Source organism: Lithobates pipiens, unplaced genomic scaffold, assembly GCF_037356315.1.
Source record: "Lithobates pipiens isolate NorthernLeopardFrog02 unplaced genomic scaffold, aLitPip1_a1.2 Scaffold_3, whole genome shotgun sequence".
NCBI lineage: Eukaryota > Metazoa > Chordata > Amphibia > Anura > Ranidae > Lithobates > Lithobates pipiens.
The window spans coordinates 31,047,338-31,191,516 of NW_027507790.1; the positions used below are offsets into that span (position 1 = coordinate 31,047,338).

General features: G+C 43.9%; 1 protein-coding gene across 1 annotated transcript; it reads right to left on the reverse strand.

Moving 5' to 3' along the window:
* Window positions 1-20,807: 20,807 nt before the first annotated feature.
* Window positions 20,808-120,085, reverse strand: PITPNB (phosphatidylinositol transfer protein beta). Its single transcript, XM_077461411.1, has 11 exons — window positions 119,947-120,085; window positions 84,658-84,688; window positions 74,878-75,023; window positions 72,662-72,753; window positions 64,673-64,680; window positions 63,968-64,042; window positions 61,292-61,375; window positions 48,570-48,647; window positions 43,235-43,345; window positions 31,848-31,970; window positions 20,808-25,703 (listed from the first exon to the last, which is right to left on the reverse strand). The coding sequence occupies exons 1-11, from the start codon at window positions 119,964-119,966 to the stop codon at window positions 25,653-25,655; spliced, it is 819 nt and encodes a 272-aa protein (XP_077317537.1). The 5' UTR covers window positions 119,967-120,085; the 3' UTR covers window positions 20,808-25,652.
* Between the last annotated feature and the right edge of the window lie 24,094 nt (window positions 120,086-144,179).

Genomic DNA, 144,179 nt, shown 5'->3' on the forward strand with positions numbered 1-144,179 from the left:
TTATTCTTGATTCCAGACGAGTGCGCAATTCCTTACAATATCTTGTTCATTGGAAAGGGTTCGGTCCAGAGGATCGATCTTGGGTACCAGCTCGTGATCTTCATGCTGACCGACTTAAGAAGAAGTTCCATCTCCGTTATCCAAGTAAGCCTGGGGGTGCAGGAGCAACCCCTCGAGAAAGGGGGGGTACTGTCAGTACTAGAATCCCTTTAGGACCCAGCACAACTCACCTGACACAGCCTGTGTCTGGGAAACAACAGTGATTGGCCTGCTCACGTTTAAATCACCTGTATCAGCATTCAGTCAGCGCTCGTGTTAGAGTTCACTCGTGTTTGATCCAGCTGATATTTGCTCTGTGACTTTCGTGTTTGACCCGGCTTGTTTGACCCTCCGTACTTGCTTCTGATTCTGTACCGTTTGGATTCTGATCTACCTGTGTATGACCCAGCTTGCCTAGACTACGCTTTGCCTGATTCTACTAGTACCCTCATCTGCAGCAGTGAACCACAAGGTCCAGCAATCATCTATCCTCATCTACAGCAGTGAACTACAAGGTCCAGCAATCATCTATCCTCACCTACAGCAGTGAACTACAAGGTCCAGCAATCATCTACCTTCGTCTGCAGCGGTGTACTACAAGTCTCAGCTGACCTGCTCTGCTTAGACCTGCTCATGGTATGTGCTTTGAACTCTTTGTATAATCAGCACACCTGAACTGTTACTTGTTATCTGCACCTAGCCTGAGCCAATACATAAAGGGAAACCCATCATGAATCCTGAACAGGCTCAGTTGTTTGCACAAGAACTTTGCTGTTTATCACATCAAGTTCAGGAAATGGCCACAGAGCTCACCAAGGTGCAATCTCCTTCTACTACCACCATTACTAAAACTCCATCTGAACCTAAAATTCCTTTGCCCGACCGGTTTTCTGGTGACCGTAAAGCGTTTTGCAACTTTAAAAACAGCTGCAAATTATATTTCAAGTTGAGGCCATCCTCGTCTGGCCATGAAACTCAGAGGGTTCAAATCATTATCTCTCTGCTACAGGGTGACCCCCAGGCTTGGGCCTTTAACCTGGAACCTAACCATCCAGCCTTACTAACAGTAGATGCCTTCTTTGAAGCCCTTGGGTTGCTATATGATGATCCAGATCGTGCTGCTACTGCAGAATCGACCCTGCGTAACTTAAAACAAGGAACTACCACAGCTGAAATGTATTGCTCAGAGTTTCGCAGGTGGGCCCCGGAATCTGGCTGGAATGATGCAGCTCTCCGCAGCCAGTTTAGAATTGGCCTTTCAGATGCGATTAAAGACGCTCTGGTCAACTTCTCCTACCCAGCCTCACTGGAGGAGGCTATGTGTCTAGCTATTAGAATTGACCGCCGCCAGCGAGAGAGGAGGCGAGAACAAACGATGGCTGTGGCAAACTGTATACCTTCCTTACCACCTGATTATTCCATCTCCAGTGCCAAATCTGAGGAAGAACCTATGCAGTTAGGCTCCACCCGGTTATCTGCCCAGGAACACAAACGCAGGCGTAATATGGGACTCTGCTTATACTGTGGCCTCAAGGGTCATATGCTCCGTTCGTGCCCTACACGTCCGGGAAACGCCAGGACCTAGGTGATTGCGGGGAGGTCACCTTAGGTCTACTCTCATCTCCCCAGGGGGATAATCGCATACTTTTACCCGCTGTCATTCACTTTGGGAAGGGGGCTCATGAACTGCTGGCCTTGGTGGATTCTGGAGCAGCTGAGAATTTTATTGATAGAACTCTGATCACCTCTTTGTCCCTGGAAACTCATGCTCTAGATTGTCCAGTCCGCCTGATCTCTGTGGATAATCGGCCTCTCTCACAAGACCTGGTGCTCAAATCCACCAACCCTTTCCAGTTACAAGTAGGGGCTTTGCATTGGGAGAAGATTTCTTGTCTTGTCATTGACTCTCCATCCACTCCTTTGATCCTAGGCCTTCCTTGGCTTCAGAAGCACAATCCTGTAATTGACTGGCCAACAAGAGATATTCTGGCTTGGTCCAATCAGTGTAAAAAGAGCTGCATGTTCCATCTAAAAAGCTTGGCCCAAAATTCATCGGGCCTTATGAAATCTCGGAGATTGTTAATCCTGTGTCCTACAGATTAAAACTTCCCCCATCCATGCGCATTCCAAATGTCTTTCATGTTTCATTGTTGAAACCTGTTCATTCCAGCCTCCTAGTAAATGAACCAGAACCTGTGGATATGTTGGACAGTCAAGAATATGAAGTGGCATTTATTCTTGATTCCAGACGAGTGCGCAATTCCTTACAATATCTTGTTCATTGGAAAGGGTTCGGTCCAGAGGATCGATCTTGGGTACCAGCTCGTGATCTTCATGCTGACCGACTTAAGAAGAAGTTCCATCTCCGTTATCCAAGTAAGCCTGGGGGTGCAGGAGCAACCCCTCGAGAAAGGGGGGGTACTGTCAGTACTAGAATCCCTTTAGGACCCAGCACAACTCACCTGACACAGCCTGTGTCTGGGAAACAACAGTGATTGGCCTGCTCACGTTTAAATCACCTGTATCAGCATTCAGTCAGCGCTCGTGTTAGAGTTCACTCGTGTTTGATCCAGCTGATATTTGCTCTGTGACTTTCGTGTTTGACCCGGCTTGTTTGACCCTCCGTACTTGCTTCTGATTCTGTACCGTTTGGATTCTGATCTACCTGTGTATGACCCAGCTTGCCTAGACTACGCTTTGCCTGATTCTACTAGTACCCTCATCTGCAGCAGTGAACCACAAGGTCCAGCAATCATCTATCCTCATCTACAGCAGTGAACTACAAGGTCCAGCAATCATCTATCCTCACCTACAGCAGTGAACTACAAGGTCCAGCAATCATCTACCTTCGTCTGCAGCGGTGTACTACAAGTCTCAGCTGACCTGCTCTGCTTAGACCTGCTCATGGTATGTGCTTTGAACTCTTTGTATAATCAGCACACCTGAACTGTTACTTGTTATCTGCACCTAGCCTGACATCTGGGGCTGAAGTGGATATTTTCTGAAAACAAACCCCCCAGGGGGCGGAGAGCTGCAGTTAGTGTGTGAGAGCTGATTGGAGGAAAGGGATACCACCCCCCCTCCCTTCCACACACTGCACAGGTGTTCGGGAAAACATGTCATAAGTGACTCATGCTGACAACAGAGGAAGGAAGCACCAGAGAGAAACGACATTTAGAGCTTTGAAGATAGACAAGTAAATTCTACAGATATTCGCCTTGTTCAGATTTCATGACAGGTTTACAAACCACTTCAATTTTAGTGCACAAAAACCACAAAATTACCCAAGTTGTTGGCAAAATACAAATGATGAGTAGTAAATAGATACCCAATACATCAAGCCACATTTATGAAATGGCAATTATGGTACCCTAAATTGCCCATAAGCGCATGTGTGTGTGTACATTGGGGACTTTTTTTTTTTTTTTTTTTTACTTTATTGCTATCACATTGGGGGGCATAACCACTATGTGATAGCATCCACTGAAGCTAATGGAGCAAAGATTGAGCTCTTAACTTCTTCCCTGGTCGCAGCAGCCAGTAACAGTGACAACCACACCCACAAGTGAAATAATAGAAATGACTTCCGAGTTCATTCACCACAGGGGAGATCACCAAAAAAAGACCTTCGCTGGTCTCCTATTCCACCTACCATGACAGTTCGTGGTCTGCAGATGGGTCAGACTGGGGGGAGGCAGTACATTCAAATAGCTGTGAAAATGTTAAGTGGTTTTATAGCCGTCCAAGTCACTTCCACTTAAAGTGGAAGTAAACCCATGGATTTAAAGTTAAAAAAAAAAAAGAGGCATGCCGGGAATGCTAACTGCACATTGGCTGTGCTCTCAGCCAAACTATCAAACCATCCAATGGCTGGTGTCATAACGAATCACATGTGCAGCACCATAGCAGTTGAAGATTAACCACTTCAGCCTCGGACCAATAAATACCTTAAGGACCAGAGGTCTTTTTCCAATTTTGCACTGCGCTGCTTTAACTGGTAATTGCGCGGTCATGCAATATTGCACCCAAACGAAATTTGCGTCCTTTTCTTCCCACAAATAGAGCTTTCTTTTGATGGTATTTGATTGCCTCTGCGATTTTTATTTTTTGCGATATAAATGGAAAAAGAGCGAAAATTTTGAAAAAAAATGATATTTTCTTCTTTTTGTTATAAGAAAAATCGAATAAACTAAATTTTAGTCATACATTGAGGGCAAAATTTATTCAGCCACATGTCTTTAGTAAAAAAAATGTCAATAAGCGTATATTTTTTGGTTTGCGCAAAAGTTATAGCGTCTACAAACTAGAGTACATTTTCTGGAATTTACACAGCTTTTAATTTATGACTGCCTATCTCATTTCTTGAGGTGCTAAAATGGCAGGGCAGTACAAACCCCCCCAAATGACCCCATTTTGGAAAGTAGACACCCCAAGGAAACTGCTGATGGGTATGTTGAGCCCATTGAATATTTATTTTTTTTGTCCTAAGGGATTGAATAATGACTAAAAAAAATAAAAAATAAAAAATGTACAAAAAGTTGTCACTAAATGATATATTGCTCACACATGCCATGGTTATATGTGGAATTGCACCCCAAAATATATTCCGCTACTTCTCCCGAGTACGGGGATACCACATGTGTGGGACTTTTTGGGAGTCTAGTCGCGCACGGCATCCCGAAAACCAATCACCACCTTCAGGATTTCTAAGGGTGCAAATTTTTGATTTCACCCCTCACTACCTATCACAGTTTCGAAGGCCATAAAAAGCCAAAATAGCACAAAACCCCCCAAAATGACCCCATTTTGGAAAGTAGACACCCCAAGCTATTTACTGAGAGGCATGTTGAGTCCATGGAATATTTTATATTTTGCCACAAGTTGCGGGAATATTACAAACTTTTTTTTTTTTTGCACAAAGTTGTCACTAAATGATATATTGCTCACACATGCTATGGGCATATGTGAAATGACACCCCAAAATACATTCTGCTGCTTCTCCTGAGTACAGGGATACCACATGTGTGGGACTTTTTGGGAGCCTAGCCGCGTACGGGACCCCGAAATCCAAGCACCGCCTTCAGGATTTCTAAGGGCATAATTTTTTTATTTTACTCCTCACTACCTATCACAGTTTTGACGGCCATAAAATGCCAAGATGGCACAAAACCCCCCCAAATGACCCCATTTTGGAAAGTAGACACCCCAAGGAAACTGCTGATGGGTATGTTGAGCCCATTGAATATTTTTTTTTTTTTATCCTAAGGGATTGAATAATGACTAAAAAAAATAAAAAATAAAAAATGTACAAAAAGTTGTCACTAAATGATATATTGCTCACACATGCCATGGTTATATGTGGAATTGCACCCCAAAATATATTCCGCTACTTCTCCCGAGTACGGGGATACCACATGTGTGGGACTTTTTGGGAGTATAGTCGCGCACGGCATCCCGAAAACCAATCACCACCTTCAGGATTTCTAAGGGTGCAAATTTTTGATTTTACCCCTCACTACCTATCACAGTTTCGAAGGCCATAAAAAGCCAAAATAGCACAAAACCCCCCAAAATGACCCCATTTTGGAAAGTAGACACCCCAAGCTATTTACTGAGAGGCATGTTGAGTCCATGGAATATTTTATATTTTGCCACAAGTTGCGGGAATATTACAAACTTTTTTTTTTTTGCACAAAGTTGTCACTAAATGATATATTGCTCACACATGCTATGGGCATATGTGAAATGACACCCCAAAATACATTCTGCTGCTTCTCCTGAGTACAGGGATACCACATGTGTGGGACTTTTTGGGAGCCTAGCCGCGTACGGGACCCCGAAATCCAAGCACCGCCTTCAGGATTTCTAAGGGCATAATTTTTTTATTTTACTCCTCACTACCTATCACTACCTATCACAGTTTTGACGGCCATAAAATGCCAAGATGGCACAAAACCCCCCCAAATGACCCCATTTTGGAAAGTAGACACCCCAAGGAAACTGCTGATGGGTATGTTGAGCCCATTGAATATTTATTTTTTTTGTCCTAAGGGATTGAATAATGACTAAAAAAAAAAAAAAAAAAAAAAATTTACAAAAAGTTGTCACTAAATGATATATTGCTCACACATGCCATGGTTATATGTGGAATTGCACCCCAAAATATATTCAGCTACTTCTCCCGAGTATGGGGATACCACATGTGTGGGACTTTTTGGGAGTCTAGTCGCGTACGGCACCCCGAAAACCAATCACCACCTTCAGGATTTCTAAGGGTGCAAAGGCCATAAAATGCCAAAATAGCACAAAACCCCCCCAAATTACCCCATTTTGGAAAGTAGACACCCCAAGCTATTTACTGAGAGTCATGTTGTCTGAACGAAAAAAAAGAGATTGATCGGTGGGTATGCCCACCATTAGATACCTCCCTTCATCCACCCACTTCTAATGATGGACATACATGCACCATTTATATATGCCGAAGCATGGGGGCATCCTCCCGCAAAAAAGTTATGCCGCGTACATACGTTCAAACTTTTCCATGGGCAAGCCCCCTGTCGGAATTTTGACCGTATGTACGCGGCATTAGGAGCAAAATCACTCCTCCACCCCTTATGCCCCCATGCTTCGGCATATATGCTCTTTTTTAACTGTGGTGGTGAAATCACCGCCTACAGCACTGGAGTCACGGCTTTATGTATCGTGGGAGCAAACGCTGTTGCTGTCAAGATAAATAAATCCGCGCTGCAGCTGAATGGCGTACCTGCTAAGCAAATTATGGTTAACGTTAAAACAAAGTAACATCCCAGTAAAACCTTACCATACCATACCTGCAAAGCAATTGCCAAAAAAAACAGTAAAAAATAAAACATTTTTTAACACAACCTGTGCCTAAAATATATATATGCCGAAGCATGGGGGCATCCTCCCGCAAAAAAGTTATGCTGCGTACATACGTTCAAACTTTTCCACGGGCAAGCCCTCCGTCGGAATTTTGACCGTATGTACGCGGCATTAGGAGCAAAATCGCTCCTCCACCCCTTATGCCCCCATGCTTCGGCATATATGCTCTTTTTTAACTGTGGTGGTGAAATCACCTCCTACAGCACTGGAGTCGCGGCTTTATGTATCGTGGGAGCAAACGCTGTTGCTGTCAAGATAAATAAATCCACGCTGCAGCTGAATGGCGTACCTGAAAACATGAAAAATGGTTAACAATAACACAGTAAACAGTAAAGTATAAAAAATTTGAGAGAAGAGAGAGAGAGAGAGAGAGAGAGAGAGAGAACAATAAAACGACAACTATTTTTGGTTTTTATATTTTTTTTGGTTTTTTTATTTTACTTTTTTTTTTTTTTTTTATACACTTTTTTTTGAACTGTAAACTGTAACTGTAACGGTTCGGGTCTCTCAAAATGCGATGGCATCTTGGGAGACCCTGTGTAAGTGTGCCTAGCCTGTGAAATGCTGTACCCTACGCTAATACTTCACTAGTGAATGGTAGCGTTCAAAACACTCACCCTGACAAAGACCAGGATTGCCAGGACAGCGTGGACAATAAGAACGGGTGTCACGCCTATATCCGCGCTTGCTACAGACACGACATCTTTTTTGGGGGGCTCGTTGGGTAGGGGTACTCGGGAGGACATAAGAATAATGCCTCTCATACAGCCGGCTTACTGCATTTGGTTGGGAATGGTGAGGTACAGAACCGTCTGGAAACAGAAGCTCTGTGACAACCTCTCTTTGGAAGAAAAGAAAGGTTAATGTTCCGCCTGAAGCTTTGTATAGCACAAAAGCATTCAGCAAAGCCAATTGAAATAAGTAAGCAGACACTTTTTTGTACCAGCGTCTGGTCTTACGGGAAGTTAGATACGGCGCTAACATCTGGTCATTGAGGTCCACCCCTCCCATATTTTTGTTATATTCGTGGACACAGAGGGGTTTCTCCACAATACCAGTCGCCGTAGAAATTTGGACCGTCGTGTCTGCATGAAGGGAGGTAAGAACGAAAACATTCTTATTATGCCTCCACTTCATAGCGAGCAAATTATTACACTGATAGCAGGCTCTCTCCCCCAGCCTAAGACGGGAATCTACAAGCCGCTGGGGAAAGCCCCGGCGATTAGGTCGCACGGTGCCACATGCTCCAATCTGATTATCAAATAAATGACTAAACAGTGGCACGCTGGTGTAATAGTTGTCCACGTACAAGTGGTACCCCTTTCCGAATAAGGGTGACACCAATTTCCACACTATCTTGCCAGCGCTTCCTATGTAATCAGGGCAGTTCTCCGGCTCTACGTAACTATCTTTACCCTCATAAACCATAAAGCTCCATGCATAGCCTGTGGCCCTGTCACAGCACTTATAGAGCTTGACCCCGTATCTGGTACGCTTGTTGGGAATGTACTGTTTGAATGACAAGCGACCAGTAAACTTAACCAGGGACTCATCAACGCAGACAACTTTTTGGGGAGTAAACAAGTCTGCAAAACGTTGGTTGAAGTGGTTTATGAGGGGCCGAATTTTGTAGAGCCGATCGTATTCAGGGTCTCCACGTGGACGACAAAGTTCATTGTCACTGAAGTGCAAGAACCGCAAGATCTGCTCGTATCGTGCCCTGGGCATGGAGTTAGAGAACAGGGGCATGTGGTCAGCCGGATGCGTGGACCAATAAGCCCGCATCCGCATAAATTTATGTGTGCCCATGTTGAGGGAAAGGCCCAGAAACGACTTAAATTCGGAAACCGTAACTGGTTTCCAATCTCTGGCAAGAGACGGCAACTGGGGATTAGCGGCGATGCGTTGACCAGCATATAAATTGGTTTGGTCCACAATAGATCTATAGAGATCTTCCGTGAGATACAGAGAATAAAAATCGAGTGGCGTAAAATCATCTGTATCCACCTGAATACCGGGTTGGGCAGTGAATGGGGGAAGTACGGGTTCTGCAGAAGTGGTGGGCACCCAATTGGGATAGGCGAATTCTGCAGGAAGGGCACTATGGGTACGACGGGCCTGTCTTTGTCTTCTTCTTCTTGGTGGCAGCGGGACACTACTTGTGCTTGCCACCTCGCCAGCTTGAACTGCACTTATGGGACTCGCCACGTCACCACGTGATACTGCAGTGCTGGATGTACGTCCAGGGTGTACTAGGCCGCTGGTGCTTGCCAGTTCACCAAAAGGATGAGCGGCGCTAGTACTGGCTCTATACTCCATACGGGGGACTTGCGGTTCCTGCACCTCAACAACATCAGAAAATCGGGGTCGGGTACGCCTGACAATAGCAGGGACCTCTTCTTCGTCGTCAGAGCTATCTGACATGGAGGCGCTGTCCTCTACAGGTTCGTATTCTGAGCCTGATTCTGACAGATCAGTGTCTTCCTCTTCACTATCTGTCATGCTCAGAAACGTGTAGGCCTCTTCACTAGTGTACCTTCGCTTTGCCATTTTGGGCTCTAAATTTAGGGGTACAGTAGTGAGACTCACAGGTAAAAAAGCACCTAGCCTGTCAGCGACTGAATAAAACGCTACCAAAAAAAACTGTTAGCGATCGCAGGGATCAGGCCTGACTCTGCGAACGCTGCAGTTATGTGTGTTGTGTTTTGTAAGTGACAGTGATCGATCGATACTGCACTTGGGTGGGCTGGGCTGGGCTGGGCAGAGGGGCAAAATGCAGGTGCTAGCAGGTATCTGGGCTGATCCCGCTAACAATGCGTTTTTTTAGAACCCTAAATTGCTGGGCACGCTAGTATAGATCTGATCAGATCAGATATTGATCTGTTCGGATACTATACCACTAAGGGAGGTGTATGCTTTGCGCGTGGGTGTTAGCGGTGCTGGCACTAACCTAGCACTGCCTGGGGCGACGCAGACCCTTTCTGACCCTAAAACCAAATTTATATCACCCGCCGGGTGATCAGGGGGTTAAACCTTTATTAGGTAATAAATGGCGGGTGCCCTGATGCTATAAAAAGCGAACTACCAAACCAGCGTCACCCGTAACACTTATACGGTGATCACTGGTGAAAGGGTTAACTAAGGGCAATCAGGGGTTAAAACCTTTATTGGGTATTTATATGGGGGTACCTGAAGCTTTATAAAAAGCTGACGGGGAACCTAAATAACTAAATAACTAACTGGCTAACCAGCGTCACCAGTGACACTTATGCAGCGATCGCTGGTGAAAGGGTTAACTCTAGGGGCAATCAAAGGGTTAAAACCTTTATTAGGTTATATATCGGGGTACCTAACGGTATAAAAACCTGGCGTTGAACCTAAAAAAAAACTAGCTTCCTAGCGGGACCAGTGACACTATTGCAGCGATCAGAAAAACGATCGCTTAGTGACACTGGTAAAAGAGGGTGAAAGGGTTAACTGGGAGGGCAATCAAGGGGTTAAACCTTTATTAGGGGGGGTAGGGGGCTACCCTGGACCTAAAGGGGCCTAACACTAGCTGCCCTGACACTTTTTACAGTCACAACTGACACTAAATGTAGTGATCAATAAATAAATGAACACTGCATTAGTGACACTGTGACTGGGGGGGGGCGGGGGGCCGATCGGGGGGGTGATCGGGGGGTGACTGGGGTGAAATGTGTGCCTGTGTGTACCTATGTGTCAGTGGACTGTTGGTGCACTTACTTGCGTCTTCACTCCTCGCTGTCCGGTTCAAAAAGACCGCCACGAGGAGTGTGACATCACTTCCTCCTCCTGTGTTTACATTTTCACAGGGGAGGAAGTTCGTCACTGGCCAGGAGCGATCGAGAGGGGATGGGCGGAAACCAACGGCCATCCCCTCATCGCCGATCGCTCCGGCACCGAAAGGGACCGCCGTATCTAGCGGGAGGGGGTCCGATCGGACCCCCCACCCGCTAGAAGGCATTCACGTACATTTACGTGATTATGCCTGCCTGTGCCATTGTGTTGACGTACATTGGCAATACGGCGGTCCTGAAGTGGTTAAACAGAAGCAAAGATGGCAGCTTCCTTGGCTGAAAATGATAGGGGCGAAATTTGAAACGCAGACATCTTTTTTTCCCACAAATAGAGCTTTCTTGGTGGTATTTGATCACCTCTGTGGTTTTAATTTTTTGCGCTATAAACAAAAAATAGCAACAATTTTTTATTATTTTATTGAATTTTTTACTTTTTGCTATAATATCCCCAAAAAATATTTAAAAAATAATAATTTTCCCCCCTCAGTTTAGGCCGATACGTATTCTTCTACATATTTTTGGTAAAAAACAAAAAAATGCAATAATTGATTGGTTTGCGCAAAAGTCATAGCGTCTACAAAATAGGGGATAGTATGGCATTTTTATTGATAATTTTTTTTCACTAGCAATGGCAGTGATCAGCAATTTATCGTGACTGCGGCATTATGGCAGACACATCAGACAATTTTGACACATTTTTGGGACCATTGGCATTAATACAGCGATCAATGCTAAAAAAACTGCATTGATTACTGTAAAAATGTCACTGGCAGTGAAGGGGTTAACCACTAGGTGGCACTGTAAGGGTTAAGTGTGTCCTAGGGATCGATTCTAAACATGTGTGTGGGGGGGGGGGGGGTGTGTGACATGTCTCTGATCAGCGCTCCTGATTACAGGGAGCGCTGTTCAGTGTGACATGGTCACTAGGCAGAATGGGGAGATGCTTGTTTACATTAGCATCTCCCCGTTCTTCCTCACCATGAGACGATCATGGCGTGCGCGCACCGACTCTTAAAGGGCAACATACAGGTACGTTAACCTGCCTGTACATGCCCTTCTGCTGCAGTATATCTGCGTGAGGTGGTTAATATATGTAGCTCAAAAACAAATAATAAGCCCTCTGGTCTTCCAGAATCAGGTCCTTGATTTTTGAATTTTGCCACTGTAAAAGGCAGACATTTCAAAGTGAAAGGTCTTTACTTAAAGCGGAGTTCCACCCAAAAATTTAACTTCCGCTTTAAGTACTCATGACCACCTGACATGCCACATTTGGCATGTCTTATTTGGGGGAGATGGGGAGGGAGCTGGTACCTAGTTTTCACAGGTACCTAGCTCCCACTTCCTCCCCTGGTGCCATAAGGAAGTTCACCTCTCCCCCCCTCCCTCCCTGCAATCTTCTGGGACATGTCACAGGTCCCAGAAACACTGCCCAGGCATTCAAAACACGCAGTGCGCACCCGGCTAAAAGTCAGCCACTACACTTTTTTTGTAGCTGTTGACTCTTAAAAATGGGTGGAACTCCGCTCTAAGGACCGGGCCTATTTTTCAGACTTGGTGTTACTTTTTTTTTTGATAGAAAATTACTTATAACCCTCAAACATTCTATATATTTTTTTTCAGACACCCTACAGAATAAAATGGCGGTTGTTGATATACTTTATGTCACACCGTATTTGCACAGCGGTCTTACAAGCACAATTAAAAAAAAAATACACTTTTTTTTTAAATAAAAAATAAGACAACAGCCAACTTAGCAAAATTTTTTTTACATTGTGAAAGATAACGTTACACCAAGTAAATTGATACCAAACATGTCCCACTTCAAAATTGCGCCCACTCGTGGAATGGCGACAAACTTTGACCCTTAAACTCTAGGCGACGTCTAAAAAATGTCTACAGGTTACTAGTTTTGAGTTAGAGGAGGTCTAGTGTTATTGCGAATTATTGCTCTTGCTCTAATGATTGCAGAGATACCTCACGTGTGATTTGAACACCATTTTCTTATGCTGGCGTGACTTGCGTGTGCGCTCGCTTCTGGGTACACACTCCTCAGCGGGGAAAAACGATTTCCGCCACCGGGCTCCATGTCCCAACGCTCCCGGCAGTCTTCCCGACCGCCGCAAGGCACTAAAAAGCGGCAGGGACAGCTGGATCAGTTCTTCCCGGGCCCCCACGGACAAGGCCGCGACGGATCCAATATGGCACCGACCGGGAAATCTCCGAGAGCTGGGAAATCCTCACAGCCTGCTACAGCGGCACCTCTTCAGCCGACCGGAACGTCTTCCCTGGCCTCTCCGGTGCCCTCCCCAGGATCGGTGAGCGATTCAGCCCCCCCTGCCTCCCCTGGGTCCCTGGATGGCCGCTCAGAGGTCTCAGACCTCATGGGAGATGATGCAATACGCCGCCATATTATGTCTCTCCCCACCAGAGAAGACCTGGAAAGAGTAGAGAAGGCTTTTACCGCTGATATAGCCCAACTTAAAGCAGATACCATGCACCTGGGTCACCGGGTGGAGGCCTTGGAAGAGAAGCTGGAGGAGACTCTCCCCACCATTGCTCTGCTGCAATCTAGGTGCCAAACACAGGACCATCAGCTTGATGTACTGCTGGGGCAATTAGATGATGTGGAGAACCGCAGCAGGAGGGCCAATATTAGGATAAGAGGACTCCCAGAGGCTACTGCATCCAGGGATATTGTCCCCACTCTGACTGACATCTTTCGAGACATATTTGGCCTCCCAGCCACTGTTCCTATTGAAATAGACCGAGCCCACAGAGCACTGTGCCCCCCGTCTCAAGACGCTGACAATCCCAGGGACATAATCTGTAAACTTCACAAATATACTATCAAAGACCGGATTATGCAAAAAGTGCGTGGTAAGCCCTTTTATGATTTTGATGGTGCTCGACTGACTTTCTATCAAGATCTCTCAAGGCGCACCCTCAGGCAACGGAGAGCCCTCCGTCCGCTCCTTTCTGTGATCCAGGCCGCAAGATTGGCCTACCGCTGGGGCTTCCCCTTCTCTCTGCATGTGCACAAAGATGGCAGGCAAGTGACCCTGCGCACTAAGGACGATCTTCCACACTTTCTTTCCTCTCTAGGGCTGGAGCCCGTGGACTTTCCGGATTGGGGAGGATCCCCGAGCGACTTGACTATCTCCCCCTCCCTCCGAGATGGTCTACAGTCATACGCAAGCACCGGGGAAGGGACAGGCACAGTTCGACCCGAGAGCCTTCCATGCCCCCTTCAATCATCAGAGACTGATTCTAGGCCTGGGCTGTGTGATGGAAAGCTGATTGCTGACTTTCTCTGATGTGCTTAATGGTGTCTGGGCCCTCCCATGAGAATTGCAAGTATGATGTTTTGACCCCGAGCCCCCCCCGGGTGTTCCGGGGAACAAGATGTGCCCTGTGTGGCTGTAGGCTCCAGCTGCTGTGGCGGCAAGAATCTCTGGTGACTTCTTCTCCAGCCTTAGAGACTGTTTGACTCTCAGACTAGGCCTACCTGGCGGAGACTGTTTTCACTCCCAATATAGGAGGAAGATTTGCCATAGCACCCCCTTTCTTCCCTTTTTTATGGGGCACTCGGGGAGGGGGGGGGGGTTTGATTTGGTTTCCGTCTTCATTTTTTCTTTTTCACCTATGTAGCTACCTTTGGGCTCCCCCCTCCCCAGACTGAAGTTTGCTACGACCCCAACACGGTCCTGTGGCCCCTACCCGGGGCAGGGCACACACTCTTTGATGGGGCTAGCCCAGATCCCACGTCCCCGAACGCAATCAGCCAACACTGTGTTTCACCTTTTTTCCTCCCCTTTTATTTTTTTGTTTTTATGGATCTGATTTTTCCCCGAACTGAGGTTCTACTGTTTTCAGATGTGATGGGCGGGGGGCCTTCTCTTTCCCCCCTTGTTTTGGTTCATGTTCCCCACGTAGGCCACCCATCCATGGGTTTAGTCCCCTATTGGGACTTTAGGAGGGGGCTTGGGGATCCCCCGGATAGTGGGGTGGGCCTCATCCTCCACCAAGCCGCTGCATTGTTCAATATTGCTGTAGCTGTGTTATGTTTTTGGTGTTTCTGTAATAACTCCTTGTGTCTTTTCTCTCCCTATCTCTCTCCTCTTCTTCTCCCTCCCTTCTTACTTCCCTCCCTTCCTAGGAGCCTGCCATTGCTGCGGTCCCTGCGCCAAGCGAGTTGGGACACTCGCTCATTCCTCCACCCTCCAAATCTCCCATGTCTACACTCCAGGTAATTTCTTACAATGGGCGGGGTCTCTGTTCTCCGGGGAAAAGGAACAAATTATGGTGGGAACTTAAAAAGTTGAAGGCTCAAGTGGTCTTCCTACAGGAAACACATTTTACCAGACACTCCCTACCCAGGTTGCCCACCCACATGTTTAATCAATGGTTTCACAGTACATCTCCTAAGGCCAAATCCAAAGGCACTGCCATAGCGTTCCATAAGACGTGCCCTTTTTAACCAGTAGATAGCAAAATTGACCCTCAGGGCCGATTTATTTTCCTAAAGGGCACCATAGCGGGGAGCATGTACACATTCACCTCCCTTTACGCCCCCAATTCTGATCAGCTTACCTTCCTAGACAATACCCTTGACCTACTGACAGAATTTAAAGCAGGTTATCTGATTTTAGGCGGGGACTTTAATGTCAGCCCGAACCTTCTGCTCGATACTTCTAGCACCCGACCCTCGCACTCCCATGCTTTTTTCAAACACTTTCGCAAATCACTTCAGGCACACCTCTTACTTGATACCTGGAGGATTTTACATCCTTCCGGACAAGACTTTAGTTATTACCGTCCATGATGTGTACACGCGTATAGACCATATCTACGTTGACCGTCCCACGCTTGAGCTCCTGCAGACAGCATACATTGGCAGCATCACCCTATCGGACCATGCACCGGTTGGAGTGACCATTCAGCTACCCTCTAGTCCCCATAGGGCCTGGACGTGGAGACTAAATGAAAATTTACTGGATGACTCTGCGGTGGTTAACAAGGTGTCGGAGACCATCTCCCACTATTTTAGGGAGAACTCCTCGGATGAACTAAGTGCGGGTGTGCTTTGGGAAGGCCACAAGGCCGTGATTAGAGGTGAACTAATATCTATAGGGTCCAAAATCAAGAAAATGTGCCAAGCAGATTTTAACAGGGTTCTGGCCGCCTTCCAAACGGCAGAACTCTCCCATAAGCAGGGGGGGGGGGGGGGGGGGCAGCGGCTAAGCAGAAGCTTCTTGAGTTGCGTGACCTGTTTTCACGCTTACTAGATCGTCACACGAGTAGGCAGGCCAGGCATCTTTCACACAAATACTATGAGCATGGTAACAAATGCGGCCGTATGCTGGCTAGGGCCCTCCGCAAGAAACATGCTCAATCCTATGTACAGAAGCTCCGTTCCCCCTCAGGTGACATTTCGGTCCAATCCAACAAAATCGCTTCAGGGTTTCAGGAATTTTACACCCAACTTTATAACCTTTCCCTGGCCTCGCCCTCAAACGCTCAGCCTCCCAAGTCTGCCATTCAAGAATCTCGCGTCGGCGGGAGTCCCTACACTAAGCGCGGAACAATGCGTCGACTTGGAGGGGCCAACCTCTCCGGAGGAGATTGCGCTAACGGTGAAATCCCTGCCCAAGGGCAAGAGCCCAGGACCAGATGGTTTCTCTGGTACCTACTACAAAACTTTCCTGCCCCTCTTAACACCACATATGTGCACCTACTTTAACTCCGTCGCAGAGGGGAATCATATCCCCACTGAAGCACTGATGGCACACATTACGGTGTTGCCAAAAGAGGGCAAAGATCCTACCGTCCCCCAAAGTTATCGCCCGATATCCCTCCTTAACGTCGATATTAAAATCCTAGCAAAAGTCCTGCCAAACAGACTTGGGAGTCTTCTGCCCCAGATTATCCACCCAGACCAAACAGGGTTTATTAGTGGCAGGGAAGCAAGAGACAATTCCATCAGGGCAATTCAACTCATTCACTGGGCTCGTAACAGTCCCAATCCTAAACCTTGTATCGTCCTTTCGACGGACGCCGAAAAGTCGTTTGACCGCGTCGACTGGACGTATTTACGGGCGGTATTGGAAGCTCAGGGGCTGGGGACGCGCATGTCGTCCTCGATCATGGCCCTGTACTCTACTCCGTGTGCACAGGTGAAGGTGAACGGGGTGCTTTCCTCCCGATTCGAAACGGCACGAGACAGGGGTGTCCTCTATCTCCCCTCCTTTTTGCCTTGGTCCTAGAGCCACTGCTCTGCACAGTGAGGGCGAACGCAGACATTAGGGACCTGAAGGTAGGGATGACGGAGCACAAACTGTCGGCATATGCGGACGATGTGTTCTTCTATCTTTCTGAACCCCTGCTCTCGTTGCCGGTTCTGTTTAAGGAGCTGAGGACTTTCGGAGAGTTATCCAATTTCAAGATAAACCTTTCCAAGTCGGAGATTTTACCTATTCACCTGACCCCGTCTCACACGGAAAATTTGCAATTAGCATTCCCCTTTACCTGGGCCACGTCTTCTATTAAATACCTGGGCATTCAGTTGACAAACCGCTTTGATGCCCTATATGCCACCAATTTCCCCCCCCTTACTAAACACGGTCAAAGCGGATTTGTTGCAGTGGACCAAAACCGCTTTTACGTGGTTAGGTCGCATTAATATTATTAAAATGAATATCCTGCCCCGGGTACTCTTTCCTACAAATGATACCCATCTCCCTCCCTAAACTGTTTTTTACCCAACTGAATAGCATACTGTCGGCATTTGTGTGGAACACAAAGAAGCCAAGAAGAGCCATGACCTTGCTGAGGCGTTCGAAGCCAACGGGGGGTTTAGGGGTTCCAGATATCCAGAAGTACCACAGAGCTATTATCCTACAGAGGATACTTAACTGGAAATTTCATGCCAAGTCAAAAATATGGGTCTCTTTGGAAAAATGGCTGGCTGGGAGAGACTTGGCTTATGCACCTGGTTGTCCCCGGAACATAGGGGGCTGTCGGAAGATGCCTCCCCACTAACTGTACAGGCTCTTTTAATATGGGACAAAATTAACAAGACACTGGGTCTATCCCCCCCGTTTCGTCGCTTGCCCCGCTGAGGGGGGGGGGGTTCCTGTGGTTCCCGCCGGGGGAACGGAGGGCTTTTTTTGGCCCCTGGGCAGACGATGGGAATGCCAGCTGTGGACAGTTTCTCAGCGGCGGCCAAATGGTCAGCTACGAATCCCTGCAGACCGGGCACGCGCAGACCGCTATGAATTTTTGGCGATACAGGCAATTGCATCACGTTTTTGAAGTCCACGGCCACTCAGAGGAAGCGCTCCATACACCCTTTGAACGTCTTTTTGTAGAAGACGAACCCACTCCCCACATGATCTCGGAATTATACTACTTGCTTGACTCTGTTACCGAGGTCGCTAGACCAACGTACATACGGGTGTGGGAGAGAGAGCTACAACTTGACTTTTTCACGACCCAATTGTCCCACCTATACAAAACTCACTCACACAAGCTCCATGGAATCCAAAACCCAAGAAACTAATTATAAAGTCCTGTCCCGCTGGTACAGAGTGCCGGCAAACTTAGCACGTATCTACCCTTCGGTATCGGACCGGTGCTGGAGGGAATGTGGCTAACTGGGCACCCTCCTTCATATTTGGTGGGATTGCCCACGAATCAAGCCATACTGGGCGGACATCCGATCCCACATAAAAGCAGTCTTGCATTTAGACGTACCACTGTCTCTGACCAACTATCTTTTACACATCCCTCCGATCCCGATTGGTAGATACAAAAGGAGCCCTCTGCCGCATCTGTTGAACGCGGCCAGACGTCTTATACCGATCTACTGGAAACAGATCAGAACCCCCCACATGGGAAGACTGGGTCAAAAAAGTAAATGACATTAGAGAAGCTGAACATTGGGGGGCAACCTGTAGAGGTACAAGGGCTAAGTTTGACAGCATATGGCAGTCATGGACAGCCTACATATCCGAAACTATATACGCAACCTCCAGTCTGAACTTGGCTCTACTGGAGCTAGCGGAACCATCTTTGAGATCCCGCACAAGCACTGATATTATTGCCTAGTAATTGTTTTTCACCTCCTTGCCCCATGGACGGAGAGACAAATTTGCTGCTAAGACTCGCCTGGTGCTGGACTGCTGCACTTCTCAGGGATGTCAGGTAGGCTCCGCCCCCCTTCCTCACCCCACTTCCCAATCCCCTTCTTTTTTCCCTCTCACCCTTTCTACCGTTTTTTTACCTTCCTTCTCTATATTCTACACTTCAAGACGTTGCTCTCTAATGACCTACGTGGTATTGAGATGTGGTGGAGCGTTAGGTTTCCTGCGGGCTAGTTGGTCCTGCGGCCGCCCTGTTTAGCTGGCGGGGAGAATCCTTCTGTCCGGAGGGGCCCATACTGGTGCTCCTCTTCTGGGCGGAGGGGTTGCTGTGGGCCTGCTTCACCCCCGGGGGACGCTCGGGAGAGGTAGCTGGAGGCGATTGGGCCCCCCTCTCCTGGGCAGCCATCAAGGGACGGTCCCATGCCTCCCCGACCTCATGCATGAAGAAGGGAGGGGGGATTAGGCTCCGGCCTGTCCCCTCCTTTGAAATCAGAGGCACCCTGGGGCAGGGCCCTAGCTCGTGGAAACAGGAATAGGCATAAGTAGGCAAGAAGACACTCCAGATGTTCACTATCAGTCGATTGCTTGACTCATGTGTCTGATCTAAGCCGCCAACTCTCAGCCACCAGGAAAGTTCCTATGGGTGTCATTGTTTCCTACAGTTTATTTGTTTTGTGTTTGGTCCTGACACGCCTGTCTACTGTATACTTAAGTGTATTTTTCCGTTAAACTGTTTCAAAATAAAGATTTTACAAAAAAAAAAAAAAAAAAAAAAAAAAAAAAAAAAGGTGTGGAGCCAAGTGGGGGCCATCTTTCCCTCACTTGGCATCCAGTCTGTGAGGGGAGAGGACCTGATCATCTCCATCGCTACCGACGTCTCCAGTAAGCGGCGGAGACGACCAGAGTGGGACGAGGTGGGAAGCCTTCTCCCAGCCCCAATAAAAGTGATCTTGCCGGGAAACCGCCATAGAGACCACCTTTATCTGAAAGCGGACCACCCACTGTTGGAGGATACCGAGGCTATAGCAAATATGTGCTGCCATAACAACTGTATTCCACTTCAAACATCCGATGTACAACTGCGCAGGTAGTCCATAAGTAGTTAAAAGGAGAAGTATGGCTAAAACTTTTTTGGCCACACTTCTCCTTTGAATCACAGAAGTGCAGTTCGTTCTGCCCTCCTGTGACCTGTTTCACTTAGCTGGTACAGTTGGGAACTGCTCAGATGCCCCAACCAGCAGCTGGCTCAGGCACTCAGCGAGCTGCTGGGAGACCGAGTCAGCTGCTCCCTTCCCGCCACAGCCCAGCGCTCCAGTGAACACGGTAGGGGCAGGGCAGAGAGCTGGTGATTTTAGCGGCTCTGTGCTTACTAGGGACTGAAAACAAAGCGATCAGCATCTTTGATCACTCAATTCTCTTAGAAGCAATAGAGTACCGATGCTGCATCTATCTAAGCAAGTATAATTTGTTTTCTAACTACAAAACCAGAAACATTCACCCCCTTCCTGTCCAGGCCAAATTTTCAGCTTTCAACGCTGTCACACTTTGAATGACAATTGCGCAGTCATACAACACTATACTTCCTGGAAAGTAGACAGTCCAAGGTATTTAGTAAGATGTATGACGAGTTTTTTTGAAGTGGTCATTTGTCGAATTTTTGGGCAAAAGATGAATTTAAAAAAAGTTTGTTTTTTCACAATTGTTTTATATGCAGTCACTAATGCAGTGCAGTGTCATACTTGGTGTGGTTGTGATCAGGGACACCGATTGGTGACAGTATCCAAAAAGAAAAACAGGAACCACTACTAAGCTTTTAGGCAAGTGCAATAACTCTCTAAATCTCTAAAACAGATACGGTTTTCAAACTCACAAAAAAAAAAAAAAATCAAACTCAAACAAAATCATATTTGGTGATCAAATTTATTGGTTACTTACATTTATTGATGTACATACATCAGTTTGCAAATCTAGCTATTTTACATTCAGTAGCAGTTCCCCTGAATTATATAATCTTGACAGATTAAATCTTTGCAACATTTTAGGTCTGAATCTTTTAGTCTCATCCTAAACTAAAAAAAAAAAGTCTGGATTATATGACATACCTCAAGAATGATGTAGATTCCTTTAACAGCCTTACAAGATAAGACAGACTAAGTGAACATGGGCATTACTACAAGTGTGCCTTGTTGCTTTGAGCACCTGGCGTCAAATGCAGCTACACCCAGGGATCTAAAGACTCATTCAAAACTTTTAAGGAGTGTAGCAGCAGGCTCGAGACAGTAGAACGCATTCACCTGACTTCCCCTGTTTGTTACCAAGGCCAGGAAACTATCCATCTATAAGAAGAGATAAATATAGTGGCATAGGCCAACTGAAGGCTGCATGTATACACTTTGGGGTAGATTTACTAAAATTGGAGAATGCAAACTCTGGTGCAGCTGTGCCTGACAGCCAATCGGCTTGTAACTTCACCTTGTTCAATTAAGCTTGGACAAAAAAAAAAAAAAAAAAAGCTGGAAGCCAATTTCTATGCAGAGCTGCACCACATTTTGCACTCTCCAAGTTGTAATAAATCAAACCCTCTGCCTAATTTGGGGAAACCTTGCATATTTATAGCATTATCTTTACAGCACAGCTACAATCTCTCTTCTACTTGTTTTACTTTACAATATTGTGTTTTGAAATGCAGAAGGTAGTGCAAACTGTGTGAGATTTGCATTTCCAGACACAGATGTATAATGAGACAAGTATAGAGATGTCCTGAGTGACATTCACCATGGCAACTGCAGGCATGCCATAATGAGATTGTAGCACACGTTCTTGTAGTAAATAAAGTGTTTAAAGGGTGTCCCCGGCCAAAATTAAAAGACCAGCGCTTCTGATCCTTCTACATAGTAATACAGGAGAGGATTATTTCTACCTTATTTAGCCCAGGTGCAATAAAAACTAACAGGAGAGGCCGCTAATGTATTTTATTTTTTTAAATACAATTTAAGCCTTTCTGAGCATTTACAAGGTGAATGCCAGCACATTACTGGCCTCATTTTTTTATTTCTTGCTGTCCACAGACTGAACTTTCCCTTTTGCTTTATATGAAACATTGGAAACCTATCCAATAATTTAGTTGACGGATAAGTTCACCTTTAAAAAAAAATAAAAATAAATGCACTTTTTTTGTAGGTTAAAAAAAAACAAAAAAAAACAAACAAACGTGCATTTACTATTACTTATGTGGGAGCCTAAAAAGCATTGCACCAGCGGACTGAGTAAGCGGTCTGCCTGGACATCATACGGGCAGGCAGTTTCACACTGACAGGGAGACTTTATCAACTTCGAGTGCTCAACAGCACTGTGCTAGTTCACTGAGAACTACAAGCCGACAACTGCAAAGGATGTCAGTACTTTTAGTTCAGAACTGTGTGAATGATGAGGCCGTGTGGGCAGAGCTCCACTTCTCCCCATACTGCTGTCACAGGGAGAGAGGGGATCGGCGAGCGGCTGCAGCAGTGGGAACATATAAGGCCTCTTTCACACTACCAATCTGGATCGGCGAGCAGCTGCAGCAGTGGGAACATGTTACATGTTACCTACCATCAAAGGGTGGAACATGTAACATTCCCAGAGTTGAACTTATCCTTCAACTTTAACTTCCAACCATATTATTGTTTATAGAACATTCCTGTATGTAAATTCAGCCATTTTGGGTCCAAGTTTTACTAAAATTGGAGAGGGATACCCTGTAATAAATCCAGCATGCTTTACATTTTTAATTAGCACAGGAGAAGACTTGAGGAATACAACAGCTCTTCCAGGATGTAGGGGAACTATGAGATGTAGCCAGACCAAATGTCAGTTTCAGTATGAATGGATAGAGAGGATAAAAGGCAGGTGTGTTTTCAGATCAGATGAATTTTTTTTTTTTATAAGGTTTCCATCTTTACTACTTCTATCTTTAGGACTTGTACAAAAGTTTTACCATCATTCCTAAAATATTTTCCCTTAGATTTAAATTTTATAAGCATAACAAATATTAGGCATTTAACATGCTCCTAAAAAAAAAAAAAAAAAAAAAAAAAAAAAAAAAAAACCCCATTCTGATGACATGTATGCAGTATCTATAACTGAACATTACATTATGCTATCATCCATTCTCTCCTGGATTGTTTGCACACTATATATAATGCTCTCTTTTTTATATATGATTTTCAATTTATGTGCATCTTTGTTTTTATTTTTTATTTATTTTTTTAACATAAAAAGATCAGAAATCTCTAAAGCATAAATAATGCAGAAAATTAACAGTTTGCATAGTTTCCAAACTGCAACAACTGAAATGAGCAAAGTCATTTCATTATTCACAAAGCTTTCATACCAGAAACAGAAGGGGGGGGGGGGTCCGGGGTTCCAAGCATTTTCACCTCCATGTTTAGGCAAATCAAAGAGATGTAAAGCAGAGTAACACAATCAGACAAAACATCAGTTATCCACAATTGCAGCTCTTGTGTACAGGGACACCCAATAGAGACTAAAAGCACAGAGTAGTTTATGTCCTAGTACTTAAATCCCTTTTCTGCCCAGGAATTCCACATATTACACAGAGCAATTTTTTTCTATGTGATATTCTGTTTTAGGTTTCTGCTTAAAGGCTAAGTTCACCTTAAAAAACAAACGCACATTTTTTTGCAGATCTCATGAGCCTGTAAAGCATTAGAGCCCTTTCACACTGTGGCATGTTAGCGGCACTTTACAGGCATTGTGTGGGCGGGAGTGGGGTTAACAAGGGGTTTAAAGCACCGCTGCCGAATTGCTTTGCAGGCGCTCCGACACCGCTGGCCATTGATTTCAATGGCAGAGGCAATTTTAGGCATGGTGTATAGACCGCTCCCGCACTGCCCAAAGGATGCTGCTTTCAGGACATTTTTTCTGATCCTGCAAGCGCACTGCCGCAGTGTGAAAGCACTCGGGCTTTCATACTGAAGAGATGCTTTACAGCCGCTAATATTAGCGCTAAAACGCCTGTAAAGTGCCTTCAGTGTTAAAAGGGGTCTTACACCCCCAATCACCAGATTGCAGGTGCAAAGTTCAGGCTCCCTCAGACTGTCAATAGAACTTTCTGCTTGTACCTCCGGTATGGGAAGGCAGTTACTGAACTGCAGAAAGATCAATGAACTACTAGAGCGCTCACCAGTGCCTTCGAAGTTCATTGAGAAGTACAAACCTTCAGCCACAATGGCAGAGGGTAGTTGTAATGCATTCATTTGCGCCCACATAGCAGCACGGTTTTAAAATTGTGAAAGCAAGGAGAAGATCCCCTGCTTGCTGTCACAATAGGGGATCAGGCCAAAGTGGCAGCGGGTGATTTAGTAACATGTTACGTAGCATGTTACTAAAGGTGAACCTATCCTTTAATTTCCAAAACTGAATTAGAAAAGAGACGGGGCCAAAATACTAGCATGCACACAGCTGCATCCATACACAAAGAAGCATACATCCTTTGGGCTGGTCTACAGTTTTTTTTGTCTTTCGCCCTCTTCATTCAAGCAAACTCTGTTCGGCATACAGCATACTTTTCATGGAAATCAAGAGATTTACCTACCTACAGGACAGCCTGAAGTACATATGGGCTAGCCATAAAACAGTTTGACAGCGAGGAGAGGACCTTAGTTACAATCTAAGGATAGCTTTGGATTCAAACATTCATCAGATATATGGACATAATCTGCTAGGACGCAATTTTAATGCTATCAAAAGAGACTAAACAATAAAAAGAAACCTTACATGTCTGTGCAAAGACAAAATGGACATTTAAAACAATTACTGATGAAATAACTCCCCTGCCTAGTAACAAGAGACACAGTCATTTTGTATGCTGAAACCAATTTATCCACAGTTTAGCAATTCCCAGAAGCAACCAAGTGTTTGGTCATGAGGTACATCAGAGAAGTCCATGTATGTGAACAGGCTGCATTTTGATAGATAATGGGTCAGCACTCAAAATGGCATCCCAGTTGTTGCTAGAAAACACGGTCACCATCAGTGTAGGCTGAAACATTATATATACACTCAGTACAGGACAAAATAAGCCCTACATGACATTCATAGCAGCAGCATTTATGTCCTCTGAATGAACATGTGTACAAGGGGTGAGATGAGGATACAGTGTCAGTGCCAATCACCAGTGCGCCCTTGTCTACCAATCCACTGGTCTTCACACGATTCCAAAGTCCTGAAAATCCCTTTGCCTAGGTGTTGGAGACTTTCTATTGAATGCCAAGGGCCCGAGACTCATCAATGGGAGCTGCAAGACGAGACCTGGAAGTGCTTTGTATGAGGCATCAAATCAGTGGATAAAAGGCAACCAGAAGGCGAAAGCAGTGATCGATAGTCAGGCAATACACTCATCTTACCCCTTTCCACTAAATGGAAAAATGTTTAAATAGTAAAACAACCATTGAACATTGGGTTAACTTTTTATGACGCTAAAACAAAATATTAAAAGCAAAACATATAGTACAAAAATATTATCTGGGTGTCAGGAGCCCACAATTTTATAATTTTAGTGACATTCAGAAAGGTTTGTAAACTTTATGTACAGTACACATTCACCTTTACATTTTGTTTTTGCTCATGTCAGGTACAGTATACATAAGCTAATGTTCAGAATATGTTTATATAGCTACAAACTTATAGATATATAAACACAGGTATAAAGGAAAAAAGAAATCTGCATGCGGTTTGGTCGGGTCCATCTTCATTCATCGTGGGCAGCACTTGTTCCTCTTACTTGACCTTGGTTGCGTAGCTGTGTACAGGGACAAAATAGGGAAGGTTAATGAAAACATGCTCCATAAAACAAGTCAGTTAAGCCCCATACACACTATCAGTTTTTCTGCTGATTATTTTTCCTTCAGATTTACCAAAACCATGTAGTACAAGGGCCTGCCTGATTGCAAACAAATTGAAACTCCTAGGGTTTGACCTCATATTATATGGTTTTGGTAAATCTGAAGGAAAAACTCGGCAGAAAAACATGGTGTGCACGAGGCTTTGTGATGAAGTTGAGATATTTGATTTAAGAGAAAAAAAAAAAAAAGAAAGGATTAGTAAGGAAATGAATCGTGATAACTAGTATGGCATAAAAGTAAAGTTGCATTTAAGGCCCGATTCATAATGATACAATTTCAGATGCAACTTGGGTTGCACTGAAGCGCATTACAATGGAAATAACATGGCTTTCAATGTTGTCCGTTCCCATCAATGCAATGCCACTGTGTAACTTTGGGGGAGGGTCCTGTGCTACTTTGGTGTGATGCATTGAGATTTTGTGGATCATAGGCTTCAATATAAAAGCTTCAAAAAGGCATCTACATGCGTTTCCTGATGCTTTTTTATTGTTAGGAGTCAGACCCCATTGACGTCTTAACAACAGGGACTAATCTCTGCTGTGAGCCCCCCACGTTGAGGGCATGTGGCCTGGTATGGTTCCAGAGAGATGGGGGGGGGGGGGGGTTGTGATTGCCCGCCCTCTCCCTTTTATGCTTTGAAGGGAAAAGGGATTGGGGGGGCACGCTCCCCCCCCCTTTGTGAGAGGTACCAGACCAAAGGATTTAGGGAGGGGGATCCCAATATTTGGGGTTTTTTCAAAGAGACTTGTAGGAATTAGGAGTGAACACACGCAAAAAAAGTAGTGTCCCTAAAGTGTGAATTGGGCCTTAGTGCAAAATCGTGTAAGCACTGTGACCCAGCCACAAACAGCAGAAAATCTCCCCTTGGTTGAACACTGTTGAAGTTCCATTAGCAGTCATTTTGTCTGATGTTGTTAAATAGCAAGTTTACACTATATACAGACGATTGCAGTCATGCTTTTGAAATGTTTGCAACGTATGAACTAGTGATCATACCTGGAAGTCTGAAACACGTGATTGAGGGCCAGACAAACACTGGCCTGTGACATTACCATTTCGATTTAGGTAGACAAAGGGCAATTAGCAAAGTTGCCATACATGTCGATAGATATGAGAAACCTATGGCAATAGCTGTGCATGAAGAAGCAACTGATATTATTTGATTCATTCATTGATATCAAAGCGGTCATGTACATGTAAGGAAAAGGTACTAGATTTGAGTAGGGTGCACCTTTCACCATAATTACTATATCTGCTTATTAAATGTTGGTCTGCTCCCCTATGCCAAAATGCAAAGAAATTATATAGATACATACACACACAGTTGTGGTCATACATTTACATACCCTGGCAGAATTTATGAATTCTTGGCCATTTTTCAGAGACTATGAATGATAACACAAACTTTTTCCACTCATGGTTAGTGTTTGACTGAAGCCATTTATTATCTAGCAACTGTGTTTACACTCTTTAAAATCATAATGACAACAGAAACTACCCAAATGACCCTGATCAAAAGTTTACATACCCCAGTTCTTAATTCATTGTATTGCCCCCTTTAACATCAAAGACAGCTTGAAGACTTGTGGCATGTGGATGAGGCGCTTTATCTTCTCAGAAGGTAAAGCTGCCCATTCCTCTTGGCAAAAAGCCTCCAGTTCCTGTAAATTTTTGGTTGTCTTGCATGAACTGCACGTTTGAGATCTCCCCAGAGTGGCTCAATGATATTGAGGTCAGGAGATGGAGATGGCTACTCCAGAACCTTCACTTTATTCTGCTGTAGCCAATGACAGGTTGGCCTTGTGTTTTGGATCATTGTCACTTTTTATAATGTACAAATACGTCCCAATGCGCAACTTCCTGGCTGATGAATGCCAATGTTCCTCTGGTATTTTTTGATAACTTACTTCATTCATCTTGCCATCAATTCTGACCAAAGTTCCTGTGCCATTGCAGCTCACACATCCCCAAAACATCAGTGATCCACCTGTTCCACAGTAGGAAGGGTGTACCTTTCATCATAGGCCTTGTTGACTCCTCTCCAAATATATTGTTTATGGTTGGGGCCAAAAAAAAAAAAATGTTGGTCTCATCGCGTCAAATGACTTTGTGCCAGAAGGTTTGAGATTTGTCTCTGTGCTGTTTGGAGTATTGTAAGTGAGATACTTTGAGGCATTTGTGTTGTAATGGCTTTCTTCTGGCGACTCTGTCATTTCCCCCCCAGTCTTTCTTCAAGTGCCTCCTTTGTTGTGCATCTTGAAATAGCCACACCACATGTTTTCAGAGAGTCCTGTTTTTCAGCTGAAGTTATTTGTGGGTTTTTCTTTGTATCCCAAACAAAATTTTCCTGGCAGTTGTGGCTGAAATTTCAGTTGGTCTACCTGACCGTGGTTTGGTTTCAACAGAACCCCTCATTTTCCAGTTCTTGATTAGAGTTTGAACACTGCTGATTGTCATTCTCAAGTCCTTGGATATCTTTTTATATTCCTTTCCTGTTTAATACAGTTCAACTACCTTTTCCCGCAGATCCTTTGACAATTCATTTGTTACCCCCATTAGTCAGAATCCAGAAACATCAGTGCAGCCTGGATGAAAGATGCAAGGGTCTGTCAGGTGTCCAGAAAGGTGTATACACACACTAATTACAAGAAAACAGATCACAGGCGAGGATGGTTACCTTTAATAGCCATTCAAACCACTTTGCGTCAACTTGTGTGCATGTTATCAGGCCAAAATCACAAGGGTATGTAAACTTTTGATCAGGGTCATTTGGGTAGTTTCTGTTGTCATTATGTCATTATCAGCCAAACACTAACCATAAGTGAAAAAATAAAAAAATAAATTTGTGCCAAAGTCTCTGTAAGGGAATTGTGATGAAAATAGGCCACTGCTTAAAGCATGCCTTTACAGATTGCATAATCCTGGCTGTCCCATTTACACGTTTGAGTAGCAAGTGCCTTTTCCAGCAGGTATTTGTTTTCAATTCTTCATCCCTTGTCTAGGCAAGGATGATGTTGGGCTCCTGGGATCAAGTCACACATCATAGGCAGCTTCGGGACAGTCTCCTCCAGTTAGCGCATCTTGTGAAATGTGCAGTAAGGGGCCGGCTGTGACTGATAAGGAAGACATCGTTTGACTTCCTGCACTGTTAAGTGCATTTTTCTTGCACTTGTAGTTGCTTTTACTTTTTTCAAACCTGGGTGAAGTTACCCTTTAATAGGTCGACCTTGCATTTGGGTTTAAGGTCCAGTTTAAAGCAGTATGAAACCCAAAAGCAAACATTACAGCTTACCAATTCTTAGATATTATGGCTGTATTAGTTTTCTTTTTTAGGCTTGCTTTATTCTATTTTCATCTGGTGATCCAGCCAGTAAGTCTTTTTCTCTTTTCAAAACAGCAAGCTGTCCAGCAGAATGCATCAGTTACAGACATGACACAAACCATTTACCGCAGAGTTGTGTCTACAAAGTTAAGCTTTTATGTAAAACTTTTATCCCAAAAGGAAATAAGCTATTTGCTGTAACTGATTACAAAGTGTTATCTGGGGTTTGGCTTTAATTTGTTAATCTAAATCTGCTGGTACGTCTAAAACTTCCCTCCCCCGAGACGTGCAATGCTGTTGTCCAAAAAGTGACTGTCCTTCATCCAGAGTGTAGATACTCTAATACAGGAGGTGTGTTAGGGGCTAGATCACCAGGTGAAAACAGAGGAAAAAGCCTAAAAAAAATGAATGCAGCCACCACATCTAATGATTTGTAAGCTGCAATATATTTCATTTTTGATTTTAATACCACTTTAATGACTGTCACAGATTGAAATGTAATCTGTACATTTTATATATTGAACACCAAAATTTCAAACACCCTCAAGATCTTCAACGTTATAGAAAGCAGATAAGTAATGTAGTAAGGCAGGCAGAAGAAAAGGTATAAGGTTCCACAGATTGGTGCAGTTTGTGAAAAATAGAACAGGATTTAACCTGCACCATAGGCCGGAGTGGTATGGCAGAAAAAGGTCCATCACCTGATTTTTTTAGCCCGCTACTTACACATCTTAATACTGCCTCTGAGACTAAAGAGCAGGCTTTCTTAGGCATCTGCAGCAGATGTGCCTCGAACGGCACCCTTCTTACGTATCTAAATATGAAATGAAATGAAAAACTACTAAAAAAAATAAATAAATAAAAATACTAAGTCATTTAAGCTTCATCACAAAAAAAAAGCCTTCCAAATGGTTAATCAATGTTTATAATTGCTTAAAGGATAATGAAACGTGTTTGTTTGATGCAGGGAATAGATACAACTGTCCGGTCAAGTAGGATTTTTTTTTCTTCTATACAAGTGTTGACCAGAGGGTTTGCTTTTCTTTCCACTCATTTAGACTGCAAGAGTGATGAGGATTAACTCAATGAACAAAACTTTTGCTCAAATCTTATTATGTATCAAGCAGAAAAGGAACAAAGGAAACGCACATTTATACATGACACTCTTATGCCTCTGCCTACCTGCAAAATCTTTTTCTACGGCCACTCTCTGGCATGAAATGGGACATCAATACCTACCTTCTTCCATCAAGGTTCTGGATGGCACCTCTTCACATTATTCATACGTGCTGTGGCCCCATTCATCCCTATAGGTGAGCCATACTTTGTTTAAGGCTGTCATGGAAACGGCTGCCCATGGGGCAACAGTATGCTAGCATAAAATAAAGACTACTGGGTATGACATCTGAATTGATCAGTTATTAAGGCAAGGTGGGCTGAACTTCAAGGACTGAGGGAAGGGGGATTAGGGGACTTGTTCATACCATGTACATGGAGCTGCGTTTTTCTACATTACCACATACCACTGTTTTTAACATGCCCCAATCAGCAATAGAAACCTCCATGTTGTCTCAGAGACTCAACAAACTTTTTATTATAGAAAGTAAAAAGATTTTCTATAGCTATACCTATTAGTAGGAAACTTAACTAAAGGTTGTCTATGGGCTGTGGTTTATTTCAATTATGCCAAAGGCGCTATGCCACTTGTTAATTCTCCACGCCAGTCCATAATGTAGCCTGTAAACTACTTCTAGCAGAAGCTGTGGACCAAATAGATTATGCTTGACAAAATAATGAGACATAGCAAGCCCTCACTCAAGTTCTAAAAAATAATGTTCTACTACTGTGAACAGTCCAAATATTCCACATGCATGCAAAAGGTTCCTACTCAGCATGAGATTACTCCAAAGCTCATGAATGAAATATAAAAAAAAAAAAATCAGCTTGTAAAAATTCCTTTTGGATTTATAGTGTGAACAGCAGCAGCCATACGTAACAAGGAATAGAATACAGCTGGCTGTGGTTGGTCCTCGCTATCAAACTAAGTGTGGGCAACAAATGGGAAATAAAACTCATGACCAGTCTTGGATAACAATCTCAGCAACATCCTGTTGCAAATCAAAGTTCCCGGGAGAGAAAAAATAAACACGTCAACCATGACAAACATGAAGGCTGCCATTCCTAACCACCTTCCAAGAACGCTAGTTATCTGGCTAACTCTGCTTTCAATGCTTGAGTTACGGACCCAGAGCAAGCTAATAACAGCCAATCAGACTTAAGAGCTCAGCAATGACTAAACAGGAGCAATGAGAACCACGTCTGTTTATAGAGCAAAAAATAAAAACCGTAGGGGTGATCAAATACCACCAAAAGAAAGCTCTATTTGTGGGGAAAAAGGGACATCAATTTTGTTTGGGAGCCACATTGCACAACCGCGCAATTGTCAGTTAAAGTGCGCAGTGCCGAATCACAAAAAGTGGTCTGGTCTTTGGCCTGCAAAATGGTCCAGGGCTCAAGTAATTAAGAGCATGCAAAAATAATAATAAAAAAAAAATCTACAGCTTGAAAAAGCAAATAAAATGATACCAGCGGAGTGCAACCCATGAAATGAAGCTTCTACCTATAATACTATTGTTATAGAGTACATTTTTTTTACTATATGGATAACTTTTTTTTGTACAAATACGAAAACACAAACGACACATGCAAATATTCTTACTGCTTCTAATTCCTTTTGTGTTTCATCCTCCATCCTTCGTATGTCTTCCATTGTTAGGTCAATCCACTTGTCAATCCAACAGAACAACTGACGGTGAAAGTTTGTGAATATTCGTTTTTCTTGCTTAAGGGAAAAAAAAAAAAAAAAAGTGATAAAGCTGTATTCATCAAATTTGACACTAGTGATATATTACAATGGGATGTACAAGGTGTTTAATAGCTGTGAGAATAGCTCTACATTGTGATTTCATTGAGGACAGAAAATAAGACACCCTTAATACCATTGATCTGCAGTAGAAGAAAACAGCCACACTTCACCTTTTAAAGAAGATCATACAGTAACGTAAAAAGTTAACCCTCTACTTCTGTAGTTCTCTTCCAACCTGGTCTGCAGCGCCAAAGCTTCTATGCAAATAACTTTTATGAACATGGGTTTTAAGGTATTGCTAGGCATGCCCTCAAGGCTCCACATGTCAGTGCCTGGGCTTCTGGGTCTCGCTGTAGCAGATCAGAGCACCATATAGGAGATCTAACTTAGCTTAACAGAGCTTAACTCAGCTCTGCAAAACCCTTCTCACTCCCAGCATTGCCTTGAAAAGAGACCCGTGTCCTGCGATGTACTCTAAGAAAGGGATTTTAGAGGTAATGTCCATAACTATACATCACAAGAGAGGAGTTAATTCTTAGACTATTAGGAAGGCCAAAAAGCAATCCCATGAGGGGACTGGTAACAGCAAACAATGGCCCATCAAGAAAACCACTTAAAGTCTACACTATTAATATTAAATTAATTTGCAGGTAAAAAATTTGAAAATGTTTTCATTCTAAGGCACCTGCAGAGCATTGCACCCGCGATCAGCAGATCACGGGTGTAATTTCCAGCTCCTGCAGACTCTCCAGATAGCTGTATGCCCATATCTCCGCAGGATGTAATCAGTAGGAAGGATCACTGAACTAGAATGTTACTCTTCCAGGTAGTGAGGATACTAGCATGATTAAATCACGGAGAATCATTATCGTGATTCTCCGTCCGCCCCGATTTTGGCAATTCTGACCCATCAAGCAATTTGCTGTAATTTCGGAGCCGGCGTGAAATGTCTGACGTCACTCAGCTTTTCTAAGGCCACCAAAGCTCAGGGAGAACTCCCTGCATCATTGCCAGTTTGCCCTTGAAGTGGGTTGGCTAATCTGTCACACAATGTGAACCGACCCCAGATTGGCCCCCCAGTCAGTCACAATGTGGGCGGAATTGCTTTCCTGGCGGGCCGCCCCTGGTGATCCTTGGAGCAGGTGTGAGGCTGTCCTGGTGGACAAGGAAAGGCCTCGGGTGGCAGCGGCGGGGGGAAGAGGAGGAGGACAACGACGACGTTAGGAGAATGAAGCGGCGGACTGCAGTAATCTTTGGCGCCCGTTAAAACTGAACTGAATTATGGATGGCATCTACAGGAGGTGAGTAAGAGAGCTGAGTGCCCACGGAGCACAAGGGGGAGGAGCAGGCCTAGGGGTAAGCCTCGTCCTTTCCTGTGTGCTGGCTTGCCTTTGAGTCAATGCAGGGAGCTGGACCTCCTCTGTGCACGTTATACACAACCTCTGTCTGCTTTTTTTGTGTGTACAGGACCTCTGTCACTGACAGCTCTATACCCCCACATGGCCGCTGATAGCTCTATGGAGCTCACTCCATTACTCCTTCCATCAGGTACTGATAGCAGCGCCAAAATACCCTCTCTCCTTAAAAAAAAAAAAAATTACGTTGCAAGAATCGTGAGGGAATCATGATCTTTTTATTCTAAGCAATAAAATCGCGATTCTCATTTTGACCTGAATTGTGCAGCTCTACTTCCAGGCAGTGGAGAGCAATCTGCTTAGAAACCAGACAAAAGGAAGGCAACACCTTAGGGTAAAAGCCATTCCAAGGCCCTAAAAACCACTTCATCCTTAGAGAATAGGAAACTGCTCCTTACAGGATAACGTTGCAAGTTTCAAATACCATCCTAATTGAAGCGACAGCCACAAGAAAGTCAAATCAGTGCAAAAAAGAGAAAAAAAAGTCCTAAATAATGGTTGCCTTGGAGGTCCCACAAGGGACCATATAGTCAGCAGAAAGTATACTGTTGGTACAATTTTAGCCACCCCCTGGACAAAGGCTGTCACTGACAGCTTTAGATTTTTACAGACCACCCCACTGTGGACCTTTACGCTGGGAAAACGGTGCAGGCCATTTGGCTCCCAGCATCCCAGAGATCCTGCTGTTGCAATGAGGCCGGTGCTGCCATTTGTGGAGCTGCATAGGGAATATCAAACCGGGCTGGTGTCCCACAAAAGGACAAATCTAGCAAGGCATCCACACCCGTGGCCTTCTCACACTCAAGCTGTATGCAATGTGCATACCATGGCTTCAAACACTGCACAAACTGGCCCAAGAAAGAGAGCCTAGGACTATGGAGAAAGCCGACGCCCTTTAGTTCAAGGCAGGAATCAGCACTGGAAGGGGACAACCTTCACCCAAAACGGAACTGCCTTCCAAGGTGAGCACCACAAGCAGGATCCATTACAAGAAGTAGCTTGCTTCCTCATTCTTTCAATGGGGTTTGGGCATCGAGGCTCAACAGCCAGGTGCAGTTTTTAGAAGATATAATGCATGTCAGTGAGAAAGACTCTCTCAGCTTTGTGTGACAAGTCCATCACAATTAGACACTACTTTATACAAAAAAAAAAAAAAAAACCTGAGGCAATCCTGAGTGTAGGAAAGGTTAATGCAGGGCTGAATCAAACCTTGCCATTTGACAGTGTTCACTAACCTGGAGGTGGAGCATAAATTAACTGTAGAGTGATGTATAATTAAGCATTTTTTGCAGTGTCACTTCATTTTCTACGACCCAAGATACAGTATCTTACAAAAGTGAGTACAACCCTCACATTTTTGTAAATATTTTATTATAAATTTTCATATGACAACACTTAAGAAATTACACTTTGCTACAATGTAAAAGTAGTGAGTGTATAGCTTGTATAAATGTAGATTTGCTGTCCCCTCAAAATAACTCAGTCATTAATGTCTAAACCGCTGGCAACAAAAGTGAGTACACTTTTGTCCAAAATGTCCAAATTGGGCCGAAAGTGTCTATTTTTTTGTGGTCACCATTATTTTCCAGCACTGCCTTAACCCTTTTAGACATGGAGTTCACCAGAGCATCACAGGTTGCCACTGGAGTCCTCTTCCACTCTGCCATGAAAAAAATCACAGAGCTGGTGGATGTTAGAGATCTTGTGCTCCTCCACCTTCCATTGGAGGATGACCCACGGATGCTCAATAGGGTTTAGGTCTGGAGACATGTTTGGCCAGTTCATCACCTTCACCCTCAGCTTCTTTAGCAAGGCAGTGGCCGTCTTAGAGGCGAGTTTGGGGTCGTTATGCTGGAATACTTCCCTGCAGCCCAGTCTCCAATGGGAGGGGGTCATGCTCAGCTTCAGTATGTCACAGTACATGTTGGCATTCATGGTTTCCTCAATGAACTGTAGCTCTGCAGTGCCGGCAGCACTCATCCAGCCCCAGACCATGACATTCCCACCACCATGCTTGACTATAGGCTAGGGATGCACCGAATGGGTTTTTTGGTGCCGAAACCGATACCGAAAATGAAAAATACACTAGGCCGAAAACCGAAACCGATACCGAAACAGCACCGATACCGAAACAGCACCGATACCGAAACAGCACCGATACCGAAACAGCACCGATACCGAAAATGACTGTTTTCAAAAAATATTTTTATACAGGAGGTGGTCAGAGGCTGGCGACACGGTACAGGAGGTGGTCAGAGGCTGGCGACACGGTACAGGAGGTGGTCAGAGGCTGGCGACACGGTACAGGAGGTGGTCAGAGGCTGGCGACACGGTACAGGAGGTGGTCAGAGGCTGGCGACCTGATAAGAGATAGATGCAGCCAGTGTGTGTGGCCCCCCGTGATGCAGCCAGTGTGTGTGGCCCCCCGTGATGCAGCCAGTGTGTGTGGCCCCCCGTGATGCAGCCAGTGTGTGTGGCCCCCCGTGATGCAGCCAGTGTGTGTGGCCCCCCGTGATGCAGCCAGTGTGTGTGGCCCCCCGTGATGCAGCCAGTGTGTGTGGCCCCCAGTGATGCAGCCAGTGTGTGTGGCCCCCAGTGATGCAGCCAGTGTGTGTGGCCCCCAGTGATGCAGCCAGTGTGTGTGGCCCCCTGTGATGCAGCCAGTGTGTGTGGCCCCCTGTGATGCAGCCAGTGTGTGTGGCCCCCTGTGATGCAGCCAGTGTGTGTGGCCCCCTGTGATGCAGCCAGTGTGTGTGGCCCCCTGTGATGCAGCCAGTGTGTGTGGCCCCCTGTGATGCAGCCAGTGTGTGTGGCCCCCTGTGATGCAGCCAGTGTGTGTGGCCCCCTGTGATGCAGCCAGTGTGTGTGGCCCCCTGTGATGCAGCCAGTGTGTGTGGCCCCCTGTGATGCAGCCAGTGTGTGTGGCCCCCTGTGATGCAGCCAGTGTGTGTGGCCCCCTGTGATGCAGCCAGTGTGTGTGGCCCCCTGTGATGCAGCCAGTGTGTGTGGCCCCCTGTGATGCAGCCAGTGTGTGTGGCCCCCTGTGATGCAGCCAGTGTGTGTGGCCCCCTGTGATGCAGCCAGTGTGTGTGGCCCCCTGTGATGCAGCCAGTGTGTGTGGCCCCCTGTGATGCAGCCAGTGTGTGTGGCCCCCTGTGATGCAGCCAGTGTGTGTGGCCCCCTGTGATGCAGCCAGTGTGTGTGGCCCCCTGTGATGCAGCCAGTGTGTGTGGCCCCCTGTGATGCAGCCAGTGTGTGTGGCCCCCTGTGATGCAGCCAGTGTGTGTGGCCCCCTGTGATGCAGCCAGTGTGTGTTGCCCCCTGTGATGCAGCCAGTGTGTGTTGCCCCCTGTGATGCAGCCAGTATGTGTTGCCCCCTGTGATGCAGCCAGTGTGTGTTGCCCCCTGTGATGCAGACAGCGATGCCCCTCTGCAGTGAAGAGAGCCGTCTGGTTGAATAGAGCGCCGGGAACATCACAGCTTTAATTTCAATAGCTGTGTGTTCCCCGTCGTGCGCCGTCACACACAGCCCCTCCCCCTTGTCCAGGCACTTTGATAGACAGATCACCCGTCCAATCTGGACGGGTGATCTGTCTATCAAAGTTCCCCGGACAAGGGGGAGGGGCTGTGTGTGACGGCGCGCGACGGGGAACACACAGCTATTGAAATTAAAGCTGTGATGTTCCCGGCGCTCTATTCAACCAGACGGCTCTCTTCACTGCAGAGGGGCATCGCTGGCTGCATCAGTCCTGCGCTATTCACCCCCATCATGGGAGGCACCAGGGGCGGGGCGGGGGGGGGGGGGGGGGGCGGAGTTCCGCCCAGGCCCCGCCCCATTTTCGGCTCAATTATCGGCCGTTTTTTCCTTTCGGCAAATTGACGAAAAGGGCATTTTCGGCCGATATGTTTCGGCGGCCGAAATTTCGGTGCATCCCTACTATAGGCAAGACATACTTGTCTTTGTACTCCTGACCTTGTTGCCACCACACATGCTTGACACCATCTGAACCTAATAAGTTTATCTTGGTCTCAGGACATGGTTCCAGTAACCCATGCCCTTAGCCTGCTTGTCTTCAGCAAACTGTTTGCAGGCTTTCTTGTGCATCATCTTTAAAAGAGGCTTCCTTCTGGGACAACAGCCATGCAGACCAATTTAAGGCAGCGTGCGCCATATGGTCTGAGTACAGACAGGCTGACCTCCCACCCCCTTCAAACTCTGCAGCAATGCTGGCAGCACTAATACATCTATATCCCAAAGACAAGCTCTGGATAGGACACCGAGCATGTGTACTCAACTTCTTTGGTCCACCATGGCAAGGCCTATTCTGAGTGGAACCTATTCTGTTAAACCACTGTATTGGTCTTGGCAACCATGCTGCAGCTTAGTTTAATGGTCCTGACAATCCTTTATCCTAGGTTCTCTTTATGTAGAGCAACAATTCTTTTTTTCAGATCCTCAGAGTTCTTTTCCATGAGTTGCCATGTTGAACTTCCAATGACCAGTACGAGAGTGAGAGCGATAACACCACATTTAACACCTCTGCTCCCCATTCACACCTAAGACCTTGTAACAGTAACGAGTCACATGACACTGGGGAGGGAAAATGGCTAATGGGGCCCAATGTGGACATTTTCACTTATGGGTGTACTCACTTTTGTTGCCAGTGGTTTAGACATTAATGGTTGTGTGTTGAGTTATTTTGAGGTGACAGCAAATGTACACTTTTATACAAGCTGTAAACTCACTACTTTACAAAATAGCAAAGTGTCATTTCTGCAGTGTTATCACATGAAAAGATAATAAAATATTTACAAAAATGTGTGGGGTGTACTCACTTTTGTGAGATACTGTAGGTTAGCTTTAAACTAAAATTACTGCTTTAAGAACTAGATACACCTACAACTAAAAATCATTTAAAAGTCAGCACAGGCAAATTAAACAGTTCAACAATACAGAGTATTGCTATAGCCCAGTTACATAAAAGAGACTTGTATTTTAGGTTTGTTATCCCTCCAAGATCTAACTGTTCTTAATTGCAGTATTCTTGTAACTTACATAAGATGCATGCCCCCCCCCCCTTCCATATTACATCACTTCAATGGCCTGAAACAACCATTTGCTAATTGTGTAAGATGCTAGTAGTAAGCACAAGATTAAGGAGGACAGGTTATCAATCTGTGCAGCAAGAGCATACAAGATCATTTTATTACTAGTACATCACACTGGTAAGCCTAAAGCCAATGGATTTGCAGTTTTGACATTATTAAGGTCAGGGCACCCTGTGAATAGATTCTGACATGTCTGCCCAAACACTGAGGACAGGTTTCATAACATAGGCCTTCTAGGGGTCACCTAAAAGATCATACAACATGCAAGCTGCCAAAATGTAAAAACATGCTTCACACAGAAGATACAAAAATGCTTGATACCTGGGCTGTTGAGCCTCTTCATGTTCAAGGGCAATTACCAAGAAACCATTCTTTAGACCAGAGGCCTCAAAATGTACTAAACAAAAAGGGCCAGTTTACTGTCCTTCAGACTTTAGAGGGGCCAGACTGTGGCCAGAAGGAGTAGAAAATGTCCTGGTGTCAGTGGGAGTGAACAATGCCCTATTTTTGGTATTAGAGAAATAGTGTTCCATCGTTGGGGTCAGTGGGAGGAATATTGTTCCATCGCTGGTGTCAGTGGAAGGAACAGCGGCGCAATGTTGGGGTCAGTGGGAGGAATAGTGACCCATATTTTGGGTCAGTGGAAGAAATACTGCTCCATCATCTGGGTCAGTAGAAGAAAGTGTGTCCAATCATTGGAGGGAACAGTGTCCCATCATTGATGTCAGTGGTAGGAATTATGTCCCATTGTAAACGTCAGTGAGAGGAAGTGTGACCCAAGGGCCAGATAAAAAGGCAAAGGGCCATATCCTCCCCAGCTACAGTTTGGAGACCACTGCTATAGACCATGTTCAATGAAGTAGTTTTATTACCGATGGAAATCTCCCATTACTCATTAAAACTGACAAACTAGAATCTGAGCTCTATTAGCCATGACAAGGATGGTAAGGGCTCTGCCCCATCCCAAAGCACCATGACCCCATGTTGGAGACAAGGGCCTCTTACCCACAACCCTGGCCGGTGGTTGTGGGGGTCTCTGGATAGGGGGGCTTATCAGAATCTGGAAGCCCCCTTTAAAAAGGATTCAGATGACGCCTTTGGATGGCCATGCCCCATAGTTATATAAGAAATGCACAACATGGTGGGGGGGCCGGATCTTGGACCCCCCCCCTTGTTAAAGTGGGTTTCCAAATTCTGATGTTGTGGGGAAGAGGCCCTTGTCCCTAGCAACATGGGGACAAGGTGCTTTTAGGTTTGGAGGGGGGCAGACCCCGCCCTGCCCCAAAGCACTCCTCCCCCATGTTGAGGTCATGTGGCCTAGTATGGTTCGGGGTGGGGGGCACTCGCTCGTCCCACCCCTTTCCTGACCTGCCAAGCTGTATGCTCAGATAAGGGTCTGGTACGGATTTGGGGGGCACACCCTTTTTTTTTTTTTTTTTACAGTTTGGCGTGGGGGTGTTCCCTCCAAATCCATACCAGACCCGCCAATTTTTTTGCTGACAACAGCTGATGACTCACATCAATAGCTAAGGATGCAGCGGCCGGTTTCTTGGCCCCCTCCTTAGAAACCAGCTATTATGCAGTGAATGTAAAGCAAAAAAAAAACAACACGCAAAACATCGCAAAAACATAAAAGAAAAGCAAAAAGCACTGAAGAAACGCTCAAAAGCAACATGCATACATGTGAACTGAGCCTAAAGCTAAACTGCCAAAGTTTTGGGGAAAAAAACAATAAATGGTTTTTGGTCTGCATTTTATAAATATCCAACAGACTTTTGGAAAGAATCAAGAAACACAAAAAACAGTAATTAAAGCAGTTGGTGGTCAGACCATACTTTTCCATGCTATAACATCAGCATTATAAAAGCAAATACATCATCAGTTATTTTTGACAATTAAATATAAGCTTAATTGAAAAACCCACATTCATGTTTTGAGTGCTTGCTGGTCATCTATTTCCACAGCTTGCTGGAATCGCTGCAAGCTTTGCAGTTTTTGTTGTTTACTGTTGGCTTCCAAGTACTACATCTCATGGTACCTTGCTGCCTACAAGAAGTGATTCCTGTACTGACTGCGCCTCCCGAGACTCCTGAAATGTGTGACACAGCAGTGCCTACTTACAGGGCATAGTGAATACATGTCACACATCAAGGAAGTAAATGTGTGGAAATCTTAAAAGTCGTTTACGAACTTCAAGATTACATTTAAATTCCGACCATAGATGCACTTTAACGACGTGCCGACCAGCCGCCGCAGTTGTACTGCGGCAACATGGCTCGGCTGCACGAATAGCGTCATGTTACGTCAGCAACATATTTGGCCACTAGGGGCGTGTGTGAACCACTGGAGGTGCTAGCCCACCGAGCTTAGGGCACAGGGAGAACCGGGATCTGAGTGTAAACACAAAACACACAGTTTACGGTTCTCTGCAGGGAGAACAGACAGATCGTTTGTTCATACAGAGTATGAACGGCAACCTGTCATCTCCCCTGCACAGTCCCATCAACCCTTCAGTTAGAACACACAATAGGGAACACATTAACCCCCTTCATCGCCCCTAGTGGTTAACCCATTCACTGCCAGTGACATTTTTACAGTAATCAAAGCATCTTTATAGCACTGATCGCTGTAAAAATTCCAATGGTCCCAAAAATGTATCAAACTTGTCCGACGTGTCTGCCATAATGCCGCAGTCCGGATAAAAATTGTAGATCACCGCCATTATTGGTAAAAAGATTTTTTTTTATAAAAATGCCATAAAACGAACCCCTATTTTGTAGACGCTATAACTTTTACGCAAACTGATTATAGCAGAAAGTAAAAAATATTGAATTTTTTTTCATAATTGTCGCTAATTTTTGTTTATAGCGCAAAAAAAAAAAAAAAAACGCAGGAGGTTATCAAATACCTCCAAAAGAAAGCTCTATTTGTGGGGGGGGGGGGGGGGGATGACAATTTTGTTTGGGTGCAACGCCGCACCACCGCACAATTGTCAGTTAAAGCGATGCAGTGCCGAATTGCAAAAAGTGCTCTGGTCAAGAAGGGGGTAAAATCTTCCGGGGCTGAAGCGGTTAAAGTAACTTTTGCTACCCCATCTAACACTACCTGTGCATAGATGACACTAAGCGTTTAATTGCTCTGTGATGTCACAGCTCTAGCAGTAGCAGCCATGAAAACTCTGGAAAAAAAATCAACCATGTCTGGATTCATATAAATCATCACACATTTGTGTCCGACAACGCACTATGCTAAGATGGTGAACGGTCAACCAACAGAAAAAAGTCAGAAAAGGAGGGATGGATGTGCTTGTGTTTGGGGACACACTGTTGCGAACATCGGACATCTGAAGGCAAAGTTGATTTTTACCATTTCACAACAGCCATCTAGGAATTATCAGAGTCGTGACAAGCAAAATAACGCAACAAAGTTTACAGCAACCTCCAAGAACATATACTTTTATGCTAACCGTACATATCAACCAAAAATTTGAGCCACGGTGGGCACCACTTGACTAAACAAAGCTCAATCTGGGGAGGAAATTCTTATCTGAACAGCAACTGCAACCAATCAGATGCAGTCAGTCACTGTTTGGGTATTCTGGGAGTAGCGTCTGTCAAGAACACAAAAACCGATAGGGAACCTCCATATTTCTCTTGTTCAGCCCACAGTGCTGAATGAAAGAAATCTTAACACGTAAGGGTAGCCATAGATGGGATAGGAAAAAAAAGTCAGTTTTAGATGAAGCATGAGAGTATTTCTAAAAATGCATTTAAGACATTCCACTATTAGATAACATAAGACACTACCTCCTACACTCATTGCAAATTTCCAAAGCTCTTCCAACATGTAGAAGATGGTGTTGTATTGGGTTCTTTTGCAGGTCAAAAGGCTAAGTCCTTGTACACACGGTAGGAGATTCCGACGGAATGTGTCCTATCGTACTGTTTTGTCTGATAATCCGACTGTGTGTGGTCTCCATCGGACTGTTTCTGTCGGAGTATGCGACGGAACAAGTTTTCCAACTTGTCCGTAAAATTTTCTGACAAAATTCTCCGATTGGACATACTCCGATCATGTGTAGCCTACCGATGGACAAAGTGCCACGCATGCTCAGATCAAATTCCTAGACCAAAGCTATTGGCTACTAGCCTGAACGTAGTCCCATCGTAACAAAATAACTCCATCACGTTATGTACAATCGGATTTTCCCGACAACCTTGTCCGACCGTGTGTATGCAACAGTTTCAGACAAAATCCGTCAGACAAAATCCAACGGATTTTGTGGTCAGAATGTCCGACCGTGTGTACAAGGGCTAAGAATGCTCTCATGTTAGAATATCATAGAATGAAAACATTTATCGAACAGCGTCATACAATCTGGTACAACTGTGCATAGTAACCAATCAGCTTCCAGGTTTTATTTCCAAAGCTTAATTGATTTAGCTGAAGTTAGAAGCCGATTGGTTACTATGCAGAGCTGCACCAGATTCTATGTGTTCCACTTTTGGGAAATTGTCTCCAATGTATCTGTCAAAGCTTATTCTTATAAACCCCAAATCCTATCATATTACATTTTAAATGCCACAAATGCAGAAATTACATGACCCCAGTTGACTGCACATCTCCTAAAAAGCAAAATGGTATATACAAAGGGTGAAAAAAAAAAAAAAAATCATATCACGAACAATGTATAAAGAGGTAATAAATGCAGCTTACCTTCTGAATAAAATTTTCTATTTTATTTTGAAGGCCCCACCATCTAAACTTTATTGTTACTAGTTTATAAGCACACATTCGTGGACAGTCCTCAGAGTTTGCCAATTCTTTCTGCAAAAAAGTTTAAGAATTGTCATTTTACCAGATTTAAATGATACCTTTAGGCTCCTTTCACACATACGAACCATTCACCCTTCATTTCATCAGTACAGTCACATCTTTTCAAAGAAGGGTTTCATCAGTTTAGGAAGAAAAATAGAAGTTTGATCCGTTTCAAAATATGGATGTTGATGGAGACGGATTATCATCCATTTCCATCTGTTTTTCCATAGGGATGCACTATCGTGTGAAGCCCAAGAAAGATTTTTATTTTACCTGTAAAAATCCTTTAGTTTAAGCACATCACAGGACACAGAGAACTCATACATGTCTATTTGGGATGTCCCAAAGCCCTGAAGTTGAGGGGGCAAATTAGAACAGTGAAGGTAGCAGCCATACGAACTAGAACAGAAGAGCGATGCTGAATAGCCCAGAAGCACTGACACTGATGGTGGAAAGTGCCTTAACCAAGAAAGAAGAAACCTTGGGCCTGGGAAATGAGCTGATGAATCCAACTATACTGAGTGGATCAAGAAGCACCCTGACCCTTGATGACCCTCAGGCAGAGCAAACAGGGAATCCGACCGTCAAAAAGTTGTAGATTTCAGCTCAAACAATATCCAAATTGTGAAGCACCTTCTCCTTAGGACAAAATATGTCAACACAATGTCCCGATTCAAGTGAAACAAAGAAACTGTCTTAGGTAGGTAAAAGGACCAAGATCTTGACACCACTGAATCCTGATGAACAATCAGGAAGGGTTTCTTCCTGGAGAGGTTCGAAACAGATACGACCAAATGAAGTTCCCAACAATTCATGTCACACCCTGCACAAAGGCTTTACCAAGAAATAAGATGTGATATGTCTCTGAAATAGCACTGCCAAAGCCGAGATCTGCCTCATAACATACTGTTGGGGTTGAAACTTACAAACGTCACACCATGTGACATGAGCCTTCCATGTACAATGGTGCTCTTTTTCAGGAGATCAACTTTCTAGCCTTGAGGAAGGAAAGTATCAAACATTTCTACTAGGCTTGAGAACTGTGAACACTTTAGAAAAGAAGCTTTGAGACCTCTCCTCTCCAAGCACAGGTGTGATGGTTCCTTAAGACCGCAGTCTTTCCATTAAAAAAACTGAATGCAAATGCCCATAATATAGGAGCGACACTGCTTGGGGGACTGCCACATGCATCACTGATATACAGCGGCATTCAACATTATAGTTCAGGGCCCGCAGGCTCCGTCTCAACTCCCCTGCAGGGACGTCAAGATGTCCACTCCTGTCCGAGGGACCAATAACCTGTACCCATATAGCACCCTGCTAGCGTGGTTACCAGATACTCTGTAATCCAGAGATCAATGTCAGAGGGAGAGATTTACTAAAACTAGAGCACTCAGAGTCCACAGGACAGGCTAATATAAGTTTGTTTATAAGGGGAAAACATACATGTACAAATTAACTACAGAAAGCATGTCATAAAAGAAACCAGCTGACATCAGTCGCTCCATGGAGATGTACGAAGCGACTGTTCAGGTCCGCAAAAAAAAAAAAAAAGTGGTCAGGTGGATCTGAACAGTTCACATGTGTGAAATGGCCCTTAAGCAGAATTTCTAGGGCGGTCATCTGTAAGGTCCTTCCAATCAGGTTTTGTCAGCTCTGTTCAGTGGGAAATTTGAACAGATCCCCTGCTTAATTCTGTGATCTGTTTCTCTTCAGTGTCAGTCCACATTTAGACTTTGGGAGACAAGTGTTGCATCTATGGGCACCTGGATGTAAATGGACTTGTGTCCATTTATATCAAGTTACCTCCAATCCATCTCTTAAGTCGGGAAATACAGAAAAAGAAGCAGTCCTTTAACTTTTTTTCTCTCAGGTCCTGGATGGAATCAGAGGTAGGTGGGTGTTAACGGAACAGAAAAGACTGACAGGTGGGCCTGATTGGAAAGCCTATGTGAAAGTGTTATTTTCTTTGCTTTTATACCTAGTGGGGAAAATGACCCTGAACAAGGATGCTGCCAGCTAAATCAGAATTTCAATACCTCGTCTGGTTCAGTTGAAAATGACATAGTTACAGAGTTGGTAAGGTTGAATAAAGACACCAGTCCATCCAGTTCAACCTGTGTGGGTGTGGGAAGTGTGTGCGCGTGTGGGTTTAAAAATAGGAATGTGAATGAAAGCTTCACAGCTTCTACCCTCAATTACAAGTCAGCAATGGCATCTTCCATAATGCTGCTCTTTTAACACTCCTGTGTTATGTGTAGAGCCTGTATAGGTAGTCAGACTTTCAGTAGGTGGCAGCAGAGTAAAGGAATCTAAAACAGGTAGAATTAGTGTAAGGCTTGGTTCACACTGCTGCAATACGATTTTGATCCGACTTTCAGTACAATTACGTAGTGCTACTTGGATGCAACTTTGTGATTTTAGCCCCATAGAATATACAAGCCTTATCAAAGTAGCATTGATGTGAACTGATGTTCCATTGTCATGCGACTAAAGTAGCATCTGAAATCCCACTAGTAAATCACGCCCAAGACTGCATTCAAAGGAGGACGTTTCCCTTGAATAGAGTGTTATGTCAAAGCACTCCAAGGTCTACTGGAGTCTGTAATATACTTATTTTCCTAGTGAGGATTTTTAACCTTATTAAACTGATACACTTTATTAATTTGTGATCAACATTCAGTAGACAATGTGTTAAACCTTCTAATAAATATAATCAAACAACAAATCATGTGGTTCATTAGAGAACACATAAGAGGTTTAGTTTGGTCAAACAGCAAGGGAAAATTGTCTAAGGCCAGCCATAAACGGTTCGAATCTCAGGATTCAGCAGGAACCAGCCAAGATTCGAAACATGTATGGGCAGGTTAAAAGTACCCAAAAGTACCCAAGATGATCGACCGATCAACTGGGTTACAAACAGCCTGCCTGTACATGCTGTTATAGGCGCTATTAATAATCTGTAATAATTAATAATCTGTAATAATTAATAATCTGTTTTCCTCATTGGGAATATGCAATGGCTCAGCGGGAGGCATTCCCATGTCAACACTGTGATAAGGGGTGATGAGGTTGCAGGACAGAAATTTGCTCAGTCTACGGCGGGTTTAAGTGGCTTTGACTAGAATGAATGGCACTGTAGTACTTTCAGCAATCCAAAGTGTTGCACTCCTGGAATTGTGAAGCACTGCAACCAATCTAGTTTGCAGAGAGAGTGGATTACCTCTATATAGTGTATCCCTCCCTTCAATCCATCATAAATGCTGCTGTCAGACTCCTCTACCTTACCAATCGGTCCATGTCCGCTACTCCTTTGTCAAGCCCTCCTCTGGCTTCTGCTCACCCAACTAATTCAAAATACTAACAACTACGTACAAAGCCATCCACAACTCGGCCCCCAGCAACATCACTGACCTAGTCTCAAAATACCAACCAAATCGTTCTCTTCGTTCCCGCTCTCTAGCTCCCTCGTCACCGCCAGGACTTTTCCAGAGCCTCTCCAATGCTATGGAATGCCTTACCCCAATCTGTCCAATTATCTCCTGCTCTATTAGCTTTTAGACGATCCTTGAAAACCCTCCTTTTTCAGAGAAGCCTACCCTACCCACACCTAACAACTTTTTTTCCCCCATTTTCTCCACCTGATCATGCCCCACAGCCGTTATCTTTTTTTTACACTTCACCCTTCCTTCTAGACTGTAAGCTCTAAGGAGCAAGACCCTTGATTAGATTGCCCTCATGTTTTAAAACACTGTGCGAACTGTTGGTGCTATATAAACCCTGTATAATAATATTAAAAAACGAATCCAGTGAGGGTGGACCAAACCCCTTATTAACAAGATCAGATGTGTTCAAGCAGACAGGAAGTCTGTAACCACTCAGATAACCACTCTATACAAACAAGGGACATCTCTGAACACACAAGCTCAACCTTGATGGGCTATAGCAGAGGTCAGCAACCCTTTGGTTTGAATAGTTCTAGTACTGAGATGGGCAATAATTCACTGATTTGTTTTCTTTTTACCTTGCTTTAACAGAACTGTTTTGTACGGTTTCTTTATAATTTAAAAATACAGTATCTGCTGCCCGAAATGGACTTGTTATTCTTTACTTTTGTTACTATGTGTACCTTGTCCGACTGTATTTTACACCATGATTATGTGATGCAGTCTAACGTGTATGGCTCCTGATAGCGTGATAGGTTTTCCATGTACCCGGTTATGTGATATGTATATTTCCCTTTGTACATTGCTAACATATGGCAAAAAAAAAAAAAAAAAGAAAAAAAAAAAAAAAAAGTTTAGGCATCTCAGATGTTGGCATCTGCAGGCCACAATAAAAAAAGATTTCCAGTGTGAAAATACTGTATGAAAGAAATATACAGAGTGTGTGTATTATATACATACACACACACACACACACACACACACACACACACTGATGTTGGACTGGCTCGCAGCCTCTGCTCTAATTCATCTGAAAGGTGTTCCATTGGGTTGAGGTCAGGACTCTGTGCAGGCCAGTCAAGTTCCTCCACACCAAACTTGCTCATCCATGCCTTTAGGGACCTTGCTTTGTGCACTGGTGTGCAGTCATGTTGAAACAGGAACCATCCCCAAACTGTTCCCACAAAGTTTGGAGCATGAAATTGTCCAAAATGTCTTGGTATGCTGACACCTTAGGAGTTCCTTTCACTGGAACCAAGGGGTCAAGCCAACCCATGAAAAACAATCCCACACCATAATCCCCCCCCTCCACCAAATGATTTGGACCAGTGCACAAAGGTCCATAAAGACATCGATGAGCGAGCTTAGGGTGGAGGAACTAGACTGGCCTGCACAGAGTCCTGACCTCACCCCGATAGAATACCTTTGGGGTGAATTAGAGCAGAGACTGAGCCACGCCTTCTCATCCATATCAGTGCCTGACCTCACAAATGCAAGTCTGGAAGAATGGTCAGACAGACATTCAGATAGACGCACGCCTACACCTTTTGGACAGCCTTCCCAGAAGAGTTGAAGCGGTTATAGCTGCAAAGGGTGGGCCAACTCAATATTGAACCTTACGGAGCAAGTCCGGGATGACAGACAGACAGACAGACAGAGAATAAGGGTTTTGTTATAGAATGTTCAAATGGGAGATTCTAAATGGTTCCACAGCTACTCCACATACACACCCCTACTTTGATATAGTTTATTAAATTATATAGAAACACAGAAATGTGGCCAATTACCTTCCAATTAGGTCCCAGGGGTCCTCTTTTTGTTTTAATAGACTGAAACAGTGCAGGGTCTTCATCTGCTTTGTAATCCTGCAAAACAAGCAAAGTACAGTACTAAAGTTGATTGCATGCCCCATATAAAAGAATCTGAGGTTTAGGAAGAACACAAAATGGCTTTTTATGTACATGACAAAGGCTCCAGCCATGCCACTCTGCCTTAGTAAAACATGATGTTTCTTTGAAACTTCTGGGATGATTTATGAAAACAAAGCGGGTGCCCAGAGCAGGCAGTGAAAAAAAAAACGCAGCAAGGACATTTACGTATAACATTTATTTTAGTTCTATAGATACAAACACACACACCAAGTATGATAGGATGGGAAAATCAGATGTAACCGGCTGTCGTGCTATAGCCGGAACAAAAAAAAAAATATTCAAGTTTTGCTTGCTGGAATAACCATTTTTAATTATTAGTCATGATTCAGCCAGAGAAAAGTGAATGTTGACAGGCTAAAAATTCAGTGTCTAGGAAGGCCAAATGTGCGATTTGTATGCCCGCAATGCTAGGAAATCTCGTGCGTTTTCCTGAGACGCCCCAGAGTACACGGCTGTGTGCCAATAAGTATGATTGGAAATGAAAATTCTCACTTCTGCTCCGAACACACCTAGGCGTTTTTGGGAGTTTTCATGCTCCAAGACTCAGCTCTAAAACCACCTAACAAATCCCATTTATTTCAATGACCCCTGTTCACGTCTGAGCATCCTGTCACCTAAAACAAAACGCACACTGCTCAAAAAAGTACTTGAGCTTTTTGGCATATTACAGGCGTTTTACTGCTTTTAGATTGGTGACCTTTTGAATGTCAAAAAGCCTGTGCAAAAAAGTCTGAAATAAGTTTGTAAAATAGCAATGCCTAGATTTGAACGGAGCCTTAACCTTAAAGTGGAAGTAAATCCATCGATTTAAACAGTAAAAAAAAAAAAAAAAAAAAAAAGAAGAAGCATGCCGGGAATGCTAACTGCACATTGGCTGTGCTCTCAGCCAAACTATCAAACCATCCAATGGCTGGTGTCATAACGAATCACATGTGCAGCACCATAGCAGTTGTAGATTAAACAGAGGCAAACATGGCAGCTTCCTTGGCTGAAAACGATAGGGGAGTTTACTTCCACTTTAAGGCTCCCGTCACACTGGCTTTCTGCTCAGGTCCGCCTGTCAGTTTTTCAGACTGACCTGATCAGGCACCAGTGTTAATTTTGGCCGAAAATTTTGATTTAGTTTTAGTACCATTTTAGTCTTCTGCAAGCGTTTTAGTCCCATTTTAGTCATCGTATTTTAGTCAACTAAAATCTCGAATGCTTTTAAATTGAAATGCATTACTTAAAGTGGGGTGCCCCTAAAGAAAAAAAAATATATATTTTTTTAAAAGTCAGCAGCTACAAATAGTGCAGCTGCTGACTTTTAATAATCAGACGCTTACCTGTCGGCACAGTCATTCGTACTGTGGGCACCCCCACTGTGCATGTGCGAGCGGCGCAGGGCGCCCCGTGATACGCTGCACAGTCTCCTGGGACACGTGACAGGTCCCAGGAGACTGTGCAGCGCGAGGGGAAGTGATGTCACCAGCCCGGGCAAGGAAGAAGGCAGACTACGAGGGACCCCCTAGCAACAGGTATTTAGAGGTGAATTTTAAACAATTTTTTAGTGGCAATACCACTTTAAGCATTTCTCTAAAATTCCCTAAAATGTATTGTTATTTATGGTATTAAGGTTTGAACAAGCTCACAAATACAGGATATAGACACTCATGACGGTCTGAAGAGGTCTGTAATGCTGCACAGTGCTCTGGACAGTGGTCTGGACAGTGGTCTGGACAGTGGTCTGAGGAGGCCTTTAACGCTGCACAATGCTAGATGGTGGTCTCTGGTCTGAAGGATGGCCTGTAATGCACAGTGCACTGGATGCCACTACCAATGGTCAGTGAAGGACTGTGTAATGCACACACTGTGCTCTGGTCGAAGGGGACAGGGAGGCCTCAGGCCTGCTGTAATTCTAATGTACTACAGTACACACTCACAGTCTGGTCAGCTCTGGATGTGGGCCCCTGGCAGTCTCGTGACTCGGGAGTGGGACAGTCATTAGGACTGCACGATGCTGCTCTGGTCTCTGGCAATCGCGGTGCACAGTCGCTTGCTTGCTGACAACGGAAGCAGACGGAGCTCCGTGAAAACTGGAAGCTAGGTCACAAGGGTAAACGTCCCTCCCTCCATGCCATTTTTGTCCCGTTTTCTTTTGTTAACTGAAACGGATTTAATTTTTGTCATAGTTGCTTCAGTCATTGTATAAATTGCACTGATGAAAACGTTTTTTTTTTGGACGACAAAATTAACACTGTTGGGCACTCCATTAACCTCTATGGACATTAACCATTAACCTCTGTGGGCAAGATATATGGATGACGTCCTCCTATGGAATGGTACTTATGAGTCCTTACATGTCTTAATGGAGGGTCTAAATAATAATGATAGGGGCACTGAATTCAAATATGAGGCTAGCCAACAAACTGTTAATTTTTTGGACCTTAACATTTGGGGTGAGGGGGATTCTATACTGACCTCCACTTATTTTAAGACCACAGACCGTAAATCATTTATACCACGGGACAGTTATAAATACTTGCTTGACTCGGTCCCTAAGAGTCAATACGTTCGAATTAGACATAATTGTTGTAAGTTAGATGATTTTAAGATTCAGTCTAAGGTACTTACAGATAGGTTCATAGAGAAAGGTCACGAGAGTTCTTTTCTGGAACTAAAATTAGACTAGGTAGAAAGATTGGATCATAACTCTATTGGCTGAGAAGGCGGTTCAGGATGAGGATAAGCATAGTAGTAACTTCTTGTGTTCCTTTATTACTGAGTATTCTCACCAACATTTTTCTGTCAAAAAGTTATTACTCAAACATTGGCATATTGTAAAAAATGATTGGATTTTAGGGCCTCTACTTCCTGAGAAACCTCGGGTAGTTTTCAGAAGGGTTCCGTCATTGAGGACTTTGGTGGCGGCCAAGGTTTATGACCCCCCCCCCGACAAGAAGGTAATGTTCTTCCAAAACATGGTGGGTTTTTATAGATGTAAAAAATGTGCGTATGTTCTGTTAATGTGATTAGAGATAGGAAAATTAAACGTTTTAAATCCAATAGTAGCTCTCGTGAGTTCCCAATAAAATCGCTAATCACCTGTTCCACTCATGAAGTCGTATATCTTCTCACTTGCCCGTGCGGGCTTCAATATGTGGGAAGTACCATTCGTCCGTTACAGGTGAGGTTAGACGAGCATATCGGAAATATCAGGAGAGGTTTTAAGGGGCACCCCGTAGCAAGACATTATTTGGAGTGTCACAAACAGGACCCTATGGGGACTAGTTTTGTTGGCATTGACCATTTAACGTTACCTTGGAGAGGTGGTCCCAAAAGAGCTCATTTTGAAGCTTGAAATGGGATGATCTATAAAATCAGATGTCTCAGACCCCTTGGGATAAACATGGATATTGAAATTAATGCGTTTATTGATGATGCATAATTTTATTGATAATGTATAAAGGTTCTGACATTTATGTGGATATGTTGCTTATATAAAAAATGGAAATTAAGGTGTATATATTATATTGATAGGGGTTTGAGAGAGCACCTGTCCTGATATGTAGCCTGTCTTACTTTCCTTTTTGACATTCATGTGTTTATTGTATATATTTTTATCATATATTTTGGAATTTTCATTCCACCTTTTGATGAATTTATATGGGGATCGATTTTCACTGTATTTTTATGAATGGCTGCTTCTGAGTGAAGTATGTCGTTTGTTTACGGTTAGGTCTTATATATAATTTTTTTATTTTGGTAGTGTAATGTAAATTGCGCTATTGCGTACAGTTCTTTTTCTCTCCGCTCTTGAGGTGAGCGGTAGAGACGTGATGGATGTCAGATCGAGGTATGGTGCTCTCGCGATGTTTCATGCGACAATCCCGTGGCCAAAACGAGGCTTGGTTGTAGTTCAGTCATATAAAAAAGGTGATTGTTTCAGTATGTTGCCCGTGCCCCATTGAAGACCTCAACTCTGAGGAAACATGTAGGAGCGGTGCTACGTACTGACGCCATCACGACCCCCCATGCGTTTTTTTGGAACACAGGTGTTCGTTTGTTTGCCGGCAATGTGTTTTTAATAAGCTCGCAACGTTTGTCTCCTCTCTTGTTACTGTGCTTTAAGCAATAAATCCTTTTTATTTTTACAATATCACACTAGTGGAGCTATTTTTATTTTCTATTCCTGGTCTACTTGATGAGCGAGTGGCTGTCCTGAGTGGAATTTTGGCTTCCTGTACTGCTGATCTCCAGATGCGGATGAGCTTGGCGAGCAGATTGGACAACCAATATACCTGTGCAGAGGGTTGCATCTGCCTGCGCTTTAGAGCTCGCTTCATAGGGGGTCCATCGTGTCTGGTAAAGGCATTCAATATTATGACCTATCCCCCATCCCGTCTTCCACCTCCTTTCTTACTACAAGCTTTGGTGAAGGTTCTCCATTCAAAACTTCAGTCTTTTTTCCGTTTGGATACTGGTGGACTTTTATTTCTATAATCTTTAGTCTGTTGATTTGGACTGCTGATGGACTTTATACAATTCACTTTTTATATATTTTGATGTTAGTGTTTCTTTTATATGTACACATATGAATTTATTTTTTATTACTCTTTTTTGTCACTTGGGATTTAGAGTGGTCACAATAATTAGCACAATTTATGTTTTTTGTATTTGTTGACACCATATGGATATTTTTTGTTTTTTATTGCAGCTTTTTATTTAGAAATTTGCTTTGGAGCGCAGTTTTTCTTCTTACTTTTTTATATAGATGCAAGTGGCGACATGTCCACTGACATCCGCCGATATCTGATCACGTTCGTGAAAACCAGATGGATGGTGACCCAATTTTCCATCCGTCTGGAGGATCGGATGAAGACAGACAGGCGGTCAGTTTTCATCTGCTCTCCTTAGAGAGTGGGGCGCTGAAGCTTCTGTCTCTGCACAGGGAGCAGAGATGGACCTGTCATCAACCTGCTTAGCGGGGGATCAGTGGAGCGATCCCCTGCTGAGCAAAGAGGAATCACCCTGTCAAAGGACACTTAAAGACTTTGAAATGCACACATTTGTCTGTAAGACTTTGGAAGTATGAAAATTCAGAATGTTCCATGCATTTACCAATCTATCCCTGATTGTTCTCAGTAAGCTCCGATAGGTACGTTAAATTGTATTCTCAAATTTCCTTTAGGGCCGGTTCACAATGATGTGATCCAAAATTATTAGATTTGCATGTCATCTAAAAATACATGCTTTTCTATGAAGGCTGTTTACATCAATGCAGTGCAAGTTTGATTTGGTTAAAAAAGGGACCTGTGCAAGTTTAGTGCGGTGCGAATTTAATCTCCAACTATTCCGAATCCCCTCAAAAATCTCATTAAATTTGCACCTATGGAAACACAAATCGCAACTGTGAAATCGCACCATTGTAAACCGAGCCTTAAAGCTTTCCTCATGTTGAGGCAATAACTAGGTGCCTCCAATACCTAGCATTTGGCAAGGGTATGCCTAGTATGAATGACCAAGATTGGCAGGAATTTTATCTCCTAGCTTGATAGGGTTAGCTCTGCCAGGTATAGACTCCTTCAACTAACAGCTAGTACACATGGTAAGGAAATCAGAAGAAAAAAAAAAAATGCCTTTGGAGCGATCGTCCAATAAAATGAGTGTTAGTATACAGTTTGAGAGCCGATCGCAACAGTCCATGCAAAATTATTCGAAGGGACAAGCACGCAAATTTTTCTTGCAACAGAACCAAAGTTCTGCTTAATAAGTACAGCATTTGTCCGAAAGAAAATTAAAATAAATAAATACAACGTATGCCCAAGACCGCGCATGTTCGAAAACGAAAGAATACATTGCATCATCATAGGAAGTTGTATTCCGTCCTACGAGAGTTTTCGTAACTCTAGTAACCCATTTGTTTTCAATATGAGAATAGTATGAAAAAAAAAAAAAAAGGAATGATCATTCAACCGATGTTCTTGGTTGTGAGAGGTCCCTCACCCCCCCCCCCCCCCTCCCCCGGATCACACTGCTGCCTTATACACACACAATGCTCTGGCTCTCTGCCAGAGGCATTGGGCATCAATGCATGCTGACAGTTTTGACCGTCAATGGCCACTGAGCAACAACACTGGAAACAACATTGGGCGCTATACATTTGCCACAATGCTGATATGCAGCAGAACCCCTAGGAACCACCATCAATGGTCCATATACCACTGGTTGGTGACCGATGCTCCAGTAGATTGACAGCCTCAGCTTTGTTCCTGTGTGCCATGTAAAGGGGGGGTGCGTCCATTCCCTCCAATCAGCTCTCAGAGCTCTCCTCACTGAGCTCTGCAGGGTGTAATTACAGCTATCCAGCCCCTTTTTTCTGAACTTTCAGACAACTTTCTAAATTCAGCACTTTGAACATCTGTAGAGAAGAGACGACTGCAGATGGATACCATGCAACTGATGTGCCACCTTTGTCCCTGTCCAGATGACATACTAGGGTCAACACCGAGACTTGACATGGATTGGTTGGAGGTGGGACTGCATATATAAGTATATATCATGGTAAAGTGTTGATTTGTGTGCCATTATAATTTTACGTAGATGTATTAGGTTGTAATATGGGTAAGGCCCTCCTTGAGGTTCTGTATATAAAAGCTGGTTAATTTGGGGCTCAGAGTATGTGTTGGTGAATGGTGAGTAAATGGACACCCCTTGCCTGTATTGCATCCCATTGTGAAGATACCGGAAAGAAGACACGGAATGGTGCCATAAAAGCTGTCGAAGAATGGTGGTGGTATGTCACTCAGGCAAACCAGCAAATGTTGGGAAGCATAATACTTTAAGACAGTTATAGACAGCTCCATAGGAGCCGTTTCTGAAGAAGGGTGATGCATGCCCTTCAGACACAAAGCTGAATACGTTGGAAGGCAACATGGTTTAATATCATATTTCTGGAGTTTTATGGTTGATACAGCCATTTGGCCCAAGTTGGAATTTGCAAGGTGACCCAGCAGGGTGTTTCCCAACAAGGAGTCATGAATGGGAATTCATATCCTAGCAGGATGTTCTTGCAGACCTCTTGATGTGAGGTACAGGGGCAGAGAAGCACCCGATAAGACCTCCTGGGCAGGTGCGAATTAAAATGTCCTTAGATACAGAAGATCAAAGATCAGATGTCACTGAAGGATGACCCAGGTCAAATAGCAGTGATACATGAACAATTGCTGTCCCTAGTGGACGTTAAAGCATACTTCCCGGGAAGAGAAGAATATACTTCCTGGTGATTAGGAAGGACGATCTCTTCTTATTGGATACAGATGCCTAGATAGGCTGGCAGTGGGGTGGTGTCTGGTGGTGGGCTTTAAAGGTACTGACTGGCTGGAGTTTCTTCCTCTTTTCCATGGAGCTTAGCCGAGACAGCATCTCGAGGAGGACCTTACGTAAAGTATAATTTATGTTCTTTTGTTTTATATGCTCTGTAATATTTTCCTTTAGTGTTTTCATGTTAGCATTCCTACTTTCTTGGGAAATAAAGGAGACCCTTGCTTGGTTAAAGCAGTGTGTTTATTTTTATAGCCAACCTTGTTAGGGCCCTTTCACACGTCCGTGTATGGGGTCTGCTTTGCTCAGAAGGTATCACTCCACCGATCACCACTGAGCAGGCAGATGACCGGTCTGTCTCGACACACTGTGTAGGGACAGACCTGTCAGAGCGCTGCTCTCCTCTATGGGGGATCGGATTAAGACCTGCCGTAGAGTTAGTTTTCATCTGATCCACCAGACGGATGGAAAAACAGGGTTCCCATCCATCCCACTTTAGCGGATCGGAGCGGGTCGGATATCAGCAGACATGTCACCGTTGACATCCGTCTCTCCATAGACCTGTATGGCGCATCCGTTCAGGTCCACCTAAAAAACTGACAGGCGGACCTCAACGGTCTCTGCCTGTGTGAAAGGGGCCTTATTGTACCATTATCAGAGCTCTAATAGACTAGCTAATTATAGGAATAGACAAGTTAATACATATTTATAATAAATAAGGTGAATCCACCCCCCCCCCCCATACTATAATGTATATGGGGGGGGGGGGGCTCAGGAGTTCTGAGTAATTTGACGATTTTTATATGCATGAGAGGAATGCCAGAATTGGCTTGGTATGGAAGCAGTTAAATAATGATTTCATCAAAATAAATTGTTACTTTAAAGCAGCATGAAGGCCATTAGCTCACCCTTTATAATATTCACAAAATTGCAATACTGGTGTTTAAATACAATGCTTTTAAATTCTTTTTTTTTTTTTATACAACTTCTGCACTTTGATAAAAAAAAAAAAAAATGCTATAATAAAAACACAATCCAGCACAGCAATACAATGCCTGGCTTCCAATTACAGCTGCAAATGAGCAATAGTGTGGAAGGAGACAGCCTTCTGGCTTTGTTAGCATGCAATCTCCTTCAGGATCCCACAGGGAAAGCAAAGCCACTGTAGGGGAGCCTTTGGCTTGTGGTTTATTTTGTTTGCCACCAGCTGTACACTTCTCATCTCATTAGTTTGGTTAAAATACTCTGGGGGATGACAGCTGTAACCCACTCGAATCTTCGGCTCTGAGGATATCTGGAGGCTAATTCTGCAACCCATGAAAAAGAGCGTCCACCACAAAGCACTGTGCTGTACAAACAGTTTGAGCTTCTGAAGTAGGTTAAAAATGCAACAGGGCTAATGTGTCACTTCAGATGAAAGTACTACTTCTCTGTTTAATGCTTAAGCCAAAAAAAAAAAAAACAACTCATTATCAGATAAACAAAAAAACACAAACACACCACAGGTCATACTGGCATTTCAGTAGCTGAGGAAAGATAATAAAATGTAGTATAGAAAAACATTTTGAAATAATTAAGGAAAATACAATAAAACAGGGGACTTCGTAAAAGGACCAGTAAATTCAATTTACAAGCGAGTTAAAGTCAGTAAGGCTCTTTTTTTTTTTTTAAACAACAAACAAGTCATATTTGCCTCCACTGTGCAGTTTGTTTTGCACAGAGTGACCCCGATCTCGATTTCCGGGGGCTACCTTGTGGTCGCACTCCCGAGTCCAGCATTTGCATCCATAGATGCAGAATGCCAGACTCGGCCCCTTGTCATTGGATTTGATTAAAACCAGTGGGAGCCAATGGCTGCGCTACCATCAATCTATCCAATCAAGAGGGGGGGGCTTGGGGGCCGGTCAGTGGCTGAAGTTAGGATGGATTAAGGTGAAAAAACATGAGCGTTTACAACCCCTTTAATATAAAAAGCATTTAAACGTTTACAGAAACCAAGCCTAAAGCCCAACTAAAATTTATTTTAGACTGGATAGAGCAAGAAAGGGCTAGAACTTGCTGTTTCTTGTGTTCCCATGGATTCCCTCGCATCTCAGCCTCAGCCTGTACAGAAGCCTTTGCTGCTCTATGAGGAATCCTTGCATTAGATAAAAGTCACTTTGAATGATTTTTATTATTTTAACCCTTTTCCACATGTGGCGACACATTTAACCACTTCAGCTCTGGAAGATTTTACCCCCTTCGTGACCAGGTAATTTTGTGCTATTTTAACTGGTAATTGCGCATGGGATAAGAAAGATCATTCCCTCTGTACAGAGCCCTGTGTTAAATGTCAACACAGAGATCTGGGCTGTGATCCCGACCATTAATCATTGGCTGGTACTTGCCGACAGGCTCTCGCTGTGTACAATACCCGGATGTAGACAGCATTGTGGGCAGGCAGTGTCTTACGTGGTTAAAAGCTTCTGACTGCCTGGAGCAGAAAGGATCGCAATCATGCGACCAATGTGATTGGCTGTCACAGTGGTCACATGATTGGGATCCAGTCCCGCAGGCTACAAACCATTAACGGGGACTCTTGACAGCTAGCGTGTGCTTGAGTGAACAAAGAGCACGCTCTCAGCACAAACAATATTCTTGAATACAGGAATGGTATTTGTGCCATAGGGTGCATCTGAGTCTATGTTAATGGCCTCAACATTCTCTAGCCATTAAAATGAAAACTCTCCTCTCCTTTACAGCCAAGTAAGCATGATGCTGCACATGTGATCAGTTACAACACCAGTTTCACCAGTACTGAGCACATGTGATCAGTTATGACAGTTTGGTTGAGAGAAAAAATAAAAAAAGATAGTAATTATTCACTGCATGACTCTTGATGGGTTTACTTCCAATCTAAATCATGACACAACAATTAACATAATGACTGCCATATGTTGACTGTAGATACCATTACCTATCCCCTAACATTTTTAAGTCCTCATTTACACTTATGTTTGGGCAGTGGCTAAAAACATGCAGTTGAATCACATTTTTACTGCCCCCCAATCACTCCCCCTCAAGCTGCAAAGGCAACAGATGGGGTTGTACACGTGGCATCATGAGATATCAAAAATTATCCCCACTGAAGTTGACCATGCAGCAACTACATGCAGTGAAGAGACCAGTACATAAATCCTGCAGTGAGCTTAGAGTGTTCCTACTGGACCCCCTTTCAGTGCAATACCTTCCTCCCCAGCCACTGCAACCATCAGACTGGCACATGGCTGAGGAGTACATAGGGTGACACTATATGAAACCCTTCATACCACCCCTAATGTGTGAACTTCCACAGTAACCAGCTTGAAGCAGACCTCCACTCAAGAATTGTATGAATGGCAGCCTCCAACCATGTACTGTAGAGGAGCACGGCTAATGCAAAGCGATGAATGTGGCAAAGGTGTAAAACCAGGAACCGGCAAAAACTTTTTCTTGGCAAAGGCTGTGTGGCACCAGGTAGGCCCACACAGTGACGATCATGGGAGCAGAAAGGAAGCTAAAGCTTTATCAGACAGGCTGCCATCCTGAGCAGGGCGACTTACCGTATATACTCGAGTATAAGCCGAGATTTTCAGCCTCTTTTTTGAGGCTGAAAGTGCCCCCCTCGGCTTATACTCGAGTCATCGCTGTCTGCCCGCTCGATCAGCGTGTCGAGCAGACAGACAGCGGCCATTCTATTCAAAAGCCGCGCCTCCGGCTCCGCCTTCGCCTGTGATAGGCGGAACACTGAATTTCCCAGCAGCCTGTGTTCCGCCTATCACGGACATCGTATCATCCTCGTACTACGGACGAGGATGATACGACGTCTGTGATAGGCGGAACACAGGCTGCTGGGAAATTCAGTGTTCCACCTATCACAGGCGAAGGCGGCGGCGCAGCTTTTGAACTTTACAATGGCCGCCGACGAAGAGGGCACGGGACGGAGGCAAGGCAAGGCACGGCACGGCACGGGACGGGACGGGGGCAAGGCAAGGCACGACACGGGACGGATGCAAGGAGGCAAGGCACGGCACGGGACGGAGGCAAGGCACGGGACGGAGGCTCGGGACAAAGGTAGGCTGGACACACACACACACACACACACACACACACACGGATGGAGACACACACAGGGATGGATGGATGGAGACACACACACACAGGGATGGATGGATGGATGGATGGAGACACACACACACAGGGATGGATGGATGGATGGATGGAGACACACACACACAGGGATGGATGGATGGATGGATGGAGACACACACACACAGGGATGGATGGATGGATGGACGGACACACAGGGATGGATGGACGGACACACAGGGATGGATGGACGGACACACAGGGATGGACGGACACACAGGGATGGACGGACACACAGGGATGGACGGACACACAGGGATGGACGGACACACAGGGATGGACGGACACACAGGGATGGACGGACACACAGGGATGGACGGACACACACACAGGGATGGACGGACACACACACAGGGATGGACAGGCATGTCTCACCCTCGGCTTATACACGAGTCAATAAGTTTGCCAGTTTTTTTGGGGGTAAATTGGGGGCCTCGGCTTATATTCGGGTCGGCCTATACTCGAGTATATACGGTACTTAAAAAAGGGACAACTTGACTTTCCATTTTGTGTGTTGATTGCGGTATTTTTTACACCCAGTGTATTTAAACCGTAACATTACTGCAGCCGTGGCTTTGTTGTGTAAACTATGCAAGAATGAAAGACTTAAACGGGTTGTAAAGGTAAATGTATTTTCACCTTAATGCATTTTATGCATTAAGGTGAAAAAACATCTGACAGCCCCCCCGTTTTACTTACCTCACCCCTCGAAAGTCCCGCGCTCATCCTCCGGCGTCCTTTCCACCGTTCAGCCTGGCCGCTGATTGGCTGGAGTGGATGGATGGAAAGCAGCGCAGCCATTGGCTCGCGCTGCTGTCAATCACATCCACTGACGCGGAGCGCCGGGGCCGTGTGATACAGCGAGCGGCTATATCACGGGAGCACGCCCGCAGATGTTTCTCACCATGCGAGGGAGCTCGCATGAACGTGAGAAGAACCTGCGGGAGGAAGCAGAGACAGCTGCCGAAGGACCCCAGAAGAGCAGGTTTGGGGCCGCTCTGTGCAAAACGAGCTGCACAGTGGAGGCAAGTATAACATGTTTGTTGTTTAAAAAAAATATATATATAATAATAATTCACTTTACAATCCCTTTAAGAGCAAGAACTTACCCCATGTTCTACTTGGTTTCGGTCTGCAATATCAATATGGACCACTTCAACAGTTTTCCACACATTGGGATCTAGACCATGGACCTGAAAAAAGTTTCATGTTACTCATTATAAATCTTACTAAATCATTAAAGGAATCAGTTCAGTGCTAAGAGTAAAATCAATTTTTCATTAAAAATAAAAAAAAAGATGAACTTCCAACATCCTGACCTCCCTTCATGACCCCCTGCACATAGCAGCCATGATGCTCCATGTTGTTGCCAGTGTAGCCGTTTGTACACCACAATACACAGCCCTGGGGTGAGTAACCATCATAATGCTTGGATTGGCAAGCGCTCATTGTTCAGTACATCCACACGGCTGTGCTGATCAGAAGAGGCTTTTTCTTCCGGTAAGGTCCTTTTGATTGGTCAGCACGACCACATAGTCATGCCATAGCAAGCATTACGATGGATACTCGCTTTGGTGCAGTTTTGGGGTGTATGGTGCATGAACCACTAAATGGACAGCATAGGGCAATACGCTCACTATCTTCAGCGGGGTATGGAGGCGTGGCCAGGATAATTTTAGGCAGGGTGGAAAAAAATCAATGATTTTTTTTTTTTGATCGGTTTTCTATCAAATGTTAATACAATGCTTTTGGAGGAAAAAAACACTATCTAAAGATAGTTTTCTATTTAAGACACTTAAAGCGGTGCTTTTTTTGGATGTGATACATTAAAGCGGTGTTCCCGAGACGTGTCCCAGATGATTGACAAGAGAGAGGGGGCAAAGCTGATCTGCCTTCCTGCACTGAGGGAAGTGTCAAGAGCCCAGGCACTGAAGGAAGCAGACTACAAGGGACCTCCTAGCAACAGGCATTTAGAGGCGAGTAAAAAAAAAAAAAAATTCTCCAAATTTATTTTTGCACATAAAATTACTTTAGGGCGGAACTCCACTTTAATAATTTAGTTTATTCAGCATGAAATGGAGCTTAGTTATGTAGCATGAGGCTGTATATTCTGAAATATTTACATTTTTGGTAAACTCATTCAATGAACTCAAGCTCTGCAAGCTGAGATAACATGCACTGCATTCATGCATTTGAACAATTTCACAGTAACCATGAGATAAAACGAAGTTCAGGAATATTCTTTTATCCCATTGTTTTGCAAATCTATGTACACTACAAATTGTATGATTGAATCGGTTCTGACATCACTGTTTTACTAACCTGACAGCTTATTATTCTAAATAGGAAACCTTCATTGGGTTTGCAAATATTAAAGATTCTAACTACCAGCAAGAAGTCCTTACATTTAAAGAGCCCCTGTCATTTCAGATCCATCATGGCAGTGCCTGTTAGCGGGCATCCACTTACGTGCTGCCACCATGTCCCTCACCTTGTTGTGTCACTGCCACATCACCAGCCGTCCCATTAAAGTGAATAGGACTGTCAGTGAGTCAACAGTGGGTCAGAGGAGGAGCCACTGTGGGACAAATGACAGTTGCCCTTTAAAAACTATGATTTAAAAGTGGAGTCGATTTCAATGAAAACCTTTTTACTAGCGATTTAAGATCGACTTGATTTAAATCAAATCCACCCCGATTTTAGGTCAGTGCATTTTCAGTGAAAAGGTGAACTTATCCTTTATGTAATTATTTCTCTAACAAGGGATTCACCATACAGTACCAAGTACCACACAGACCATTAAAACACACATTTCCTGGAGAAGAGGCTAGTGTATTGATCATTTGGATATACTGTGTGATAACACAGAAACTACATTAGGAAACCTGTTGCCATGGGATATTTTTTTAATTTGTCCCATATCCCATTATGTACTTTTTTTTGGTGGACCCAGAGAGCTTTGAAGTTCTTATTTTTTTGAAGGTGAAGAGAAAAACAAATTTGCACCCAATATCCAAAGACAGAAGGTTACAGCCGGTAACCGGTTTCCCAGGTAAGGAAAGCCAAATACAACATGTAGTCCGGGGGTCACCAAAATATGTTAACTAGCAGAAAACGAGGAGTACACTTTTTGATAGACAAGATCAACAGGAAATAGTAAAATGTAGTATAGATATTATTTATTTATATTATTATTTAATATATTATATTTACGCATCACTTTACAATATAAAAAGGGGACAGTACGACTACAATACAGTTCAATACAAAAGGATTAGAAGGGCCCTGCTCATGAAGCCTACAATCTAAAAGAGAGGGTACAAAAGGTATTAGATGCAAGGGATGATCTGATGGAGGTGGGGTAGGCTTCCCTGAATAAATTAGTTTTCAAGGATCACCTAAATGAGGACAGGGTAAAGGCAGACTGGAGATACTGGGGCAGGGAGTTCCAGAGGAAGGGAGAGGCTCCGAAGAAGTCCTGGAGGCAATCATGGGAGGAGGCAACACGGGAGTTAGAGAGCGGGATGTCTTGGGAGGAGCTGAGGGGACAATTTGGGCAATATCTGCAGATGAGGTTGGTGATGTAGCTGTGGGTGATGTTGCAGATTGCCTTGTATGTTGTGGTTAGTATTTTGAATTTTATATATGATGGGGTAGGGAAAACCAGTGAAGAGATTGCCAGCAGTCACAATTTGCAAAATGATCCCACAAAAATCTCATTTGGATGTGTATGAAGCAACCTCAAAATTACTGAAAAGAAACCTGAATAAAATCAACCAACTTACATTTTCTTGTGTCCCCATGTCTGGTTTGTGCCAAGTCTCAATTTTAATGAAGAAGTCTTCTTTCATATATTCATTCTGAAAAAAAATACACACTTTAATTGACTAGAACTACAATTAACATGCAGAACAAACTATACCTTTCCAACATATATACTTTACTGTGGAATCAACGTAAGGAGGAGTGTTCAAACACGTACTGTTCTTTTAAGTACAATGACACTTAATGCCTTCAAATAAATATTACTTGTAGCAGACAGTGAACAACCAACCAACAAAATGAGGCTATTTTAGTTAACTTCTTTTGCAAATACCTAATAAAAAAGTTAAAAAAAAAAAAAAAAAAGTTTCTAACATTCTGGAGGCATTTCTGTGAGTGGCACAAGTCACATCATTCAAAAAATAAATAAAAATCAAACAATTATCAGTTGGCAAACATCCAGGTTAATTAGAGAGAAATATACAAAAAAGAGACAATGAAATTGTCCATACACAGAAAAACATTTGCTTCTCTTCAAAGCATAAGGTTATTAAAATGCATCATATTAGAAAACAAAAAAAAATAAAACAAAAAAATGGTTCATAGTATTTACCCAAGTTATTTTGCACATTTTCAATTGGGTAACAAAATCTTTATTTTTAATACATTTCAACATATAATAAAAGTTGGAAAAAACAAAACAAAAACATTTTTTGAAATGTACTCACCGTTACAACTGTTCAGTTGGAATATTCATAGGGAAGAAGGGGAGGAGGGGGAAGGAGGGGAGAAAAAGAAGACAAAAAAATTATTTCAAGCCATAATGCATAAAGTTTCAGTGTAAATAAGTGATTTTTCCATAATCAGTGGCTTTACGTACACAGAGTTTAGTGCTGACAATATTTATAATAAAAAATAAAAGTAAACAAGATCACTTGGAGATCAATTCTTGTTTGGGATTAGGCTAATTGGTAGGCAATTAAGCAAAACTATCCTAAAAGTTATATGTGGGGCTACTATTGTGGACATGCTCCGAGAATCATCCATTCAAGTCTTTCCAGCAATAATCGCAGCAAATCTAACACCACTTCCACCCCCCTCAATAAGGAGTATCTAAACTCGACCTCTTCCAGCCTACAATTAAAGAAAGCAGGCCTCCAGAAATTGCAGTACTTCTAATTTGCATATAACCAGTTAAGTTCAATGAGGTGAATGCCACCCGGTGGGATTCCTCTCATTTACTATTTACATATTTATTGCTATACTTCTGCCGTTCTGACTCTGCTCTGCCCACCTCTCCCCTAAATGGTCCATTCACAGAATGCTTTGTATTTTAGGAATAGGTTTACATAATACAAAGCTTTTTAAAGAGGGATTCCACCAAAAAAAAAAAATATTAAAAGCCAGCAGCTATAAATACTAGAGGTCGACCGATATGGGTTTTTCTCTGGCCGATGCTGATATTTAGAAATCATGGCGGCCGATGGCCGATATATGATGCCGATTTTTTTGGGCCGATATGTTAGGCCGATTTTTTTTTTTTTTTTTTTTATCCCCCTTCATCTCATAAAACCTAACAGACACCTTTCCCACTGGGCGTTTTTCAGGCGCTTTTGGGCTAAAAATAGCGCCTGTAAAGTGCCTGCAAAACGGCTCCCCTGCAGTCTGTGTGAAAAACAGAGTGCTTTCACACTGAGGTGATGCACTGGCAGGATGTTAAAAAAAATAAAAATAAAAAAAGTCCTGCAAGCAGCATGTTTGGAGTGGTGTATACCGCTTCTCCACCACTCCTGCCCATTGATATTAATGGGCACCACTGCCCAAGCGCATGCAATGCGATTTCGCAGCGGTGCTTCACGGGCGCATTTAACCTCTTCTTCGGCCGCTAGCTGGATTATATGCGCCCCACTAGCACCCGAATAGCACCGCTAAAATGATGGTAAAGTGCTGCTAAAACTAGCAACATTTTACCATCAACGCCTGCCCGCTCCAGTGTGCAAGCAGCCTATAAAATAAAAACAAGTACTCAAAACTTTTGGAGGAAAAAAAAAAAAATGGACTAACTTTACTGTTTTTTTTTTTTTTTTTTTTTTTTAAATCATTTAGTGTATTTTTTCCCCCCCCCCCAAAAAAAATGCATTTGAAAGACCTCTGCGCAAATGCCGTGTGACATAAAATGTTACAACAACCGCTATTTTATTCCCTAGGATCTCTGCTAAAAAAATATATATACTTTTTGGGGGGTCTAAGTGATTTTCTGGCAGAAAATACAGGACGTTTACTTGTAAGCAACAAGTGTCAGAAAAGATTAAGGGTCCTTTCACACGGGGCGGATCAGTTCTGATCCGCCCCGTGGATATCCGCTTGCTCAGCGGGGACCACTCCGTCGATCCCCGCTGAGCAGGGAGATGACAGGTCCGTCTCTGCATACTGCGCAGGGACAGCCCTGTCACAGCGCCGCTCTCCCCTATGGGAGATCGGATGACGACGGACCGCAGTGCCCGTCGTCACCCGATCCGATGACGGATGGAAAAAATAGCTTTTTCCTCCGTTACACTTTTTCGGATCGGAGCGGGTCGGATGTCAGCGGACATGTCACCGCCGACATCCGACGCTCCATAGACCTCTATGGAGCACCCGTTCAGGTCCGCCTGAAAAACTGACAGGCGGGCCTGAACGGGACGTCAGTGTGAAAGGGGCCTTAGTCTTTAAATGGTTAAACTGAGAAATTCTACACACAGAGATGAGTTCATTCATTCAAGTGTAAACATTGTATCATTTTGTTCTTTTGGCAGATTGCCCAGAGAGGAGGAAAGTCGTTTCTATGACGACTCAGGCAACTTACACTGACTTCTATTACAGAAGTAATTTCCAAGTCCCGCTGTTCTAAATCGGCCTTTTTATCAGCTCAATCGGCCAATGCCGATTAATTAAAAAACGGCAAATATCGGCCGATATATCGGTCGACCTCTAATAAATACTACAGCTGCTGACTTTTAATAAATGGACACTCACCTGTCCCGGGTTCCAGCGATGCCGGCAGCCGAGGCCGATCGATCGGCCCTCAGCTGCTGCCGCCACCATTCTAGGTGAGGGAATCAGGAAGTGAATCGGCTTCACTTCCCGGTTCCCTACTGCGCATGCGCGAGTCGCGCAGCGCAATAGGAATTCTCCACGCTGTCTCTGAGACCCGTGTGTCCCAGCAGACAGCGCGGCAGGACAGGAAATGGCGTAGACTCCCACGGGAGTCTATGCCCGGAAGTGGGTGTAAATACCTGTCTTTGACAGGTATCTCCACCCCCCTCCCCCCTGAAAGGTGCCAATTGTGACACCGGAGGGGGGGGGAGGGTTCCGATCAGCGGTGGTTCCACTTTAGGGTGGAAACCCGCTTTATGATGGGGCAAAGCGGCTGCACACAACTCTGTAGCATCAGAGACCCGAAGTTCTAGTTTCAGGGTGCCTGAAGCATAGAAATAGCCTTATACTGGCCATTCACTATACGTAAAATAGCCCAAACCCATTTTCGAAAACAAACATTCGGCCATGAGCGCAAACAATAGTGCCATCATGTAATGATCGCTAAATCGTTCAGTGGACATAGATGAATGCATCTTTTGTTTGTTTTTTTCGCATATACCTAGATCAGACAGTTCAGCCGATTTTTCATATAGTGTATGGCCAGCCTTACTCTCTGCACTTTGTATAAACGTAAACAAAAGTAGAGAAGTTCGGGGGGGGGGGGGGCATTGTTGGATTTTAACCTATATAAGCCAGCAGATTTTTAAAAGTGCTGCAATTTCTGATGTTCCATTTTATAGTGTGTGTCGGAGGAGGGACTGAAAATAGAACACCTACTGCATACACCTTGTGCTACCATACATTAAAACACACTGTACAGTTCAACCAGCAGAGCCCAGCTGACCACACTGTTCCTGCCTTCTTTTCTCATGGTCTTTGTAAAGCTACAAGACCCTGTACGCCAATCTTCCCTTTTGCCTGACTCTACAATTATTAGTGAACGCAAACTACAACCGCATTTCTCCTCTCTGTAGAAACACAAGCCCTAAAACCATTTACCCAAATTTCTATTGTCTCTGCAGAAATAACATTCCAATTGCATGTCTCCTGCCCCGTAAAACTACTAGCCCTAGCCTTCCCAGTTCTCCAAGTCTTTCAGTAGCCTTTTTTTGAACATTCAAAAATAACCCTAAACTCCTAATAACCACAAAAATTAAGGACTTGAGCTAAAGCCTCCACGCCCTTAAAAAACACATAAACTGAAGCCTAATGATTCCACCCACTTGCAAAGTTTTATCCGATTAGATGAGGCAGGTTGATGACATCACCATTCCCAGCTCATCTAATCAAGGCATTTATTGAGAAAATGCAAAGTGTTCTCTCTGAATGGTACCCTTGCCGAGCGAGCGCTCTCCTGTGTTCTACAAGCAAGCCACCTGCCTGGGATCTGGAAGCAGTGGCAATAACTGTAATTTTATTTAAAAAAATAAATTTATATATATATATATATATATATATATATATATATATATATATATATATATATATATATATATATATATATATATATATATATAAAATATGTGTGTATATACATGTATATATAATGTAGGGGGACTCTTTATTTTACTAACATTAATCACACCGTGTGTCAGTATATTGAGCTGTGATAATTTATCACTGCTTAATAAATTGACATCTCTGTATCGGTGAATTTCTAGTACTGTAATCTCGTAAAGTCTCACGAGATTCCAGTATCAGGGGCCGTTCTCCAGTGTTAGAAGCGTTTGTAGATCGCTTCACTCCTCCAAGAGTGAAGCGATCTACTCCGCTTTATAAACTGGCCTACAGAGGAGAAATCTCCTCTGTAACTATCTGAGCTTTGCTTTAGCTTTCCTCCTAATAATCTGCTTATACCTACAGATGGTGAAGACATGCATTGAATCTAACAACCATAATAGAAATAATCTTGGCTTTTTACCTCCCTTAGATCAGGGCCCCCATACAAGATTAACAGGTACTAAAGATAACGAAAGCATTTTGCCAAGTAGCATCTGTAAAATACTCACATGGTTCATATAATGTATTAGACATGATACAAGCCTTCTCTATGCTTTATGATATCACAATGCAGAGCATTCTAACCTGCTTACATCTGAACCAGGAAAAAGAAAGACACATACTCAAGCATGTATTTACTAATGGGTAGCTCTGTATAAAACTGCTTTGGAAGGAGTAGGCTCCATTTTCCCTGGTATATGGTACCAAACTGTAAAATCAGTTACTCTAACATGACTAGGAAAATTGGTAACATGGCTGAAGAACAAAAAAGGTTTGCATACTGTTAAATGGCGGAGTATTCATCCTCTTTCAGCTTCTAAAGCTGCAAGTATGAATAAACATTCCATTGTGGTAATACACAAACTAACCTCAACCAGGCCAGCAGCATTTTTTTGTTGCCGGTGCCTACCCCAATCATTCACAGCTATGCTGAGAAGTGGGGCCAACCCTTGTAGGCTTTAGGGACACAACATACAAAGATGTGTTTTTTAAAATCAACCAAGGTTAGGTTAAGTGGCCAGTTTAGACTGAAGTAGTGATTGGTGGTTTTATTTCAAGATTTTAAAGGGATAAGTTCACCTTTCTAAATAATTAAAAAAACAAAATTTAAAAAAAAATGCACAGTTATTTAAAGAGACTTTAAAACATTGCACTAGTGATCAGCAGATATCAGGCTCCTGCAGACTGTCAGCATAGCTGTCTGCTCGCTAATCGTATGGGCAGGTAGTTACTGAATGACAAGAAACATCAATGAACTACCTAGAGCACTCACCAGCACCCTGGTAATTCATTAAGAATTACAAGGTAGTTCATTGAAAATTACAAGGTGTCAGTCGCAGTGTCTAAGGGTAGTTCTCCCATTCACAATACTCTGTAAATGAATGAGTAATGCGCAAGTGTGGGCGGAGCCCCACTTTTTTTGTGACAGCCAGCTATCAGAATTAGAAAGGGGGAATCGTTGACAGGCTGCAGGAGTGGGAACATGTTACAGGTTTTATCCTAAAAAAAAAAAAGTTTCCCAAAGGTGACCTCATCCTTTAAAAAATTTCTATTTTAGAAGAGTATCCTGAGATTCAAGAACACTGGGTTTTTCTTTGAAATAACCCTTTTACAGTAGCATAATAGAATTGGCCCTGATTAAGTATTGAGGGAACCAAGCTTAAAAGTGATTGTAAAGTCAGAAGGTATTTTTTTTTTTTATCTTAAAGTAGAAGGCCACCCTAAAACTAAAATCCCTGCATCTACAGACATCCACGATCTAACACTAACCACTAACCAATCTAGCCCTGCAAAGAAAAAAATTAAATAAAAAAACAGTATTACATAACTTTTCTGCAGCTGTTCTGACCTGATCCCACGCTGAGCTGTCAGCCGAGGCTTCGCTGCGGAGGTGGGTGCAGAGGACACAGCCGACAACGGAAGCCCCATAGTAACGCTACGGGTGAAGTCACTCCCCATTAATTTGTCAGCTGTGTCCTCTGCAGAGCTTTCGCCACTGGAGCCCAGATCAGGTTGGCTTCAGAAAAGGTGGATGTGTTAGAATGTGGATGTCTGTAGATGCAGGGATTTTAGTTTTAGGATGGACTTACACTACTTTAAAGCATTCTATGCATTAAGATAAAAAGCCTTATGTGTGTAGCAGCCCTCCTAATACTTACCTGAGCCCATCTCTGTCCAGCGAGGGCCACAATTTCCTGGGCTGTTCGAGACTCTCCTCCCAAATGGCTAACAGCAGCAGAGCCATTGGTTTCCGCTGCTGTCAAACCCAATTAGCCAATCAGGCGAGAGAGGAGATAGGACCAAACCGCAGTTGTGTCTGAATAGATACACGGAGCAAGCTGCTTGCTGTGGGGGCACGCAACAGGAGGGTGGGGCCAGGAGTTACAGACAGAGACCCGAGAAGAGGAGGATCCAGGCTGTTCTGTGCAAAACCAACTGCACAGCGCAGGTAAGTATTTTTTATTTATTTTTTTATGAAAAAAATAAGACCAGACAAGAATCACTTTAAAGGCCATCATCTTTAGGGCCTATGGTGAAAGGCTTTGAACTTGTGTTGATGGTTATCAATTTCAGACATTTCTGAGTTCATTCAAAATTCATTTTTCAGGTGCATATGACCTACCTTTGGCCTGAATTGCATCCCATAGACCTTTATGGCAACGCAAAACCTGCTTGAAGCAAACAAAAGCTCATCTACACAGGCACACATTCTGCCTTTACTACTTTGTGCATCAAAAAAAAAAAAAATGTAGATTAGGTGGACACTTCCAAAAAAAATAAAAAAAAATACAGCAATGGCAGATACAATGATGCCCGCATAGGTTATTAACTAATATTTGTTTTGGCACTTTGCTAAGGTTATCTATGGTAAAAATGTAAAATCATATAATTTCTACACTGCATTTTAATTAATTCTAACCTACTCCTAGTAATCTGAACCATCTTGAAGTTTTAAAACTTACTTTATCAAGAACCCCACACATTAGGTCCTGGTTCAATCTGCTGCGAATTGGTGAAGTAACTTGCGACACAAAAGTCGCATGGCAAGTGAAAACACATGTCAATGGCGGTCGTTACAACTAATGTGACTCAAGTTGCAACTTTGAAAAAGCTTCACGTGCTACTTTGATGTGACTTGGTGTCCCACAGACTCTAAAGTTGCATGAAAGTCGCAAGCAAGTCACACGACAATGAGGATTGAACTGAAGCTTAATTCCTTGAATTCTGGTACATATCTTCACTATGTCCTGTAAGCAGGCACTGCTGTGTCACATATTTCACAGAGTCAGTGTTGTGAACTAAAGGGGTGCCGAGGAGGAGTAGTTTCAGGCAGCAGGGTACCATGGGATATGTAGTTCTTCGAAAGCTTACATGGAACTAGTAACTATTGTTTACATTGCTATTACAATGCCAATGTTATACAATGAAAGTGTATGCTGTGACCATAGAGCTCCCTTAATTTTCTGTGCATCAGTATTGATTTACCTGAAGATATATCAAAAGCTTGTGCAGAAAAGGCATTGTTGGTGAAAATGAGAAGCATGTACGGTAATCAACTCTAAGTGTTTTGATTTCCCCCGACTTCCTGGACGTGGAGTGAAATCTCAGCAGCAGGGGGAAAGGTCGGGGTCATGAAAGTGTTATTGGAATCTATACCTTAATGTACGGATAACAACCCCACCCTACATTTCCTGTACAGAAAATAAAGAAAAATAATTCCCCTATTGGGTCACATACAGATGTAATAACCATTAGGAAATTTAAACTCCATTCCATTACAAAAAAATATATATGCCGGAGTTAGGCTCTAAAAACATACAACCTAAGGGAAGGCTTGCTGGGAGATCATACATTCTTGCACATACAAGCTGATGAATAGTTATGCATCAAATACAAGCAGATTCTAGGTAAAGGAAAAACGAGAATTATGGCTTTGAGCAACAACCAGACTCTGTTGCATAATTTTGACATGACAGAAAATGGCACCAATTACTAAAGTTCAATTACTAAAGCTCATTGAAGAATGTTTGAAGTAAAATGGCTGATACTTTCAATGACAAACCTTTTTCGAGCTTGGCAATGAAAGCAGAACACAATTTCCTATGATGTATGGATTGAAAACATCATAAGCTGCTTACTTGTTCTACAGTAAGGATAAGCATTCCATGCTTTTTCATGAAACACCAGGGATCCATCTGGAGCAAACATCTTTACATAACCAGGGACTTTACTGAAAAAGGAGAACCAGACATTAAAATACAAGAAATCGATTTCTAGCATTAGATTAAAATAAAGCTTCCTACAAGTTACAAAATATCCTTACGGTGACCAGATACCGGACAATAAATAAAAAATAAAAAAAAATACTAAATGGTCACTATGTGCAAGTTCTCCGATTTCATAAACTTTTTCTCTTAATTTTGAAAAATAAACCCTAGTCTGTCAACAATACAATCTTTTTGGCAAAGATTCAATAGCTTTACATGATTAGAAAAAGATTGCAAGTGAGCAACAGTAACATTGTGGAGGCGCTTGGTCTTCATTGCCAAAATTTTTAATTAGATTTCAATGGTAAAGTACAAAAAACAAGTGAGCCCAAGCAAATACTGTTGAGCATTACACAAAGATGAGTAACAAACAAATATTTCAGATTGTGTGATTTGAGCATGGAAACCAGTAAGCCACTAAAAACAAAACAAAAAAAAAAAAAACACATATTAAAGCAGAACTTTACCCATAACAACTTGATAAAAAAAATAATGTTCTTTAGCAAGGAACATTCCACATTAATAATTATGGTACCAAAAAGTAGCGTGTGCTGTGAAGTGCCTCCAGCATTACTCCCGTTTCTTCTTGCTGGAAGCCGCCATTTTGCTAAAGCCCAGGGCACCTGAGCAAGTGCAGACCAGGGTGAGGCAGTATTACTGGATTTTAAGCTGTATAGGCACTTGTTTATAAATGTTTTACATAGCTATACCTGCAAAAGGGACCAACCTCGAGTGATCTAGCAGGACTTAATTTTCTGACTAAAGTTCCACTTTAAAGACCATACGAAATAATATATTGACCCCAAGTCGGCATAAAAGCTGGCACCTATTGCCCACGCATTCTCCTGAAAAAGCTAAGATCATACTGGTTAGAGGAGGTCATTTCAGTCTGGTGCACCATTACATAGGCTCCGAATCTGTAAAGATAGCTTCTGTCTATCGTAACATAATGTAGAGTCTTTCACAGGTCCAGTTAAACCAACCTCCCTTCGGGGAAAGGTTTCCTATGTCTGCACCTACTTTAGGAAGCCCAAAACTTTGCTTTGTTGGTAGGGACACAGGAGCTAACCACTGCGTTTTCAAAGAGGATGATATAAAAAAAAAAAAAAAAAAAAAAGGGGGAGTAAAGAAAAACAGAAAGAATTACATAACAGACTACTGTTCCATTCTCTCTGCTGGCTAGTAGAAATGAGTAGAAACCTTAGGTCCTCCCAGAAATGTATGCGAGCGAGGGGTTCCCAAGTCTGCTCAAATATTTTAATTTTATTGGTTTGCAGAAGGTTTCTCATTAAATCATGATCCAGGATAACTTAGCTTTGAGTAAATCAAAGAAAATCGTAGGGGGAATTTCAAGACCTAGCTATGGTTATCCAGGCTGATACAAAGATTTATGCTACTAATCATCTTGTGAGTTTTGGGGCTTCCCTCACTGGTTGGCCTAATAAGGAATGCAGAGGAGAATTCTTAGGGCTCGTCCCAGTCAAAGAACACATACAATTATAGCCACTTAGCCAAAATCTGCACACTTTTGGGCAAGCCCAGCAGATGGGGGGCTTGTGTTTCAAGGTAATTGGTCATCTCCTATAATTTGCATCTTCAACAGCTGGCTACATTAAGAATACAACAGCTGTGTACTGATATGAATTATGCACATTCCAACAACCTTCAACATATAATGGTTTGCTACCAGTTTGGAATATAAGTGTGTTGTTTCTACTCCTATTAGTCGCTAGCAAACGTTTTGGTAGCATGAATAAAACCGGCATATGTCAAATGTTCTCAAAGGGACATGCTGTGTGATAAGCCCAAGTTTCATGCATATGGTCAGGAATTTGCAGCACAAAATACAAAAAACGACCTCCCAGGTGGCTAAATTCTATTCTATCCCAGAGATAAAGTGGCATTTGTGCTTTAAAAAAAAAAAAAATATATAAAAAACACTACATGGGAGGCTCACTATTTGGAACTTTCCTTGTCATCAATAGAAACATTTCCTGCTCTACAGTGCAAACAAACTAGCTTGTGTCTGGTGGTGTTAGCATAGATGTGCCCCTTCCATGCCAATAAATCCTTTGAACCTTACTCACCTTTTCAAGTGGTAGATTTTGTGTGTATATTGACCTTTTTCGCCATCTTTTTCATATGGCTCGTTCTTCAAGACCTCAATACCTTCACCACCACCAGTTTCATTTTTGCTAGCTTCAGCCACAGAATAAAGCTGACCAACCTGATACTAAGAAAACATTGAAAAAAAAAAAAAAAAAAAAACACGTTAATGTCAAGAACATAGTACATAGCATTAAGGGACCAGAAAAATGGAAGAAATAACTGCGATTACATTTTTATTTTACATAAAAATTCAACTCTTTTTTTAAGCAATCTGGGAGTGTAGGGGTATTAGAATGCATATAAAAAAATAATTACTTGTTCACCATTCAAGCATATGTCAGGGTAAAAAAAAAAAAAAAAAAGGGGGGCATCCGAATACATCTTTGTAATACATACACCTATTTATCCTTTAAAGACCCTGCAAACTACAGAAAAATAACCAATGGTCAGCAACACATTTCTTGCTGTATGTCATCTTCTCTGAACTGGCAGGGAACAGTATCAGCCCTGCTCAGTTGCCTTTTTTTCCAACTACAGAACAACTTTTCAGCGGGAACTAGAGGGCCGATTAGACAGGCAGTGAGCATAGGGCAGCACTGAATTTCTGACAGCATGAACAGGTCAAGAGAGGAAATTAAGTTGATTGTTGGGGTTAAATACACACTAAAATATAAGTGTAGAAGAAAAATTAATTCCAATCCCATATCATGTGACTATTCAGTTTGATGTATATCAGCAAAACCAGTACCACTGTTGCTACACTTTTAGGTCCATCACTGTGGTCAAAAAACTTTCCCCAAGAGACAAAATCTCCAGTTTTTTTTGTTTGTTTTTTACTGCTATGTGTGTACTTGTTGGGGAGATGCGTCCTCATTATCAGTATGATGCAGTGTCCCATGGTATCCACAAACATTTTGACATCAGTTCGTCTTTAACCAGTTGATGCCGACCTCACACTTATAAGCAACGCCATGGAGGAGACCTCCTTCCAAGGCACCGCATATATGTGCTCCTGTGCTAGAAACACAGTAAATACTGCAAACCCAGAATAGAGACCAAACTGTCACGGTGCCCCTGGTCTCATACCAACGACTGGAAGCTGAAAGGACCAGCTCCTGATCACATGATCTCTGTGACTGATTCTATAAATCAGGGGTATTGAATTAAAATTCATGAAGGTCCAGTCAGTAAAATTTTCTTCCAGCCAAGGTCAGAATCAGGTTTGAATCTCAATGGCACCTCTGCACAATGGCAAATGTGGAGCATTTTTGAGAGCGCCACATTGCATGGTGCCAGAGTACCATGCAGCTTGGTACAGCGGAATTTTAAAAAAAATTAAAGATTGCTGCTTATAAGGCAACCCACTACAAAAATGGGGCAGCTGACATGCAGTACGCAATAATGTCTAAAAATATACTAACGCTCTGATGTGAATAAATGTTAAGATATGTGAGAAATAAATATTAAAAGATAACTAAATATAGCTGCAATTATATATGTGAACTGATACACAAAAATTGTTGTACATGAATAATTGCACTAATATTAAAGTGGATGTAAACCCGATTTTTTTTTTATGTCATAACGTAGAGCAGGCATGTCCAAAGTCCGGCCCGCGGGCCAATCGCGGCCCGCATTCCGGTTTCGGACGGCCCGTCTGGTCATGTTCCCATATATATCTTTTGTGGTCCCCAACGAATCCCCGATCGCCGGGGGCCACAAAAGATAGATGTGCTAGCTGCCATGGAGGGGGCGGGACGAGTGCCTTGGATACAGGACAGCGTCCTGTGTAAAAGGAAGTCCCGTCCTGCACTGCCATTGGACAACCGTTTTGTCCATCACAGGAGGCGGGACTTTCAATTAAAGAGGCCGTCGATAGAAACAGGAGTTTCTCCTGTATGTCTGTCGGCGCTCATCCCGCCCCCCTCCCTGTCTCCTCCAAGGCTGCAGAGGACATGAATCAGGCTGCACTGATGGTAATGGTGAGTCTGCATTCATGAAAATGTGTGGGCTGCATTCATGGCAATATGGGGGCTGCATTCATGGCAATGTGTGGCAATATGGGGGCTGCATTCATGACAATGTGGGGGCTGCATTCATGGCAATGTGGGGGCTGCATTCATGGCAATGTGGGGGCTGCATTCATGGCAATGTGGGGGCTGCATTCCTGGCAATGTGGGGGCTGCATTCCTGGCAATGTGGGGGCTGCATTCCTGGCAATGTGGGGGCTGCATTTCTGGCAATGTGGGGGCTGCATTTCTGGCAATGTGGGGGCTGCATTCATTGGGGGCTGCATTCATGGCAATACGCTGGGGGCTGCATTCATGGCAATACGCTGGGGGCTGCATTCATGGCAATAAGCTGGGGGCTGCATTCATGGCAATACGCTGGGGGCTGCATTCATGGCAATACGCTGGGGGCTGCATTCATGGCAATACGCTGGGGGCTGCATTCATGGCAATACGCTGGGGGCTGCATTCATGGCAATACGCTGGGGGCTGCATTCCTGGCAATGTGGGGGCTGCATTCATTGGGGGCTGCATTCATGGCAATACGCTGGGGGCTGCATTCATGGCAATACGCTGGGGGCTGCATTCATGGCAATACGCTGGGGGCTGCATTCATGGCAATACGCTGGGGGCTGCATTCATGGCAATACGCTGGGGGCTGCATTCATGGCAATACGCTGGGGGCTGCATTCATGGCAATACGCTGGGGGCTGCATTCATGGCAATACGCTGGGGGCTGCATTCCTGGCAATGTGGGGGCTGCATTCATTGGGGGCTGCATTCATGGCAATACGCTGGGGGCTGCATTCATGGCAATACGCTGGGGGCTGCATTCATGGCAATACGCTGGGGGCTGCATTCATGGCAATACGCTGGGGGCTGCATTCATGGCAATACGCTGGGGGCTGCATTCCTGGCAATACGCTGGGGGCTGCATTCCTGGCAATACGCTGGGGGCTGCATTCCTGGCAATACGCTGGGGGCTGCATTCCTGGCAATACGCTGGGGGCTGCATTCCTGGCAATGTGGGGGCTGCATTCATTGGGGGCTGCATTCATGGCAATACGCTGGGGGCTGCATTCATGGCAATACGCTGGGGGCTGCATTCATGGCAATACGCTGGGGGCTGCATTCATGGCAATACGCTGGGGGCTGCATTCATGGCAATACGCTGGGGGCTGCATTCATGGCAATACGCTGGGGGCTGCATTCATGGCAATACGCTGGGGGCTGCATTCATGGCAATGTGGGGGCTGCATTCATTGGGGGCTGCATTCATGGCAATACGCTGGGGGCTGCATTCATGGCAATACGCTGGGGGCTGCATTCATGGCAATACGCTGGGGGCTGCATTCATGGCAATACGCTGGGGGCTGCATTCATGGCAATACGCTGGGGGCTGCATTCATGGCAATACGCTGGGGGCTGCATTCATGGCAATACGGTGGAGGCTGCATTCATGGCAATACGGTGGAGGCTGCATTCATGGCAATACGGTGGAGGCTGCATTCATGGCAATACGGTGGAGGCTGCATTCATGGCAATACGGTGGAGGCTGCATTCATGGCAATACGGTGGAGGCTGCATTCATGGCAATACGCTGGGGGCTGCATTCATGGCAATATGGGGGCTGCATTCATGGCAATGTGTGGCAATATGGGGGCTGCATTCATGACAATGTGGGGGCTGCATTCATGGCAATGTGGGGGCTGCATTCATGGCAATGTGGGGGCTGCATTCATGGCAATGTGGGGGCTGCATTCATGGCAATGTGGGGGCTGCATTCCTGGCAATGTGGGGGCTGCATTCCTGGCAATGTGGGGGCTGCATTCCTGGCAATGTGGGGGCTGCATTTCTGGCAATGTGGGGGCTGCATTCATTGGGGGCTGCATTCATGGCAATACGCTGGGGGCTGCATTCATGGCAATACGCTGGGGGCTGCATTCATGGCAATAAGCTGGGGGCTGCATTCATGGCAATACGCTGGGGGCTGCATTCATGGCAATACGCTGGGGGCTGCATTCATGGCAATACGCTGGGGGCTGCATTCATGGCAATACGCTGGGGGCTGCATTCATGGCAATACGCTGGGGGCTGCATTCCTGGCAATACGCTGGGGGCTGCATTCCTGGCAATGTGGGGGCTGCATTCATTGGGGGCTGCATTCATGGCAATACGCTGGGGGCTGCATTCATGGCAATACGCTTGGGGCTGCATTCATGGCAATACGCTGGGGGCTGCATTCATGGCAATACGCTGGGGGCTGCATTCATGGCAATACGCTGGGGGCTGCATTCATGGCAATACGCTGGGGGCTGCATTCATGGCAATACGCTGGGGGCTGCATTCATGGCAATACGCTGGGGGCTGCATTCATGGCAATACGCTGGGGGCTGCATTCATGGCAATACGCTGGGGGCTGCATTCATGGCAATACGCTGGGGGCTGCATTCCTGGCAATGTGGGGGCTGCATTCATTGGGGGCTGCATTCATGGCAATACGCTGGGGGCTGCATTCATGGCAATACGCTGGGGGCTGCATTCATGGCAATACGCTGGGGGCTGCATTCATGGCAATACGCTGGGGGCTGCATTCATGGCAATACGCTGGGGGCTGCATTCATGGCAATACGCTGGGGGCTGCATTCATGGCAATACGCTGGGGGCTGCATTCATGGCAATACGCTGGGGGCTGCATTCCTGGCAATACGCTGGGGGCTGCATTCCTGGCAATGTGGGGGCTGCATTCATTGGGGGCTGCATTCATGGCAATACGCTGGGGGCTGCATTCATGGCAATACGCTGGGGGCTGCATTCATGGCAATACGCTGGGGGCTGCATTCATGGCAATACGCTGGGGGCTGCATTCATGGCAATACGCTGGGGGCTGCATTCATGGCAATACGCTGGGGGCTGCATTCATGGCAATACGCTGGGGGCTGCATTCATTGGGGGCTGCATTCATGGCAATACGCTGGGGGCTGCATTCATGGCAATACGCTGGGGGCTGCATTCATGGCAATACGCTGGGGGCTGCATTCATGGCAATACGCTGGGGGCTGCATTCATGGCAATACGCTGGGGGCTGCATTCATGGCAATACGGTGGAGGCTGCATTCATGGCAATACGGTGGAGGCTGCATTCATGGCAATACGGTGGAGGCTGCATTCATGGCAATACGGTGGAGGCTGCATTCATGGCAATACGCTGGGGGCTGCATTCATGGCAATACGCTGGGGGCTGCATTCATGGCAATACGCTGGGGGCTGCAGATGGGCACTGACCCTTATTTTGCTTCACATGTCTTTATTTAAAATGTAAGATTTTTTTATTTTTATTTTTTTCCTGAGACTTCCTTTTTAAAGTTAAGGTGCGTGGTATAAGCCGATTAAATACAGTATATCCAAATAACACACCCGAGCTCATCTGTTCCCCACACACAGCACAAAGGCAAGATAATTCTTGTTGGGCCGTGTATTAGTGCTCGGATGAACACACTTAGATCGAATTTTAATGGTTTAAAGAATGTCAGACAAAATGGTCGGCCCTGGAGCATGTTCACTTCATCAAATCTGGCCCTCTTTGAAAAAAGTTTGGACACCCCTGACGTAGAGTATAAGATTTCCTATCATTTGAGCCCAGTTTTGCCACAAAGGGTTAATCCATCTATGAGAAATCCTCTTTTAATGTTCAGTGATATAAATCACTTGCTGTGAGTGACAGGTGATTTACATATCTCATGCACTAGCCTAAGAGACATGCATTATTTTTTAATTCTCTCCCACTCCTTTCTTCTGCTGCTCTGCCAGAATTGGATGTTCCCCACCACAGCATGATTTGGCATGCTGAAGTCATGTGGTCACTTTCCTGTCTTTTCACTGGATGTTAGAGATCATAGCAGAAGTTCAGTGTAAGAAATACATAGGGAAAAATGCATATTGACAAGGGGCGTATAGAGGTGGGTGGGGAGTCTACTGACGTCACGACTCCACCCACTGAGCTCCAGACAACAGACCCACCCACAGAATGTGCAGTTTTTCGGGTCTCATAACAGACAGAGGGTTTGACAGGTAAAGATACATTCAGGAGGCATGTATATCCTTGTAGATAACCCCTATGGCAGTAGTTTAGAAAGGATGACATTTAGTTTACATCCACTTCAACCTACTAGTATTGCATTGCACCTCCAAATTAAGTGAATAATTATGAACATATAGTGAACCATACAAAATATATAAAACTCCTTCTGTGTAATGGTAACAATAGAGCAAACTTTTGCCACAGGTAAAAGAATATCACATTCCACTGTGTACAAACCAGTACGTCTCTGCCAATAAATTCACATATGTGGGACTAGATAATCAAGCCTTAATGAGTTTTCTGAATTACAGATGGTTCATTCAGAGATTTCACTGCTAATTTCCAAGGATGAACTTCCAACTTTCAGCAGGCTTCCATAACATGAAAAACAAAGAACAAACAAGACCACTGCACAGATAGTATAACAAAGTGATCCCTATTTAGTTAGGGTGAATCTCACTCACAGTTCCCAGCAGGATCGTATATGAAATGATCAGTTGCATACAGCATAATGCTGGGATCTCCTCATACGTGGACAGCGCACACAAAACACTGCTGGTAACATCACAGGCTCCTCCTCCCGACTAGTTGCGTCACTGGACACGTGACGACTTTTTCAAGTCAGGTGTCCAGTGACACAACTAGTCGGGAGGAGGAGCCTCACGACTAGTTGTACTATCTGCGCAATGATCTTGTTTGTTCTTTGTTTTTCGTGTTATGGAAGCCTGCTGAAAGTTGGAAGTTCATTCATGGGAATTAGCAGTGAAATCTCTGAATGAACCATCTGTTACTCAGAAGACTCATTAAGGCTTGATTATCTAGTCCCACATATGTGGAAGAGTCGAGGGGGAGCAAGAAGGTGGTGAAGAAACGTACAATCAGAGAAGTAAAATAGCGAGGTTGCTCGCCAAGGCCAAAATCAGGTAAAACCCAGGAATTCATCCGGGCTGCAAAACCTCTCGTAAATAGGCACCAGTGTATATAAAATGTTGCCATGGCCTCCAGGTGTCCCGAAAGGTCTCCTCCTGACTGTATAAGGTCGCTGTAAGGTCCTCCAGGTCTCTAAGCTCATTTATTTTGGAGTACCAAAGAGACCTCGAGGGCGGAATCACAGATCTCATTCGCAGAGGAATACAGGCCTTTCCTAGGCAGCCATTCGGTATATCAGAAATAAATGGAATGAAAAAGTCTTCCCTAATCAAACCACCAAGTCAGCTCTACTGCCACTCATAGGGCACACCAGCCATTACCTTATATAAAGAATAACAATGCATATTCACAAACGAGTAATAAGTGTAATGTTCATCAATCTTCCAGCAAGTTAATCAGACCAGTTCCAATGGTGGGATGTATAGTCCAAAACCACTGATGCTTTTCAAGGGTGACCCACCATTGGAACTAGCCAGCTGATTTTGCTGGAAGAAGCAATTGATGGAATTTGCACTTCATGCTTAACTCATTACTCGTTTCAGTATGCATTTTTATCCTTTATATAATAAATTGTTGAAGGTAATGCATGGTATGCTCTCTGTTTTTTCCTTTCTAGGGGCACTCAGCATGGGGGAGGGGCCAGAAGCGACAACTGGGGAACCGAGAAGAGGAAGAGCACCTGCCATTTCAGATCCATCATGGCAGCGCTTGTGGTTGCAGGAAAGAAAATCGCTCCATCTTTGGCAGGCTTAACAAAAGGTTAAAGATTTAGAAGCTGGGCTTCGCCACTATGTTATATCGAGAGTAAATTCAACCTGGTCTGAGCCTTTCTACTGGGACAGACTCACTCTTAAGTCACTTGCTGTCTGCCATAACACTTTCTCCTAAGAAACATTTAACCACTTCAGCCCCTGAACGATTTACCCCCTTAATGACCAGGCCATTTTTTGCGATACGGCACTGCGTTGCTTTAACTGACAATTGCGTGGTCATGTAACGTTGTACCAAAACAAAATTGACATGCTTTTCTTCCCCTAGAACTTTCTTTTGGTGGTATTTGATCACCTTTGTGGTTTCTATTTTTTTCTATTTTTTGCGGTATAAACAAAAAAAAATAAAGACTGACAATTTTGAAAAAAAAAAAAAAAAAAAAAAAACTTTACTTTTTGCTATAATAAATATCCCCAAAAAATAGAAAAAAAAAAATTCCTCATCAGTTTAAGCCAATACGTATTCTATATATGTTTTGGTAAAAAAAAAAAAAAAAAAAAGTATAGCATTTTTATCAATTTCTTTTTACTAGTAATGATGGTGATCAGCGATATTTAGCGGAACCGCGACATTGCGGCAGACAGATCGGACACTTTTTTGGAACCAATGACATTTATACAGCGATCAGTGCTATAAAAATGCAGAACTACTGTATGACACTGGCCGGGAAGGAGTTAACACTAGGGGGCGATCAAGGCGTTAAATGTGTGTCCTAGGGAGGCGATTCTAACTTTGGGGGAGAGTGGACTGACAGGGAGTACAGAGAGATTGATGTTCCTAATCACTAGTAACAAACAATCACTCTTCCCCTCCCCTGTCAGAATGGGGATCGGTTTGTTTACATTGACAGATCCCCATTCTGGCTCTCTGTGGAGCGATCGCAGGTGGCTGGTGGACATCGTGGCCACTGGCCACGTGCATCATCTCTCCTGCTGTGCGCACCTGCTATAGCTGTTAAAAAGGTGCCGACGTACAGCTACGGTGATTTTGTGGGGACGAGCCGACCTGCCGCAGTATAATGACGGCGGCTGGTCGGCAAGATGTTAAAAAGTGAATATGTTCACAAAAAAAAAAAAAAAACAGGTATGCTGTTTAAATAGGAACACAAACATATTGGTAGGGGGGGGGGGTTCTCAAATTTGACTAATAGTGGACCACCATTAAGAATCTCAGAAAAGTCTGCAATGTCCATTCACACTATGTGCAGTTTCCGGAATTTTTCCTCATGGCTTTCTATATGTATGTCAGCATTGCTCAACTCCAGTCCTCATGTTTTCAGGCTCTCCATTATTTTACACAGGTGATTTGATCAGTTTCCCTGCCTTATTAATAGGGATGAGCTCAGGTGTTTTCGCATGGTCCACGTGCAGAGCTCGCCAGGAAGTCGGCGCAGCGCTAATCACAGGCAGAGAGACAATGTCTCACTGCCTTTGATTAGCGCAGAGCTGCGCCAACTTCCTGGCGGGATCTGCACGTGGAGTGTGCAAACACGCCTGCGCTCATCCTTACTTAGTAATTAACACAGCCATGTAATCCGGAAAACATGACCTGTTGGGGCGCCTTAAGGACTGGAGTACAGAAACGCTGATCTAGGTCTCATGTTCACACCAGAAATCAGTTTTACTCCTCATTCAATAGCTCTGCGATTTTATGCAACCTGTTTGCAGATCATCGCACCTCAATAAACAAATGTGTGTAAACGCGTACAATTGCACCGCGCCTCTCACAAACAATTAGGTCAGTGAAAACATGGCTCTGAAAAATAAATAAATAAAGAAGAACTATGCATGACTGCCGTAGTGCTTTTATGTGAATTGTAGTGTGGAATGGGCCCAAAAAAGTGCCAAAAAGTTTTCATAGCTGCAGTATGTCAGAGTATGAAACAAGAAAAACCCAAAAGAAATATACCACTATAATAAAAGAAAAAAAAAAAAAAAGGGGGGGGGGGGGATGGAAAAAGAACTTACCTCTTCTACGGAGCATGGCAAAACGACTCGACTGAAAAAAAAAAAAAGAAAAAGTATCAGAAAACATGTCCATTAATAATGCGTCAACAATGGAGCAACTCTAAAAGTGGACAGGCTTGTTTTTTTTTGGGGGGGGGGGGGGGGTATGCAGCAGTTGTACATCATGTATACCATGGTGGGAAACCAATTTGAAGAGGTTTTGGTCAATTTTTTTGGAACATTAGGCTCCATTCACATTAGTGCGTCTCCAAAATCACAATTTTCAGTGCGAATTTACATTCCATGGATCAAAGTTGCATCAAAAAGTCACACCAAAGTAGTGCAGGCACCTTTTCAAAGTGGCAGTAACTTTAAGTCACAACAATTTGAATGTGTACCATTGAAAACAATGGGGCGAGACTTGTTGCAAGAAAAAAAAAAAAATTTGCACAAATGTGAATAGAGCCTTAGTGCGACAAGGAAACACACCTCTACATCTGCTTACCCTATAGCTTTCTGTGTCGTCTGCCCATTGACTGAACTATAGCCAAACTTCATCACTACTGAGAAAAGCCATGTACCTTCCTCCTTCTAGAACCATACCACGGACTTTAAAGTGGAAGTAAACTCCCCTATCGTTTTCAGCGAAGGAAGCTGCCATCTTTGCCTCTGCTTAATCTTCAACTGCTATGGTGCTGCACATGTGATTCATTATGACACCAGCATTGGATGGTTTGATAGTTTGGCTGAGAGCACAGCCAATGTGCAGTTAGCATTCCCGGCATGCCTTTTTTTTTTAAACTGTTTAAATCGATGGGTTTACTTCCATTTTAAGAAATATACACTACCATTGATGATCTTGTGATGATGTTAATGTCTGGCTGCCAATTCTTTGTAGATCTTTGGCTTTGAAGATCCGGAATTTCTACATGCTTGTTCTGGGTCAATGACTCATTACTGAAGCTACAGAAGTCAGCTCAAATCTCTCTCTCATCACGGGTGTCCTTGGGAAACATGCTAGAGTAGAGGCCTACTGGTGCATTATGATCATATTGCAGCAAAATCTAGGGACACCAAGGAACAACTTTTTTTTTTTTAATCCATAGTATGTATTCTCAATTCAGAAAAAGTACCTTCTATTACACTCAGCCTTCTCCAAATCCCTTATTTTGAAGCTATGATCTAACGTCCTGTTAGAGGGTGGCTACATCCGGTCTCCATGGTCCCACTTTGTAGGAACGTAGCCACCTTCTCTTGCTTATTTATGAGATAGACTAGGACTATGGGATTTATTTTTTTAGCACATACAGCGGGGACAGAAAGTATTCAGACCCCCTTAAATGTTCCACTCTTTGTTATATTGTAACCATTTGCTAAAATCATTTAAAAGTTCAAATTTTTTTCTCATGAATGTACACACAGCACCCCATATTGACAGAAAAACACAGAATTGTTGACATTTTTGAAGATTTATTAAAAAAGAAAAACTGAAATATCACATGGTCCTAAGTATTCAGACCCTTTGCTGCGACACTCATATTTAACTCAGGTGCCAAGTCCGGCTGTGTTTGATTATACTGCTTGGCCTTGATTAGGAAAGCCACACACCTGTGGACCTTACAGCTCACAGTGCATGTCAGAGCAAATGAGAATCATGAGGTCAAAAAGGAACTGCCTGAAGAGCTCAGAGACAGAATTATGGCAAGGCCCAGATCTGGCCAAGGTTACAAAAAAAATAAAAAATTCTGCTGCATTTAAGGCACCTAAGAGCAGAGTGGCCTCCATAATCCTTAAATGGAAGATGTTTGGGACGACCAGAACCCTTCCTAGAGCTGGCTGTCCGGCCAAACTGAGCCACCAGGGGAGAAGAGTCTTGGTGAGAGAGGTAAAGGAGAACCCAAAGATCACTGGGGCTGAGCTCCAGAGATGCAGTTGGGAGATGGGAGAAAGTTGTATAAAGTCCACCATCACTGCAGCCCTCCACCAGTCGGGGCTTTATGGCAGAGTGGCCCGACGGAAGTCTCTCCTCAGTGCAAGACACATGAAAGCCCGCATGGAGTTTACTAAAAAAAAACACCTGAAGGACTCCAAGATGGTGAGAAATAAGATTTGGTCTGATGAGACCAAGATAGAACTTTTTGGCCTTAATTCCAAGTGGTATGTATGGAGAAAACCAGGCACTGCTCATCACCTGTCCAATACAGTCCCAGTGAAGCATGGTGGTTTTTCAGCTGCAGAGACAGGACGACTGGTTGCAATTGAGGGAAAGATAAATACGGCCAAGTACAGGGATATCCTGGACGAAAACCTTCTCCAGAGTGCTCAGGACCTCTGTCTTGTTGGAAGGTAAACCTTCGGCCCAGTCTATGACCCTAAGCACACAGCTAAAATAACGAAGGAGTGGCTTCACAACAACTCTGTGACTGTTCTTGAATGGCTCAGCCAGAGCCCTGACTTAAAGCGGAGGTCCACCCTAAAGTGGACCTCCGCTCATCGGAACCCTCCCCCCCTCCGGCACCACAATTGGCACCTTTCAGGGGAGAGGGGGGTGCAGGTACCTGTATAGTACAGGTATTCTGCACCCACTTCCGGGATAGCTCTCTGCGGAAAGGGGCGTAGATTACGCCCCTTTCCGCAAGTGCCCGCCCCTTTCCGCAAGTGCCCCGCTGCCTGCTGGGAAACACACAGATCCCAGAGGCAGCGGGGACCATCCTTATTGCGCAGCGCGATTCGCGCATGCGCAGTAGGGAACCGGGAAATGAAGCCGAAAGGCTCCATTTCCTGATTCCCATACCCAAGATGGCGGCGGCAGCACCAGACAAGACTATCTAGAGATCGGCTTCGGGTGCCGACATCGCGGGCGCGCTGGACAGGTAAGTGTCACTATTTTAAAAGTCAGCAGCTGCAGTATTTGTAGCTGCTGGCTTTTAAAAAAAAAAAAAAAAAACGCGGAGTCCCGGCGGACTCCCGCTTTAAACCCAATTGAGCATCTCTGGAGACCTAAAAATGGCCGTCCACCAACGTTTACCACCCAACCTGACAGAACTGGAAAGGATCTGCAAGGAGGAATGGCAGAGGATCCCCAAATCCAGGTGTGAAAAACTTATTGCATCTTTCCCAAAAAGACTCATGGCTGTATTAGATCAAAAGGGGGCTTCTACTAAATACTGAGCAACGGGTCTGAATACTTAGGACCATGTGATATTTCAGTTTTTCTTTTTTAATAAATCTGCAAAAATGTCAACAATTCTGTGTGTACATAAATGATTTTGGCAAATGGCTGCAATATAACAGAGTGAAAAATTTAAGGGGGTCTGAATACTTTCCGTCCCCACTGTAACTGCAATGATTGTGCACTACTTGTTCCAAAAAACAGAAGTGACATGGAAAAGGGGAGGTTTGGGAGCTCACAGGAGAATGTTACAAGGAAGCAGAAAAAACACTAAGAAACTATTCCATGGAAAATAGACTACATGACCATTAAGTAGTGAATGTGTTATGAATAAATCATTTTTGGAGAATAAGGATATCATTTAGTATCACTTTAAGGCAAGATAAAATAAAAATAGTTATCAGATGGTTAACAAGATATTTAAACCCAAGAACAAAAATGTAATGTGGTAGCTACATCTTCACAAAAAATGCAGTTTCCTTGTAATTTTAGCACACTGAACTGAAAGCACAAACACTTATTTTCCTTCAAAGAGATCTTCCCAAAAGGACCTATTCCCTCCACTCCATGTAATGAAGAGAAAGGTGTGTTTGCAACCCAAACCAGGGGAGCAGCCTTGTGACAACCTCCCTCCATAGTTAGATTGGAAGAAGCGAGTGTAGCCACCTGGACTACAGGAGGCGTGTTAACTGCAGAAATACCAGGTTAAAAAACAAAAAAAGGGGAATAAAGCTTGGGAAAAAAAAAAAAAAAGTAAAACATATGTAGGGACTGGCATGTTGTAATCCTTTTTTTGGTTTTGGATCCAGTTACACTATAAGACAGCAGCATGTAAAAATACTATAATTTGTAAACCTTAAAAAAAAAAAAAAAAAAAATGTATATATTAGGGCTGCGGAAATTAACGATTAATTGTTCGATTAATCGTTAATTTCTTTGATCGATCAAAATAATTTTGATCGAGGACGATCCGCGGAGTGAGCTCCGCAGTCTCGCCCATAGGAAAGGCCGCGGCTTCGGCCTAGCTCCGGAGCCGCGGCCATCTTGGTCCACCCGTTGGTGGCCTAGACGCGAGCGCTGGCGTCATCATCGCCCGCCTGCTTGTGTCTACTCTGAGGACGGACGGGTCTGCCTGCTGTCTATTCCAGACAGAGCAGACAATAATGAATATTAAGGTATGGGGGAGATGTGAGGAGATGTGGGCAGTACTTTATGGGGGGAGATGTGGGCAGTACTTTATGGGGGGGGAGATGTGGACAATACAGCATGGGGGGAGATGTGGGGGAAATGTGGACCGTACAGTATGGGGGAGATGTGGACATTACAGTTAAAGTTAAACTAACTTTCTACGTTTTTCTTAAAGTTTAATAAAAAAAATTGTAAAAACTGTATATGCATTATAATTAATCGAAATTAGTCGATTAATCGATTAAAAAAAAAATCGATTTTATATATATATATATATATATATATATATATATATATATATATATAAAATTTCTTTTTTTCCCCCCTTTAAAGCAGGATATAGAGCATAGTGCTTATGCTGCCCAATTTGTCCCTTTCTATGCTCTAAAATACCTGGTTGATCCTGCCTGTTCTCGTGTCCCTCTAGGGCAGTGATGGCGAACCTCGGCACTCCAGATGTTTTGGAACTACATTACCCATGATACTCATGCACTCTGCGGTGTAGTGGAGCATCATGGGAAATGTAGTTCCAAAACATCTGGGGTGCCAAGGTTCGCCATCACTGGTCTAGGTGTTCTCACCACAGTAATCATGGCTGCTGATCCTTGATACCATGGTCAGTTTACATGCCTCCGTCATCCCATTGCATCTCCCCCCTCCCCCCCGAAACACCCCTCTCCTGCTGTGGCTGTATAAAAAAAAAAAAATGTAAAAACAAACTGCACAGTATATCTTCCTGTAATAGAGGAGGTTCCAGGATTTGTGATTAGAGACTTTAAAAACACTTTCAAGTGGTTGTAAACCTCAGACATGAAATACAAACAAAGCATATAGTGTGTGCTTGTCTCAATTAAAGTGTTTGTAAACCACTTGTACCTACAGGAGGTACGCCTATAATAAGGCTTACCTTTAAGCACAGAAAATATCTCCTCACCCTGGAGATATTTACCATATACACTTGTGCCAATATCATCGGGACATGTGCACTGAAGAATCAGCTTGTTCGTGCAATTTCTAAAGGGCCTGTGCCGTAATGGTGGCTCCCGCGTGGGAGTGACATTGCGGCTCCAGCCAGTCACAGCGTCAGAGCCCACAAACCCGGAAATAACTCGGAGACATGTCAGTGGTCACAGCAGTGTACGGGGAGCACTGCAACAGCTCCGATCTAAGGTAAGTATTTCATAATAAGCTAGTATACGATGCATACTAGCTCATTATGCCTTTGTCTTGCAGGGGTTTTTTTTTTCTTCTTCAGTTTGGGATTACGACCACTTTAAGAGCACTAAGTGTAACTTCTGTCTGCTGCTTTGCTCTTCTGCCATCACCAGGAGTCACTTCTGACATGTTTTCCTCCCACCAAGAGAAAAATGGCGACAGGGAAGGGACCTCCAGTTGATTGACAGCCTCTGCTCTGTTCTTGTGTGGAGGGGGTGTGTCCCTTTCCTCCAATCAGCCCTCAGAGCTCTCCTCACTGAGCTCTGTATAGTGTAACCCCTTTTCTGAGCTCTGCACACATTACAAGGCACGGTAGAGATATTAAGGTCAGCAGCACACAAGGATTTCTTGTGAATAATTTGCAGTTCTGACAGCATGGGAAAGCTAGGTTTCTTTGGAGGCCCGGTATTTAATGGACCCCGTCATTAAATTGAATGCTTTTATGGGATTTTACCATTGGGATTTTGGTCGGGTTTGCTGTTCCCTCTCTGCTCATTCTGAAAGAACAATCTCTTATCTGTTCTATGCCTGAGCAGGTCTGAACCAGACAGAAAAATTCAACAATGTAAAACAATTCTCCTCTAAGCGATTACAGTCAGCAGAAAGTAGCTTAGGGAGCGGGGGCACAGACTCAATGTATTTAGGAAGTCGCACAGAATTAATTAGCTGCTTCCTAATAAAAAGGGAAGAAAGTAAAAAAAGTGTTAATTGGATATCAGCCAAAACAACCACCTTGTTCCATGAGAGCTCATTATGACTTCCACTAAAGCAGAACTAGCGGCAAAACCATTTTCCATTTTAGATAGAGAAAGGGAGGGTTATCACCCCTGTCAAGTTTTTTTGGAAGATTTCATCTCCAATCCTGTTGCAGCAACAATGCAAAAATGTGGGATTTTCCTTCACTTTCAGTTTTTATGGTGAAAAACTGTAAAGCTGGTCATACATGGCCCAATTTTTAAGGTGGATGGAGGAATCCTCACTGCTGTGTCATTGTATTCCAACGGTAAATACTCTCCTTCCAGCAGAATACACTGATCAGTGCTGCAGCCTACATTTTTCAGCAGTCTTGTTTATGAGAAGTCAGGGCATCATATGACATCCTTGGGCTGGAAGTGGTTAAATAAACATGTCTATACTTGACTCTGTGCAGTGATTTTGCACAGAGTGGTCCCGATCCTCCTTTTCTGGGGCCCCCGCCAGTGCTCCTGGCTCTCATTTCTCGAATGGCCCAGGCAGAGCCCCTCCCTGGGGGCACCCGTGCGGGCGTGCTCCCCCGAGTCCTGCTGCTGCATCCATTGGCACAGACAGTAGGACTCAGCCAGGCCCCCTGGATACCGTGTCACTGGATTTGATTGACAGCAGTGGGAGCCAATGGCTCCTGCTGCCATCAATCTATCCAGTGAGGACCCAAGACAGTGGCTGCAGCTGCTGTGCTCGTCTCGGTCACTGGAATGATTGGGTACAGGCAAGTAAAAGGGGGGCTTGTGGGGGGCAGCTTCATTACACAACATTCCTCACCTTAATGCATTAAGGTGAAAAATCGTGAGGGTTTACAGCCCCTTTAGGGCCCGAGAAGAAAAAAAAAAAAAATCGTAAGTAAAATTTCGTACGACGAATGATCGGCCGATTATCTGATCGTTAGTAACTATGGCGCTTTTGACAGCAGATTCCAACTTTTCAGGAAGGCAAAACCTAAAGATGCATGCTATAAGATGTTTAAAGTGGTTGTAAACCCTCAGATACAAGTTAATCTTATCAGATACTACATAACACAGGCAGCTGATACTGTGAAAGTGCACTTACTTGTGTAGTTATGATATAGTCCAATTTCCATGACGTCATGCGCGATTGCGCAGTATGCACTTTCAACAGCGGCATGTATATAATGCCATTTGTTTCTTTCCTGCTTGCCTTGAATTTACTGTGTGTGAGAGATTCTCCTCTGAACGGCACAGAGGAGAAGTCTCGCGATGCAATAATTATTCTGGTCTTCCTGATATTCCCCCTTGTGACTGAACAATGCTCTGTTGCTGTAGTAACGGCAATTGAGAACGAGGCTTGGTTACGATGCTACAGCGCATGCGTGAGATTTCGGCAGGGATACGAACTAAGGGCGAAAATGACGTCCGCATCAGCTTCTGAAAACAGCACAAAGAATGGCGCGGACGATACAAAAAAATAAAACTAAGGTACTTCCAGTACTTCTGGCGCTCATTTTGGAGTTATTAATATATCTTTTGCTTGGGTATGTTAATAAACATAGAAATATTTTAAAAATAGCATTTTTTTGGTGGGGTTTACTTCTTCTTTAACATGAATTAACACAATGTTCGATTTTAGTTTAGTACAGTTTTAGTCCAAAAAAATGTCCCAAGTTGAGTATCCTCTTTACTTTCGATATGAGGCTAGCATGCAACAAAAGTTAGATGATTAATCGTCCGATAATCTGATCGTGTGTACCAGACTTTAGATGTGATGGCTGCATTAGTTTCCTTTTTTAGGCTATTTTCATCTGGTGATCCAGACAGTGAGTCAGCTTTTCACAAGCTCTCCTGCAGAATGTATCATTTACAGATGAGAAAAACCATTTACCACTGGCAGGGGTGTTTACAATCATCAGCTTTGATTTAAAGAGGGAGACCACCTAAAATAAAATTATTAAAAGCCAGCAGCTACAAAATACTGCAGCTGCTGACTTAATAAAAACGGACACTTACCTTTCCTGGAGTCCAGCAATGTCGGCAGCCGAAGCCGATCAATTGCTCGGCTCTCGGCTGCTGCCAGCGCCATTCTCAGTGAGGGAATCAGGAAATGAAGCGCTGCGGCTTCACTTCCTGGTTCCCTACTGCGCATGCGCAAGTCGCGCAGCGCAATGAGAATGGTCTGTGCCGTCTCTGGAACCCGTGGGTGTCCCAGCAGACAGCGCGGCAGGACAGGAAGAAGCATAGACTCCCGTGGGAGTCTATACCCAGAAGCGTGTGCAAATACCTGCCTTAGACAGATATCTGCATCCCCCTCCCCCTGAAAGGTGTCAAATGTGACACTGGAGGGGGGGTTCCCGAAAAGCAGAGGTTCAATTTTTGTGAAACTGTTTGCTTTAATTGCAGTGCATTTTTTTCTGAATCAGGAAAAAATAAAAATAAAGTAAAAAGCAGGTTATATGGGTTCCAATAGCATAGTTCACACCAATGAATTGCGTCATGCTGCCTTTTTTCCTGCACAGAACTGTACTGGAATTCAGTGCAAAGCATTAAAAACGGACCCGAACCCAGGACAGTGCAAAAATAAATAAAATTAAAAACAAAAAGCATAAGAAAAAAAACAAAAAAATTGTTGGTGTCAAAAATGTATTAAATATGTGCATGCAGAAAAGCATCCAAAACAGATCTGGAGAACGTTTTTGTGAACAGGGACTGATTATAAAGTGTGAGCTGGAGTTTGACTTCAATTTGTAAGTGTATTTAAATCTGCAAATACATACAACGCCCCCTCCCAACAGACTAACATTACTGCTGTATCCTGTGCTCATTCCTCCAGAGTTGTGTCTCACTAATACAGGAAGTGTGTTACTGGCCAGATCACCAGGTTAAAAGACGGGGGGAAAAAAGCCAAAAAGAAAAGAAATTGAATGCATCCACTACTAATCTAATAATTGGTAAGCTGCAATATAATACTGTACACATTCTTGGAATTGCTTTACGTTCCAACTAAAATCTTCTGCAGAACCCCCAGGTTTTCTCTGCCAACAGTGCAATGTCCCTCATCACGCTATCACCCAGTTGTCTTCTGGGCTCAGTATCTTTTGGCTACCTTGACTGGTTATGCTGGGATGATGCCACTTCTGCCTGCGCCCATTGTAATTAACATGCAGTTTAATTAGTCAGAGGTTAAAACCCCTGCCAGGTTACTTTTTGCTGTCTGTGTACCATTGGAGAAGCTTTCCTTTACTTGCTGTCCCAGAGAAACAAGAGGAAGTTAGAAGAACTCTCCCTAAAGTGTGGGACATTCTTCTCTCACGCTGATCATACATAGATCGAAATGTGGCTGGTTTTGCAGCAACCGATCCAATTGTGATCTATATGGCCATTCCCATTTGAGAGGAGTTGTTCAAGTGATAAACTTTCTGCACTGTCACTAGATTCCTGCTTGATTAGCGATTGCAGCCAACCAACTGCACGCTGATCAGTGTGTTCTGGCAGCAGAGAAGTTCGGCTTTGTTTTATTTATTTTTTTTATTTTTATTTTTATTAGCCAGCTTGCTGATCGAAAAATAAAAAATATATAAAATCTATGGCCAGCTTTAGACATTGATCACTGGAAGAGGTGTTCCAATTAGAAAATGTTCTCGTTTATTTTTCTGTGGGCGACTCCAAAATGTTTGCTTTTCACTCACTTTATCAGCAACAATGAATAGAGGGGGAACTTTACCATTGGAGAGACAGACAATAAATGCTTGCCAGAGGGTCTAACACTTTTCCCACTCTTTAAAACTGACTGAAAAAAAAAAAAAAAAAACACACAAACACACACACGCTGGGAAAATACACTGAAAATATGCAGGCAGATGTGAAGTCCTCTTTAGCCTAGGTCAACACTGACAGCAGGATTGAAATTGTGCGAGTTCCTACACGCATGTCAGTCCGACTTCGGGGGCGATTTCAGAGACATTTGTGCGGGTTAGTGCACAGATGCCTATACAAATCGCACTCCAAGGTTGCCAAAAGTAGTACAGAAACTGCTTTTGGGAATCGGTGCTGCACCAATTCGGATGGTGCCATTGCCGGAAATAGCCGCCATGTCAAATTGCATGCCAAAAATCGCATTAATGTGAACCTAGGCTTAAAGTCAATTTACATTAGGTTCTAGGTACTGGTAATTACTTTATTTTACATTTAAAGCCATTTTTTTTTTTTTTATATTTTTGCACCAGGCTCAAACGCCTGTTTTTCGTGTTTAGCCGCTTTTTAACATTAGTGTTATTGCGCATTTCTCATTTTTTGGTGTTAGCGTTTTTCATTAAAACACACTCTTTGCAATTTAAAGACACCTAAAAAAAATTAAACGCGGCTAAATGTGGCTGGGTGCATTTAGCCGTGTTTTTCATTTTTACTGCTCCTGGAAGCGCAGGCTGTTTTTTCTACTGCCCCTATACACTTATTCCTTTCAAACGTCTGACAGTTTATGTGTGCATGGACACCTAGGCTAACACGGAGGGGCTTTTAGAGGCAGTTAAAAAAACAAAACACCACGTCAACTGCCCCTAACAGCAGCTGTAAAAAGGCCCTGTGTGCATGAGCCTTAAGGCCTCATGCACACTGGATGTATTTGGATGTTTCTTACAGCTGCTGTTTTTGGATCCAAACTGTTTTTTTCTACAGTCAAATTCCCCATCAGGTTATCATCTGTGTCCAGGTACATATAGACTGTTATCAACAGTTTTTTGGATAGGGTGTTTTTTTGGCTGTAAAAAACAAAAAACAAAAAACAAAAAAAAAAAAAAAAAAAAAAAAAAACACAGCAAAACTAGTGGGTTCTGAGAGAAGTTTTCTGCTGTAAAAAATGTTTGCACCTTAAAAAAAAAAAAAAAGCCTAAAAACGCAGATAAACACTCAAAAACGTGGCTCTCCAGCCTTTAATGTTTTTAATCTCATTGAAAAAAAAAACACTAATGCTGACAAATGCCAAGAAATTTTATTGCAAAAACTTTGAAAAACTCACTGCAAAGCTAGGGGCCTTTTTATAAAATTATTATAATGTCCAGTGTGCACAAGGCCTAAAAGTGCTTCTCCATTAAATCAGTAGCAAGCAGAGCTGGTCTCTATACAAAAAGGAGAATCAAGCTTCAGGCAAAGGCACCGATCTGCCCAACTATCAGCCCCAAGACCTTTGAGCAGGATGCCAAATATTTGTTACATGATCTGCCACCAGAGGGAGCCCCAATTTCTGGTTGCTCTTCTGGGTCGATTATCAGCCAGTTCAACAGAAACCGGCCGACATTTGGCCTGAGTGTATACCAGCCTGTCCTACAAAAAAGCAGCATTCAATCGGCATCTGATCAGCGCTGGCAGCCAATGGCTAAGAGCAATGACCAGTGTATTCTGGCAGGGGGCAGTCCCATAGTTAGCACAGCAAGCTCCTCCGTTTTGTGTTTTTTTTCCGTTAGGCCTGCTGGGTTGAATGAAGAAGAAAAAGAAGGAAAAAAAAAAAAAAAAAGCGTATCTAGCTGTACACACGATCAGAAAAATCGCTGCTTTCAAAACGATCGCATGATAATCCATACATTAGTACACAGCTTTTGAGAACCGATCACAACAGTTCACCCGATATTATCCGACGGGAAAAGCATGAAAAATTTTCTCGTTGGAGAACACATTGTGCGATCATCCTATGATTAGTATGGGGTTTGCAAGAAAAAGACCGCGCATGAGCGGAAACTAAAGAAAACCAGTTATACAAAAACAATAAACGTTTGTGTAAAGTAAATAAGTGTTCCTAAACCTACAAAAAAGTAAAATTTGTAGATGCAGTAAAGCAAGCTTGTTATTCTCACTGTGGAACCTAAGGGGTTAATCCTCCACATTGTGTAAAAAGGCAGTTTGATCCTGTCTTCTTAAAGTGTTACTAAACCCAGGACCCTGCATTCACTATATCTGGTCTACCACAGTACACAGAAAATGAAAAAGCAATTATTTTAGTAAACAAACTGCTAAATACAGTTTATCGCAGTTAACTCTTTTTTTTTTTTTTTTTTTTTTTTTATAAAAAAAGGAAAAACTCTCTAGCAATACACACCAAACTGAGCATGTGCAGCCCGACTAATAGATCTATCTTGTCCAGACAGGTTTTGGAGTCAGTGGAAGGGGATCTGTGCATACAGTATCAAACAGCCTTTTTACACAATGCAGAGGATTAACACATTCGATTCTACAGTGAGTTTAACAAGCATGCTTTACTGCACATACAGACAGATTTTACTATTGTGGGTTTAGCGACACTTTAACCACTTCCAGCCCAAGGATGTCATAGGACGTCTGGCTTTCAGTGGTGATATCTGAATGATGCCTGCAGCTGCAGATATCTTATTTTTCAGCCAGCAATTCTTGGTACCGCAAGAACGATCATAGCGGCAGTTCAGCCGCTTGATCGCTCTAACAGGCAGCGGGAGGGGACATCCTCCCCCCTCTACCTCCGGTGCTGCTCTGGGCTTGCCCGTGCAATGGGGGACCCGGAGAAAGAATCCGCCTCCAACAGATGAAGAGCATAGAGATTTCCGGTGACCAGATGGTCACCAGTCATCCCTATGACCGGAGGCCCAGGTGTGGCGTTATGATGTCACTTCCAGGCCGCGGATGTAAACAAAGCCGAGATCTTGGCTGAAAAGCATCAGATAGTTTTTTTTTTTGATCTGATGCTTATAGACCCCACATCTCTCCATAAAGAGGACCTGTCACACACCATTCCTATTACAAGGGATGTTTACATTCCTTGTAATAGGAATAAAAGTGATAAAAATAAAGCAAAAGTGTAAAAAAAAGAAATATATAAGTAAAATAAAATTTTAAAGCGTCCCCATGTGTTTCGCGCCCACATACGTAAACGTCGTTCACACATGTGAGGTATCGCTACGTGCGTTAGAGCAAAAAAAAAAAAAAAACAATTCTAGCACTAGACCTCCTCTAACTCTAATCTGATAACCTGTTAAAAAAAAATAAAAAAAATTAAAGCATCGCCTATCAAGATTTTTAAGTACCAAAGTTTGGCGCCATTACACAAGTGTGTGCAATTTTAAAGAGTGACATGCTGGGTATCTATTTACTCAGCGTAACATCTTTTACAATATACAAACAAATTGTGCTAACTTTACGTTTTTGTTTTAATTCATGCAACAGTTTTTTCGTTTTTTCCCCCCAAAAAAGGTGTTTCAAAAATTCCTGCGCAAATACCGCTTGACATAAAAAGTTGCTATGACTGCCAGTTTATTCCCTAGGGCAGGGGTGCTCAACCTGTGGCTCTCCAGCTGTTGCAAAACTACAAGTACCATCATGCCTCTGCCCTAGGGTGTCTGCTTAAAAAAAAAAAAATATATAAAAAAATGGGGGTAATTTTCTAGCCAAAAAAATAGATTTTTATATGTAGGAGAGGAGTGCCAGAATAGGCCCGGTATGGAAGTGGTTAACCTTCCCTTCTTCCACTGTCCCTAATGCATATCCTGATAGAGCAGAGGCAGGGGACAAGCTGCACATGCTCTTTTTGGTGTGTATGGCTAGTTTTTTGCTTGGGAAAGTGCATGTGATCAGCACAGGGCCAGTCTGCACTGTCCAGGGAGGGTCAGGGGTCCTGCAGCCTCATAGGACAATCAGGGGAGAATAAAAACTCTGCCTACAAGTTTTAACCAGTGCTCAGCCAGACACCGATAGAATTCATAAGACTGCTATATACTGCTGATGAGAAAAAGGCATTTAGCAGTTTATATTTACTAAAAGAATTGCATTTCCACGTTCTATGTACTGGGGGAGACCAGATATAGTGAATGCAGGGTTCTGGGTTTAGAAACATTTTAACCACTTCAAGGCAAACATCATAAACCCCTTCTGAAAGTGCAAGTTGCCTGGCTGACATGCTGATAAAATCCTCAGTCACTGACCCGAGAGATGTTTGTAGATCAAGAGTTCACTAGCAGCATGCTTGTTCCAGGTCATACACGCAAAGGCCTCATTCACACAGGCATACTGAAGTGTACAGCGAGGGCCATGTTTTGCCTGCAGGGGAGATCAATATGTATGCATGTCCCAGAACGCAGTATGAACCTGCACAACTGTCAAACAGATTGCTGATGTCCTGAAAAAGCCTAGGTGTCTCAGACATTAGTAATTTGCCCTCATTCACATGTGCAAAGGCCGTGTTTTGCCTGCAAGGGAAACATGTGTTCCGTGAGTCTATGTGCAGGCAGTCCCATTAATGTCAATTGGCATGCAGCGGCTGCACAGTAACACCTCTTTGTATCACCTGTGCAAGACCCACACACGTGTGAAGGAGGCCAAATTACTAAAGCCTGAGACATCCACAATACTGTCATTTTCATGATGCCAGTAATCACAGCCTATGTATTCATTTGTATAACTGGTAAATCAATGTATTTGCTTGCCAAGTATTAGCCCACATGCCCAAGCAATTCAGGATTACTATATATCCAATAAATTACAGAGTGCTTACCTTATTTTACAAGTGTGACACATTAACTGTATACTCATACACTAGAGACCTGCATGACGGTAGACAGCAATGGGTACTTGCAAAATAAATGATCCCCGAGGATTCTGCATGGATTTGTGGTTTCCACAGCAGGAAGCCATCAGGGATTGGGTTGTGTGTCTGATACATGGGGCTCAGGTCTGGGTTGGGTTCTTCACAGTGAGAATAGCCTTTAGCAGGTCTCTAAGCAAACACTGTAGTAAAATGAAACACCCTGCTAAGAAGAAAGACTTTTCACTTGGAAAAGCTCAGCTGACACCTTGATAAAGTTGTGTACTGAGAACCATTTCCTGGAAATCAGATTATCCTTTCTACAGTACTGGAAGAAAGTGGATGTGTGCCAAAACTAAAGTATCGAAGAAATGGCTGGATTTACCTGCCTGTGTACAGTACATTTCTAAAACAGCTTTCTTCAGAAAACAGGAAGAAGGACATTTATGTGTGGGAGACGGATTTTGCTACAGTGAAATGCCAAATTTAGTATAGGGAGAAGAGCAAGACCCTGCTATGGGCACTGCAAATCCTTCTTCACTATAAGCCAAATGGGTGGGATCTGCGCTGCTAGTGCTGAAACTATAAGCTAAAATGTATCTCAGCTGCTGACCTCCCCACAGTGTGAATGACTGGAACCTGAATGTATTATACACCTGTGTGTGTACACATACACACACACACAGGTGTATAATACATTCACCCTTCTTCACTATAGTTCTGAAGAAGATATGGATGTAGGCCTTACCTTTTACTCTGACACTTTTTGCTGGCAAGTTAGTAACACATACAAGTAGGCGAGTGTTAAGCCTCATACACACGGTCGGACTTTGTACAAACTTTTCCGTGGACTTTTGTACAAAGGGCGTGGTCCACAAGTTTGTATTGCATACACACGGTTGGACTTTTTGACAACAAACACGAACGTAATGACGTCACAACGTACTGACGCCGCTTCAAAAGAAAACGTTCAATGACTCCAGCGCCACCTTTGGTGAACTTCTGTATTGTAGTCTGATCTTTTGCATTGGTTCTGAGCATGCGTGTTTGTACCTTGTACAAAAGTCCGATGCTTTTGCGTACACACGGTCGGACTTTGCTCCATCGGACTTTTGTTGCCAGAAAGTTTGTCCGTTCGCACAGCCAACAAAAGTCCGATGAAAACAGAAAAAGTTTGTCCGATGGAGCGTACACACAGTCGGATGTTGCTCCAAAACAGCTAATTTGCATGTTTGTTGTCAAAAAGTCTGACCGTGTGTATGGGCCTTTACACTACCTGCATGCGTGGATGGTGTGGAGTTCCCCCCAAAATCCATACCAGACCCTTACCCGAGCATGCAGCTGGCAGGTCAGGAAAGGGGGGGCCCTCAACAATATAGTCAGTCTATCTGGTGCTCCAAATGGAGTAATGCTTAGTGGTATAGTCTGTGGCTGTAATAGCTGGATGGTGATGTATACATCAGTTAGGTGGTATAAAAAAAATAAAAAGGGTATTAAAGGGTTAAAAAGTAAGGTAGCACTTTTATATTTATGAAACGATCTGATGATCTGTTAGGCACATGTCCCTTATCCATGGGGGAGAGTGGGGTTGGGGAAGTGAGTGTAGGTCCCTTCGTGTTTGGTTGCATATAATGGAATTGTGCGATTAGACATGGAGGGACGCCTCTATCCGATCGTACGCTCCCGATGGGATAATTAAGGAACATAGTGGAGTTGGTTAATGTAGACCCATCTGGGAAATGGTCCTTTCCCGTTCCCTAGAGTGGATTTACCATTCAATGGTTAGGATAAGGGCAAACGATCAATTTTGCCCTATTTCAAAATGGCGAATTAGGAGCTGTAGCCAGGAGCTCGGAAGTGGGCGGTTACGTTCTTTGCCAGCGAGTATTTATGGCGGTGGATCAGCGCGCCGCCCGTACCCCAGGAAGAAGTCATTTTTGACGAAACGACGTAGGGTGAACGGCGTGCTGACGTCACCGCCATTCCCCGTTGACCAGGAAGGGCGGGCAGTGTAAACAGGAGAGAGCCGGCCGGCTCGTAATTATACACACGCTTGTACTCAGCTGGAAATCTGTGAGTTTGTTACTTTTTTTATTACGTTCAGATTAAAAATTTTATACGGAATTATGCTATGGGAGCCTCTCTCTTTTTTTCTTACCAAACAATTATGGTGGAATATGAGACGCTCTAAGAAAGAGATATAGGAGTTGGAGACGCCAGCAGAACCTATTGGAGAGACCAGGAGCGATCGTTTTGTTTTCAAGCTTGTATGATCTCCCTAAAAAGAGATCTTGTCAGCTGGTAAGCCTTACTGAATCTGGTGGTGGATAAACCTCTCTCTCTGGGCGCACCTGCTATACATCTGAAGGGTGTTTTAAAGAGTCACTCTAATGGACTGAATTTACTTCTTTTGCGTTTCTCTCCCTCTTTGGACTTTTTATGCGTTTTAATTTTGAATATTTTTTGCACATTTTTATGGTCATATACACTGTTCAGTATTTGATATTAGAATTTAATATGTCACAATATCATTTTGGGACTTTATAAGTTCTAGCGCAGCTTTATTTTTTGGTATTTGCCTAAACGTCTTGGGGCTAATCAAGATGTTTTTTGGTAAATGTAAGATGAGCCTTTGTGTTCTTTTTGGTCAGCAGTGGCTTTGGCCTTGGAACTCTCCCATGGATGCCATTTTTGCCCCGTCTCTCTTATTGTTGAATCATGAACACCGATCTTACCTGAGGCAACTGAGGCCTGCAGTTCTTTAGATGTTGTTCTGGGTTCTTTTTTTTTTTGTGGTGTATAATTTGGTTAATATGTAAAGTTTCAAAAAAAGGCAATTTATTCTTAAACATCTCTATGCAGTGGTAAATAAAAATAACTACATGGTTAGGGAGCAAAAATATCAAATCCACTGAGTATAACAGACAGAAGAGATATACTGTATATGCTATTAGGAGGAGAGCTATACTGTATTGACTATTAGAGGATATATACCATTAAGGGGTGAATCTGGTAAATATCAGACTCAGATCAATTTATTTAACGTGTCCTATAGGAAACCATGTAAATGAACTGTAGTGCATTTCTGCAAATAGTACCAAAAAAAACACATAGATGTGAACCAGGTCTAAGACGTTTAGTAACATAATGGGGTTAAAAAAACTAAAAAACTAAAATTAGCACTTTATAGTAATAAAAAAAAAATAATAATAAGCAGATCACTACTGTAATGGGTTCATTTTTACTGTAGAACTGTGAAAGTAATATTTACATTAGCAATTTGCTCTTTTTGTACTATAAAGGACTCATTTTAGTTTAACCACTTGCCGACCGCCGCACGACGATATACGTCGGCAGAATGGCACGGGCAGGCATATGGGCATATATATAAGTCCCTGCCTGCCCGCAGGTGGGGGGCCCGATCGGGCCCCCCCCCGGTGCCTGCGGCGGTCGGCATTCCTTCGAGAGCGATCCGGGATGAGGGGGCGGCCATTCATTCATGGCCACCCCCTCGCGATCGCTCTCGACGAATGGAAATCCTCTGTGACATCACTTCCTCTCCTGTAATGTAAACACAGGAGAGGAAGTGATGTATTCTCTCCTCCGTGTCGGTATTTTTCGTTCCGGCACCGAGGAGAGAGGATTGGTGAGTTGCACCAATACACCACACATACAGTAGAACATGCCAGGCACACTCACACCCCCCCCTTTACCCCCCGATCACACCCCCAATTACCCCTGCCCCCCCAGTCACAGTGACACCAATTGCTTTTTTTTTTTTTTTTTGCATTGGTGTCATTTGTGACTGTAATAACTGTTAGGGCAGTTAGGGTTAGCCCCCTTTAGTTCTAATGTACCCCCCTAACCCCCCCAATAAAGGTTTAACCCCGTGATCACCCCCCGTCGCCAGTGTCACTAAGGCTGGGTTCACATTGCAGCGGTTTATGAGAACGAATGTGATTCGCACCGCACTGCAGTGCAAATCACATCCGATCTCTGTGCGATTCGAGTTCAGCCATACAGATAGTATGGCTGAATTCGTGTCGCACCCGCCGCAAACTCGCACGGGACCCTTTTTTTGGTCCGCAGCAGAATCGGATCGCATGGGTGTTCACACCATGCGATCCGAGTTTGCAGATCGCACTGCGATATGCGAACTGATGTGGGGGTGTCATTATTTCACTGACACTCCCAGCAGTTCGCATAGGGCAGTGTGAACTGCCGCCGGGAGGCATGCGATGCGGGAACCCGCCGCGGATTCGTGGCGTTCCCGCATCGCTCCAGTGTGAACCCAGCCTAATAAGCGATCATTTTTCTGATCGCTGTATTAGTGTCACAGGTGACGCTAGTTAGGCAGGTAGGTATTTAGGTTCGCCGCAACTTTTTATAGCGCCAGGGACCCCCATATACTACCACATAAAGCCCCCTGATTGCCCCCTAGTTAACCCTTTCACCAGTGATCACCATATAACTGTTACAGGTGACGCTGGTTGGTTAGTTATTTTTTATAGTTTCAGGGCACCCGCCATTTATTACCTAATAAAGGTTTAACCCCCTGATCACCCGGCGGGTGTCATTTGTGACTGTAATAACTGTTAGGGCAGTTAGGGTTAGCCTCCTTTAGTTCTAAGGTACCCCCCTAACCCCCCCAATAAAGGTTTAACCCCGTGATCACCCCCCGTCGCCAGTGTCACTAAGGCTGGGTTCACATTGCAGCGGTTTATGAGAACGGATGTGATTCGCACCGCACTGCAGTGCAAATCACATCCGATCTCTGTGCGATTCGAGTTCAGCCATACAGATAGTATGGCTGAATTCGTGCCGCACCCGCCGCAAACTCGCACGGGACCCTTTTTTTGGTCCGCAGCAGAATCGGATCGCATGGGTGTTCACACCATGCGATCCAAGTTTGCAGATCGCACTGCGATATGCGAACTGATCTGGGGGTGTCATTAACATTTCACTGACACTCCCAGCAGTTCGCATAGGGCAGTGTGAACTGCCGCCGGGAGGCATGTGATGCGGGAACCCGCCGCGCATTCGTGGCGTTCCCACATCGCTCCAGTGTGAACCCAGCCTAATAAGCGATCGTTTTTCTGATCACTGTATTAGTGTCACAGGTGACGCTAGTTAGGCAGGTAGGTATTTAGGTTCGCCGCAGCTTTTTATAGCGCCAGGGACCCCCATATACTACCGCATAAAGCCCCCTGATTGCCCCCTAGTTAACCCTTTCACCAGTGATCACCATATAACTGTTACAGGTGACGCTGGTTGGTTAGTTATTTTTTTTATAGTTTCAGGGCACCCGCCATTTATTACCTAGTCTCACTAGTGTACCCCTAAATTTAGGGGTGTCTACTTTCCAAAATGGGGTCATTTGGGGGGGGTTTGTGCCATCTTGGCATTTTATGGCCTTCAAAACTGTAACGCCCTTAGAAAGCCTGAAGGCGGTGCTTGGTTTTCGGGGCCCCGTACGCGGCTAGGCTCCCAAAAAGTCCCACATATGTGGTATCCCCGTACTCAGGAGAAGCAGCAGAATTTATTTTGGGGTGTCATTTCACATATGCCCATGGCATGCGTGAGCAATATATCATTTAGTGACAACTTTGTGAAAAAAAAAAAAGTTTGTAATTTTCCCGCAACTTGTGGCAAAATATAAAATATTCCATGGACTCAACATGCCTCTCAGCAAATAGCTTGGGGTGTCTACTTTCTAAAATGGGGTCATTTGTGGGGGTTTTGTGCCATCTTGGCATTTTATGGCCTTCAAAACTGTAATAGGTAGTGAGGAGTGAAGTCAAATATTTACGCCCTTAGAAAACCTGAAGGCGGTTCTTGGTTTTCGGGGCCCCGTACGTGGCTAGGCTCCCAAAAAGTCCCACATATGTGGTATCCCCGTACTCAGGAGAAGCAGCAGAATTTATTTTGGGGTGTCATTTCACATATGCCCATAGCATGTGTGAGCAATATATCATTTAGTGACAACTTTGTGAAAAAAAAATAAAAAAAAATTAAAGTTTGTAATTTTCCCGCAACTTGTGGCAAAATATAAAATATTCCATGGACTCAAAATGCCTCTCAGCAAATAGATTGGGGTGTCTACTTTCTAAAATAGGGTCATTTGTGGGGGTTTTGTGCCATCTTGGCATTTTATGGCCTTCAAAACTGTAATAGGTAGTGAGGAGTGAAGTCAAATATTTACGCCCTTAGAAAACCTGAAGGCGGTTCTTGGCTTTCGGGGCCCCGTACGCGGCTAGGCTCCCAAAAAATCCCACACGTGTGGTATCCCCGTACTCAGGAGAAGCAGCAGAATTTATTTTGGGGTGTCATTTCACATATGCCCATAGCATGTGTGAGCAATATATCATTTAGTGACAACTTTGTGTAAAAAAAAAAAAAAAATTATTTTTTTGTCATTATTCAATCGCTTGAGGCAAAAAAATAAAATATTCGATGGGCTCAACATGCCACTTATCAATTTCCTTAGGGGGTCTACTTTCCAAAATGGGGTCATTTGGGGGGGTTTTGTACTGCCCTGCCATTTTAGCACCTCAAGAACTGAGATAGGCAGTCGTAAACTAAAAGCTGCGTAAATTCCAGAAAACGTACCTTAGTTTGTAGATGTGACAACTTTTGCGCAAACCAATAAATATACAGTTATTGACTTTTTTTTTACCAAAGACATGTGGCTGAATACATTTTGGCCTAAATGTATGACTAAAATTGAGTTTATTGGATTTTTCTAATAACAAAAAGTTGAAAATATCATTTTTTTTCAAAATTTGCGGTCTTTTTCCATTTATATCGCAAAAAATAAAAATCGCAGAGGCAATCAAATACCATCAAAAGAAAGCTCTATTTGTGGGAAGAAAAGGACGCAAATTTTGTTTGGGTACAACATTGCATGACCGCGCAATTACCAGTTAAAGCAGCGCAGTGCCAAATTGTAAAAAGACCTCTGGTCATTTACCAGCAAAATGGTCCGGTCTGAAAGTGGTTAAACCCCATTATGTTACTGGCCGATTGATCGATTATGAAATTAATCGATTACTATTTTCATAATCGATTACTCAATGGTTTCAGCCCCAGTTCTTTTATGACCTCTTGGATGAGTCGTCATGCTCTTGGAGTAATTTTTGTAGGTTGGACACTCCTGGGAAGGTTCACCACTGTTCCAAGTTATCTCCATTTGTGGATAATGGCTCCCCCCGTGGTTCACTGGAGTTCCAAAGCCTTAGAATGCCTTTGAAACGCTTCCTATAGTGATACATGTACATTACTTAGTTTCTAATCTGTACTTGATTTTTTTTTTTTTTTTTTTTTAAGATTGTAGTATGATGTGTGGCTTTTTGTGACCTGTTAGCATGTTTCACTTTGTCACACAGCTTCTAATTATGTGATTTCGTGATTCAACAGCTTTGGCAGGCCTGGGTGTGGCAGGTGAAATTTAACTAAGCTTTCCAAAAAATTGTGGTTAATCACAGTTCATTCATGATTCAGCATGGGAGGGGGCAATTATTTTTTCACACAGGGCCAGGCAGGTTTGAACAGCTTTTTATCCTTAACCCCTTCAATACTGGGCACTTTCAACCCCCACCCCCTCCCCCCCCCCCCCATTCACAGCCAATTTTCAGCACTGTTACACTTTAACCAGTTGCTGACCGCCGCACGACGATGTACGTCGACAGAATGGCACGGGCAGGCATATGGGCGTACATGTACGTCCCTGCCTTCCCGCGGGTGGGGGGCCCGATCGGGACCCCCCCCCCCCCCCAGGTGCCAGCGGCGGTCGAAATCCGTTCAGGAGCGATCCGGGATGAGGGGGCGGCCATTCATTCATGGCCACCCCCTCGCGATCGCTCCTGACGAATGGAATTGCAGCATGACATCACTTCCTCTCCTGTAATGTAAACAGGCAGAGGAGATGTAATCTCTCCTCCGCGTCGGTATTTTTCGTTCTGGCACCGAGGAGAGAGGATCGGTGAGTTGCACCAACACAACACTACACTACACTACACTACACAGTAGAACACGACAGGCACACTTTCACCCCCCCCTTCACCCCCCGAATCACCCCTGCACCCCCAGTCAGTGACACCAATTGCATTTTTTTTTTTTTTTTTATTATTGCATTGGTGTCATTTGTGACTGCAATAACTGTTAGGGCAGTTAGGGTTAGCCCCCTTTAGCTCTAGGGTACCCCCCTAACCCCCCCAATAAAGGTTTAACCCCGTGATCACCCCCCCGTCGCCAGTGTCACTAAGGCTGGGTTCACATTGCAGCGGTTTATGAGAACGGATGTGATTTGCACCGCACTGCAGTGCAAATCACATCCGATCTCTGTGCAATGCGAGTTCAGCCATACAGATAGACACACCATGCGATCCGATTCCTGTCCGAGTTTGCAGATCGCACTGCGATATGCGAACTGATCTAGGGGTGTCATTAACATTTCACTGACACTCCCAGCAGTTCGCATAGGGCAGTGTGAACTGCCGCCGGGAGGCATGCAATGCGGGAACCCGCCGCGGATTCGCTGCGTTCCCGCATCGCTCCAGTGTGAACCCAGCCTAATAAGCGATCGTTTTTCTGATCGCTGTATTAGTGTCACAGGTGACGCTAGTTAGGCAGGTAGGCATTTAGGTTCGCCGCAGCTTTTTATAGCACCAGGGACCCCCATATACTACCGCATAAAGCCCCCTGATTGCCCCCTAGTTAACCCTTTCACCAGTGATCACCATATACCTGTTACAGGTGACGCTGGTTGGTTAGTTATTTTTTTATAGTTTCAGGGGACCCGCCATTTATTACCTAATAAAGGTTTAACCCCCCGATATAAGTTTGAGGGTCAGATAAGGTCTGCGTCGTAACACCCACGCGCAAAGCATACACCTCCCTTAGTAATATAGTATCTGATCAGATCTATATTAGCGTCGCCAGCAGTTTAGGTTTCCCAAAACGCATTGTTAGTGGGATCAGCCCAGATACCTGCTAGCACCTGCGTTTAGCCCCTCCGCCAATACCAGCCCAGCCCACCCAAGTGCAGTATCGATCGATCACTGTCACTTACAAAACACAACACACATAACTGCAGCGTTCGCAGAGTCAGGCCTGATCCCTGCGATCGCTAACAGTTTTTTTTGTAGCATTTTGATACAGTCGCTAACAGCCTAGGTGCTTTTTTACCTGTGAGTCTCACTAGTGTACCCCTAAATTTAGGGGTGTCTACTTTACAAAATGGGGTCATTTGGGGGGGGGGGGGGGGGGGGTTTGTGCCATCTTGGCATTTTATGGCCTTCAAAACTGCGATAGGTAGTGAGTGAATTCAAAAATTTACACCCTTAGAAATCCTGAAGGCGGTGCTTGGTTTTCGGGGCCCCGTACGCGGCTAGGCTCCCAAAAAGTCCCACACATGTGGTATCCCCGTACTCAGGAGAAGTAGCAGAATTTATTTTGGGGTGTCATTTCACATATGCCCATGGCATGTGTGAGCAATATATCATTTAGCGACAACTTTGTAAAAAAAAAAGAAAAAAAAAAAAAAAAAAAAGTGTTTGTAATATTCCCGCAACTTGTGCCAAATATAAAATATTCCATGGACTCAACATGCCTCTCAGCAAATAGCTTGGGGTGTCTACTTTCTAAAATGGGGTCATTTGGGGGGGTTTTGTGCCATCTTGGCATTTTATGGCCTTCAAAACTGTAATAGGTGGTGAGGAGTGAAATCAAAAATTTACGCCCTTGAAGATTGAACGCGGTTCTTGGCTTCCGGGGCCCCGTACGCGGCTAGGCTCCCAAAAAATCCCACACATGTGGTATCCCCGTACTCGGGAGAAGCAGAATGTATTTTGGGGTACAATTCCACATATAACCATGGCATGTGTGAGCAATATATCATTTAGTGACAACTTTGTGTAAAAAAAAAAATTTTTTTTTGTCATTATTCAATCGCTTGAGGCAAAAAAATAAAATATTCAATGGGCTCAACATGCCTCTTATCAATTTCCTTAGGGTGTCTACTTTCCAAAATAGGGTCATTTGGGGGGGGGTTTTGTACTGCCCCGCCATTTTAGCACCTCAAAAAATGAGATAGGCAGTCAAACTAAAAGCTGCGTAAATTCCAGAAAATGTACCTTAGTTTGTAGATGTGACAACTTTTGCGCAAACCAATAAATATACAGTTATTGACTTTTTTTTTACCAAAGACATGTGGCTGAATACATTTTGGCCTAAATGTATGACTAAAATTGAGTTTATTGGATTTTTCTAATAACAAAAAGTAGAAAATATCATTTTTTTCAAAATTTGCGGTCTTTTTACGTTTATATCGCAAAAAAATTAAAATCGCAGTCAGTCAAATACCTTTAAAAGAAAGCTTTATTTGTGGGAAAAAAAGGACGCAAATTTTGTTTGGGTACAACATTGCATGACCGCGCAATTACCAGTTAAAGCAGCGCAGTGCCAAAAATTGTAAAAAGACCTCTGGTCATTGACCAGCAAAATGGTCCGGTCTGAAAGTGGTTAAATGAGAATTGTGCAATCATGTAACACTGTACCCATATTACATTTTTATCTTTTTGTTTTTTTAACACAAATGGAGCTTTTTTTGGTGGTATTTAGTCACCGCTGGGGTTATTGTTTACGCTACAAATAAAAAAAGATCGAAAATTTTCCAAAAAAAATGCAATTTTCTTAGTTTGTATTATAAAATTTTGAAAATAAGTAATTTCTCTTGATAAATTTTTCACCAAAAATTATGCATTTCTTTGGTAAAAAGAACCAAAATCAGTGTTTCTTTGGTGTTGGTAGTGATCGGGGACACATCTTTTTTTTATGGGGACACTGAAATGTGTATAGGGACAGGGGTATATCAGTGGTGCTTGGTGTACTTTGTGGGGTGATCAGTAACAGCGTAAAATCATCCTCACACAGAGAGAGCTGTCATAGATCTGCAGATTCCCTCCTCCTCCCCCCTCCCCGAGCTCTCACTGAGCTCGGGGGGGGACTGTCACAGAGACACGCGTCTGTTTACATTGTGACCGATGTGATTGGACACAGCCACCACATGATCGGGGGGCCAATGACCGCGCCCATATGCCGATCTCCGCTCAGCTGGATCCTGAACACTCATTCTGAGGGACGTTCCTGAACGTCCACTCAGAACGAGGGAAGGACCAACCGGCTGTTTATGTGCAGTGGCCTGGTGGGATGTAGTTAATAAACAAAATAACTTAGAAAACTGCATCTTGGATTTACTCTGGTTATCTTTGTGCAATATTAAAATGTGTTTGATGATCTGAATCATTAAAGTATGAGAAATATGAAAAAAAACAAAAAACAAACACACACAACTGTATGACTTGCAAGGAGAAAACTGCACTAGAAATGTACTCTTTCACTTTAAAGAAGAATTAAACCCGCTCACTCTGATGCTCCTTTTCATTTAGTCTATTATAATAAGTAATTATCAAACTATAGCCACTGTAATCCAGCCCACATTGCATATTACTTACTGTTTAAAGAAACTTTAAAAATCTTGTTTCCAGGAGTAAGGCAGCACCATCTTAAGTATTGTTTTCTGAGTCCACAGTGGAGTGTATTTCCGCCCTTACATTGAGCACTTCCTGTACTGTTAACCAAGCTTCCTTCTCAATCCAACTTTTCTATGGTAACCCTGCTTCCCTGTTCATAGCCGACTTGTTTTAATTCATAGTATTTACTTGTGCCGATTACCTAGTGTTTGCCTGTATGAGTCCTATCGGCTTCAGCTGATAAGACTGCAGGTATTTCTGTCCCATGCCCTGCTTTACACTGTATGTGAGGTAACATGGTGTGTAGAAGGAAGCTCTGAGTGATTAGCAGACTCCTGGGAGTTCAGTGTTCTGCCTAGGAAGTCCTGATAACAGATAAGACAGAGTGTGCTGTAAATCAGGGGAGATCTGGGCATGCTCACGGACGTCATTCTAAAGAACAAAAAGGATAACAATACTAAGCAAGTAAGGAGATATCTACAAGCAGTGTTCATTAGGGTTTTTTATGCTGATTCACATGGGACAAAGTTGTGGGGGAGGGTTTACAACCACTTTAATGCTTTGCAAACACTTGATTAATATGATGTTCTTCAGACCAGTTGCTGCGTTGAGCTCAAAGTTTAAAACGGCCTGAAGATTCCCCTTAGGATGTAGATTGCCCCAGAAATGCTGAAAACTGTTTTTACTACATTACCACAAAAAGGGATTTGTCTTTTTAGGCCTCTTGCACACTACTATAAATAGAGTACAGTTCCCCCCCCCCCCCCCCTTTTGCTTTAACAGATGTAAATGCAGACCATTGTTTTTAATAAGCCTGTAAAAAGGCACGTAAACAAGCGCTGCGTATAGATCAGCAACATAAAAATAGTTATCTGTGTTGCCAGTCTGTATTTTACAAGTATACGTGTAAATACACGCATACAACACACTTGATTAACCACTTGCCTAATGGGCACTTTCACTCCCTTCCTGCCAAGACCAAATTTCCAGCTTTCAGTGCTGTTGTACTTTGAATGACAATTGTGTAGTTATGAAACACAGCACCTATATTTTTATAACTTTTTTGCACACAAATCAAATAGATAAGGGTGCACCGAATGGAAATTTTAGTACCGAAAATGACAGTTTATAAAAAAATTTTTTTTTATATAAAATTGTATTATTTTCCACTCTTTAAATTAATATCATCAATTTAAGTTAATATGAATTTATTGTTGGCCATTATTGGCACCTTTAGGGCAAGAAAAGCTCAAGAAAAATGCAGTCCTCAGTCTCTGACCCATGTCTTGTATCGTGTCCTCAGTCTCTTATTTAAAGCGGGAGTCCGCCGGGACTCCGCGTTTTTTTTTTTTTTTTTTTTTGAAAGCCAGCAGCTACAAATACTGCAGCTGCTGACTTTTAAAATAGTGACACTTACCTGTCCAGCGCGCCCGCGATGTCGGCACCCGAAGCCGATCTGTAGATCGTCTCTCGGGTGCTGCCGCCGCCATCTTGGGTATGGGAATCAGGAAATGGAGCCTTTCGGCTTCATTTCCCGGTTCCCTACTGCGCATGGGCGAGTCGCGCTGCGCAATAAGGACGGTCCCCGCTGCCTCTGGGATCTGTGTGTTTTCCCAGCAGGCAGCGGGGCACTTGCGGAAAGGGGCGGGCACTTGCGGAAAGGGGCGTAATCTACGCCCCTTTCCGCAGAGCGCTATCCCGGAAGTGGGTGCAGATACCTGTACTGTACAGGTATCTGCACCCCCCTCCCCCCTGAAAGGTGCCAATTGTGGCGCCGGAGGGGGGGAGGGTTCCGATGAGCGGAAGGTCCACTTTAGGGTGGACCTCCGCTTTAAACACACTGCTAATAGTATTAGCAAAATTTCCATTCCGTGCACCTCAAGCAGACTTGATACAAGATCAATGCAGCCTCATCAGTGCCCGTCACAGGCAGCCTCACTAGTGCCATTCACATGCAGCGATCTACGTGTGCCTTTAGCTGAGGAGTGGCTTCCATCTGGTCACTACCATAAAGGCCTGATTAGTGGGAGTGCTGCAGAGATGGTTATTCTGGAAGGTGCGCTCCTCTCTCAGAGAAAACACTGGAGCTCCGTCAGAGTGACAATCAGGGTCTTTGTCACCTCCCTGACTAAGACCCTTTTCCCCTGATTGCAAAATCTGAACACTTACAGTCATGGCTGAAATTGTTGGCACTTCAGAAATGTTTCCAGAAAATCAAATATTTCTCACAGAAAAGTATTGCAGTAACATGTTTTGCTATACACAGGTTTGTTCCCTTTGTGTGCATTGGAACAAAAAAAATAAATAAGGGAGGAAAAAAAACAAATTGGACATAATGTCACACAAAACTCCAAAAATGGGCTGGTCAAAATTCTTGGCACTCTTAAGTCCCTTAAGTATTTGGTTGCACACCCTTTGGAAAAAAATAACTTAAATCGGTCGCTTCCCATAACATAGCTTCTTACACCTCCCGGAATTTGCAAACTGCTCCAGGTCTCTCTTATTGGAAGGGTGCCTTTTCCCCAACAGCAATTTTAAAATCCCTCCACAGGTGTTCAATGGGATTTAGATCTGGACTCATTGCTGACCACTTTAGAACTCTCCAGCGCTTTGCCAACATCCATTTCTGGGTGCTTTTAACGTATGTTTGGGGTCATTGTCCTGCTGGAAGACCCAAGATCTCGGACGCAAACCCAGATTTCTGACACTGGTCTCTACAGTGCCACCCAAAATCCTTTGGTAATCCTCATATTTCATGATGCCTTGCACACATTCAAGACACCCAGTGCCAGAGGCCGCAAAACAACCCCAAAACATCAGTATTGAACCTATACCATATTTCACTGTAGGTACTGTGTTCCTTTCTTAGTAGGCCTCATTCCGTTTTCGGTAAACAGTAGAATGATGTACTTTACCAAAAAGCTCCATCTTGGTCTCATCTGTCCACAAGACGTTTTCCCAGAAGGATTTTGGCTTACTGAAGTACATTTTGGCAAACTGTAGTCTTGCTTTTTTATGTCTCTGTGTCAGCAGTAGGGTCCTCCTGGGTCTCCTGCCATAGTGTTTCATTTCGATTAAATGTCGATGGATAGTTCGCGCTGACACTGAGGCTTCCTGAGCCTGCAGGACAGCTTGAATTTCTTTGGAACTTGTTTGGGGCTGCTTATCCACCATCCGGACTATCCTGCGTTGCAACATATCATGAATTTTACTCTTCCGTCCACACCCAGAGAGATTAGCTACAGTGCCATGGGTTGCAAACTTCTTGATAATGTTGTGCACTGTGGACAAAGGCAAATCTAGATCTCTGGAGATGGACTTGTATCCTTGAGATTGTTGATATTTTTCCACAATGTTGGTTCTCAAGTCATCAGACAGTTCTCTTCTCTTTCTGTTGCCCACGCTTAGTGTGGCACACAGACACAATGCAAAGACTAAGTGAACTTTTCTCCTTTTTATCTGCTTTCGGGTGTGAATTTTATATTGTCCACACCTGTTACTTGCCCCAGGTGAGTTTAAAGGAGCATCACATGCTTGAAACAATCTTATTTATCCACAAATTTTGAAAGGGTGCCAAGAATTTTGACCAGCCCATTTTTGGAGTTTTGTGTGACATTATGTCCAATTTGCTTTTTTTCCTCCTTTTTGTTTTGTTCCAATACACACAAAGGGAATAAACATGTGTATAGCAAAACATGTGTTACTACAATACTTTTCTGTGAGAAATACTTGATTTTCTGCAAAAATTTCTGGGTGCCAACAATTTTGGCCATGACTGTATGTACATGGAATTTTTTTTTTTGTTTATTTTCATTAAATTTGCAAAGATTTCAAACAAACTTCTTTCATATTGTCATTATGGAGTATATTGTTTGTGGAATTATAAGGAAAATAAACAATGTATTCCATTTTGGAATAAGGCTGTAACATAAAATGTGGAAAAAGTGAAGTGCTGTGAATACTTTTCAGATGCACTATACTTTGGCCTGAATGGGAAATGATAGTTATCAGACATAGACAATGTTTCTGTTCATTGCTATGGGTTGTCACAGCTCAACACACAACCACAGCATTAGGCCCGAGGCAGAGCAGACCTGTACAATGGTATGTCTGCCTTGTAATCAGCACCTCTCAGGATCCCCACAATGGGAGCCTCCAGGGCTGGATGGGACAACCATCCATAAAAGATCTCCTAAAGGGAATTCCAGCCTACTACACAAAACACCAATCCTCACGCTTTAAAATACATACAGTACGTCAGGAAATACAAACATCCAACACTGCGGTAAGAAGTAAGCTAGCCAGGTAATCTGACTTTATTACAGGCTGAAATCAAATTCTGAAAAACAGACAGGCTGGGTTTTTATAACATTGTCATAAATGCTCCCCCCCCCCCCCCCCCCGCATGTCAGTGATAATGTAAGCGGAGCTACAAATGTGCAGCTCAGAGCACATTTATAGCACCCGCTCTGAGCCACGGGGAAGTGACTCCTGTGGGCATGCGCTGCGTGATGTGTGTCATAATGGCCCGATCATTATGGAAATGCAAAAAGACCAGGTAAAGATGGAAGCTCCTGGGGCCAGCTAGAGGGCTTCATTTGACAGGTACAGTGCCTTGAAAAAGTATTCATACCCCTTGAAATTTGCCACATTTTGTGATGTTACAGCCAAAAACAAATGTATTTTATTGGGATTTTTTGTAATAGATCAACACAAATCGGCATACAATTGTGAAGTGGAAGGAAAAATGATAAAATTGTTTTCAAAATTATTTTTACAAATAAATATCTGAAAAGTGTGGCGTGCATTTGTATTCAGCCCCCTTTACGCTGATACCCCTAACTAAAATATAGTGGAACCAATTGCTGCTGATGTGTTTTTATAGGTCACCTGACTCAAAAAAGTATCAAAAATGTAACACGGGTGTCTTATAGATGCATTCTTGCTGCATTTTCACTGCATTTCAGGAGTTGTGTGTTTGGTGCGTTTTTCTTTTTTAACTGACCAAAAATGCAGCAAGCAGGATTTTAAATACCACAATGGAAGTGCATGGACCAGCGTGAAGGCATAGAATTTAAAGGGATACATTTTTATTGAGCTTTTCTTGCGCTAAAAGGTGCCAATAATGGCCAACAAAAAAATCATATTCATTTAAATTCATGATGGTAATTAAAAAGTAACATATATTACAATTATATAAATATATATTTTTTTAAATCTGCCATTTTCGGTTTTTGGCCAAGTGCAACCAACATTTTTGGCAACAGCAGGGTCTGGAGGATATTAGTTATGAGGAAAGGTTGTGAGCACTGAACTTATTCCCCTCTGGAGAAGAGACGCTTGAGAGGGGATATGATTTCAATTTACAAATACTATATTGGTGATTCCACAATAGAGATAAAACTTTTTCGCAGAAGGGAGTTTACCAAGACTGGCTCGTGGCCACTCATTAAAATTAGAAGAAAGGTTTAACCTTAAACTACGTAGAGGGTTCTTTACTGTAAGAGTGGCAAGGATGTGGAATTCCCTTCCACAGGCGGTGGTCTCAGCGAGGGGCATTGATAATTTCAAGAAACTATCAGATAAGCACCTGAACGACTGCAACATACAAGGATATACAATGTAATACTGACATATAATCACACACATAGGTTGGACTTGTGTCTTTTTTCAACCTCACCTACTATGTAATATTTCAATTTGGTGCACCTCTAGTTTTTACAAGGGGAATTTATTGTGTTTGCAGGAACACAAAATCCATCCCTTCTCTGTCAGAACAGAGATCTGCCTTGCTTACATAGGAAGATCTCCATTGTGAGTTTCTGCCTGACAATCGGCAGATGCCAGTGGACATCCATGGACTGGCACCCGCCGATCAGCTTCTGCAGTAAATAATCACAGCAGAAGCAGCCCGCTGGTAGCATGCGTGCGCCCCCTGTTGACAAAGGTGCAGAATCATGTGTTTGTAAAAAAATTTTTTTTTAATATATATATATATATATATATATATATATATATATATACACATATACACACACACACACACGGGGGCGGTCAGTAAGTGGTTAAAATACAACTGAAGGCAACTGACTTGTTCTGGATAGAGTGAAGAGAGATTAGAACCTGTCAGTCTTGTATTGCTGTCTGTTTCCCCGCTGCAGAGATCTTCCCAATACGACACATACTGACAGGGGTTATAAACCTCCCTTACTCTATCCAAAAATAAATGGAAAAAAAATAAAAATAAATAAAAAAAGGATTTTACACATTCAATTCTGTTTTAAGAGTTCTTTCCTCTCACTTTGGAGAGATTTTCTTTGACTTCCTGCTGAGTCTCCGGGACCAGAAATGGAAATCTCCTCAAACAAACAAAAAAACTTGACCAATCCTTGCTTGATTCAAAACAAATAGAGATTAGATTTTAGCTCTCTAAGATTTCTCACAAACATAGTATAAATAAGCAGCCAAGCAACCAGCATTTCTAGAAGTTCAGCAACAGCCATCCTCACACTTTGGCCTTGTTTGGTAAAAAAAAAAAAATGCAGTTGAGAGGTTTATAAATCCTGTCAGATTTTTTTCAGTATATGCGAGGGGGTTTCCCTTCACTTCCTGTCCCATAGCCAAACAGGAAGTGAGAGGAAATCCCTGCAAATTAAAGGGAATTCCTTGAGGACCCACAGGTCACACGAACAAGGGTCCCCATTAGATATTATCCACTCTTACTTTCCTAGGGACATCCCAAAACGTGGGATTTTCTTTTACCTTCAATGGTAAACAGGACACATGAAGAGAGTGAATCTTACCAACAGGGACACATACCGCAATAAAAACAGACAGAGTTTCTGATCCATCTCCCTTCTATCCAAAACTATAGAAAATGTTTTAGCTTCAGTTATATTTTAGGCTGCAAAGGCAGCAGCCATGGGGGTACACATGCCACCACTGTTATACTTTCCTTCTTAGCCTCAGCAGGCACTACCACCTGCCAAATGAAACTCATTCAGGTGAATGTGAGTAGCGCATGTGGTTGTGACACTTAGGGGACAATGAGGAGTAGAGCTGCACAATAAATTGTTAAAAAATTGTGATCTCGATTCAACACCCCCACCCCCACCCCCGAAGATCTCTATTGCAGAGTCTGACGATTCTTTCATATAACAAGTGGAGAGACTTATCTGCTCACTCAACAGTCAAAAGAAAACATCCAGGCAGTCTGCCAAGTTTTTTAACTTGCAACATTGTAACTAATCTTCCTTCTTAGGCCTCTTTCACGTGAGACGGATCCGTGATGATCCACCCTGTGGACATCCACTTGCTCAGTGGGGGAAATCGCTCCGTCGATCCCCGCTGAGCAGGCAGATGACAAGTCCGTCTCGGCACACTGTGCGGGGACGGACCTGTCAGAGCGCCGCTTTCCCCTATAGGGGATCAGATGACGATGGACCGCAGAGTCTGTCGTCACCTGATCAGATGACGGAGGTAAAATAGGTTTTTCCTCCGTCACCATTTTTCGGATCTGAGCGAGTCAGATGTCAGTGGACATGTCACCGCTGACATCAGACGCTCCATAGGAGGTCTATGGAGGGTCCGTTCAGGTCCTCCTAAAAAACTGACAGGCGGACCTGAACAGACAGTCCGTGTGAAAGAGGCCTTAGATCAAAGGGGTAGAACTTCTGTGTAAATAAATAATCTGGGCAGACTGACAAGTTTTAACATTGTAACTAACTCTTCCTTTTTAGATAAAAGGGATAAACTTCTGTGTGTAAAGAAAAAAATCCAGGCAGACTGCCAAGTTTTTCACAACCTGTAAATGCAGGAAGTTTAAGCACTTAAAGTTGAAATCTGTTTAAGTTAAAAATCAATATTTTTTGCTAGAAAATTACTTGGAACCCCCAAACATTATATATATTTTAGTAGAGACCCTAGGGAATAAAACGGCAATTGCTGCAATATTTTGTGTCACACTGTATTTGCCCAGCGTTCTTTCAAACGCAATTTTTGGGGAAAAAAAATATAAATACACTTCAATGAAAAAAACAAAAACAGTAGTTAGCCCAATTTTTTTGTTTTATGTGAAAGATGATGTTATGCCACGAGAATTGTGAGAGAATCGTGCTCCATCTTCTAAGCAAAAATAAAATGATTCTCTTTTTAGCCAGAATCGTGCCGCTCTAATGAGGAGGCAACATATCACCTCCTTACAGCCTGTCAACATGATCGCTTTTCAGAGGTGCAGCAGCCCTTCCTCCTAGTGTAAACAAGGCCTAAGGGATGGTAAAGGAGACCTCTTCTCAGACTAAAATTGGTTGGAGCATGTAACGTCCACGTCTTCAAGTCCTGTCCAAACAAACTACTTATTTGAACCCCCCCCTTTCTTGGTCTTTAGAGGCACTGGGGCCTCAGACACATCCTGGGAAGGCTACATCACCAATGCCATGGCGTACTTTATCATCCACCTTCTGCCAAGATCTTTTTCTGTTTCCAGAGAAGGGGGTAAACATCAGAACTGCCTCCCTTCCTGTTCCGGTGACACCATAACTAGGACTTAGGTGTCACCCAGACAGGAAGGAAGACACACAGCAATACAAAGTTGGCAGAGGTGGGACCCTACAGCGCTCTACTCAATGTGCTTTGTTGTTTTCCCCATCAGCGGTGACACCAAGACAGGAAGTGAGATTAAATCTCCCCAATGGGGACACAGATGCCCTGCCCCCCCTGTACACAGCTGTGTAAACCTTTAGACTAGTGCAGAGTGAATGGACGGTGTCCAGCACAGGCCATGATAATGCAGCGTCCATGTCTGTGCTGTGATGACGCCAGTCAGGTGAATGAGAGTGCAGTGTCAGTGATAGAAGAGAGCCACACACCGGTATCCCGGGTACACTTCTCCTCCCAGACACCCCCCGCCATTCCCCGGAACCCCGGCTCCCCCCGCCCGCCGCCTCCCGGCCCGGCACTTACAATTCCTTGATTAACACCATTCTCCGCAGCGACCGCCGCAGCTCCTGTGCGGCACCGACGTCACACGACGCTTTCCGGGAGAGCGGACGCTGCGCCGGCACACGCCCTCCCAGCACACGGAACCACGCCCCGTCGCTTTCTTCATTGGTCACAGGTCACGGCCTGAGCGTACAGCTCCGCCTAGTGGTTCCTCCAGCCGCGCCCATACAACGCTGATTTGTTAGAAGGCCTCGCGTGTCAGAGCTGTATGCGGAGAGAGAGAGCGGTGTCAGTGTGGGCCGACCGGCTCTGAGATGATAGAGACCTCTACCGGAGATGAAGCATCCTTCTCCGGACGGACGAGGTGTCTATGGTTTATTCCAGGACACTGAGACATGGAGGTGGATGACACCATACAGCCAGAGGGCCATGACACATTGTGACCTGGAGCTTCACAGAGGAACCGCTTTCTGAGCTTCCCCCTGGCCTGGAGAGCTGTGCCAGGTATCCCTGGTGACATTCTCTACCTACCAGTGAGGGGGGCCACATGACAACAGCGAGCTTTATGCTGCATTGTTTGCTAATCCTACAACTGGGGCACGGGGTGTGCCGGGGGTGCCCGAGAACCCCTTCAACACCCCAGCAAGTGCAGAGCCCCCCTCAAAAGTCACACATTACAGGTCTGTTTAGATCCACATAGTTCACACAAGCCCACCAACAGGGCTCCTAAAAATAATGACAAAACTAATACAACTGTTATCAATTATAAAGAAAATAATAAAAAACTATTGATGCCCTACTGACTGACACCATCCACTGTCCTACTGATACCAACCACTGCTCTACTGACACCATCCACTGTTTTACTGACATCGTCCACTGCCCTACTAACAAAGTCCACTGCCCTACAAACTGACACCATCCACTATCCTACTAATACCAACCACTGCTCTACTGACACCATCCACTGTTTTACTGACATCATCCACTGCCCTACTAACTGACACCATCCACTACCCTACTAATACCAACCACTGCTCTACTGACACCATCCACTGTTTTACTGACATCGTCCACTGCCCTACTCACTGACACCATCCACTGTCCTACTGATACCAACCACTGCTCTACTGACACCATCCACTGTTTTACTGACATCGTCCACTGCCCTACTAACAAAGTCCACTGCCCTACTAACTGACACCATCCACTATCCTACTAATACCAACCACTGCTCTACTGACACCATCCACTGTTTTACTGACATCGTCCACTGCCCTACTAACTGACACCATCCACTATCCTACTAATACCAACCACTGCTCTACTGACACCATCCACTGTTTTACTGACATCGTCCACTGCCCTACTAACTGACACCATCCACTATCCTACTAATACCAACCACTGCTCTACTGACACCATCCACTGTTTTACTGACATCGTCCACTGCCCTACTCACTGACACCATCCACTGTCCTACTGATACCAACCACTGCTCTACTGACACCATCCACTGTTTTACTGACATCGTCCACTGCCCTACTAACAAAGTCCACTGCCCTACTAACTGACACCATCCACTATCCTACTAATACCAACCACTGCTCTACTGACACCATCCACTGTTTTACTGACATCGTCCACTGCCCTACTAACTGACACCATCCACTATCCTACTAATACCAACCACTGCTCTACTGACACCATCCACTGTTTTACTGACATCGTCCACTGCCCTACTAACTGACACCATCCACTATCCTACTGATACCAACCACTGCTCTACTGACACCATCCACTGTTTTACTGACATCGTCCACTGCCCTACTAACAAAGTCCACTGCCCTACTAACTGACACCATCCACTATCCTACTAATACCAACCACTGCTCTACTGACACCATCCACTGTTTTACTGACATCGTCCACTGCCCTACTAACTGACACCATCCACTATCCTACTAATACCAACCACTGCTCTACTGACACCATCCACTGTTTTACTGACATCGTCCACTGCCCTACTCACTGACACCATCCACTGTCCTACTGATACCAACCACTGCTCTACTGACACCATCCACTGTCCTACTGACACCATCCACTGTTTTACTGACACCATCCACTGTCCTACTGACACCAATTCTTGCCCTACTGACACCATCCACTGTCCTACGACACCAATTCCTGCCCTACTGACATCAACCACTGTCCTACTGATACCAACCACTGCTTTACTAACACCTTCTACTGTCCTAGTAACAGAATCCACTACCCTACTAACTGACACTATCCACTGTCCTACTAGCACCAACCACTGTTTTATTGAAACCTTCCACTGCCCTAATAACAAAGTCCACTGCCCTACTGATTGACATTATCCACTGTGCTACTGACACCGACTCCTGCTCTACTGACACCATCCATCGTCCTACTGACATTATCCACTGCCCTATTAACAAAGTCCTCTGCCCTACTCACTGACACCATCCACTGTCCTACTGATATCAATCACTGCTCTACTGGCACCATCAACGGCTCTACTTACTGACACCAACCACTTCCCTACTAACACAGTCTACTACCCTACTGATTGACACCATCCACTGTCCTACTGATACCAATCACTGCTCTACTGACACCATCCACTGCTCTACTTACTGACACCAACCACTTCCCTACTAACGCAGTCTACTACCCTACTGACTGACACCATCCACTGTCCTATTGATACCAATCACTGCTCTACTGACACCGTCCACTGCTCTACTGACATTAAACACTGCTCTACTGACATTAAACTCTGCTCTGCTGACACATCCACTGCTCTACTGACATTAAACACTGCTCTACTGACATTAAACACGGCTCTGCTGACACGTCCACTGCTCTGCTGACATTAAACACGGCTCTGCTGACATGTGCACTGCTCTACTGACATTAAACACTGCTCTGCTGACACGTCCACTGCTCTACTGACATTAAATACTGCTCTACTGACATTAAACACTGCTCTGCTGACATTAAACACTGCTCTGCTGACATGTCCACTGCTCTACTGACATTAAACACTGCTCTACTGACATTAAACACTGCTCTGCTGACATGTCCACTGCTCTACTGACATTAAACACTGCTCTACTGACATTAAACACTGCTCTGCTGACATGTCCACTGCTCTACTGACATTAAACACTGCTCTGCTGACATTAAACACCGCTCTGCTGACACGTCCACTGCTCTACTGACATTAAACACTGCTCTACTGACATTAAACACTGCTCTGCTGACATGTCCACTGCTCTACTGACATTAAACACTGCTCTGCTGACACGTCCACTGCTCTACTGACATTAAACACTGCTCTGCTGACATTAAACACTGCTCTGCTGACACGTCCACTGCTCTACTGACATTAAACACTGCTCTGCTGACATTAAACACTGCTCTGCTGACATGTCCACTGCTCTACAGACATTAAACACTGCTCTGCTTACACGTCCACTGCTCTACTGACATTAAACACTGCTCTACTGACATTAAACACTGCTCTGCTGACATTAAACACTGCTCTACAGACATTAAACACTGCTCTGCTGACAGGTCCACTGCTCTACTGACATTAAACACTGCTCTGCTGACATTAAACACTGCTCTGCTGACATGTCCACTGCTCTACAGACATTAAACACTGCTCTGCTTACACGTCCACTGCTCTACTGACATTAAACACTGCTCTGCTGACATTAAACACGGCTCTGCTGACATGTCCACTGCTCTACAGACATTAAACACTGCTCTGCTTACACGTCCACTGCTCTACTGACATTAAACACTGCTCTACTGACATTAAACACTGCTCTACTGACATTAAACACTGCTCTGCTTACACGTCCACTGCTCTACTGACATTAAACACTGCTCTACTGACATTAAACACTGCTCTGCTGACATGTCCACTGCTCTACTGACATTAAACACTGCTCTGCTGACATTAAACATTGCTCTACTGACATTACCACTACAATACAGGGCACTTTCACCCCCTTCCTTCCCAGCCCAATTTTCAGCTTTCATCGCTCTAACGCTTTCAGTGACAATTGTGCGGTCATGCTACACTGTACCCAAATGACATTTTTATCATTTTGTTCGCACAAATCGAGCTTTATTTTGGTGTTATTTATTCACGCCTCCGTTTTTTATTTTTTGTGATATAAGCGCAAAAAAAGCGGAAATTTGGAAAAAAAAAACAATATTTTCTTTTTTCTATTTTAAAAGAAATCCAATAAAATCAAATTTTGTCATAAATTTAAGCCAAAATGTATTCTGCTACATGTTTTTGGTAAAAAAAATTCCTTTAAGTGTATAATAATTGGTTTGTGTGATCACGGACATATGTACGCAAATGATCATATACAGATGTGTGCAGGTGATCACGTACATATGTGTGCAGATAATCATTGGGACATGTGATTTTAGTGGGACATATGTGGCGGACATGTTTTTATTATTGAGGACATGTGTTTTTATTATTTGGGGACATGTGTGTTTTGGGGACATGTGTGTTTTGGGGACATATGTGGGGACTGTGTTTACACTGTGTGGTGTGTTGTGTGTTTACACTAGACTGATGATCAGTGAGTAAAAAGCTGTAAAAAACAGCTCATACTCACTGATCATCAGCCGGCAGCAGCGATCTGCTCTCCTCTCCTCAACGATGACTTCCGTGTGAGGAGAGGAGAGCCAATTGCCTAGCAACCGGCTGTTTGTTTACATCACATGACGGCTGTCATGTGATCAGGAGGGCCAATCACAGAGCCCTCCTGCCGATCTGAGATGTGCCGTGTCCGGGTGACACTAGCACATCGGGATCGCGCTGCTGCGAGGGCACGCGCACGCGCGATCCCGCTACTTCTGAAGGACGTTCCTGAATGTCCTATCAGAAGTAGACGTCTCCCACCCGGCCGTATATATGCATTGGCCGGGTGGGAAGTGGTTAAACACTGCTCTGCTGACATGTCCACTGCTCTACTGACATTAAACACTGCACTGCTGACACCAAGCTCTGCCCTACTGTCAACGCCCATGTTGTAATACATTTTTTTTTTGCATTTTTTTATTTACAAAAAATACAGGAAAATAGTATTAAAAAAAAGAACAATGCAATTATGGTGTTACCTCATCACAATATCAGTATAAATAACATGTAACCATTGAAGACTAGTATCCAACATACTGTATATATAATCATCCCATAAAATAAAGTTCATAATCAAGGTTACATTAGTGCTGGCTAGGGATGAGCTTGATGTTCAGGTCGAACATGAGTTCGACTCGAACATCGGGTGTTCACCCGTTCGCTGAATATCGAACATTATGGGGCGTTCATGGGAAATTTGAGTGCCTGTGGAACGCCCCATAATGCACTGCGAGATGGCAGTGCATTGCAGTATGATGATTGACCAAAGCATGCACCTGACCTGCATGCTTTGGCTAATCCCAGCACCCTCTGCTAAGAGCCATAACTGGCCAAAGGCAGAGTGCCTTTGGCCGATCATGGCTCAGGGTGATTAATTCTATGCCCCACGCTATATAAGGCTGCCTGTGTAGTCTTGTTGGTGTGGACGAAGACATAGCTTGATTTAGATTTCAGCAGGTAGGTTAATCAGTTAGTGTCAGTGTATTTAAAAAAAAAAAAAAAAAAATATATATATATATATATATATATATATATATATATATACAGTCAGTCTAGTATATATATATATATATATACAGTATATACACTCTGCATCCAGTCAGTGTAGCCTAGAGATCTACATCTACTTCAAACAGTGTATTATATATATATATTTATATATATATATATGTCAGTCTAGTATATATATAGTATACTCTGCAGCATCCAGTCAGTGTAGCAGCCTATATCTTCAGTGCATTCCGTAGTATACTATTTCTAATCTACTTAAGGCAGTGTATTTAATATATATTATTATTATTATTATTGTTATTATTCAGGATTTATATAGCGCCAACAGTTTGCGCAGCGCTTTACAATATGAGGTCAGACAGTACACTTACAATACAAATCAATACAGGAGGGATCAGAGGGCCCTGCTCGTTAGAGCTTACAATCTAGAAGACATATATATATATATATATATATATATATATATATATATATATATATATATATATATATATATATATATATATATATATATATATATATATATATATGTAGCGCCGGCTCCTCAAGAGCATGCGCTATGTTTTTGAAATTTAATGTTACACCTGAACTGCAGTTTGGTTTGGGTATAATTATTCTAAATTTTGACCTCAGCATCAGTCTAACTGACTATAGGGTGTTCAGCCTGGCCACCGGGGGCACTGTCTCTTCTGGCAGGCATGGAATCACGGTCTGGTTGACTGCTTTAAGGTTACTTTCTCTCGGAGCCCGCCCAGTGGGAGTGTCACTCTTGCTATGCTTTCTGGGAGAGGGTACTTAAGATGCGGATGTCACGTGGTTTGGGGTTTCGGTCCAGAAGTATGTTCTGACTCCATGGTCCTGGTCCCCCTGACAAGCCCCCAGGAAGGCTATAGCCTGGGGTGTGGATCCACCCAACTTTATGTCTCGGGGCTGGCTAGCCTGAGACAAGGAAACAAAAGAAAGGTTTCCGAGGTGGTCCAGCGTGGTCTCTAGTTGTGGAGAGGCCAAGCAACTCCGTAGCTATCCAGGGGAGGACTCTTCAGAAGAAGGCCATGTACGGGTTGGCTTCTTAGCAAGAGCCTGGTAAGGCTGAGGGACCTAAGTGAATCCAATCTCGTGGGTATCGCCAAATCGGCTGAAAGATCCAGGTATCACACGAGTGTTCTACAAGTTCTAGTTTCCTACATGTTCTACAACAACGTCTGTGGCAGAGACTTATTTCTACATGTTCCACAACAACATCTGTGGCAGAGACTTGTTCCTGATTTAAGCACCTTGTTGGTTGCTAAGCCTTGTGAGAGAGGGACTATCCAACTTTAGTGAACATCCAACTGTGAATGGCTATTCTCTGTATTTCGTCAAAGTTAGAGAGTTCTTTATTATTGACTTTGACACTAAGCCCTTGTACACACGGTAGGAAATTCCGACGGAAAATGTCCGATCGGACCGTGTTGTCGGATAATCCAACCGTGTGTGCGCTCCATTAGACTTTTTCCGATGGAATGTCCGACCAACAAAGTTTGAGAGCTGGATATAAAATTTTCCGACAACATGGTCCAATCGGACTTTGTCCAATCGTTTGTAAAGAATTCCGATCGGACAAAGTGCCACGCATGCTCAGATCAAATTACGAGACCAAAGCTATTGGCTACTAGCCGCAACGTAGTCCCATCGCAATGAACAAATGTCATCATGTTCTGAATGATCAGATTTTCCGAAAACTTTTTCCTACTGTGTGTGCAACACCAGTTTCGGACAAAATCCGTCGGAAAAAATCAGACGGATTTTGTTGTCGGAATGTCCGACCGTGTGTACAAGGGCTAAGAGTACCTGAACCTTTCCTCCTAACCCTCTGATCCTATACTAAAAGACTGTTCGTTAACTAAGTTTTTTGCAAATAAAATTCCCTTTAAGCGGATCTGTCGTCAGTCTCTAATGTTTCTGGGCCATCTACCACAGGAACCCCTAGACGCAAATCGAAGTGAAGAAGGTAACGGTAAGCCCAATCAAACCAGCAGCTTCTTCTGGGGTTAGTGATATATATATATATATATATATATATATATATATATATATATATATATGTATATATCTCAAATACACCGCCTGGAGTAGATTAGAAATAGTACACCATGGAATGCACTGTAAAATGCAGATCTCTGGGCTACACTGACTGGATGCAGAGCGTATTTATATATGTATACACTCTGCAGAAAACACAACATAAAAGTAGTAGCAACTGCACTACGGTTGCACTGTAGATATATGCTACACAGGATGCTGAAGAGTGTGTATATATATATATATATACATATATATATTTTTATATATATATATATATATATATATATATATATATATATATATACAGACAGTCTAATATATATATATATATATACATATACACTCTGCAGCATCCAATGTAGTGTATATCTACAGTGCAACCGTAGTGCGCTTGCTACTATTTTTCTGGTGGTGTACACATTACACAATACAGTACAACCGTAGTGTAGCTGCTACTACTTTACTGGTGATGTACACAGCGCACAATATAGTGTAACCGTAGTGAAGTTGCTACTACTTTTCTAGTGGTGTACACAGTACACAATACAGTGCAGTTTGGTGTTGCCAAGCAAAATATACATCATGTCCAGAAGGCCACCAAGGAGAGGCAGACACTCACAGGCCACTAAAAGAGGGCAAGCAGGCTTTGTGTCTACAGTCAACAGTGCTGGTCGTGGACATGGTGCATCCTCTGCAGGTGGCTGTGGGGCACGCTTGTTCTTTTTTTCTGATGCTGGCTTTTTTTTGAGCCAGAACATGCAGAAAAGTTGGTGGAGTGGATAACAAAGCTGTCCTCATCCTCCTCATTCTTTGTCACCCAGGCTCAGAGTAGTTTGCGTTCCAATACATCTGTCAAAGCGGCCTATTCCATCGACTCCTTGTCCACAGTCACTCCTTCCTTAGCCCCCCCCCCTCAACATGCATGGAGGAGTCCCCTGAACTATACGACCACAGTGTTGGGTACATGCTGATGGAGGATACGCATCGATTAGAAGTCTCTGATGTTGGTTCCCAGGTTGAGGACGACAGTAACGTGAGCCTAGAGAGAGGGGGTGCCCAAGAAGGACAAGAAACTGCCAGTCATGTTCCCCCAGCTGCAGTATACTGCCAAGTTTGCTCCAGTGATGAGGAGGGAGGGGATGATAAGGTCACTGGCTCTACTTGGGTGCCTGATAGAAGAGGTGAGGAGGCACAACTCCAACGAGGCAGGATGTCCTCTAGGGGGCAGCCACTCTACTGCATCACACCGCAGAGCTCCGCATGTGTAGGGCGCTGCTGACTCCCCGCTGATTTTGATAGGTTCCTTGGTGTGGGCCTTTTTTGACACGTGTGCAGCAGTTTGCTCCATTGCTGTTTGCAACCTATGTCTGAAGCGGATCAAGCGTGGCCAGAACAGCAGCCGCTCGGGCACCACATGCTTGACCAGACATATGACGACCTCGCATGGGGTCCATTGGCAACAGCACTTTAAAGTCCCACATCAAAGAAAAAGGCGGACTTCTCCTTGCTCCTCACCTGGGATCTCCAACCCCACTATACCTCCATTCCTCTCAAAAACCTGCACTGAGAGGAATGAAGGTATAACAATAAGTGTCCCAAGTACTTGCAGCCAATCTGCTAACAGTACACCTCCATCTGATTTTAGCAGGCAAATTTCCCTACCCCAGTTGCTAAACCGTAAAAAGAAATTCGGTCCCAGCCATCCACACCCTCAGCGTCTGAATGCTAGCTTGACCAAATTGCTAGCACTGCAGCTGCTGCCTTTTCAGCTAGTAGACTGTGCCCCCTTTTGTGAATTTGTGGAATGTGCTGTACCTCAGTGGCAGATTCCAAAATGCCACTTGACCCATGTCCCATGTTTGGCACACATCCTGAATTTGGAGGTGCAGCGGTTCTTGAGCAGGTACCCAGTGTCATGAACAGGTGTCACCAGATTGTATGGACTGCAAAGAGGAAACCAAAATGCATGTAAGTGAATAAGAATAACGTTTATTTAAGATAAGTGATATAAATAAGTAAACACCCCAAATACAAATAGTGCTCAACCAACAGATAATATATACAGCCAAAGGGAAGTACCGAAATCAAACACGTTAGCCAGGCCAGGGTCATACACAGGGGATCAGCAAATGAACAAGAGCAGGACAACAGAGGGAGATAATGGATGGGATCAGGCTTACAAGGGAACAGGAACACAGGAGGGACAGGATCAGGATGGGATCGGGTGCAGGCTCAGGTTACAGGGTTCTGGATACAGGTCACAGGTACAGGCCAGGGCACAAGGAAGAAAGATACCAAGGCAAGCATATGAGGGCTTGCCGGGTATTTATGGGACTGCCAGTGATTGTCCTCATGTAATACCTGAGCGCAGGGAGGGTTGTGTGCTCCATACTGCCAGGATCCATCTGCTGGTGGACGTCAGTACTGCAGCCCAATGATGACATATCACCAGCAGGGAAAGACTCTCCTGGCAGTTCCAAACTGCCAGGAGACACCTGCTGGTGGACCTCAGTACTGCACCCCAAATGATAGATCTTACCAGCGGATGGACCCTTTCCTGACACCCAGGCTTACAGGATCTCCTGAGGCAAGTCTGTAGTCATTTCCACCGGTCATACAATGCCAGTGCTCGGCTGGCTGACATTCAAAGAGAATCCAACCTACCCACCAGCCGCCTCATTTGTGACATGCCCACCAGGTGGAACTCAACATTGGCAATGCTGCAGTGGCTGCATTCGCAGCAGAGGGCCATCAATGAGTACCTGTGTGAGTATGGCACCAGGACAGGGTCAAGGGAGCTTGTTTTTTTTTTTGCCACACCAGTGGCTACTGACCAAGGATGCATGTACTGTCCTGTCACTATTTGAGGAGGCCATGAGGATGGTGAGCAGTGACATTGCATGCATCAGTGATACTGTCCCTCTAGTCTTCCTGTTGGAGCACATGCTTCGTGGCATAATGGACAGGGCACTTGAGGCAGAACAGCGGGAGGAAGAGGAGGACTTTCTTACCTCTCAAGGCCCAGATAGCATTCCTGTGGGCCCAAACACACAGGAAGACGAGGAGAAGGAGGATTGTGTCAGCATGGATGTAGGGGTTAAGAGCGTTGAGGTCAGATAATTACATTTTAGTCTCATCTGACCACCTTAAATGCACCTTGAAGATTCTGAGGCCACATGGAAAACGGTGTTATGGTCAGATGAGACTACAAATGAATTATTTGGCCTCAACGCCAAACGATATGTCTGGTAGAAATCCAAACCCGAACACTTATGCGGTGTACAACCTATTGTTTTTGTTTTTTAAGGGCGAACGCTGTGGACTCTGGTGTAAATGGGAACTCTGATGTAAGGGGGTTTCTGCTCACCAAGGCTCCCACTTACTTTAGAGTTCCCAGCATTCCCCCTTAAATCAGGGTTCGGAAAGACCCTCTTACATCAGAGTCCACAGAGCACCCCTTACATCTGAGTCCCCCTTACCTTAGTGTACTCACTCACTCAGAGGCAGGAGAGAGAAGGAATGGAGGGGGGGAGACTTCAGTCACAGTCATTGGATGGTGAGCTTGCTCACCCGAGGATGGAGGCTCAGACATCAACACCTTTCATCCACAATGTATCTGCTAGCTGCTGAGCTACAAATTTTTAGCTCACCCATCCCTTCCCTGAGGCACAGAACATTTCTGGGGATTTGAGTGTGGGTGGGCAGACAGAGGGGTAAGGGTGGGAGAAGCAGCAGATTGAGCCCTCTCTCCTCTCATGTTCATGTATGGGGGTGGGGCCTGTGCACACACTTATGTACTTGGTGGTTGTGGTACTTGGTGGTTATTTGGGGAACTGCAATCCATTCTTAATAATGTGTCTGGGTTTCAGGCAGTCTGAAACCTGGACACAAGATTCAAAACCTGGACTGTCCGGGTCAGTCCCGGACAGGTGGCAACCCTAAATGAAGCCTCACTTTATTGGGTTGAGTGGCAGTCCTTGGTTTAGCCGCTAGAGATCTCCCTGTCTAGTTGAAGCAGCATTTAAAGAAGAATTTCATGTTTAATGTGTTTTTTAATAGGTCATGACACCATCTCCCTGCTTCTCCACCTTGGCCAATCAGAAACGACCTTGTATTTATGGAAAAATACAGCGCTTAGTTGGCCAGGTGGGATTCATTAGACCAGAATAGAAGGTCAATTGACTTTACCTCTCTATTGAGACCTAATTGGCCTAATTGGGATGATGGGGGGATAGAAATGGAATGTTGTTATTAATGTGTGGTCCGGGTTTGTTTGCTGTGTAGCTGAGCAGCAGCCTTCTCTACCTTAGAAGGCCCCTCACTAGTACTGACCAATCTGCAAACAGGCAGGTGCCACCTGACTTCCTGGAGGCGAAGGAGATAGGGGAGGGATCTCTCTGTAGGTATGTGAGTCCCTGTGAGTGTGTCTGTGATTACCCAGTGCCACTACTGTGTTTCCACAGTGAACCAGCAACTCTCAGCTGTCCGTGGCAGAGCCTAATTTTCAGTATTCTGCCCAGGACAAACTCTAAGCAGGAAATCTGTCAGATTTTCGTGACTGTCCCGAGCATTTCAGAACTGTTGGCAACTATGTAGATCTTGTCATGTACCTGAATGAGGAACTCAAGAAGATGATGAAGGTGGCCTCATGCACAATTCTTGTCCGAGCATCCCTGGAAGTTTAAAGACTGCTAGGGCAATGGAAGGGAGCATGTGCCAGAAAAGGTGGAACCACACCTTGTCCCCTTTATTATTTTTGATAGCGGTCAAAGCTTTGGCTATAGCTGTAAGGACCAATCCTGACATACCAAGTATTTCAAGTGGAGATGCCAGTCACCAGCATGCTCATTAGCAGCTGACCTTTTTACTTCTTATGACTTCCATGATCACTACATTAGCTTATGTGTTTAAAAGTCTTTGTCTTTTTGGTAACATCAGGATTCTGGGTTCATTTGGATAAATCTGAAGTGCTAAATATAGACCTAACAGATTCTTTAGTCCAGAATCTTAAGGCCCAGTTTCCCTTCTTCTGGAAACCTCTTGCTTTAACATACCTGGGGATTAAACCCATACCAAACATCACAATAATATATAAGACAAATTATACTCCTCTTTCCGTTATATTGTTGTATGAAATGGAAAGTCTATTCCCTCCTGTAGACTGGAAAAATTGCCACAATAAAGATTACTTTGGAACTCAAGGAACATGTGCAATGGGAATATGGACTGTTACCAGAACTTGTAGGTTTGCATGTAGGATACTTTAGGCTCCCAAAGCTACACAAGGTGGACTGAGGATCCCAAACCTCCCCGTAAAGCTGACCATATACAGGTCAGTTTTTTTTTCTTGGTTCAATCAGAATTAAAAAAATATAACCCAATTCCCCCATACCCACATTTGATGTGGATGTGGGAATCCTCACCACTAAGTCATTGTATTCTGACAGTGAGGAGACATCCCCCCGCCATCAGAATAGACAGATCAGCGCTGCAGTCTATTGCCTGTGGCACTGAATGAGTTTAAGTGACCACACAGGGTTTTAAAATTTGACCGGTTCAGCAGGAACTGACCAAATTTCAATCCATGTGTGGCCAGCTGTTACAAGTCTTTTCTGACTACTATAGACCAGATTGGTTAACTCTTAAAGCACAAGCAGGAAGACCCAAACCCATAGATCTTCTAATATTTTTAAGTATATTTTAAGGGACAGAGGGCAATTTTGTACCCCGTGTTATCCTATTAGTTACAGCTGTGTCACACCTCTTCCAACTCAGCAGCTCATAAATCTACACACACTCCAGAAGACCCATTGTTTGAATACCTGGAATTACTTTAGAACCCCAGCAATTTCCATGGTGGATAAAGGCCTATCTTGAGTTGGCCACTTCATTGACCGCAGGGGCATTTTATGCCCAGATCACTTCCTTCAGCAGCACAAAATGCACCCCTCTGAAATGCTCCATTTTGGACAAAAAGAGTCAAAAAGGAAACAACCGACATTACCATAAGAACAATAATTTGTATGTGGGGTATTATATTATAGAGGTGTAGCATTTTGACAATTTACCAGTTAGTCTTGGCGGTCCCTACCAAGCTGCCCCATCAGTACTCTCTGATTGGAACCTGGTACCCAAAAGGCTACTTTCACACTGCGGCGTTGGCGGCGTCGGCGGTAAAGCACCACTAAATATAGCTAGCGGGTGCTTTTAACCCCTGCTAACAGCCAAAAAAGGGTTAAACGCGCCCGCAAAGAAACACTGTAGTGGCGCTTCGCGGGCACTTCGGCTTTGCTGCCCATTTATTTCAATAGGCAGGGGCGCTTTAGGAGCAGTGCAGGGGCGTAACTATAGGGGGTGCAGCAGTTGCGACCGCAACCGGGCCCTGTGATGCAGGGGGCCCATGCAGCCCCCTCTACATATGGCAGCAGCATAGGCAGCTAGGGGTACCAGTGCACCATGCACACGGGTGGCTGGAGGTGGAGGGTGACTAGCAGAGCTCTATGCTCGATTATCGCACTGGCTGCTCTTTAGTTGTGCATTCCCCGCATGACCTGCGTCCTCGGCCGGCTCCTCAGAGTACCCCTCTCCTGCTCCATGCATTGCCACTCAGTCCGATGTCTGTTCTCCCCAGCCAGAGTCCCGCCCCCCCCCCCCCGAGTCCGGCCCACACTGCACTGCATACTCCCAGGTAAACAAACTTTAAGCAAACAGATGCAGTGCAGCCCTATAAAAGCTCCCCGGAGGACACTGCAGGCTTGTCTGCTAACCCCCCTTCCTCCCCCGTCATACACAGATGATGAAAGGTCTTTCTAGGAGATATGCTGATCGCCCATCCAGCACACTGGATGGAGCCCAGGTCAACATGGATGAGTGCGTGGCCTACAGCTTGGTCATGGTGAGAGAGAGGACCCCCATCCCCCCACAAACCATTACATACCCCCTCCATCTCCCCCTGGGGACAGGGACCTTCTCACCTGGGGGCAGTAACTTCATCTGCCCTGGAGAAAAGGACCTCATCTCTTCTGGGGACAGGGACCCCATCCTGCCTAGGGACAGTCCCCCAATGGGGCACCTAAAAATAAAAAATAAATAAAAAAAATCTACTGATACCAGTGGTGGAACTACAGGGCTCACAAAGGTTATACCTGTGACCACGCCCTGGAGTTCCACTGCCGGACTCGGAGGGAAGGGCCCTGGCTGGGGTTCAGGGGGGTCCTTCATGGTTTCTTGCATCGGGGCCCTGAAGGTTCTAGTTACGCCACTGGAGCAGTGTATACACCGCTCCTACAGTGCCTGAAAGATGCTGTTTGCAGGGCATTTTTTAGCGTCCTGCCAGCGCACCGTTCCAATATGAAAGCACTTGGGCTTTCACACTGGAGTGAGAGGGGAGGTGCTTTGCAGGCACTATTTTTAGTACTATATCGCCTGTAAAGCGTCTCAGTGTGAAAGCAGTCCAATGGGCCGTACACACGATAGGATTTTCCTACAACAAATGTTGGACTTTGCTTGTTGATGGAAAGTCCGACCGTGTGTATGCTCCATAGAACATTTGTTGTCGGAATTTCTGCCAACAAATGTTTGAGAGCAGGTTCTCAAATTTTCCGACAACAAGACTTGTTGTCGGAAATTCCGAGCGTGTGTACACAATTCCGACACACAAAAGTCCACGCATGCTCGGAATCAAGCAGAACAGTCGCACTGGCTATTGAACTTCATTTTTCTCGGCTCGTCGTATGTGTTGTACGTCTCTGCGTTCTCGACATTCGGAATTTCCGTCAACATTTGTGTGACCGTGTGTATTCAAGACAAGTTTGAGCCAACATCCTTCAGAAAAAAATCCACGGTTTTGTTGTCAGAATGTCCGATCATCTGTACATAGCATAAGACTTGCTAGAATTTATCCTGAGACCTCTCTTGGAAGGATGTGGGCATATGGGCGCTATGGTCCACTTGGTGGAAAATCAAACGCTTTTGGATTAGAATTCATGCACTGATTTACTCAGTTATAATGATATTATACCCAAAAATGCACGCTCAGCTCTTTTAAATGAGTCTATAGATGATATCCCTAGAGACTCACAGACACTCATCTTCATATCTACAGATGCAAAACTTTCAATCGCAAAGGCCTGAAAGTTCTCAGTGGTCGGCGTCACAGCCACAGATGAACACAGTTCAGGGAAAATAGTGCAAACAAACCACTAGGCTTTGTATTATTTATTTGTACTGAGTGCAGTGCTGATGACTAAAACTCATATAAGAAAGGTTATGTCAAATTACAAGAATGAAAACTAGAGTCTTTTTTTTTTATTTTAAAGCTTTGCTTTCATTTAACATCCCCAACAGAATGTCATTTATGAGCCCTGAGCTCTGGCAGGAAAATGATTAGCCTCTATGGGGGGCATCACAGCCTAAAATGGAGCTCCCATGATTGCTCTGACAGAAAAACGTAACATGCATAGGTACCCCCTAAGGAGAAAGGCTATGACCCACCCTGTGGGTAACATGTCTACCTCATAACCCCCCCAACCCACACAAACCTCCATTGCATGTAAGTGAGTCTACACTTACTGTGTCCTCTTTCCTCCAGGAATATTGAAAACTCCATGGTGAGGGAGAGATGGATGCACAGCCCTAAAAATTCACAAATGAATACTCCCAGCCTCCCTGCAGATGACGAACAGTGTGCATTCAGATTCATGCACGGTTGTCAAATTAGGAGCAGCAGCTGTGTCTGTTCAGCTGCTGCATACTAATTGACATGAATGGGACTGCCTGCATGAGGATCCACAGAACACCTGTGCATCCTTGTGTGGGTAAACACGGCCCTTGCACGGTGTATGGTGTAGTACGCCCATGTGAACGAGGCGCAATATTAATAAATAAAGAGCTTAATTTCTTGTAGTTCGACTTGGAATGCCCCTTTGGGCTGCAGTATGTGGGACCTAATACTAGATCCAAAAAGATGGATTGGAGAACATATTGATATTAAAAAAAAGAGACCATCAAAATGGCTCCAATTTAAAATGGGCAGAAATAGGAGGGAATGACCAATGATTAATAATGCGTTAATATTGGTGTAGGTTTGTGTGAATAATTAATGTGGATCACGTGTTTCTGCCTCCAGCTGCATGCTCTGACCGTGAGCCGGGACTTGGCGTGCGTGGTTACGTCACATCAAAGGCACCACCCTATGCATTTCATCGACTGACATCCTCCATTTGATTCCTCTCTTGGAGGATGGCGGTCGATGAAACGTTGACTGCTTTTATAATCAGCCATTAGTACTGGTGAGTGATTTTGCAGATTTTGGTTGTGGTTTCAACACTGAAGGTGGAGCATGATATACACTGTATGCTTGATTGGAGATGGGATTTTCAGTTCTTCCTTTCATCCTGGATGTGGACTTTTTGAAGAATTTTTGTATGCACGGGACATTTTATTTAATCAAACATATTATATGAACTGTTATTTGATTTTTTTATTATATTTATGATTTGTAAATCACAGAAAATTTTTTCCTGTTTTTTCAACACTATTATTATGAATATGTGAGCACAATTGTATGGTTTGGTGTCACACTGTAAACAGAGTAGTGATAGCGCTGTCTGCACAAAAAATCTCTAGTTCTTGATGGTCTTTACATCATACAAATAGCCACTGTGCCATTTGCTTGTGCTCTCAACCAAACTGTCAAACCATCAAATGGCTGGTGTCATAACCGATCACATGTGTAGCACCATGGCAACTGCAGATCAAACAGCCAAGATGGCAGCTTCCTTAGCTGTAAAGAAAAGGAGTGTTTGGTAAACTATTTTAGAAATGTTAATATAGTAGAGATCAATGCTGCAGTGGTTAAAGCAGGATATAATAAGGAAGAAGGTGGGATTGTTTATATCAGGTTGCCATGGTGATGCCTTATTGGATCAGTCTGGATCCATTGGGTAGTAATGTACCCACATCTCTCTGAATGGATTGGATTATTTAAGATGTCCCTGAGAAGTCCTGTAGCAATGAATCACATTTTGCAGAGCTTGGTGACGTCTCGGAGTATGCATCTCCCGCAGGGATCTGATGCAACAAGATGGAGCTGGGCATATTACACACATCTTAATGTAAGTTTGATTCCATTATTTTTATACATTTCAATAAGGAAAATCTTCACTATTATCAGATTTTTTTTGTCATTTGTGTTAATAGCTAACTAATCCTAGGTCACAGATTTAACCTAAAAGGATATAAATGGGAGGAGCACATGTCATCTGACGCAATGGTTGCTATGGGTTACCAAAGTGTCTGTGTTAATGTTATTAGGTTGTTTACTACTGATTATTGAAGACCTATGTGTGAATACACAATCAATATTATATGTTGGTTCGCATCTATTGCTGAACATTGAAAAACTATATGGATACATTCACAATTTGTATTTTTTTATGTTTTATATAATATATTGTGTATATATATATATATATATATATATATTAGAGGTCGACCGATATGGGTTTTTCTCTGGCCGATGCCGATGCCGATATTTAGAAATCATGGAGGCCGATAGCCGATATATGATCCCGATTTTTTTAGGCCGATATGTTAGGCCGATTTTATTTTATTTTATTTATTTATTTTTAATCCCCCTTGATCTAACACACCTTTTCCACTGGGGCGTTTTTTAAGGCGCTTTTGGGCTAAAAATAGCGCCTGTAAAGTGCCTGCAAAATGGCTCCCCTGCAGTCTGCGTGAAAGATAGAGTGCTTTCACACTGAGGCGATGCGCTGGCAGGATCTTAAAAAAAAAAGTCCTGCAAGCAGCACGTTTGGAGTGGTGTACACCACTCCTCCACCACTCCTGCCCATTGATATGAATGGGCACCACTGCCGAAGCGCATGCAATGCGATTTGGCAGCGGTGCTTCATGGGCGCATTTAACCTCTTCCTTGGCCGCTAGCTGGGTTATATGTGCCCCACTAGCAGCCAAATAGCACCGCTAAAATGATGGTAAAGAGCCGCTAAAACTTGCGTTTTACCATCAACGTCTGCCCACTCCAGTGTGAAAGCGGCCTTCATAAGTGATACAGAAAATTTCTTACACTTAAAGCGGAGGTCCACCCTAAAATGGACCTTCCGCTCATCGGAACCCTCCCCCCCTCCGGCGCCACAATTGGCACCTTTCAGGGGGGAGGGGGGTGCAGTTACCTGGATAATCCAGGTAACTGCACCCACTTCCGGGCTAGCTCTCTGCGGAAAGGGGCGTACATTACGCCCCTTTCCGCAAGTGCCCGCCCCCTTCCGCAAGTGCCCCGCTGCCTGCTGGGAAACACACAGGTCCCAGAGGCAGCGGGGACCGTCCTCATTGCGCAGTGCGGCTCGCGCATGCGCAGTAGGGAACCGGGAAATGAAGCCGAAAGGCTCCATTTCCTGATTCCCATACCCAAGATGGCGGCGGCGGCAGCACTCGAGTGTCGATCTAGAGATCGGCTTCGGGTGCCGACATCGCGGGCGCGCTGGACAGGTAAGTGTCATTATTTTAAAAGTCAGCAGCTGCAGTATTTGTAGCTGCTGGCTTTAAAAAAAAAAATAAAAAAAAAAAACGCAGAGTCCCGGCGGACTCCCGCTTTAAACATTTATTAAACAAAACAAACCTCCAATCAGTTTACTTGTATGTATGATCTAGATTAAAAAAAACAAAAAACCTATATATTAAATAAAAACAGGTAGTCAAAACTTTTGGACAAAAAAAAAAAAAAAAAATGGGCTAACTTTACTGTTTTTATTTTATTTTTTAAATGGTGTATTTTTTTCCCAAAAAAATGCATTTGAAAGACCTCTGTGCAAATGCCGTGTGACATAAAATATTGCAACAACCGCTATTTTATTCCCTAGGATCTCTGCTAAAAAAAAATATATATTTTTTGGGGGGTCTAAGTGATTTTCTGGCAGAAAATACAGGATTTTTACTTGTAAGCAACAAGTGTCGGAAAAGATTTAGTCTTTAAATGGTTAAACTGAGAACTTCTACACAGAGATGACTTCATTCATTCAGAAGTGTAAACATTGTATCATTCTGTTCTTTTCTTGGCAGTCTGCCCAGAGTGGAGGAAAGTGTTGCTATGACGACTCAGACAACTCACACTGACTTCTTACAGAAGTCATTTCAAAGTCCCGCTGTAGAATCGGCTTTTTATTAACATAATCGGCCGATGCCGATTATTTAAAAAACGGCAAATATCGGCCGATATATCGGTCGACCTCTAATATATATATATATATATATATATATCTATATATATATATATATATATATATATATATATATATAACATTTTAATTTTTTTTTAGTGTTGTAGTAGCATAGGTTGGGATTGGAGCACTGTGTCTAAAGAATATAAGCTCCTTTTATATACTGTAGCTATTTTGATGGATTGCTTTAATTAGTTCTTGTTTACACTTGTTTGCCCCTTTCTGTCACCTCTTCACCACGTGTTTTAACCTCTAAAAACCCACAGCATCACTGCATCCTCATGTATTGCAAGCAGTTGTGACACAGCTCCATTCAGTTGAATGGGTCACATTTAGCAGGCGCCGCATGTTTTTACCGCTCCCACTTACAATCCTAACTATAAATGAGGCCTTATAGAACATATTAGTGGAGGTGTAGTCACAGTTGTGCCTTGTTATATATCTGTGTGAGATGTGTTCATGTAATTGGGCTACTGACACTGAATTTTAGGGCTTCTGTGTGCAATGTGCACTAGCCTTGTGCAATGTAAATTCTGGTGTATTTTCCCAGCCCAGGAAGCCCAGGTGCTACAAATACACGGCTCATAGACATGAATGGCGGTGCAAGGATAAATTTAAGTAGATGCCAGTGTTCACATAAACATGAGTATAGCATTCACGCCAGAACATGGTGTGGGAAATGTATGTTCTGCGTGTGTTTCTTGCACTGTGTTCAGAAAACACTGCAGTTGTGATCTGCAGTGGGTGTCAATCTTAAGTTAATGACACCCCAAATGCAGGTCACAAACAGAAAGTCTTTGGCTGCCCTGGATTTCATATTACAGAATAGTGACAGCTGGCTGGCTTTTTGGGGTGGTGGCACAACCAACACTATCCCCCCCTCTGAGACAGGTGGTGGAGCTCACCCGCCACCATGACCACCCCCCCCCCCCAGGAGACATGCGGTGGAGTTCATGTGCCAACAATGGGAGACAGGCTGCAGAGCTCCCCTGCCACCATGACCATACCCCCCCCCCCCCGCAGGAGACAGGCAGCGGAGCTTACCTACAAACAACAGGAGACAGGCGGCAGAGCTCACCCGCCACCAGGACCACCCCCCTCCTGGGGAGACAGGTGCCGGAGATCATCTGGGACTATTTGATTGCAGGGCCGTCTTTAAGGCAGGGCAAAAGGGGCAGCTGCCCTGGGCCCTGTCATTGTTGTGGGGCCCAAAGCAGCTGCATCATACTTACCAACTAACACAGTTTAAATTTTCTTGTCCCTTGAAGTTTTAGTCCTTTGGTGTGTTCCGACATCTCAGTGTGAAGTGCTGATACTAATGCTGCCCAGCTCTGCCCTATTGTTGTGTACAGATGACTCACCTGCAGACCCTGTGTTTACATGTAAATAACCATCATTCATATGTAAATAGTGTCGGCATTGCTAAGCAAATAGCTGCGGCCTGTGGTATTGATATGTAAACAAAGGAGGCATTCATATGTATATCATGCTTCCCTGCAGTGAGGAGATGATGTGCTGTAACCTCTAGCAACCAATCAGTGAGCAGTATTAATGTACAGTAATCTCTAGCAACCAATTAACAAGCAGAAATCATTTTCTGTAACCTCTAGCAACTAATAAGTGAGCCGGAATGTGTGCTGTAACTTCTAGCAACCAGTCAGTAAGCAGTAATGATATGCTGTAACCGCTGGCAACCAATCACAATTGCTGCCTGATCTGATACAGTAAACTGATTTTAAGTCTAGCTTCCATTTATTGTATGTCTCAGAGCAGGTGGAGAGTGAAATTGCATGGGGTGGGCCCCCCAAGAAAACTTTTGCCCAGGGTCCAATCAATATTAAAGACGGCCCTGTTTGATTGGCCAAGAGGAGAATGTGGCAGAATAGCCAATATTCATTTGCTAGTGTCACACAACTGGGTGGGATCAGGGTGCAGCGCTCTGCGCCCCCAGCCCACCCTGTTTTGAAGCCTGTTAGAGCCTCTGGCTCTAATCACATGCTTCAAAAAAACACAACCCCGCCTTTGGAATCCATATTTCGGCGCCCCTGCATATGGATCGGGACAGAACAATGGATGTGGGGGCGACGCCCCTGCGCCCCTTATGGAGCCACTGGTACAGAAGCAACATGTGATCCAGTTGCAATGAGTTTCCAAAAGTAGTGTATGCAAATGTGACCCATTTTCAGCTGACAACGGGCTAAAGCTTGCTGCTGACTGAATATGAATATTTGCTTTGCTAACACAGAACTGCCTCTCAGCTAATCAGGAGGCCCGGATGTAATACCAGGCACCTGATTGCCTGAAGGCAGAGGCAATCCCATTGGCGCCACTGCCAAGGAATACAGGAAGAAGACACGCACGGAGAAGTCAGAGGACACAGCATCCATCGCCGTGCTACCATCCCACAGCTTGCCACCTGACATTCCACCATGATAGGGTAAGTGCCAGGCAGAAAGCAGGTGGGTGGGCAGGCACAGTGGCTATATATTATAGGCACAAAGGCTACAATTGATGAGGCACAGTTGGCTGCATTTGATGAGGAACAGTTGGCTGCATATTATGGGCACAGTTGGCTCCATATGATGGGCACAGGGTCTGCATATGATGGGCACAAAGTCTACATATTATGAGCACAGTTGGCTGCATATGTTGGGCACAGGAGGCTGTATTTTATGGGCACAGTTGGCTGCATATTATGGGTACAGTTGGCTGCATATGATGGGCACATTTGGCTGCATATGATGGGCACAGTGGCTGCAATTGATGGCACATGGCTTCAATTGATGGGACAGTGAGGCTGCAATCGATGGCACAGTGTGGCTGCAATTGATGTTTTTGTTTCAGTATCTTTCAGAATTTCTCAGCTAGCCATCTGACCAGCTGCCTGACATGTCGCCACGATGGGGTAAGTTTGCAACAGACAGAGGGAGGGTAGGTGGGCACAGTGGCTGAATATTATGGGTACAAAGACTGCAATTGATGGAGCACAGTTGGCTGCATTTGCAGGGCACAGTGGCTGCATATTATGGACACAGAGGCTACAATTGAAGAGGTACAGTTGGCTGCATTTGATGAGCACAGAGTCTGCATTTTATGGGCACAGAGTCTGCATATGATAGGCACAGTAGCTGCATATGATGGGGCACAGTTGACTGCATATTATGGGCACAGTTGACTGCATATGATGGGCACAGATTTTGCATATGATGGGCACAGTTGGCTGCATTTGATGGCACAGTGGCTGCATTTGATGGCACAGTGGCTGCATATGATGTGCACAGTGGCTGCATATGATGGGCACAGTGGCTGCATATGATGGGCACAGTGGCTGCATATGATGGGCACAGTGGCTGCAATTGATGGCACAGTGAGGCTGCAATTGATGTTTTTGCTTCAGTATTTTTCAGAATTTTGAAGTTTGTTTTTGCCTCCCCAAACATTTTGAGCACCAGCTGCCACTGCATTGAGCTACCCTTTATTTTCTCTATAATTAATCCAATTATGGGTGAAAATGTGTCAGTATGGCTTAGAAGTCATAAGGAGGTGGACACCACTGATCACTAAGTAAGGGCAGGGCAGTCTTTAAAAAAACAAACAGACAAAAAAAGTATATATTTTTAAGACGCTTTATTGATATTTTTTATAAAAGTACAAATTCCAGGATCATTGAGGGCTAAAGCTTCAGAATGCTTACCCTAGGGTGGGCAAAAAACGATCGGATAACTGGATAGTTATTTTTTAATAGAAGGGTAAATTTTCAGAAGTTCTAATTTGGTAACTAATCCAGAGCAAGACGGAAAATCAAATCAAATTTCTTAAAGGGTAAATCTTTAGAACTCCTCACCCCAAGTGCATTCAAATGAAGGAAAAACCCTAATAAATTGGAATCTTATTTGTTCCAGTTAGGGAAAAAATCCTTCCTGAACTCTTAAAGCCAATTGGATTAATCACTGGATTTTGAAGAGCGAATTTATAGAACTTTTAACCCCACGTAAATCCAAAAGAAGTAAAAAAACCCTAATAAATTGGAAACTCGTTTGTTCCAGCTAGGGAAAACAATCCCTTCCTGACCCCTAAAGTGAAACTACACTCTAAGGCCCCTTTCAGACCCACGGATCCGTATTTAGTGCTCCGCTTGCTCCATTGATCCCCGCTGAGCCGGCGGATGACAAATCCGCCTCTGCACTCTGTGCAGGGATGGACCGTTGTCATCTGATCCACCAGATGGATGAAAAATA

Coding starts and splice junctions, on each gene's coding strand:
- PITPNB (XM_077461411.1), bottom strand. CDS start 119,966: ATGGTGTTAATCAAGGAATT. Junction 84,689..119,946: donor ATGGTGTTAATCAAGGAATT/GTAAGTGCCGGG, acceptor TTTTTTTTTCAG/TCGAGTCGTTTTGCCATGCT. Junction 31,971..43,234: donor TAGAAAATTTTATTCAGAAG/GTAAGCTGCATT, acceptor TTTTCCCTTAAG/CAAGAAAAACGAATATTCAC.